This window comes from Peromyscus maniculatus, chromosome 1 (assembly GCF_049852395.1).
Source record: "Peromyscus maniculatus bairdii isolate BWxNUB_F1_BW_parent chromosome 1, HU_Pman_BW_mat_3.1, whole genome shotgun sequence".
Classification (NCBI taxonomy): Eukaryota; Metazoa; Chordata; class Mammalia; order Rodentia; family Cricetidae; genus Peromyscus; species Peromyscus maniculatus.
In genome coordinates this window covers 90,189,024-90,329,659 of record NC_134852.1, presented here as the reverse complement: position 1 = coordinate 90,329,659, position 140,636 = coordinate 90,189,024, and the positions used below count along the sequence as shown (strand labels likewise).

The window sequence follows — 140,636 nt, the reverse complement described above, 5'->3', positions numbered from 1 at the left end:
CATCTGCTCCCAAGCTTGGTTGTCGTTGCTACCCTGGAAGGGACGCTCAGGGCCCATGCACTGCGCCAGCCGGCTTGCTGCTGATTGGCTCTAAAGCCTGGAGGCAGAGAGCGCTGGCTGGCCAGCTAATGAGCAAGTTGTCACCGGTGGCTAAATGTGTATTTATGCCGATTCCACTACAAAGAGCCTCGTTTGTGGCTCCCTGCCCCCCGACTCCTCTCCCTGCCCCCAGCGATTCTTTCTCTGAAAGCTCCAGAGGAGGCTGCAGGCAGCTTCCGGTCGTGGGTGCTGGTCCAGGATCCTTGCCCCAGGCTCTGGGCTGAGGGAGGAGATGCCTCCCACTACTAATACCTCTGAGGGTGTTTCTCCTGGGATGCCAGGGTCTCAAGCCAAGATCAACTTTGGTCCTCGGCCTTGAGGAGGTGCTTCTGTGTCTCCTTCGCCATCTGTAAAATGGGCACAGTGAAGAGGAGACTGGAAGGAGAAGGTATCCAGTTGAAGCAGGGGCGGACTGCAGCCAGATCTTCAGGGGAGAATTTGTCGGCAAGAGGGCAGCTGGAGAGTGAAGTATGTGTGGCTCTCCAGAGGCTGAGGCTTCCGGATGCTGAGATAAACAGCCTGGGATACAGAGTGAGTTCAAAGCCAGCCTGGGCCGTGAGGCAGGATGGAAACAGAGGGAACAGGAGGCAACAGGAAAAGGGAAAAAAGCCTTCCCATGCTGACCGAGAGTCAAGAGATTTCAGCACAACATCATGATGCAGCCACTAGGGCCTTCAGATAGGACCGTTGTTTTCCTAGATATCGCAAACCAAGGTGTTAAAACAACAAACTGTGATTAGGTTGGGAATGTCTGTTCTTTGAGTATTACCTTGTTTTATTTCTCTTTCATCGCCAAATAAAGCAGTGTACCTCATAAACCCACCTAACAATTCCAGTTAGAGCAGGAAATTCTTTAAGATTAGAAAAAAACAATTAAACCAGCTCATAGATTTTTTTTACTTAACTTTTATCTTTAACTTAAGATTTAATCGTTAAATCTTGTACATGTCACCCTCCTTTGAGCAATGGTATCTTAGAAAACCACAAACGAAATCATGTACATACCCTTTATAAAGACACCTGAGTAGGGCCGGTGAGATGTGTCAGCGGATAAAGATGCTCGCTGCTAAGTGAGGGCAAGATCATGATGGGGAAAACCGCAGAGACAGCTGACCCAAGCTCGTGGGAGCTCATGGACTCTGGCCTGTCAGCTGGGGAGCATGCATGGTACCCAAGTAGGCCCTCTGAATGTGGGGGACAGTTAAGTAGCTAGATCTCTTTGGGGAGACCCTGGCAATGGGACCAAGACTTGCCCGGGTGCATGAAATGGCTTTTTAGAGCACATTCTCTAAGGTGGGGTACCTTGCTCAGCCTTGACACAGCGGGGAGGGGCTTGGTCCTGCCTCAATTTAGTATGGCAGACTTTGTTGACTCCCCAAGGGAGGCCTTACCATGAGGAGTGGATGGGGGGTGGGAGTGGGGGAGGTGGAGGGGCAGGAGGAGGGGAGGGAGGGGGAACTGGGATTGGTATGTAAAATGAAAAGAACTTAAAAAAAACTTAAAACACACATACACACACACACACACACACACACACACACACACACACACACACACACACGCTTGCTGCTAAGCCTGAGGACTTGACTTCTGTCCCTGGAGCCCTATGCTGGCTGGTTTTATGTCAACTTGACATAAACTCGGGTCATCTGGAAAGAGGGCACCTCAGCCGAGAAAATGCTCGCACCAGATTGCCTGTAGGCAAATCTGTAGGGCATTTTCTTAGACAATGATTGCTGTTTGAGGGCCCAGCTCACTGTGGATGGTGCCACCCCTGGGGAAGTGGCCCTGGCTGGATAAGAAAGCAGACTGAGCAAACCACGGGGAGCAAGCCCCTGAGCAGTACTCCGTCATGGCCTCTGCATCAGCTCCTGTTTGAGTTCCTGCCCTGACTCCTCTCAGGGACGGACTGTGATTTGGAACTGTAAACTGAAGTTGCTTTGGGTTCTAGCGTTTTATCACAGCAGTAGAGACCCTAACTGAGACAAACTCGTATGGGGAACGGAGAGAACCAACTCGTGAAGTTGTCCTCTGACCTCCACTTGTGCTAATGACAACCTTTTTCTTTTGCACATTTGACACCCTGAAGACCCTGTGTGGGAATCTCTAATACCCTCCTCCTTCTGAGTCCTACATTCCTGGAGGGCCAGTCCTTGACAGCCCCCCAGCACCTCCCCACTAGTCTGCACAGTTGCTGTGTGAGTCCTGGGGGGGCCTGATGCAGTGATACTGACTTACACCTGCCATCCAACTCCACACCCCGTATATGAGTTTGATTGACATCCTGCCACTCCATTCTCAGACCCCACGTTCTGAACTCTGGAGGCTTCCTCCTTGGCACTCCCCTCAGAGGATGGTCCCATTACTTAAGGTGCTCTCAGCCATGCCTCCCTTGTTTGGAGGCCCACTGCCCAGGGAGAGGGAGACACTGACCCGTATGTGAGGGGGCACAATACAGGCTGGCAGCGTGATGGCGCCATTGTTAGGAGGAAGGTTTCTATTGTGCGGAAGAGAGAGGAAATGTCCAGAGGCATCTGGGAGAGTCCAGAGCAGAGAGGCAGGAAAGCAGACTGGCCAGGGCCAGGGAAGTGGAAGAGTGGGAGAGAATGAGTGGAGATAGAGAGAGAACAAGACAGAGAACAGAGCACGGTGAGAGGGGAAGAGGATGGCACGCGACAGTGAGCAAGAGCCGAAGGTGGGGTGGTCAGGTCGTGTGGATTACGAGGAGGACTAGAGGCTGGGGGGGTGGGGGTGGGGGAAGAAGGACAGGATGCTAGCATGGCTTTGCGATCTGTAACAGCACCGAGGGAGCCTGGAGACCAGCGTGGGCTTTGATCTGCAGATAGGTGTCCTAGGCAGTCAACTGTCCCTCTGCCAAAGGTAAGGGAAATGACTCCTCTGCCAGCCGCAAGGGAAGTGGAAGCCGGTTTCACAAGTTCCCGAGGAGTGCTGGCTCTTACCTAACCTCCAGAAATCCCCCTATAGTCCAGTTCATTTCTAGACACATGGACACTCTAAGACTAATGTAACCCTCTCTCTCTGCACCTCCCAATGGGCTCCCCCCCTACCGTGTGTGTGTGTGTGTGTGTGTGTGTGTGTGTGTGTGTGTGTGTGTGTGTGTGTGTGAAGCAATCTACATTATCACTAGAGGCCTGAATAGTACTCTAGAGGCCTGAATAAGTACTCCATTCACTTAAGGATTTCCACTCAGTTAAAGCTGGACATTCCCTCAGACATCTTTCATTTCTTTGTATTAAGAACTTTCAAAAATCCTCTCTTCTAGCTCTTTTGAAATGTCAATTAATTGTCAGAAGCCATGATAATTCAACTGTGTAGAGCATTGGAAGCTATTCTTCCTACCCAGCTATGCCCTGTGTCTGTCCATTCATGGATGAATGGACAAAGAAAATGTGGCACAGATACATAATTGAATACTATTCATTCCTAAAAACAAGACCCTGCAAATTGCCCCAACATGAATGAGCACAGAGCACATTTAAAACAACAAATAAACAAAACAACAGATACAGTGTCCTCTTACTTGCCTATGGGACTTGAAGTTGATTTTGTAAAAGTAAAGTAATGGCTGCCAGAAGCTGGAAAGATGGGGGGGGGAGGAGGTGGGAAGAGGATGTACTAGCTCTTGACTATTGGGAGTAGAGATTCAGCTGCCAGGCACACGGCTGAGATCTCATCGATTATTGGGAGCAAAGCAGAGAAGTGAATGGTATACTTTTTGAGGTAGGGGTGGGAGATAAGAGGTTGAAGGCCAAAGACCCAAAGTGTGTGTGTGTGTGTGTGTGTGTGTGTGTGTGTGTGTGTGTGTGTGTGTGAGAAGATATTCAACTTTTTGACAGGACTTTTGGGGGGTAGTTTTGCTTTGTTTTGAGACAAAGTCTCACTCAGTCAGCCCAGGCTGACTTGTGACTTTCAGCAATCCTCCTGCCTCAGCTTTCCAAGTGCTGGGATGGATGGCACTCGGGAGGTCTGCATCCATCACCTTGCCTGCTTTGATGAACCAAGAAACAGACCCTTGACAAGGAGACCGATTCTAAGCTGATCAAGAGCCGAAACACGATGCTTCTGTAACAGTTACTGAGCACGTGCTGTATGCCAGGCAGCATTATCACAAAGAGGGGGAAGGCCGCCATTTCCCCGGAATAACAAGAGATCATGGGACAAAAATCAATTTGGGCCTTTTGATGTCCCTAGGCTGGTGATGATGACTTCCTGTGATATCGACTCTGTGAGAACTTGTGAGTCAGAGGGAACAGGAAGAGAGTATCCCAGGGTCAGCCTGTAGCCAGCCCCATCCACACCCGGTCAGTCATTGTCACCTGAGGTTTGGCTACCTAGCACGATGCTCTGCTGTTGCCCTGACATTCTTAATACATTTCTGAACAATCTTGCGTTTTCGTTTCACACTGAGCCCATATGATACAGCTGGTCTTGTTAATCAGTGGCAGAGTCAGGTTAGGTTCTAGTTTTGAGTGGCGGCGGGAGTGGAAGCTAGACATAACTCCACACTGTCACCTACAGCAGCCTCACGAGCTCTTTACCGAGATCTCTTCCCATGCGAAGCCAGGCTCCCTTGACTTCACTGCAGACAGGAGTTTCATCATGAGTCAACAGGAAGCAGAGTCGGATTTTTTTACTTCCCCCATCCCCATTTCCTTTTTTTCCCCAAAGATTTATTTATCTATTTATACAGAAGAGGGCGCCAAATCTCATTATAGATGGTTGTGAGTCACCATGTGGGTGCTGGGAATCGAACTCAGGACCTCTGGAAGAGCAGTTGGTACTCTTAACCGCTGAGCCATCTCTCCAGCGCCCCCATTTCCTTTTTATTTTTCCTTGAGAATCAAACCCAGGGCTTCACCGGTGTTAGACAAACACTCTCCACTGAGCTACAGCCCCAGCCTAGAGTTAGAATTTATTACGAGATTTTTAACACGTACTTAAGCACTGGTATTAATTGATAGGTGATGCCATAGTTAGCTTTCTATTGCGGTGGTAGAACGCCATGACCAAAAGCAACTTGGGGGGGAGTTAGCTCAGAACTGACTGAGGCGACATGGAAGCTGAAGGTAGAGAGAGGAGGCTGCCCTCACAGGAGCAGGCTGTCCTTTATCAGAACATCGAAGGTCTCTCTGCGGGAGACTGTGCAGCTAGGCACAGCGGGAGTGAGGATTGTGAAGGGTAGAAAAAGGATGGGGTTTGGAGGTGGAAAGTTCCATCTGTAGATCGGTTCCCTGCAGTTTCAGGACAGTAAATGTTGGCGGATGTTCCTACAGTTGGGCTTACTTCCTTGCCAGGAGTTTCTCAACTTGCCTGAGGCTCTTTGTTTTATGTCATTATTCTTTCGTGCCAGACCCCGAGGACAGAGCAAGTGTGTGTGTGTGTGTGTGTGTGTGTGTGTGTGTGTGTGTGTGTGTGTTGGGGGCGGGGCATGGTGCTCTCTGGAGTGACTTTAAGAGAAGCATTGTCTTGACTTTATCCTGTGTGATGGACCTAGTGAAAGCAGTGATTTGTCCAGGAGGAGCTTCTGTGAAAAGTTTAAAGACAGGTTAAAAATCATAAATATAAGGATAATAAGGGGAAAAGATGTGATGGAGGGGAGGGGCCAGGGTGGGATGGAATCAAGACCCCATCTAGAGGAGGCAGCTCATTGAACTTTTTAGCCTGGGCTCATCTCAAACCAGTTTGGACTTGTTGGTGTAGGCATGGTGTCCTTCCTGGAAGAGGGCACAGATCTCACCATTTGCAGTAATCAGGAGATCCGGTGTTCTTCAGTTTTGGAGTACCATGGCAGCCCATTAGCAGAGTTGACCTTGAAGGATGTCAAGCTGACCTGAGAGATCTTTAACGTTTTCTGAGAGCTGGGGAGCAGGGTGGTTAACTGATGCAAAGAAGCCCCCAGCTGCGTCAGCTCTGGGTTCTGAAGAACGTCTAGAGTGACAAGAAGAGGGATGAGTTGGATGGCCCACTCACTAGGCAAAAGTCACTGGTGTCAACGGAGCCAACATGTGGTCGCTGAGTTAGGTTTGCGTAAGGAGGGGTGGTCAGATCTTCACTTAGAGCAAGGAAGTTAGGTCCCTGAAATAGTGTGCACCAAATGATTTAGAGAGATTGAAAGCAGAAGAGGGAGGGCCAGTGAGGTGGGTGGTTCCAGGAGGGCACTCTCTGATCTCGTGGCTCAAACGTGGTGATGGTTGGGTTGTTATCAGTAAGGTTGGAAGGAACCTATGGCACACAGGAAGTGGAGTCTGTGAACACAGGAAGAGGCCTTGTGAAGCAGGTTTCTTCTGGACTGCTAAGGTCCCTTGAGCAGATGTGGGGAGTGATGGTTTTAGCGGCGCTCTTACCCTGCGAGGAAAAAGTCACGGAACACAACAAAACCCACTAACAAGAGTTTTATTAAGAAAAGGAGAAAGGGACAGATGTGTTCAGGCCTGCTGGAAGGACACATGAAGAGGAGGAGGAGGGGACATGGGATCTGCCATTGAAGGACTACCCCGCGCATGCTCACAGGGGCCCACGTGGCTACTCCATGCGTGCACATAGATCACGTGGTCATGCTGCATACAATTTACGTGACCACGAAGAGCATGGGTTACATAGGATGTGTGATCCAGAAATGACTAGGTGGAAATGACTACGTGCCCTGCCAGGGCATGCACAATCATGGGGACATGGCTGGAATTCCTATCAGGGAGGAGCAGGATTCACAAAGTTTTGCTGGAAGTGGAAAGGCACACTCTTTTTGGGAAAGCTCTACCCACTACCTCAAAGGTCCCCCAGTATCTCTATGGGTGAAGTGGAAGCCTGAGGGTGAGGTAAGCAGTTTGAGACAACTGAGGGTACACCCAGCAGAGAGATGGGGAGGAAGACTCTAGATAAAGTAGAGGGAGTTAAGGAGCCTGAAAAAAAAATCTACTCTCTTTGAGGGCTGTTTTTTTTTTTTTTTTTTTTTTTAAAGTCTTTGAAGGTTCTTTCTCCCTTAATTTGGTGTTGATTAGCTTGAACAAGTACAGAGTGGTTAGTTGGCCCACAGCTGTGGCATCCTAATTGGCCTGGAATTTATCAGGCCAGTTCATTATCAGGGGGCCCTGTTTGCAGGAAGTTGTGGGGGTGGGGTGTTGTCAAGGGTTTTGGACCAGGAGAGGAAGCCAGCTATTTTGAAAGTTTACCGACTCCATTACTTTGTCTTCTCTACTCTCTCCCGATCTGTCTTCTTATCAGGAAATCTAACTCCTGTCCCTTCCGTCTCTTTCTCGGAGGTCACCTGAGCTGCTGTCGGGGGTTTTAGGATGCAGATTGCTGACAAATGGGGGCAATGTAGAAAGGGAGGAAATCAGAGTGCCTCAGAGGAGGGCCCATCCCATGGGGCTACAATAAAACTTAACATATGGCAAAGATCCAGAACGTAAGACAGTCATGGGATGACGGTGAGCATCCTTGCAGAGTGTTGTGTGAGGAAGGTAGCAGCTTTAAAAGCTGAGATTGTCAGTACTATTATCATTTTTACTGGGAATGTAGTTAAGAAAATCATCCTGGCAGTTTTGCCCTTACTAGAGAAAGAGAACATGTAAGAAAAACATCCTAAGAACCCTTGGCAGGCTTTGCCATAGGTGTTAGCGAGACTTATTTTGGTCATTTGTCCATTAACAAGATGTAAGGCCATTGGATTGCTGGAAGAACTTGAGACATTTTTCACTGGCCACTTACGTTCAGCATCAGCCATCTGTTTTCCCTCTATTTTGTGTGGGGAATGTGGTGGTTTGGATGAGAAGGCCCCAATAGGCTCATAGATTTGAACAGTTGATCACCAGGGAGTGGCACTATTTGAAAAGCTTAGTAGGTGTGGCCTTGGGTGAAGTATGTCACTAGAGGTGGGCTTTGAGGATTCATAAAGTTCATTCCAAGCCCAAATTCCCTTTTCCTGATGCCTAGGATCCAAATGCAGAAGTGTTGTGGAATATTTGTTCACACTGACACTCCGAAATTAATAATAAAGTTTACCTTGAATCAGAGGCTGGAATCAGCAATTGGCTGACTGGAATTAGCCATAGAGATTTTGGAGGACCCAGATAGGGAGGCACAGGAAGATATATGGAGGGGTTTGGAGAGATTCACTTTCTTTTCGATCTGGGAAGTGTGGAGAGTTAGGGTCCACTGATAGTTCCTCTGCCACTCTTTGGATCTATCAGATTTTTACCCCAATTTACCCCAATATCTGACTCCCAAGTTTTTATTAATGATAGAACAATATAGGTAAACACTTCATAGAACTCTCAGTTACTTCTCCGGCACCATGTCTGCCTGCACACTGCCATGCCTCCTGCCATGATGATAATGGACTAAAACTCTGAAACCATAAGCAAGCTCCAATTAAATGCTTTATTTTATAAGAGTTGTGTGGTCATAATGTCTCCTCATAGCAATAAAATACTGAGACAGGAAACATTAAGAGATTAAGGTAACAAGGAAAATTTTTTAGCATCATGATTGACATAAATTTTGTTTAGTAAGTTGAAACACAATTGTACAACTGCCTGGCCATGGACCAGAGCCCTGAAGCAGGGTAAGGTAACTATAACTGACTGTTTGTTGCATCAGACTCCTGCATAAGGAACAATCACCTGGAAGTTTTGTAAGAGAGGTCAGCTAAACTCAGCATCTAACAGATAACTTAAAAGAGAAATAGAATCCGAATGGGTCCTTTTTTTTATAGGGTTGTCCAACAATATCCCATGTGTGGTGATATTTTATTTGTGCACCCCAATAAAGCTTATCTGGGGATCAGAGGAAAAAGCCAGCCACTATATTAAACATAGAGGTGAGGCAATGGTAGCTCACACCTGTAATCCCAGCATTTGGGAGGCAGAGATTCATCCGGATCTCTGTGAGTTCAAGGCCACACTGGGAACAGGGCCAGGCATAGTGGCACACGCCTTTAATTCCCAGCACTAGTTAACCATAGAGGTCTGGAGGTCTGGAGGGACAGACAGGAAGTGATAGAGCTAGGCGGAAAGAGGAAGTGATGTACCTGGGTGGAGAAAGGAAGATGGCAGAGCACAGAGAGGTGTATAGGCGTGAGCACCGCTTACTGTCTAGCTTAGCCTGCTTTCTTATAGAACCCAGGACCACCAGCCCAGGGATGGCACCGCCCACAAAGGACTGGGCCCTCCTCCATCAATCACTAATTAAGAAATGCTCTACAGTCTTGCCTACAGCCAGACCTTCTGGAGGCATTTTCTCTGAGGCTCCCTTCTCTCTGGTGACTCTAGCTTGTGTCAATTTGACATAAAACTAACCAGTACAGCCCCTCCCCCTTTTTTTAATCAGGAAGAGAATCAGTAGTGAGAAATAGTTGTCCAAATAACATCTTATATGGTTCTGCTGGTGTTTAGGACCATGTAGGTAGCTAAGAACAATTTTTTTTCTGTCAAAGCTGGTTGAAGATCTAGTCCTCAGGGCCACTTTGATGTGGGAAGAGCCTTTGGCTCCTCTAGTCCTTCTTTACCAGTCAGTTTATCAACCTGAAGATAAGTCAAAGGCCTCTTGACCATTGTTTAACTTGAAAATGTGGAAGAAAATTTTCTTGTGTTGATCCTTCTCTTTGTTGACTGAATACTGTCAGAATCCACCAGATGGGGTCTCCATATCTTCCCTGAACAAGAGAACAGACTTGCCATGGTTATAGAACACTTTAGATGATGTTTCACAGTCCCCTGGGACATGGTTGACCTTGGAGGGCAAGGGAGAAGATACTTTTCCCTTTATTCTCTCTAACCATAATAAAATGACTTCCAAATATGGTTATTGAACACCCAGAAGGCCACTGATTACACCAGTCTGGTACTTTTTGTTGTTTTTTCAAGACAGGGTTTCTCTGTGTAGCCCTGGTTGTCCTGGAACGTACTCTATAGTCCAGGGTGACCTCGTACTCAGATATCCGCCTGCCTCTGCCTCCTGAGTGCTGGGATTAAAAGTGCACATCACCACTGCCAGGCCAGTCTGGTACTTTTAACCACAGTACCATATGTAAGAAACCAAACACTTTTAAATAAACTTTGATGGTATGTACATTTTAGCCAGTTCTTGAAATTGTTCATCTTTGACTTTAGACATATTAATACCATATATGTCACCTCAAAGTCTTGCTCTTTACATGCCTTAAATAACTCACTCAGAACTTCATAACTTGCATCAACTTTCTAGTCATATTTCTGGAAACATCCAGCCGTCTAAATCTTCATATATACAAATCCTTCTTTACTAAATGAAAGTCCATGTCTGAATCCCTTTAGAATTTTACTTTTTAAAAATACCATTAGACATAATATCATTAATAAACAAATTTACTATCTGTTGTGAGAACTTTTTTTCCCCTAAGCATGGTGTACAGAGGGGCAGACCAAACAGTGTCTATTCCTTCTTCATAAGGTTCCAATGACAATCCAAAGCTTGATTTCATCAGAGTTCACTCCGGGGGAACCCATGAGCCTATTGGGTTTAGTTACAGAGAACTGGTAAAGGGTTACTGATGGGAGTGGGCACCACTCATGGGCACCATCCTGTCCCAGTTAGAGGAAAACAGGCCTGGAGGGACCAGGCAGAACTGTCGGGTATTAGGACCCAGCAGACCCTGCATCTCCATTCTCCTGTGCAGCAGGCTGATCCTGACTCTCCACAGTAGCTGTCCACAGGCAGCAGCTTGTCTAGCTGTTATCCTCGGAGTCCCTGTTGGGACCTGTGCTTCGATGATGTTCAGCTCTGGGCCACCACACATGTCTAAGTGTTTGTTCTCTTTGTAGGAGGCCAGTGTTGGAGGAACCTGGCTGGCAAAACTCTTAGGTCTCCTCTAGAAACCAGTAAATCCATTATGTAAATAATGTGGTAAAATTAAAACAAACACTAAAAAAAATATTTAAAAAACACCTTGGAGGTCTGGCGTTACCTCATTAGTCTAATATAAAAAGGGGTGTAGTGATCCTCAGAGGGCTCAGCAGGACCAGGAAGTTTTATAGGCATCACCATTTTGGTTTATGCCATGTGGTTACGTTAACCAAGATGGGGGTAAAGTCACATGACTTCTTCATAATATCATTACAGAGATGGCCGTTAAGTCACACAGCTGCTTCTTGTGTATGGTGAGCTCAGCTTCACAGTAAAGTGAGTCCATCCCCCATGAGGCACAATTCCCCGTGGGATCCACGTATTTCACTGATTAAATGTGCACTGTTACACCTTGTTCTTAAAAAGACACTTTAGTCAGGTTAGTACGGATATAGGAGGAAAGGGTACCTGTGGCTTAGGCCCTTAGGCCTAATAGAAAAATAAAGAAACAGAGGAAGGAATTCCATGGTCTCGCTTCATGGAAACAGAGTCCATATGCACCTGTTAGAGCAGCCAGAACCACACTGCTCTTAGATGGGGGTCTATTGAGGGAGAGAAAAGAAATTTAAGTATAATTTCATTTTAGTTCAAAACAATAGTGGGCCTATCTTTCTTTCTCTCAGGGTTGCAGAAGAGATGAGGGAAGGATGGGAGATACAGGTGCCTTGAAAAATCCCAAAGTTTGTCTGTCTCCAGATAGAGTCACTTATCAAGGAATCCCAAATCTCCGTAAAGAACGCCCCTCCTTCCAGCCCCTGGGCCAGTCTTCACCCTGACCAATGGGAGGTAACATCTGTGTGGAGCCAGCCCTCAGGTTAATAGTGCAGTTTTAACATCCGTTTGCAGGTCTCTGGGCATTAAACCGTTTAACTTGTTTCCTACGATACACCAACTTGTGTATTAGTGTTAGAAGGGAAGGTGTTTAAGGTACCTTTCTTTTAAAGAGAAGAAAACAAAAGTACCACCCCTGTTCCAGGATGTGGGAAGGATGCCAGCAGATCAACAGTAATACCTTTGTATCCTTTGACAGTATTTGTTTTTGATACAGACATCTCTATATTATGAGATAAGTAACAGTAACCTGTGATGGAAACAGTTTACCAATTAGCCGTCCTTAAGGACATGTTTTTACTCTTTGGGCGGTTCTTCCTTTTTTCTGTCACAGGGTCAGGGGACCAGTCTGACCCAGGACAGGGGTTTGGAGGACATTTTGAGGCAAACATACTTGAGTCTGAAGAAGGAGGACCAAATCCTATCTCCAGAGTTAGCTTCTCTGTGAGCAAGGACAACTGGTCAACCCGTTCTACACACAGTAGGTGTTCTGTTCCTACCTCCACAGCTTTTACTTTAGAAGCTCCTGTTTGGCACCATAGCAACTGTGACACATCTAGGATAAGTGAAAAGCCACCCGTAACTACATGGACCAGATCTGTCCTTTTGTTCTGGGCAGGCAGGGGGGTCCCTCAGGAGGGAAGAGGTCCCAGATCTCAATTGCACCTTTGATATCAAAGATGAGATCTAGGGGTCAGCAGCTCATCCTTGAGGCACAGAGAGAGCAGACTTCAGGGGGCCATGGAGAGAAAGAGGGTAGTGTGGGCACAATGTGGAGATGGGCTGCAGGGAAGGGAAGGTTTGTGTAGAGAAGTGGAGTGGAAGAGAGGTTTGATGGTGAGGCAAGTGGGGGGGCTCGGCCAGATCCGCATCTGAGAGAGAGAGAGAGAGAGAGAGAGAGAGAGAGAGAGAGAGAGAGAGAGAGAGAGAGAGTTTAGGGAATTAGGTTTAGAAGTTTGAGCTGATAAAGCCTTATTGCAGAAGTGGAGGAATAAAGGGACAGACAGGAGTGGAGGTAGAAAGGCTCGAAGGTGGAGAACTTCAGACTGTTTGCTATCCTCTCTTATGTCCAAGTCAGTGAGACTTGGGCGATTAAAAGTACCAAATTCAGGCCATATGTTATTGTAGGTACAATGTACATTGGGTCCAGTCCTCAGTGGACAGGCACACTACCTCCTTGAGTTTTGTTTTAAGGCAAGCCAAAGGTGTATCTCTAGGCATGGAGATCTTGGGCCCCATTTTGGTCAAGGTATGGGTGAGGGTCATTTCTAGTGATAAATTGTTGCTTACAATTAGAAAGTAGTCTGAAGTGACAGACCAGGGCCTGGGATGGGTGTCCCTAGTTCTGGTGACCTGGCAGGCAAAGCTAAAGGCAGAAAGTTGAAGAATCCTGGGGTTCTACAGGGTGTTGTCTCTGGTGCCTTTAGACTGAAATGGACCTTACCTTGGAGTGTAAATGTTGGATGTGCTGCTGAGAAGAATGGCAAGTGGCCTCAGAGGAGGCAGAGGAGGTGATGGAGGAAGAGGTATGTTAATAGAATTTTCCCAAGGGCCTGCCCTGAGAAAATCCCTCCCAGAGTCCTGGGGAGACGCTACGTCCAGTGTGGGGTTATCGGAGGGAAAAAAAAATCTATGTACACCATGTTCATTTGTCCATTTACTTTATTTCTCTATGGCAAAATTCCATCTATACAGCTTCAGCTCCATCCTCACATTCAGCTTCTCTCTGTGCCTACTGCTCTGCCATAGTCCTAACTAAGCTTCTATGCTTTCGACCTCATCTTCATCCTCTGTTCCTTCGTCCTCCATCTTTCCCTCCTTTCTTCTTCCTCCTGGCTCTGAGAAAATTCTACAAAAGATCTGCCTTACCATCTACAGAATCTCTGCCTTTTTCTCTTCTCTCCAGCCATGCAGCTCTGTCTCCTGTCTACAGAAACTGCCTTGTTCTTTTTCTCCCAGCCATGCAACTCTGCTCTGGCCAGGAATCCTGCCCTACCCTTTTCTCCACCCAGATATGCAAAAACCTCCTTTGTTCTGAGTCGGCTGCTCTGAAATGCCATTTCCCTGTCTGGGGAAGGAAGGTCTGAGCTTCCTTTGCACAGGAAACAAAGCTATGCATCTACAGCCCACCTGTCTCCTAGGCCCTGCAGGGGTGTTACCTAGTGGATCAGCAATAGATCTGAGAAGCTAAGTAGTATATGGGTGCACAAGAATTTTATAGTAGAAGACAGTTGATATATAAATAAAAGCTAACTAACACCAAATATCCCTTGATAAATGGCTTCCTCTTGAAGGAATCTTTGGTCAGTCAAGGTATAGCTTATTACATACAGCTGAATATAATACATTCTTGTGGCTCACTGCCGTATGTGAGAGTAGGAACTGAGTTTATCCAAATTGGTCAATAAAATCCCAGAAAGGGACTTGTACCACTCACAAAGGTAGAGGCTATGAAAAAACCCAAGTTTTCAGGTCACAATTGGCTGCTGTTTAGTCGGTATAATGAGCTCAGAGGACAAATAGGGGCTCTGGATGGGACTCTGTGCAAGCAGAGAGAGGGAGAGAGAGAGTCAACCAAGGCAACTCAAAGATCCCCAAGCCCCTCCTGGGTTTCAGCACCAAATGTTAGACTGGGATTGCCTGAGGTGACCCAGAAATAAAGGATATAAGAGGGAGGAGGTACCTCACAGAAGCAGACTGTGCTTTGTAAGAACAGTGGGGGACAGAGGTCTCTGTAGACTGTGCTTTGTAAGAGCAGTAGAGGACAGAGGTCTCTGCAGGAAAGGAGACTGTGCCCAGGCTCAGGAGGCTTGATGGCTTTAAAGGGTGAAAGAGAGGTTTGGGAGGGGCTGTTGAAAGTTTCATCTGTAGACCTGTTTCCTTCGGTTTCTGGTCAGTAAGTGCTGGCCTGTGTTCTTATAGATATGCTGACTTCCTTGTTAGGAGTTTTTTTTTTTTTTTTAACCTTACCCGAGGCTCTTTGTTTTACGCCATTAACTCTTCAAGGAAGAAAGAGTTTCTTTAGCTTACATCCATCATTGAGGGAAGCCAAGGCAGGAACTCAGGGCAGGAATCTGGAGGCAGGAACTGATGCAGAGGCCATGGAGGAGTGCTGCTTACCGGCTTGCTCTCTATGGCTTGCTCAGTTTACTTTCTTATAGAACCCAGGGCCACTTGCCTGGGGTGACACCATTCACAATTCACAGTGAGCTAGGCCTTTCCACATCAATCATTTATCAAGAAAATATCCACAGACTGGCCCACAGGCCAATCTGATGGAGGCAATTCCTCAAATATGGTTCTCTCTTCCTTGATGACCCTAGCTTGTGTCAAATTGACGAAAAACTGGCCAGCATAGATTCTAAGGAAAATGATATTACACACCCAAGTAGGGGAGTAAGCTTTCTTGAGAGAGGCGCGTTTGAATGTCTTCATGGTAGCCATATCTATATGATTTTGATGGCTCTTGAATCACGTTGTTAAGAGGGTTTCCAAGGGACTCTTTTTCAGCAAATGGCATGATAGGATGGTTCTGGAGGGACACTGGGTAAGGTTAGAGCTGGGCAGGTGACACTGTGGGTCAGAAAGACTTGATACATGTCTTTTACTATAAATGGAACTTATAGCCTTGTTGTGAGAATATTAGGAAATTGCAGGGTTTTAGCTAGGAAAAGAGAAAGGTCACACTTGATCATATACACTTAGGCCTTAGCATGGTTCATCTATGGCCATACCACTGTGAGTGTCAGATCTCATCTGAAGTATTTCTTTCTCTTTCTTTTCTTTTCTTTCCTTCCTTTCTTCTTTCTTTCTCTCTCTCTTTCTTTCTTTCTTTCTCTCTCTCTCTCTCTCCTTCCTTCCTTCTTTCCCTTTCCTTCTTTCTTTCTTTCTTTCTTTCTTTCTTTCTTTCTTTCTTTCTTTCTTTCTTTCTTTCTTTCTTTCCTTATTTCTTCCTTTCTTTCTTTCTAGACAGAATCTTACTATGTAGCTCTGGCTGTCCTGGAACTCACTGTGTAGACCAGGCTGGTCTTGAATTCCCATAGATCCACCTGCCTTTGCTTTTCCAAGTACTGGGATTAGAGGTATATGCCATCACGCTTGGCTTTTGAAACATTTCTATATAAAAGGAATAGTAGGCCGGGAGATGGCTCAGTGGGTAAGAGTGTTAGCTGTGGAACCATGGGGACCTGAGTTCGAATCCTCCTGTGTTTATTAATGTGCTAAAATACACACATTAAAGGAGGAGTATTTATCTATGTTGGTTGACTTCAGAGTAAATTTTGTTGATTATACTGGAATTTTTTGTTTGGTTGGTTTTGATCTTTTTGAGACAATGGTCTTTCTATGTAGCCCTGGCTGTTCAGGAGCTCGACATGTAGATCAGGCTGGTATTGAACTCAGCGATCTGCCTGCCTCTGCCTCCTGACTGCTGGGACTAAAGGTGTGGGCCACCATACTCAGCCTGTATTGGAATTCTTGAACTGTTAGTGAGTGAGAGGTCTCAAGCAGACTCTGGGGTGAGGGGTTCTTTTCCTTTCCTGTGTTTCCATGATTTTCTTTTACCGTCCTGCCTCAGGAGCTTTAGGCCTGATACTGCAAAAAGTCCCAATATTCCCTTGATCAGTAACATTTGAGGGAGCTGGGGCACAGGGTTGGAAAGGTATTCTTAAAGGGATCTTGGAACTGATGATTCTCTCCCCCACTCTGTTTGTGGGGAGGGGGGTGGGCGTGGGGGGCATGCTCGTGCATTTTCACTCTCCAACTGACTCCTTTAAGGTAATGTCTCTCACTGAACCTGACACTGGGCTAGCGGTTGATGAGCTCCAGTGACCCTACTGTCTCTGCCCCGCCCCCATAGCACAGGGCTTTTTTTTTTTTTTTTACACGGGCTCTGGAGACTTGAACATGGACCTTCTCACCGGCTGACCATCTCCCGAGCCCTAGTTATCATTTCTCTCTCTATGGAGTTTAATTTCCAAATGGCTGGGTGCCTGAAGCACCCACCTTTACAGGCCCGGACACAAAGGTCTCTGGAAGAGGGACCCTCTCCCCTACACGCTCTCTCCTCCTGCAGAGCAGAGGAGGATGCCACCCGAGGCTAAGAGTTCACTTTACACCTTTCCAAGGGGCCGCTTGAAAGCCTAAGCTGTGGCTTTGTGTGTGTGAAGAGATAGATCGCAAAGGCCCTGGGCTCTGCTGTCTGGAACCCCCCAGGCCTCGTCTAGTGTCTGAATTCCAGGAAGACAAGGAACTCGGAATGAAGTCCGGGGTCTGGTGGGGATTCATCCTGGCGCATGGCCCATGTCACAGGCATTTTTTCTTCCACGGCCCGGACAGTGAGACAGGAAGGAAAACAAACAAACAAAAAAACAAGCCTAGGAAGTGGCCCAGCCCCAAGGGCCCCGATAACAGGTCTTAGCATATTAGGCAGAAGCAGGGAAGGAGTAATGGCTCCAGGCATGCCGTGAGGGGAGGACAAACTACTGTTGGGAGAGAAACTTTCTACGCTTTTATGATTGGTACCGGAGCACCCACAAATTAAGTGGACAGAAGGGTCTATCCACAGCAAGAGAGGTTTATTCAGGTGTGTAACAAGCATTCAGGCGTCAGGCTGGGTGATGGGTAACTGGAAGGAAGGTGTATCGATCAGCTACGACTGTACTGCAATGCTCAAGGGAGCCAGCGTTATAAAGACGGAAGGTTTATTTAGCTTATGCTTTGGAGAGCGGCAAGCTTAAGATCAGAAAGGAGGGGTGGAGCATGGGTAAAGTGCTCCAGGTTGGCCTCCGGTGGTGAGGGTGGTGGATGGTGGCCCATCACGGCAGCAGAACACGGGTGAGAAAGCCCTTACATCAGCAAACAGTAAGTCACAGATGGACCAGAATCCCACAGTCCCTTCCAAGGGCACACCCTGAGATGACCCAAGGACCTCCCACTAGGCCCTACCTCCTAACAGCACCACTCTGGGACCAGTCCCTCAGCCTCATAGCATCTTGGCAGATACTCATGCTGTTCCTAAACCAGACCAAGTGGTTGAGAGCACTGACTGCTTTCCCAGAGGACCCCGGGTTGCTTCCCAGCACCCACAGGGCAGCTCACAACCATCTGTAGCATGACGCCCTCTTCTGGCCTCCACAGGCACCAGGCACACATGCGGTGCCCAGACATGCATGCAGGCAAAACACTCACACACGTAAAAATACAATAATAAAATAATCTTTCAAAAGGGCTTACATGCAGCTCTGATTTTTGCAAAACATATCACTCCCAAAGCACGCATCAGGGACTTAATGCCAGCGCAGCATTGTTGGGGAGCAGGGTTTGATGGATGTGTTCACGTCACTAGGACTTTCGTCTCCGTGATCACATTCATGCTGACTATGAAAGGGCATTGGGCTCCAAGTTCCATCTCCCGTTCCCGCTCTCCTCGCTCTCCTCCCACTCCTCTTCCTCCCCACCTCCTTCCTGCCTCTCTCCCCTTCCTTTCTGTGTATGTATCTTTATTCCCACCTCTGTCTGTCTCTAGCAGGTTTAATCTCTCTCGATAGCTCTCAAGAGCTTCCTGTACCTCCCACCTCTACCACCGGGCAGGCGCTGCAACAAGAGGACCTTCCCCAGCAGGACCTTGACCTGGAACCTCCCAGCTCCAGGAGTGACAGAAACACATAGCTTAAAAAGAAATGACCTACACCATCCCCGTGACTCTGCTCAGCAGGAGATAGACTAAGACAGACCCACCTTGGTAGGGGATGGGGGAGAGAAGAATAAACAGTGAAGGGTTGCCTTTGGGAAAGACAGCTGGGGCTTTTAGGAGAACAAGGAGGAAGAGGAAAGTTTGGGGATGACAGTGTTCGTCTGGACAGCGTGAAAGGTCTTTGTATCTTCGGAGCTGTAAACTAACCCCAGGAGGGATTTCCAGTGGATTTACCCTTGATATCTTTACTGGGAGAGAATGCATGTGAGGCCTTGTTTCTCAGAACTTCCTGCCCTTTTCAGATAAAGAAAGTCTTTTTGCAGCTGGCGGATCTCAAATGTCCAGTGCCTGAGTGGCCCATCCTGCCTAGCTGGCACTCCTCTGTCGATATTTGTGAATGAATGAATGAGTGAATGAATGAATGAGTGAGCAAACGAGCATGCAGGAAGTAGGTAGAGAGACCATTGCTTGGTGATCAAGCACGTGGTAGGAGATAAAGTCCAAATTCCTCTCACTGGTGAGGTGACCCCCATAGCGCTGGGTCAGGCTCCCCCAGAGCTCATTTCAGGGCTGACAGAGGCTGTGCACACTAAGCCATTCCCCGATGGGCTCCTGCGCTTCCCTGACCACTGCTGGGCTCAGCAGTTGGTTCCTAGGAGGACTGAGGCCAGAGCTAAGGCCCAGTAGGTTTGGAGGGAGAAGTCTGACATTTGAAGCCTGCAACTCAGTCCATCCATCAGCTTGGATTCTTTTGGGGGGGGGGGACGAAACTGGGAAGCAAGTGTTGGACAGGTTCTCCTGGGGCTCCTGGCTTGGAAAAGGAGCAGGAAGCAGGTCGGAGGCCTTTTGCCTTGAAAGACTCCCACATCCTCCCATCAAAGGAGTGAGGAGGAGGAGGAACTGGAGAGGCTGGGTGCTGGCTGGGTCAGCGAGTGAACCAGGGTTAGTTAGTTAGTTAGTTATCGACAGCCCTTCAGGGCCTGGGCTCCACTGCCTACCTCAACCCTGCCCAACGTGGGTTCTTTTGAAGTCTACTCCTCATGGCATGCAAAAGCCCTGGAATTGCGTTCAAAGAGAGAACATGATGTTCTTCAGGAAGTGGCCTTTGTCTGGACCCAGACAAGATGGGCTGTCCAGATGTTCAGCTGGCCCAGCTAGACTGGTGCTGGGCAGAACTTTACTAAAAATAGATCCTCCATGATCCGCCACTCTGCAGAGTTAATATGTGAGGACCTTGACTGGGCTAATACCTTCCCCTTTCACAATTCATTGAGAATTCTGCAGGGCCAATGGGTGGCTGGAAGGAGGGGAAGACGAAACACCATACTCCTCTTTTTTGTGATAGCGTCTCTATGTAGCCCTATCTGGCCTGGAACTCAGTGTAGACTAGGCTGTTATTAACCTCATAGCAATCCTGCCTTTATATTCTGGGTGCTGGAATTACAGGCATGTACCATCATGCCAAGCTGAGGAGGCAATTACAAAATTGTGTGTGTGTTCGTGTGTGCACACGTTTGTGGGTGGGTGTGTGCAGTGCACATGAGTGCAGTTGCTCTCAGAGGATGGAGGCATCAAATTCCCTTGAAACCGGAGTTTAAATAGGCAGTTGTGGCCGGGCGGTGATGGTGCACACCTTTAATCCCAGCACTTGGGAGGCAGAGCCAGGCGGATCTCTGTGAATTCGAGGCCAGCCTGGTCTACAGAACGAGATCCAGGACAGGCACCAAAACTACACAGAGAAACCCTGTCTCGGAACCCCCCCCCCCCCCCCCCCCCCCCGCCCTCCAAAGGCAGTTGTGAGCTGCCTATATGGGTCTGGGAATTGTAAGAGTAGTACAAACACTTTCCTGCTGAACTCTCTCTCCAGCCCCAAGGAATCAACCTCTGAGGGAATAAAACAAGTGTGTCTGCGTGGCAGCTCGGCCCAGTCATCAGGCAGCTAACATGGGGATTTGGACCTGGGATCCTAATTTAGATTTTGGGCTCTACATCTTTCTTTAACTGTTCCTGGATGCCTGTTACAGAATGGTAGATCCATGAGTGAGAAAACGCATTTGGGTACCTCTCCCTGACGAGCCAGAAGCCACTGGCTGGTTCCAGTGTTCCTCTGCCAGGCATTTAGAGGAGGGAATTAGTCAAGACTGGAGGGAGCATCTATAGTCCTTCTGGGCAGGACAGTGGGCAACAGAATCCTCCAGGGCGATATGGAAAAACCACACAAAGAAAGCTCAGAAGCAACCCATTTCAGTGAGACAACATTTTTCCATTTTTAAACCGAAGGCGTGTTTATTCCCCGGCACTGGCCTCTGGACCTTGGCCTCTGGCTTAGGAACAAAAGGGGGTTGTTTGGTCCCCGGGCCTGCATTTGCTCACAGGCTCTGATGTGGGCCCAGAGCATCTGGTTTGGGGAGGCGGTGTGCACTTGGGGAGATGAGCACAGGGATGTTCTCCTCAAGCTTGGCCTAGGCCTGCATTACACAGTGCAGTGGAGGGAGGAGATTGGGGTCTGCAAGCCTCCCCCCTCCTCTCCGTGGAGAAGAGAATGTATGCCTCTGAGGTCACTTGTCCTCATGGACACACCTTCTTCCTGACACAGGCCCTTTGGTCCAGTTGCCAACACAGGGGTCTCACCTTCACATCTGCAGCCAACCTCTCATTGCATGCAGACCTCTGCCTCCAGAGTACATCTGTCTCTTCTTCCCCCGCCACTCCGTCCATCCCTCTGTCCATCCACACTCCCCCCCCACCCCTCCTTCCTTCCTTTGAGTCTGGGTCTCTACACAGACCAGGCTGACTTCAACCTTGTGATTCTCCTGTCTCAGCCTCCCCAGTGCTGGAATCCCAGGTGTTCATTACCATGCCCAGCTACTTGTGCTCTTGTATCAGGTCCACACCCTGGTTCTGGACCGACTCTAGGGTCACTCATCCGACACCTCTTTAGGAAGGCGCTTTCTTTGTCCTGGCCACCCTGCTCAGCTGCGCACAAGGGGATCACTGTTGTGGGAAGACCAACAGGCAGCAGGCGGTTTATTTCGGTAGATTTCATCTACCTCTTTGCCAAGCAGAAGCTGGGTGGCCTCCTCTGCTCCTCTCCATCCTGACCCCACATACCCCACTCATCAGCACAGTGTCTGGCTGGTTCTAATTCTGAAACACACATGTGGCATTGACTTTCTCACTCTCTCTCTTTTTTTTTCCACGTTCTTTTTGCCAACCCCACTCCTTTCCTCCTGTACCCAAGGAACCACCCTGCCTCTCCTGGACTGGTGCACTGGCCTCCCTGCTAGGCTCTAGGCTCCTCTCCTGACTCCCCAGAGCCCGTTTTCCACATTAACCAGAGGACTCCCTTGAAAATACCAACACTCTTTTCCTTAAGGCATCTCAGGAGGTTTGTTTTTCAGGTTTTTAGTTTTTAAATTAGTATATATTAATCGCACAAAACAGATTTCCTTAGGACATTTTCTTGTATGGCTATAACATCTTTTGATCAAATCTACCCCCCCATTACCCTCCCTTCTCCCTCCTGCCCCTTTCTTTCCTTTTACCTGGTAGTCTCTCTTTCATTTAAAGACATCGACTTGTCTTTCTGACTTTAACTTTCATACACACAGCATCAAAGATCACGAACCTTTTGGCGTCTGGGATTTTGCTCAACATTCTGTTTGTTGAGCTAATAATGGGGAGGAGTATAGATTTTAATCTATGTGCAAAAACCCTACATAAAGCCCATTGGAGGAACAAGGCCTTTGGCGTATTGCTGGGCAACATCTACAGCTTAATGTGTATGCCTTATGGCTAGCAATCCCAGGAGTAAACACCCAGCAGACATAGACAGAGCTCACCAAAAGACATGTAAAGGTCACTAAAACCATCAGGAAGGCACTATTAAGCCCATTTTACAGATAGGGAAACTGAGGCTTGGAAAGAGGTTAGAGAGCTTGCCTAAGATCTCTCACTTGGTATGATGAGGCCATGCCAGGCTGGCGCCTCTGACTCTGACCTTCTTGCCTCCTCTCTCATAGCTAGTCCAGTTGGGGTAGGCACTGGTTTAGTTAATCAGGCTTGTGCCTTTCTCAAACCCTATTTATCTTCTTTTTCTTTGAGACAGAGTCTCATGTAGTCCAGGCGGGCCTTGAACCCTTGATCCTGCAGCTTCTCCCTCCCAAGTGTTGGGATCACAGGGGTGTGCCAGCTCACCTGGTTTCATGTAGTGCTCGCGATTGAATTTGGGGCTCTGGGCAGGCTAGGTAAGCACTCTATCATTTGAATGATGCCTGACACCCTTGGGGCCTTTAAAAATTTTTGAATTTTAGAGTAGGTTTGTATTCCTAGAAAACTTGCTTCTGGGCATGGTGGCTCATACCTGTGATCCCTGCGCTTGGGGCTGAGGGTAGGAGGATTGCTGTGCATTCAAGGCCAGCCTGGGCTACAAGTGTAAGACCTTGTTTCAGAACAAATAAACAAACAAACAAATAGTGAGTGAACAAGTATGTCAGCTTGACTCAAGTGAGAAGCATCTGGGAAGAGAAAACCCGTACCCAGTCTGGGAAGCGTTTTCTTTTAATGACTGATGAGGGAGGGTTCCTGTCCCAACTTCCCGCCATGAAGGGCAGTAACCTGTGAGATTAAATAAACCCCGTTCTTGGCCAGGCGGTGGTGGCGCACGCCTTTAATCCCAGCACTCGGGAGGCAGAGGCAGGCGGATCTCTGTGAGTTTGAGGCCAGCCTGGGCTACAGAGTGAGATCCAGGAAAGGCGCAAAGCTACACAGAGAAACCCTGTCTCGAAAAACCAAAAAAACCAATAATAATAATAATAATAATAAAAAATAATAATAAATAGATGAATAAATAAATAAATAAATAAAATAAAAATAAAAAATAAACCCGTTCTTCCCCAGGTAACCTGTGAGTTAAATAAACCCGTTCTTCCCCAGGTTGCTTTTTGGTCATGGTCTTTATCTCAGCAAGGGAAAGCAAACCAGGACAGCCTCCATGTTTTGTTTGGATGTCATTCACTTTTGTTGTTGTTGTTATTGTTGTTGTAGCGTTTGTTTTGTTTTGCTTTGAGACAGGGTCTCTCTGTGCAGCCCCGGCTGGCTAAGACCTTTCACAACACCCTGGCAGGATGCCGCTGGCTTTTTTTTGCACCGTCCTCCTTCTGCTCCAGCGTCCCGTCCAGGGCACAGTTCACGTACTTCTGTCTCCTCTGGCCTGTGACATTTTCTCAGGTTCACTTACTTTGGCACTGTCCAGGAGTCCTGGTCTAGTTCTGCGGGTCGGCCTCAGCAACGGGTCGGCCTGATGTTTTCTAACGCCGCTGCTGAAGGGTTAGACTGGAGCTGTGGGTGGCTGGGAGAAGACGGCCGAGGTAAAGGTCACGTGGTGCTGTCGGTGTTCAAGGGTGGCTGGGAGAAGACGGCCCAGGTAAAGGTCACGTGGTGCTGTCGGTGTTCAAGCCACAGCTCCTGACTTTAACCTGGGTGACTGCCAAGGGAATAGCTACTCTTTTTCAAACTTCTCTCTCCTGAAACATGGCCCCTCTCGTTCTCTCCTCCCGACTCTACTCCTTGGAAGCAGGTCACTCATGTAGCCCATGTTCAAAGTGAGGAGAGGGACCTTAATATGTCCTCAAGGAGGGAAGGTTGACTGAAATGACTTGTAATTCTTCCCTGAGCTTTCCTCTGCTGTGACAAACACTGAGAGAAACAACTTCTAGGGGTAGAATGATTTATCTAGGTTTACCGTTTCAGTGTCTTTAAAAACATTTTTAAAATTTATTCTTTGGAATTTCCATACATGTATGCAGTCGTTTTTCTTTTTGTTTGTTTTGTTTTCTTTTTCAAGACAAGGTTTCTCTGTGTAGCCCTGGCTGTCTTGTAGACCAGGCTGACCTTGAATTCAGAGATCCGCCTGCCTCTGCTTCCCAAGTGCTGGGATTAAAGGCATGTGCCACCACTGCCTGGCTTGTTTCTTTAAAATATTAATAACTAATTAATAATTATTAATTTAAAATTTTAATTTAATATTATTAATAATTATTATTACATATTACCTCTCTCCAACTCTCTACAGAAGTCACCAACCACTCTCCTTTCATGTTCTTTTTCTTTTCTTCTTTTCCTTTTCCATTTTGTTTTTTTTGAGACAGGGTTTCTCTGTGTAACAGCCCTAGCTGTCCTGGAACTCGGATTTGTAGACCAGGCTGGCCTCGAACTCACTGAGGTCCGCCTACCTCTGCCTCCTGAGTGCTGGGATTAAAGGCATGCGCCACCACTGCCTGGCCAAGTGATTATTCTTAATAGCCCACTGTGTTTAATTAGTGCTGACTATGTACAAATGGGAGTGGGCCATTCACTAAGGCATGGACAGTCTACCAGAAGCCGTATCCTCACGGGAACGTGAGTCTCCCTTCCTCAGTGGCCATGAACTGCCACTAACTCCTCAGGGATCTCTCCTAGGAGTAGGGACCCAGGAGCTCCTTCCCATCCGTTCTGGAATTCTGACGGACTGGATCCTGTGCAGGCCATCCCAGGGGCTGTGAGCTGATGTGGGCCTCAGACATGCCTCCTCCAGGGGAGTGTTGCACAGCGCTCTTCCCACCCACGGGGTCTGTGAGCTGAAGTGCGCCACTTCTCTGGCTCTTACCAGTTTGTTTTTCTGTGTAGCCTTGGCCTCGAGCTCACAGAGATCCACCTGCCTCCGCCTCTTGTCGTCATCATTGTCGTTGTCGCCATCTTTGCTGAGTCCCCAAGACCTCCTCCGCACAGGCTCTTACATTCTTTTTTTTTTTTTTTTTTTTGAGACAGCGTTTCTCTGTGTAGCTTTGAGCCTTTCCTGGAGCTCACTTGGTAGCCCAGGCTGGCCTCGAACTCACAGAGATCTGCCTGGCTCTGCCTCCCAAGTGCTGGGATTAAAGGTGTGCGCCACCACTGCCCGGCAGGCTCTTACATTCTTAATGCCCACTCCTCAGTTATATTCCCCTGAGCTGTCCGGGAGCTGGCTGTGGTAGTTTGAATGTAATTGGCTCCCATAATCTCTTAGGAGGTGTGGCTTTGTTGGAGTGGGCGTGGCCTTGTTGGAGGATGTGTGTCACTGTGGGGGTGGGCTTTGAGGTTTCCTATGCTCAGGATACTGCCCAGCTTCTCAGTTGACTTCCTGTTGCATGCAAGATGTAGGACTCTCAGCTGCCTCTCCAATGCTACATCTGTTTGCAAGCCACCATGCTCCCTGCCATGATGGTAATGGACTGAACCTCTGAAAGTGTAAGTGAGCCATCCCAATTAAATGTTTTCCTCCATAAGAGTTGCCATGGTCATGGTGTCTCTTCACAACAATGCAAACCCTAACTAAGACAGTCACTGTAGATGATCCATCCACTGCTGAGCATTCATTTTCAGAGGATTTTAGGTCATGTTGCTTTTGGGTTTGTGGCGAAAGACCTTTACCGTGGAGAGTACATGTTAGAGAAAAGCTGCTCACTCTGAATCAGATGGAGAGGAAAAGGCCAAAGTCCCAATGTCCCCTTTCAAGGTCATTCCCGGTGACCTAACTTCCTTCCACCAGGCCCTAACTCCTGAAGTTTTCTCCCCAGTGGCACCAGAGGATGTCCTGAACACATGGGACTTTGGGAGACGCCGTGGATCTAAATTATAAGGAAAGGTTTGTTTCTCCTGACCCAGTCATTCACTGATGGGTTCATTCATTCAATTATTCATTTGTACCCATATAGACCCGTGAATGTTTATTTTACGCTTTGGTTACAATCCAATGATGCATTATTTATGGAGTAGCTTATGTCCTTCCAGTTTTGGTGAATGTTCTCAGTCAGGCTCTGTTGAGCCTTTGAACAATGTCCTTTTGTTTATTTGCTTTGCCTTTTCTTTTGTGGCAGGGTCTCATGTAGCCCAGGCAGGCTCTGCTCCTGATCTTTCTCCCTCCACCTCCCAAGAGCATGTATTGCCATGCTGGGATCCCCTTTTGGTTCTTCAACATAGCCTCTTAGCTCCTGGCTCATTTACATTGCCCCCAGCCCTAGCCCCAGAACTTCAAGTTTCTCCAAGGATCCCTAGTTCCCTTTGTTGGAAAACGATTAGAGACCAAGTTTTGAACACTAGGGTCCTCCTTGCTACTGGGGGTCTTCCTGTCTTTAGGTCCCCCTGACAGACAGAGTCAGAGAATGTACTTAGGTATTCTGTGTTGATATACATACTCGTGAGTATTTATGCCTCATTGGTCTTGTATCTTCATTGAGTTAAACATGACTTCGCAGTGACTTCTCCAGTTACTCTAGTGCCTCCTGGCATGCTCATCCCTTCTCTTGCTCATTTAAAACTTCCTTCTTCCGCACTGGGAAACCAGGTTCTTGTAAGAAATCGTCTGTTTGCTTATTTATTTATCTCGTTGTCATGGTTTAAATTTGGACCATTCCCATAGGCTAATGTTCTAGGTGCTTGTCTCTAGCCTGTGGCTGTGTTTGAAAATGTTGGAGTTTTTGAGGGGCTGCGCCTGGCTGGCAGAAGCAGCTGGGTTAGGATGGTTCTATTCAACTCTGGTTCTAGCCATAATCTCAACTTCAACAGTTCAGCAAGAACACTCACCATATGCTGCCGCCGCCAGGGATGGAACTACTCTGCCATGCTTCCCTCTGGCTCCCCCCCCCCACCATGATGGGTCGAAACCCTGAGCCAAAATAAAATGTTCCTCTCTTAAGTTGATTCTGTCTAGTATTTTTGTCATGGATGAGGAAAGGCCTCTTTCTAGAGCCTTCTCTGGATGGTTAGCCTGTATCTCCAACAGAAACAGCTTGGCTGACTCGAGACCGCCTCTGTCTTTAGCTGTAGGTTTTCCTGTCAAAGACACTGCTTTTCCAAGCTCGCCGAGCCGATTCCTTTCTTCCACACCACTTTCAGTGAGGTTGTGACACTCAGCTGCAACGTGGAAGATTCTTTGGTCACAGTCTGGCACCCCCAACATTCGGGTTAGTTTTCAAACACTTGTCAACATTAAAGTTTATTCATTGTGCTGTAAAATTCTCCGGGTTTTGGAAGTTGCATGGTGACATGTGTCTATGACTCCAGTGTCATACAGAGCAACAATGTTGTTTCGAAACTTCTCTGTGCTGCTCCTGACACCCAACCACTCTCCTTCCTCAGGTGCTGGCAATCACCGATACAGTTGATTTGTTTGTTTTTGTTTTTGTTTTAGACATGTGTTCTCATTCCACGCTGGCCCCAAACTTGCTATGTAGCCAAGGATGACCTGAACTCCTGATCCTCTTGCCTCTACCTCCCAAATGCTGAGATTACAGATATGCACCAACATGCCTAAATGCCTGGGGTACTGGGGATCAGACTCAGGGCTTCATGCATAATAGGCAAAAACTCTGAGCTACATCTCCAGTCCCCCGGTCCCTTTTGAGACAGGGTCTCACTATACAGGTGACTATGTAGACCAGGCTTGCCTTGAACTTGTGGCAATCATCCTGCCTCTGCCTTCCAAGTGCTGGCATAACAGGTTTGAACAACCATGTCTGGGTAATTGATTGATTGATCGATTGTGTGTGTGTGTGTGTGTGTGTGTGTGTGTGTGTGTGTGTGTGTGTGTAAAACCCTATAGCTTTCCTTTCTCCAGAAAGAAATACAGGTGTAATTATGGACCTTGTAGTCATCGTTGTTTGTCTTCTTTATTAAGCATAATAAATTTAAGATTCATATACTTTTTATGAATTGATAGCTTCGTCCATTTTATCACAGAATTCTATTTCATCTTATTCTTTGTATGGTTTTGCTACAGTTTATCCACTCACCCACTGAAGAGCATCTTGGTTGCCTCTATAATGAGACTCTTGGATGGGGACATGGAGGACACTGAGGCTTAGTTCCAGGAAGCAGCTTTATTTGGGCTGACATTGACTCAGCTGATTCATACCCAAAGCCCGAGCCCTGAATGCAGTGGGGGTTATCTACTTTTAAAAAATTGCATTGTGTATTTTGAGTAGTGAGCTCTTTCTTCACCAGGCATTGTGGTGCACACTTGTAAGTCCTGTAGGTTCAAGGCTTTCCAGGACTAGATAGTGAGATCCTATTTCCAAACAATCAACCTTTATTCTTACTCTGGACAGGCATTCTTTACAGGGTATAAGGTTTGTGGCAGTGACTGACCCCACCCCTGCTTCCCTCTGGCTCCCTTAATAGTGTCTTTCACTGTTTACCTTTGATAAAGGTAAAGGCTGTTTATCCTTGATAAAGTCCATCTTATCAACGTCTCTTCATGGATCTTGCTTTTGACAGTACAGTCTAGAATCCTGCCACCAAACAAGGCCATACAGATTTTCTTCTAGAAGTTTCCATACTAGTTGTTGAGAAGATTATCTTTTTGGTCATGTGACCCTGGCACCTCTGTTTAAAGTCAGGTGACTCAACTGGGGTCTCTTCTGGGCTGCTGTGTGCTTTCCTCAAAGCTTTTGTTTCCTGAGCCCCTCGGAAAGCTGCTTTCTTGTTAACAAAGGCTCAGAGTAAATGCTAACCTATTGTGGAGGGCTTTGCTGACCGCTGCTCATGAAGGAGTCTCCCCTTTTCCCTCCAGTCACAGCACCCTGTTACCTTCATTGTGGCATTTACTACACCTAAAAATGTCTCTCCCACCTTCCCTCTTCCTTTCTTTCTCAGGGCTTGGCCTCCAACTTCGGATCTCCTTGCTCAGCTTTCCAAGTGCTGAGATTGCAGGCATCTCCCAGAAGCTGAGAAACGGTGGTAGGAATCGAACCCAGGGCCTTGTGTGTGCTGGACAAACTCTGTATCACTGAAGCACCTTCTGCTCTCTTCTCACATATAGAAGCCCCATCAGCCCCAAGGACGACAGTTTCCTAGGATGACGACCAGTTCCAAGAATGTCGATGGAATTAAACAACCATGCGATTATCTCATATTTTGTCTGTTTAAAAAAACCCATAAAAGTTACCTTCTTCATCATTTTTGAGCTTATGGTTCAGTAGTATTAAGTACATTTCCTTTGCTGTGAACCAGGGCTTCAGAGATATTACATCTTGCTGGACTGAAACTTAGACCATTAAACAATCCCCTTTCATCTCCCCCAAGACCCTGGACAGCACAGTTCTTCTGTTTCTATGAATTTGAGCAATTTAGATACCTTGTATAAGTGATATCATGGATCCATACAGTATTTGTCCTTTTTGTGACTCAAACCTCGCCTTTCTCCCTCTTTCCCTGACAAGATCTTGTACTATATAGCCCAGGGTAACCTAGAGCTTGCTAGTAGCTCAGGTTGGCCTTGAACTGCCTTTAGCCTCCTATGTGCTGGGTACAGAACTGTGCCTCCACACCTGGCTTCTCTTTCCTTCCTTTCTTCTCCATCCTTCCCTCTCTCCCTTCCTCTTTTTCAATTTTTAAAAATTTTGGGGTCAGGATCTCACTACATAGTGCTGCTTGGCTTAGAACTCACTATGTAGACCAGATTGGCCTCGAACTCACAGATACCTCCCAAATACTGGAATCAAAGGTGTGCACTACCATGCCCAGTCCTTTCTTTTACTTTCTTTCCAGAAACTGTTTACTTTTATTATTTTAAAATTACATGTATCTGTCTATGCAAATGTCTGTGAAGGCTTTGAATATGCCTAGAGCTGGAGTTAGAGGCAGTTGTGAGTTGCCCAGTGTGGGTGCTGGGAACTGAACTCAGATCTTCTGCAGGGAAAGAACAGGTACACATTTTTAACTGTTTTTCCAGCCCCCTCCCTCCATTTTTTATTTCTTGAGACATGGTTTCATGTAGCCCAGGCTGGCTTTGAACTTGCTATGTAGCCAAGAATGACTTTCTGTGGGCACATTTGTTTGTGTGTGCAGTTGCATGTGTGTGAGTGTGCATTCTTCTGTGTCTGTGCATGCATATGGACTCCATCCAATTGCTTTTCTTGTCTATCTATTAAAGTTTATCTGTGTGGATGTGTGCCTGCATGAGTTTATGCGCACCATGTGCATGTAGGTGTCCTCAGAGGACAGACGGTGTTGTTGGAACTGGAGTTGCAGGTGTTTGTGAGCCACCTGATGTGGTACTGGGAACCAATCTCAAGTCTTCTGTAAGAGCAGCAAATGCTGCTAACCGTTGAGTTATCTCTCCAGCCTTTGTTTTCTTGAGACAAGGTCTCAAAGTCGCTTAGCCTGGAACTCACCAAGCAGACTAGCTGGGATGGACAGAGAGCCCAGTGATTTGCCTGGTTCCACCTGTCCAGTACTGGGATTACAAGCCTGTGTCATGACGCTAGGGATTTTTGGGTGTTTTTTCCCCCCTATAGTTCTAGGGATTGAATTCTGGTCCTTATGCTTATAAGGTGTCTTCGTTACTGTTCTGCCTTGAAGAGATATCATGATCAAGGCAACTTAGAGAAAAAAGACTTTATTTGGGGCTTATAGTTTCAGAGGGTGAGTCCACAGCCATCATGGCAGGGAGCATGGCAGTAGGTAGACAAGCATGGTGCTGGAGCAGTAGCTGAGAGCTTACATGCTGAGACAACAACATGAGGCAGACAGAGAGAGAGCCAACTGGAGTGGCACGGGCTTTTGAAACTTCAAAGCCCACTCTAGTGACACACCGTCTCTAACAAAGCCACACCTCCTAGTCCTTTCCAAACAGTTCCACCAACTGTGGACAGAAGCATTCAAATATATGAGCCTCTGGGGTTCATTGTCACTCAAATCACCACATCAAGCAAGCACTTTATAACGAACTTTTCCCCCAGTTCCCTGATCTAGAACTTCTGATTCTTCAATTTCTGCCTCCCAAGTACTGGGATTACAGGCGTCCACCACCACAGCTGGTTTACTTATTCTGTCTTGACTCTTTACATAGAAGTGCTTTTTAAATTTTGCTGTATATGTGTGTACGGGCATGCACATGTGGAGGTCAGAGAACAACTTTGTGAAGTCAGGGCTCTCCTCCACCTTTACCAGGGTTCCAGGGACTGAAGAGCTAGCTCAATGGCCCACAGAAAGGAATTTTCCTAAGTGTGCTGTTTGGGATCTCAGAGCATTTGGACAGACATGCCAGATTACCAGTTCATACATGTAAATATCTATAGCTCTACCACAAAGGTCTATCCCAGCTACCTTGTCCAGCTGTCTGCCTCTAGGCTTTTAGGACTATAATCAGTTCTTCCAAACCTCAAACAGTGATATTTTGTACTTCTTCTATATTGGGTCAAGCATGGTGGTGGATGCCTTTGCTTCCAGCACTTAGGAAGCAGAGGCAGGAGGATCTCTGTGAGTTCAAGGTCAGCCTGGTCTACAAAGTGAGTTCCAGGCCAACTAGGTCTACTAGCTCAAAAAAGAAAAAAGAAAAAAAAAATCTGAAAGTTTTATGGACATCCTGCTTACACCTCTGTGAGAGTATCCACGGACAACCTAATCAAATCTTGCAATACTGATGTCCTGATGTTAGAGACAAGGATCTCTCAGGCTGAGGAAATACCGTTCACTGGACTGTCTAAAGATACAAGAAAACCCCCTCCGTCTACAGCCCTTCCTGTGCTTGCTGTCAGCTCTGGATCCCAAGGCCACCGTCTGTCCTCTCTCAGTCTGTCTACTGGTCCTAAGATTTGCAGAGTTGCTTTAAAAGAAAAAATGCGCACGCTCAGGCTCTGCCCAGGGATTCTGATGTAACTGCTCTGGGGGTGGGGGGTGGGGGGGTGGGGAGGAGCCTGGTCTCGGCTGGTTTAAACATAGATGTTAATGTTTCTAGTCACTGCGTTGACCGCATGCTCAATGAGTATTTGCTGAGTGACTCAGTGTTTGAATGAGCCTGAATGAGGTAACTGGGTATGGCTGCAGCAAGTGGGCGGCAGAAAGCTGGTGAGGGCCCTTAGAGCCCCTCCTCTGCAGGAAGGGGGGCATTCACTGAAGATTACTCTCTTATTTTTCTCTTTCTCTTTCTTTCTTTTTCAGTCTTTGGGCTTGAACCTTGGGCCTCTCCTTTAAGTTGCCCAGGCTGGCCTTGAACACACTCTGTATCCCAGGCTGACCCTGAACACATTGTGCATCCCCCAAAATAGGTCTTGAACTTTCCTTTTCCCTGTTTTCTTTTTTCTTTCTTTCTTTCTTCCTTCCTTCCTTCCTTCCTTCCTTCCTTCCTTCCTTCCTTCCTTCCTTCCTTCCTTCCCTCCCTCCCTCCCTCCCTCCCTCCCTCCCTCCCTCCCTCCCTCCCTCCCTCCCTCCCTCCCTTCCTTCCTTCCTTCCTTCCTTCCTCCTCTCTCTCTCTCTCTCTTTTCCAAGACACGGGTTCTCTGTGTATCCCTTGCTGTCCTGGAACTCACTCTGTAGACCAGGATGGCCTCGAACTCAGAGATCTGCCTGCCTCTGCCTGCCTGAGTGCTGGGATTAAAGGTGTGTACCACCACCAGACCAAGTTTTGAACTTTTAATCTGCCTCAGGCTCTGAAGCAACAGAAATGGTAGGCTTGCGCCACCAGGACCAGCCAAGAACTATAGATATTTTTATTAAAATATAATTCATATGGTATTTAACCTTGTACAATGTACATTTCAGGGGCTTCTAATACTCTGTTGTGTGACAAGACTTTTCCTGGGGAGAGGCAACACATACATCTACTCACTCCAGATAGGAACTCACGACAGACCAAAGTACAGATATGACCAAGTCCAGCTGGTGAACCAATGAGCTTTATCAGGGTTACTTACAGGAGTGTGGGTGAGAGATTACTTACAGTAGCAGAAATGACTCAAAGATATTACCAAACCCACCCCAGTATGGGTGACAGGAGATTGATTGTGAGCCACCATATGGTTGCTGGGCTATTTATTTATTTATTTATTTATATTTATTTTTCTGATCCATTTTCTCCAGCCTTGCAGGATCATAGGTCTGTGCCCACTGAGGCTTTGTGGCTGGATTTTCTCACTGAGAGTAATGTTTTCAAGGTTGTCCTCAGACCTCAGCAAGTATGCTATGGCATGAGGGTGTCCCTTCTCCCAAATAAACAAATAAGGAAAGAAAGTATAATTTAAAAAGAGAGATTGTGCATAGTAATCTTGTGTCCTGGAGCCTTGCTCACCACATCCACCAGCTTTCATAGTTACTTTTTGTGCGTGGATTCTTCTGAATTTGCTCCATACATGATCACGTGATCTGTGAATAGCCATAGTGGTCATTTTACTTCCTTCTTTTCTACCTGGATATATTACCTGGTTCTGACCTGATTGTCCAGGTTCCCATCTCTTGTATCACTTTGGAGGAAGTGGCGGGCAGAAATCCTTGTTTGGTTCCTGGCCTTACCCACTTGGTGATGGTATCAGCTGTTTGTTTATAGGCTTCTAGGACCTTTGAGGAAGTTTCCTTTACCCTCAGTGTGCCGAGCGCTTCGTCATGGACTGTTGTTGACTACCACTGATGCTTTTCCTTTGCCCGGGGAGTTGTTTTGTCCCTTCGGAGCAGGACTTTTATTTTTAAAGGTTTATTTTTATTTTATGTGCATCACTGCTTTGCTTATGTGGGCGTTAGTGCATCACACACATGCATTTCCCCCAGAGGCCAGTAGATGGTGTGGGATCCCCTGGGACTGGAGTTACAGATGGTTGTGAACCTCCTTGTGGGTGCTGGGATTTGAACCCTGGTCCTCGGCAAGAGCAACCAATGCTGGTAACAGTGGAGCCACCTCTCCAGGCTCTCCCCCTTCCTCGTCCTCCTCCTCCTTCATCTTCTTCTTCCTCCTCCTCCTTTACCAGTTGAAGAGTCATTTATTTTTTGTGTCCCAGTAAGGCATCTTTTTGATGGCTTTATGATATCCACCCTGTAACCTTTTGTGCTCAGCACTGAACCGGGTTTGGACTCTCAGTCCTAAGCAGTCTGCATTGATGTTGAGTTCCTGTTCTCTCTCTAGTTTACATTTTCCATGTAATATTAATATTGCTTTAAATTTGCATGCAGCAAAATGCATTTTTTGATGTATAGTTCCCCTTTGGGGGAATTATAATATAATCATAAACTTTCTCTGGTCCCTTTCCTCTCTCCAAACTTCCTTATTTATCCCTCCTTGTTCTTTTTCAAAACCGTGGTCTCTTTTTTCATTAATTGCTGTTACATGCCTGTGTGTGTGTCTGTCTGTGTCTTTATCCCTAGCTATTACCTGCCCAGTCTGTATGTTACTCATGTGTATGTTTTCAGGGCTGATCATATTGGATAACCAATTGCTGTGTTCTTCCTTGGAGATGACTGGTTCTCCCACCCCAGCGTTTCTCAGTTTCCTGTAGTTCTTTGTGAAGGGTTGAAGCCTCATGGGCCACTTTGTCATGTCTATTGGTGGTCTTGTTCGGCTCATGTTTAGGCAGTCATATTGGTGAGATTGTTATGGGTGTAGTTTCTGACATTCCTAGGCGACACAGTCTCACAGCAAACTCCCCAATCTTTAGGCTCTGACCATCTTTCCACTCCCTCTTCTAAAATGTTCCCCGAGCCTTAGGTGTGGGAGTGTCTTAGTGTTGTATCCATTAGGACTGGGCTCCACAGCTCTGCATTTTAATTGGTTATGGTTTTGAACTCCTGGTCCCATTTTCTCCACCTCCCAAGTGGAGGGATTACAGGCGAGAAACTTGGTTAAACTTTACTGTATTATTATTATCATCATCAGTGCGTGTAGGTGTGTGGGCACACACGTGCCACTGTGTGGGTGTGAAGACAGCTTTGCGGAGTCGGGCTCTCTGCTTCTGTCTGCTTTCCCGGGGGTCTCTGGGGGAGTGAACTGAGGCTGTCAGGTTTGCTCAGCAAGTGCGCTTATTCACAGAGCCATCTTCTCAGCCAGGTTTTTATCTTTACTTATTTAACATCATCTGTCTGTCTGTCTATTGGTTTATTTTGAGACAGCGTCTCACTCTGTTGCTCAGGGTAGCTGAGGGCTCACTATGCAGTCCAAGCTGGCCCTTGGACTTTCTACAGTTCTCCTGTCTCAGCTTCCAGAGTGCTGGCATTACAGGCTTGAACCACCACACCCAGCCGAAATCCTGCAATATTTCCCATTTGGAACTTGAACACAAGCTTGTCGATTCCTTTTTTCAGTCTTTTCACGGTTTCTAAAGATGTTATGATGTCATAGTGTAGGATCATTTTGCACACATGTGTTGCTAATGGAATGAGTATCTCTGACCTCAAGTGCTAGTCTTAAGGTGTTGCCATTTGACATTTTGAAAGATATTACCAAATAAAGAAGCTGAGCTGCCTTTTCTACTCTGTCCAAGGGCGCATGCCTCAGCCTGTTTGTTGCCCCACAGCCTCCGCTGTTAACAACTTGACACTTGCCAATCTGATAAAGGAAACACAGTACTCATTGTAGTCTGAACTTGCTGTTCTCTGATTACAAGTAAGCATTAGCATTTTAAGTCTAAACTGCTTTTGTTTTTTAATTAACTAATTAAACAACGAACAAACAAATACATTTTGGAAACAGGGTCCCACTCTGTAGCCCAGACTAACCTGGAACATGCCTTTATGGAGCCCACACTGGCGTCCAACAGGACCTGGTGTCCGATCCTCCTGATCCCGCTTCCCAAATACTGGAATTACAAGCATGAGCCACCACTCCCGGATTGTTTTGTTTTATTAATTTATCTTGCCTGCTTGGGGGATCGAATCCAGGGTCTCCAGGATGCTTAGGGAAGCACTATTCCATCATTGCGCCACGTTTTAAATTCCTCCTGAGCAATTTTTCCCTGTCCAGTCCACTCCAGAAGCGGGACCTGGCCTCTTGGCTGAGAGCTGGCAGCCGGATGCAGGGCGTGGCTCGGCGGGAGGCTGAGGCTTTGGACCCCTACTTCAGCCCTCCCTCTTCCCTCTGTGGTCCCGGAGCTCCGCCCAGAGTCCGCCTGGGGCTGGCCTGGGCGGAGCACGTGGGCCAGTGGGCGGAGCCGAGAGCCTGATTTATTCCCGTGCGAGAGAAGCGGACGCAGGAGCCCGCGGGTCCCGGCATCAGTGTGCGGATCCTTTCCCGCGTCCTGCAGCATGCAGCTCTCCCGTGCGCTGGCCGCGCTGTGCGGCGTGTTGCTCTGCGCCTCCGGCCTCCTTGCCGTGTCCGGTGAGTCCCCCGCGCCGCCCTTTGAGCCTCGCCCCTAGTCTGCCCGCCGCTCGGAAGTTCTCGGCGGCGCCCTCCCTCCTCCTTTACTGTTGACAAACTTGAGCAGAGCCTAGGGGACCCGCGCGGGGGCTGCGCCGCGGGAGGAGCGGCGGACGTGCTCAGCCTCGGCGCGCTTTGCGCCGGGACCTTGGGGGCAGTGATAGTGGCTTGCGCACTGGGCGGTGACCCTGGACACCCGGTGACAGCCCTGCCTCCCCGCAGGGATGTGACTTACACATAACAAAGGAATCCGCTGCGCCGTGCCTCTTTTTACCGCGTCGGTAAAATGAGGCCACCGAACTGTGTTTGCTCTCCAGTCCTTCCATTTGGGAGAGTCAGGACTCCGGTACCGACCCTTCGACCAACTTTCCCTGCAGCTCTCTCCCGAACCCTCCTGGTTGGAGAATCCAGTGAACTTTTGCGCCCCACTTGTTGGTGTTTGATCTGAGAAGGGGAGAAAGGACTGAGAAGCGGGTGCGAGAGACTGGGCTGTAGGTGGGGCTGGTCAGGAATTTAGAAAAGGGCTTCCTCCCACCCGGCTGGCCTTGGCTGCCTGTTTAATCTTCCCTAGCCCTCCTCCCCCTCTCGGAGGTCCCCGGTAGACATCTGGGCCTCCTGCAGGATGCTGCTGGGGAGTTCATCTTAAGAATGCAGTGCCCACGTGTGGCAGGAGAGACCACAGCTGGGCCCAGCTCTGTCGCCTAGCACAGGACCTGACCTCGGGGATGGAGCTGAAGGCATTGAGTGCCTCAAGCTTCCGCAACTGGGAACTCCTGGTCCTTCCATTCAGCTGGAGAGATGCTTGGATCTCCTCTGACCCTTTCCACCTCTCTTCCCACACTCCCCACAACCGAAGCCCTGACCAAATGTCCCAAAGGACACTTCCCAGAGCAGTACCCCGATATCCTATAGGATTTGCAGAGGCGCTAGCATCTCGGGGTCTCACATGCAGGTGACCAGCCTCAGCCCAGACGGTTAAGACCGAGGGCTGCTGGGCCACCTTCCACTTAGTTTTCTTCTCCAGACCCTTAGTTTGATCCCACCTGCAGCTGGAGGGAAGGCTGGCTGGAAGAGAGGCCTTTGTTGGGACCGGGTGCCCAGGCCTTGCCCATTCCAGAGCCTCCACGTGAGGCTATGACTGTGCCCTTCCAGGTCAGAGGGGATTAACCTGCTATTTAAAGCCTGTGACTAATAGTTCTGCCACAGCTCCTTAGGATCCCCAGGCCCTTGCTGAGGTGGAGCTATGTGAGCTGCTGCTCATTAATGGTGCTGCCTGCCTCCAGCTGGGGAGCCTGAGCTCCTCCCTTGGGCTTTGAGGAGGGCCCCTGTGCCTTGGATGGGCCACTGTGGGGAGGAGAAGAGATCTCTTAGGTTCGATTCTAGGGCCACGTTAAGGGTCCAGTCCAGTAGGATGCTAAGGTCATGCGGAGGACCCTCTTCAGTACAGCAGACCTGGGGGCTGTTGTTCACTGGTTGGTGCCAGTGACGGGGGACCCCAGAAAGATGGGGGGGAAGGTGAGCTTCCGAGGCAGGGTGCCTCCAGTCCCTTTCTGGGCGTGGAGAGGGGGTGGGTTTACCAGCTGCTTGGCTGAGCTGTGTATAGTCCTTCAGATCACACAGGCCAGGTGAGCTCAGCCCCAGCCCACCCCATCCCTCCTCCTGTGTCCTCCATCCTGGTGGACAGTGCACATCTGTCGTGCAGGCCCTCCAAAAGCTCTGGTGTCTCCTCCAGCCTTTCCCCACCTCCTCAGTCCATGCTCCATGGAGTCTCTCAAATTCACCAGCTCCTGTTCCTGGTGTCCTGATGTGCATCCTCACTGTTCAACCTGAGGGCTTCATCTGCTGCCACCAGACCTCCTCCTAACTTCAGGGGCCTGTCAGCCTTCTCCTGGGGTTTTCAGCCTTCCACCTTTCAGACTTGGATCTGGCTTCAGAGGGTGTGTGGGGTCGCAGACAGAGAGACAGAGACAGAGAGAGACACATAGAGAGACTTGTTAGCCAGTGCCGGTGAGGCTTAAGGAAGTTTTTAAAAGCTCCTGACTGACCGCGGCAGTCTATGATCGAAACTTGCCATTCTTAAAGTCCCTCTGAGCTTGGTCTAAGTCCAGTCACATCGGAACCGTTCTCTCTAGTATACCGTGTTCTCAGTGTGTCTACTTCTCTCTAGAATATCATTTTCTCCTTCCTCAGCTTTCCATCCTCCCCACTCTGTCTTTAAAGAAATACTGGCTGTATTGTCTGAGTGTGTGGAGAGCGTGAGTGTATTCTGTGTGCACCACTTGCCGGCGGGAGCCCTCCGAGGTCAGAAGAGAACATCAGATCCCCTGAAACAGAAGTGATAGGTGATCGGAAGCCACCACGTGGGGGCTGGGAACTGAAGCAGGGTTTTCTGCCAGAGCAGAACGTGCTCTTAATCTCTCAGCCATCTCTCTGAGCTCCCCTTTAGTTTTTAAGATTTATTTATTTATTTATTTATTTATTTATTTATTTATTTATTTTTTATTTTTTATTTTTTTGGTTTTTCGAGACAGGGTTTCTCTGTGTAGCTTTGCGCCTTTCCTGGAACTCACTTGGTAGCCCAGGATGGCCTCGAACTCACAGAGATCCGCCTGGCTCTGCCTCCCGAGTGCTGGGATTAAAGGCGTGCGCCACCACCGCCCGGCAAGATTTATTTATTTTTAAAATTGTGTACACTGTCTCTGGGGGGATATGTGCATGTGAGTACAGGTGTCTGAGAAGGCCACGGGGTTTGGATCCCCTGGAGCTGGAGCTGCATGCAGTTGTCAGCGACCTAATGTGGATGCTGGGATTCAAATCCCAGTCCTCCAGAAAAATCAGCAAGTGCTCTTAACCCCAGCTATTTCTCTAGCCAGTGTTTTCTTTTCTTTTCTTTTTTTTTTTTTTGGTAGTGCTGGGGATCGAACCCAGGGCCTTGCACATGCTAGGCAAGTGCTCTGCCGTGGAGTTACATCCCTAGCTCCCGACTTCTTGAGGATAGATAGGATAACCGCTAACTCCTGTCTCAGGAGTCCAGCGAGTGCACGTGGTAGCTGGACTCCGTTCACCAAACGATCGTGATCGGACTGCTGTTGCAGGTGACTTCTGTGACTCCGGCCAGTGCCTGAATGGTGGGACCTGCTTGATGGGCCAAGACAATGACATCTTCTGCATCTGCCCCGAGGGCTTCACAGGCTCTGTGTGCGAAGAGAAGGAGACAGGTACCTGCTCCCAGTGGCCTGCCTCCCCCGTCCCTTCCCAAGTGGGTAGCCTGTGTTACAGTATTTGGGCAAATTCATCTTCTCGGCGACTCTCTTGGGATGATTGGGGTCGGGAAGAAAAGGGGCTGATTTGGAGGGATCCGATGAGGCTGGGTCACATACTGCTTTTTGGTCTGTCTTCAGCCCATTTCTGACCACGTCTCCATCTCATCTACCTTCTTGCTCCCAGGACCCTGCTTTCCAAACCCTTGCCTCAGTGGTGGCCTGTGCCAAGTGACCGGGGACAAACAGCGAGGAGACATCTTCACTCAGTACATCTGCGAATGCCCTCTGGGCTACTCGGGCACCCACTGTGAGACCAGTGAGTACCAGGGGTCTGCAGCTGGGCGCAGGTACTTGTGGTGAGCCTTCCTCTGTGGAGACTGAGGAATGGGCACCACTTCAGTGAGGACCCTGTTGTCCCGTATCAGGCTTAAGGTCTAGCTTTCTCTCCTGGGACTTCAGGTCAGGGCTGGTGTCACTGCAAGGGAATTAGAGTGCGGTGACCCTGAGGTCATGGGAACGCCACTTCCCGAGTCCATGAGCCAGAGACACACAGTGTCAGCGTTAAATCTTGGGACTTTCCAAGTAGGGAGAAGAAACAGGCATGCTCTTTAGCTTGGGACCCAGAAGCTCAGTGAATCAGTTTTGGGACCCTGTGGTCCTTCTCACAGGGGTCAGGGAAGAGGGGGAGGTCTGGGCAAGTTGGGTTGTCCTATATCATAGGTAGGCTGGAGGCTGGCACAGGAGGAGGAGCTGACCCTGTCTGACCTGTTTGGCTATCCCCTGGGCCCCAGAGTGGCCTGGGTGAGCGCCAGCTGACATTTGCTGGCGGGTACTTCTCCACGCTGCCCCCAACTCTGCCCCAAGCATACCAGGGCCTTTCTCACCATCTCTGTCACATGGGGTGTGTTCAGGGGAGGGAGGGAGGAGAGAGAGGCGGTGGGGGGGGGAGTTGTTTCCAGCTATCCAGGTCAGGCAGTGGGCATCCTGGGGGGACAGGCCAGGTGACTTCTTCCTTACCTTCAGGCAGGTGTGCCTTGGGCTCTGAGGTTTGCTGACCTATAGAAGGAGGCCAGCTGTGTGGGTGCTGGGCCCCAGGATGGTGGAACGTGGGCAGAGTGCCTCGGATGTCCCTAACTTGAGAGGAGACATAGCAAAGGCCTGGTCTTTGAAGACTGGACTAAAGTCAGAGGAGCTTGAGATCCTGAGGGGGAGAATGGGGGAAAGCTCTGGGTTGCTGAGGCAGATGGAGGCCTGGGTGGAGTCAGGTAAGCCTGCTAATTACTACGTGGGAGCCGAGTTAACCATGGTGTACCTGTGTGGGAATTAGCTACGCAGCCTTCTCTGGGCTGCCAGGTCTAGAGTTGGCTCTAGGCCGGATGGTGGCACCTGGCGCAGAGGGTAGGTGGTGCCCACATCATAGGCTGCAGGGGTGAGGGGCGCAGAGGGTAGGTGGTGCCCACATCATAGGCTGCAGGGGTGAGGGGCGCAGAGGGTAGGTGGTGCCCACATCATAGGCTGCAGGGGTGAGGGGCGCAGAGGGTAGGTGGTGCCCACATAGGCTGCAGGGGTGAGGGGCGCAGAGGGTAGGTGGTGCCCACATAGGCTGCAGGGGTGAGGGGCGCAGAGGGTAGGTGGTGCCCACATAGGCTGCAGGGGTGAGGGGCGCAGGGGAACCTCACACTCCTTTGTTTGTTCCACTGTTTCTTTGGGTCCACCTGGCCCAGATCTTGGGTGTCCAGCCCCATTGGATATCTTACCTCCTCTGTAAGATCGCTGACACCTGCTCAGAAGGAGCCTCCACTGCTGGGGTTCTGTAGCTTACCCCTGGGTTTCCCTGGCAGCAGAAGCCTTGGGCACCCACCATGGGTGTCCAGAGGGATGGAAAGGCACTCTCGCCAGCAGGCTTGATCACTGTCCTGAGTTGCTGGTGATAACAGAGGTGATGTGGCTGTGGCTGGGGGACATGGTCAAAGATGGATGGGTGGGTGAGGACTTGGAGGTCGGAGGTGCAAAGGATGTAGGAGGAAGCAGAGTGGTGTTCATACCCTCCCCAGAAAACTGCCGGGGGTGAGATTCTCGAAAGTACCACATAGCGTCAGGTGTGAGGCCAAAAGCCTATATAATTGGAGCCGAGGCAGGAGAAATCCCAAGTCAGGGGCCAGCGTGGGCAGCTGAGAGAGACCCTGTCTCAAGAGACCCTGTCTCAAAAATGATAAGGACTGACTGGGGGCGTAGCTCAGTGGTTAGAGGCCTCGCCTAGGACACTCAGGGTTCATCTCCAGTACCTCACACCCTGAGACGACGACGACGAAGGGAAAACCTGCTCTGTGTGGCGGACCTTTGCTGTTCGCCACTGTCCAAAGCAACTCTTCTCCCGAAGCCACCCCTCCTGGGCGAGCCAGGGCTGGGGACGCTGAGGATGAAGTCACCCTGGTCTTCTCTCCTACCAGTTAATGAGACCATCTACTACAACCATGAAGTCTACCTGTTCACCACAGACATCCCCACCACCCCGGTCCCCAACCCTGGTCTTTCCAAGGACCTAAAGTCCCGTGAGTCACCTCTGCTGACCCCTCCTCTCCTGTGCCTCCCGTACCGCCTGCTCTTCCACGTGGTGTCGGTGTCCCGCGGTGTTACCTGCTCTGAGTGAGGGTCTGAGGTTCTCTCTGTCTCTAGGTTCTCATCAGAGGCCACGCTTTTTTTTTTTTTTTTTTTTTTTTTTTTTTCTCCCTCTTGTCCTTTGGTCACAGCTGGGCTCTAGAAGTTTGGATTAGGTCCCTGATGGTCGCTCTCTCCTCTCCAGGTTGCACTACAAAGCTGGGCATGGAAGGGGGCGCCATTGAGGACTCACAGATTTCTGCCTCGTCTATGTATGTGAGTTTCCTGGGCTTGCAGCGCTGGGGCCCGCAGCTGGCTCGCCTGCACCGCACTGGCATCGTCAACGCGTGGACATCCAGCAACTATGACCCGAAACCCTGGATCCAGGTGGGAGAAAGATACAGGGCAGAGTGATAGGGAAGACAGGGTGAACGCGGCTGCATTGTGGGGCTCAGAACCTGGTCCATGCAGGATGATAGATGGCCATAGTGAAGTGTCCATGTATGGAGGGCATCCTTGGGCCTGGCGCAGGTGGGCAGAGTATGAGGACAGATGGCCTTTGGTGGAGGGGCTTGGGTACCCACAGGCCTCTGGAGGTCTTGACACTCACGGGCTATTTAGAGACAGGCTCCGGAACCTCAGAGGAGAAAGCCAGCTCCTCGGAGGAGGAACTAGTGAGCTAGCCAGTTGAATCTGGGTGGAAAGAGCTGGATGATGAGGGAACTACCTTTCTCACCCCGGCCGGGGTCCAGGTGAACCTTCTGCGGAAGATGCGGGTGTCGGGTGTGATGACGCAGGGCGCCAGCCGCGGGGGGAGGGCAGAATACCTGAAGACCTTCAAGGTGGCCTATAGCCTCGATGGACGCAAGTTCGAGTTTATCCAGGATGCAGCTGGATCTGGAGACAAGGTGGGCCTGAAGAGGGGCTACTGAAGTCAGCACCCCTAAGCGTCCAGCACGGACCGAGAAGCAAGAGCACCCTGAGTGATGGGGTTGAGGTGAATCTTCAGGTGTCCCTTGGTACCTAGAAATGGACAGACCCAGATTGTGTTCATGTTCTCCGGTGACAGGACGTAACCTCACCTGATAGATAAGAACAGAGACTCACCGTAGTGCCATGACCTGGTGAGAGTGGCGGTTGTGGCGGAGCTGGGCTTCATTCTGAACTTTTCAGGGCTTACGGTATTCAGTTGTGAAGATACAGTTGCTAAGTGGGCAGCATTTTATGATGGCCTCTCAGGCCTGAAGAGGAAGAGGTCCAGGAGCAGGCTGGCAAACCCGCTTCCTCCCCTGGTCCTACCCATTCCCTTCTAGGAGTTTGTGGGGAACGTGGACAACGATGGCCTGAAGGTGAACATGTTCAGCCCCGCTCTGGAGGCACAGTACATACGGCTCTACCCCGTCTCATGGTACCGAGCCTGCACCCTTCGCTTCGAGCTCCTGGGCTGTGAGTTGCATGGTGAGTGCTGGGGTGTGGCCTTCTCTGTCCCTACTTGGTGAGCTGCTCAGGGGCTGCTGTGGAGAGTGTCCCACAGAGTCATGCCCAGGTGTCCCGCTTGTGCGTCGTTGCTCTGAGCGTTTTGGACGGTCGTTTCGCTTCTCAGTGTTTCTGCTTATTTTGGTTCCTGGTGCTTCTGGAACAGGCCGTGAATTCCACAATTGCAGGCCATTGTTTTCTTTGCCGCTGTGTTCCCAGGGCCTCAGACACGTGGGCGCTTAGTAAATCTTTGATGAGGGGGTGAATGAATGAATGAATGAATGAATGAAAGGACCCCGAGCGTCTGCCACCTGCACTGAGCAGCCATGCAGGCGCTTCTAGGAGAGCTTGGTGCTTCTACAGACAGGGGACAGGTTGCTGCTGAGCCTAGGAGATTACCCACCGGAGAGGTCGAGCTGACCCATATTGCTGTCTAGTTCAGGCCCCCTCTCTCTTTGGAGGCCTGTTTCTCTTTGCAGCCACAGTGCCACCTGCTGGCCACCCGGGGTAACTGTAGTTCTGACTCTTGCTGGACTGCAGGGCTCATCATCTTTATAGATCTGCTGGTATGCCGGGCTGCGCCTCCTTTCCCTGTCCGTGGCACTGTTTCCTGGTACTTCATTTTCGATACCACCCAGCACCACGCAGACTGAGTTCTGCCTCTCAGTAGTTTTTTTTTTTTCTTCCCCAAGTGCTGGCAACTCAGGGCTTTGTGAATGCCAGGCACACGCCCCACCATTGATCTGTACCCAAACCCTGGCATTTTGTTTTGTTTTTGAGAGAAGGTCTTTTATATATAGTACCACATGTCCTTGAATTCACTCTGTAGACCAGGCTGGCCTGGAACTCACAGAGATCTGCCTGCCTCTGCCTCCTGAGTGCTGGGATTAAAAGTGTGTGCCATTAATCTCTCCGCTCCCTTTAAGGATGGATTTAAACTAGTATGCTCCTGTTACCAAACTTGGGGTCACAGTCTGTACCACAAGAAGCCAGACTTGGCCACGTGTCTTCAGGAAGCCGATTGAAATGGCCAAGTTAATAGTAAAAAGTGGGAAGAGATTTATTTATTGGCCGTATGAGGGAAGATGGGCAGAGATCCAGTGATCCCCTCAGGTCCATCTTTGGAGTCCTGAAGTGAGTTTGAGGTTTCACTAGAGGGCCGGTGGCACGCACACCTAAGCAGTCTTGAGGCCTGGACCTGCCCACCGTTGACTCATCATTGTCTGGGCTTCTGTCTCGTTCTGGTCTGACAGCTGTTAGGATGTGTAAAATCTTTTTCAGGGAGGCACACCCCAGCTCATGCCGCTTTCTTCTCCCAGCATGGGATTCCTGGGGAAGCTTGGCGTTTCTTGGTGTCCATTGTGCAATAGTCCAGTAGTCAGATGGAGAGACCCGTGTTCTTCCGAATGCCATCTCTACCAGGAAGCTTATCTTTCTCCCCGGGTCTTTTCCCTCTTGCGTCATGTGACTTAGTGTCTGGCAAAGGATGGAGCCAGGTCTGGCCTGAGCCCTTATGTTCTCAAAGTTGCCAGGGTAGCGAAGCCATGAGTGGTTTAAGGCCTGGGGGGGGGGAGGGGGGGAGGGCAGGCCCAGCCTCACAGCAGTGAGCATGGCTCTGTCATTTGCCTTGCTCCAGGCCTGGCCCATCTTTCTCTGTAACTGGCCTGTCAGCTGGAGAATGGTAACGCATGAGGGCCCGCCCCCCCCCCCCCCCCAGTACATGCAGGTGGGTACATGAGGCCCAGGTGTCCTGGGAATCCACAAGGCGACCCATACCAGGACTGTTATGTTTAGCAGACAGTAACTTTGGTGACTTACCTTGAATTTAAACATTTCCTAAGTTCCCTCTGAATATCTAGATTGAAGGAACCGTACAAGTGAGACCTTTGACCTCATGAAATGTGCCTTTTCTCAAGGGAGTCAGAGGTGAGGTTAGCAAATCAAAGGAAGGGCAGGAGCTGGGCAAGATGGCTCAGTGGTTGAAAGCACCTGCTGCTTTTCTGGAGGACCTGGGTTTGGTTTCTGGCACCGACATCAGGTGGCTCACACCATGCGTAGGGCCAGTGCTGGTGGATCCAGGGCTCTCATCCGGCCTCCCTGGGTACTGTACACATGCAGTGCTTATACCTACACCCAAATAAACATGGTGCTTATACCTACACCCAGGCCCCCACACACAAATAAACATGGTGCTTATACCTACACCCAGGCCCCCCCACACACATACAAATAAACACGATGCTTATACATAGCCTGGGGCACACACAACAAACAAATAAGTAAATGAATAAAAGGGAGAGGTTGGCTAGCAGCAAGAACCCGGAGGAGGACGGAGGAGGACGTGGTGGTGATGGGGTTAGTGTGGGGATTCTGCAGCTGGAGAGCCAGTCTTGGGGAGATCTTGGAAAAAAGTGTTCTAGATGGAGAATTGCAAGGACAAAGGTTTAGCTTGTGGGAGGATGAAAGAAATCCAGGGGCTCGCTCCTAGAGTGTGCAGGGAGGCTTGGAGAGTGGTGAGCTCCATTGGGCCAGCGTTTCAGCATCATCATCTAACTCTACCCTGGACCTGCTGGGACACAATTTTAGTTTCATTTAATTTCCAGTACGAGTGATTAAAGCCAGGGCAGACACTCTGCTACTGAGTTACATCCCCGGAATGTCTCTCTTTAATTTTTCTGAGACAGGGTCTTGCTATTCAGCCCAGGTTGGCCTGATCTCACAACTCTTCTGCCTCAGCTTGCCGAGTGCTAGGATCACAGAAACGCACACCAGGTCTGGCCTGCTTGTTTTTGAGATCTCCTGGGATGTCTGGGGAGATCTCCAGAGGGCCTCACGTCGCGGAGGAGGAAGAGGCTAACTCACAGAGAGGCCAAGGACGTCTGCATTTCCCAAGGCCATAGTCTGCAGTTTGCCTTCCCGGAGGCCCTGGGCAGGGGTGGTTGTACAGGGTACACCCCAAGGAGATGAGGAGAATGGCCTCTGCAAAGCAACTCCGGGCAGTGATCACCTCAGAATGTCCCTGTCCTGGATGCAAAGGATGAATGAGCTCACGGCCCAGTAACCTCTGTGGAAGCAGGGTGATGGCTGCCTGGCCTCTGCCTTCTGTAGGGGATGGCTCAGCAGTCACCTTCAGTATGATTGGGAGGAAAATGGCAGGCAGGCAGACGTCTGAGGGACAGTGAGGGAACGGACTTCTAAGATGGAAGCGTGACTCTTAGCCTTCCCCCTCCACGCCCCCCACTCTTCAGCTCTTCAGGTAACACACAGTTGTGGGGTGGGTGGGGATGCGCCCGGATAGGAGACACACATCATCCTCCCAGGAGTTTTACTTCCTGCTCAGCCCCTGTCTGTTCCTTCCTGAGAGTGACCCTGGGGGCTGAGTGAAGGAACAATGGCCGCTCTCTGGGTATCCACACCAGCAAGCCAGAAACATTGGGGTGTGCCAAGGTCCTTCACTGGCTCTTCGGGAACGCTTTCAGGAAGGACACAGAAGCAGCCCCGAACTCCAAGACTTCCTGGGCCTCACTAGGAGGGTTTGGTGGCCCCACACAGGTCCTAGCACGGGGGGATGATCTCACGTTTGGGGTGGTGGTCGCCATCACGTGTGTGAGGCGTGGGCACAGCGCGCAGTGCCTCTCTGCCTCAAGTTTCTCACGGACAGAATGAGGTGGCTGATGGCTGCTTGTTCAGTGCGTTCTGTGGCGAGAGGAAATCCACGATGGCAGGAAGCCCCTAGACATGTGAGGCGTCTTGACTTACTCACCTGTGTTCAGAGAGAAAGGGAGGGGGCACTGTGAGTCCGGCCAGGTCGGGAGGTCTCGGGTGGTCTCGGGTGGTCCTCTAGGTGCCAGTTGGGGTGGGGTGGCGCTTGGAGCTGAGTCCAGCCGACTGTAGTGAAGAAACGGTGTGGGGTAAGCAAGGGTTAGACCGCAGTTGGTCTTGGAAGACAAACAGGACATCCTTTGTCCAGGAAGATGCCAAGCTGGGCATGGTGGTCCAGTCCCTGCTGTTTGGGAAGCCGAGGCTAGAGGAGCTTTTGGTTTTTCCGGGTAGGGTTTCTTCTCTGTGTAGCCCTGGCCGTCCTGGAAACCGGAGAACCTCTTGAGCCCAGGGGTTCCAAGGCCAGTCTGGGCAGTGCAGCCAGACCCAGCTCAAACACCCAAGTCAGAAGCTGGCTTGTCACTCCGTAGGTGCTTAGGAGAACCGTGTGTTCTGTCTCCAGCACCGGAGAGCCCGGATGTGGCGGTGCATGCCCGTCCTTTCTTCACTCAGGAGGTGTAGGTGAGGATCAGATGTTCCGGGTCCTCCTTGACTGCATAGCGAGTGTAAGCCCGCCCGCCCTGCTGCCAGCAGCAGGAGAAGGGAATGGAATCCCACCTCAGAAACCCAGCCCAACCCAAACTAAAGGCCTCGGCCACTGCCCTTCCTCCTTTATTGCCCCTGCCTACACATACTGGTGACAGTCCCTTTTGCCCACAGGATGTTCTGAGCCCCTGGGCTTGAAGAATAACTCGATTCCTGACAGCCAGATAACAGCCTCCAGCACCTACAGGACTTGGAACGTGCCTGCCTTTGGCTGGTACCCCCACTTTGGGCGGCTGGACAAGCAGGGCAAGATCAATGCCTGGACTGCCCAGAGCAACAATGACAAACAGTGGCTGCAGGTGGGAGCGGGTGGGGCTTGTGACCTCTGCCCACCCCACCTTCCTTCCGCTCTGCAAGGGCTCCCCCCCCCCCAGCCTAGACTGTCTTTGCTTTTTCTCTTCTTTCCTTCTGTGCTGCTTTTTCCTTGATCCTGCTTCCACCAAGGCCCCCAAGTGGAGAAGGGGTGTGAATGTACACACACACACACACACACACACACACACACGCACGCACGCACGCACGCACGCACGCACGCACGCACGCACGCGCTCACTCACATGCATGCACACTCTCGCAGGAGTAGCACCAACCCTTATCAGCTGCCACACGGTTGGCAAAGCTTACCTGTGGACAGCAGGGCAGGATGGCAGAGGGCACGCTAGCACCTCACTCACCACTTGAGCAAAGCCCAGGTGTCCTCCCTCTTGGTGTAACTGGGAAATCTCAGAGGGGTTGGAAAAACCAGGGGTAAGGGGTTGCAGATGGAGAAATTTGAGTCCTGGAAGATTGTGTGGGGCTCACCTGCTGGTCGGGGGTGAACTGGGCTTGGGGACAGCCTGTCCAGGGGTCAGTTCCTAGGGACAAACACTTGCCTGTGGGTCCGGGTGCTCCGTCAGGCTTGGTTTCATTAGGAGCCACCTGCTCTTGGGCTCTCTCTCAGTACCACAGAAGGTTCCAGGCTGCCTGGCGGGTTTCAGAGGCAGTTCCCACCCCTGTAGGCTGTGGCCTCTTAGCTTGCTCATCATACCCCAGTATACCCATAAGGCATGAGCTGGCGGAGTTGGACTGGACCTTTGAAATACACTTCACTGAGTTTTATTGGAGTTAAACTGGAGTTCAGTGTGTCAACGTATATTATTTATGCACTTTTATATATTTTTTACATTACATTTTTTGTGGTAGATAGAACCCAGGGCTTGGGTGTGATAGACCAGTGTTCTGCCACTAAACTATAGCCTCCATTTTGATATTTTGAGACAGGGTGTTGCTATGTAGCCCAGGCTGGCCTTCAACTCCATCCTCAGTCTCCTGAGTGCTGGGGTGACAGGCGGGTACCACCATACATGGTTTTATGTTCAATTTATGGGTGAGTGTCTTAGTTAGGGTTACTGTTGCTGTGATGAAACATTGTGACCAAAAAAAGCAAATTGGGAAGGTTTATTTGGCTTGTCCTTCCACATCACTGTTCATCACTGAAGGAAGTCGGGACAGGAACTCAAACAGGGCAGGAACCTGGAGACAGGAGCTGATGCAGTGACCACGGAGGGGTGCTGCTTATTGGCTTGCTCCTTATGGCTTGCTCAGCCTGCTTTCTTATAGAATTCAGGACCACTGGCCCAGGGATGGCACCACCCACAATGGACTGGGGCCTCCCCCATCAATCACTAATTAAGAAAATGCCTTATAGCTGGGTTTTGTGGTGGCATTTTCTCAATTGAGGTTCCCTCTTTTCAGATAACTCGAGCTGTGTCTAGTTGACTTAAGACTAGCGAGCACAATGAGGAGCATCTGCCTTTACACCTTCCTGAAGACGCTCCAAGCTAGAACAGTGTTTTTCTGTAGGTTGACCTGGGCACTGAGAAGGAAGTGACCGGAATCATCACCCAGGGGGCCCGTGACTTTGGCAACTTCCAGTACGTGGCATCCTACAAGGTGGCCTACAGTAATGACGGTGTGCAGTGGACCGTGTATGAGGAACAAGGGATCAGCAAGGTGGGTGTCCTGTCTGGATGCAATTCCTGGGGAGCTAGGGGGTACTGAGGGGGTGGGGAGGGGCCCGGCTGTGGGGTACTCCTGACATGCCGATGGTTTTCAGGTCTTCCAAGGCAACTCGGACAACAACACGCACAAGAAGAACATTTTTGAGACCCCCTTCAGGGCCCGCTACGTGCGTGTCCTTCCGGTGTCCTGGCATAACCGCATCACTCTGCGCCTGGAGCTGCTAGGCTGTTAGTGCTCGGTCCTTCCAGCCCGAACGACCGACTGGAAGGGCCAGAGGCTGAGTCCTCCCAGCCCTGCCTCCTGGGCCCTGCTGCCTTCTGTGTGTGGCTGACTGCCTTCTCAGCCCTTCCTCCTGATTGTACTGGGGCCGGAAGCAGGAGGCGGGACAGGGGGTCAGACTTGCCCTTCACCCTTGTCCTCCCTCACCCTGCAGCCTCCACAGGCCTCCCGCTAGCCCCTTTTCTCAGGCGTTCTGGGGGAGTTGGATAGGTCTGAGATGAAGAGGGAAGAAGAGTCAAGTCCGGGTCTGTGAACTGTATCTCTACCAACTGCCCCAAGTCCTAAACTCCCTGCCAGGGCTTGACTCAAGACTGCAGGGACCCCTGGTTCCCCGCCCCTCTCTGCACACCACACATTCCCCCCCCCCCCCCACCGTGTTCCATTCCAGGCCTCCAGGAAGAGGAGGCCCATGCCTGCTTGCTGCCCCTCGGGTCGTCAGCTGCTGAGACCCCTCCTGACCCTTGCTCTGGAGCCTCAGATGACAAGGGGACTGGGAGGGGAGGGACAGGTGGGCTCTGGCTGGTTGGCTAAGCTGGATGCGGGGCCTCTGCTGGCTTGCTACCCAAGCTGATAGGCAGACTCCAAAATACATTTGTGTTCGCCACTGGGACTTCTGAGCTTCCGAATCATTGCCCTGTCCAAGCCAGACCACCTGGTACTGTTCTCCGCCCCCGCCCCTAACCCTGCCCTCCAGTGCCCACAGTACTCCTGTGCCACTTGCCAGACTGCAAATAGATCAAGAGGAGGAGTGGGAGACGGGTGGGGTTAGGAGCAGGCTTCCCTCGCCTCCACGCCTGACTCACATCTTCCCCTGTCTCTACCTCCATGCTGCTCTGGGTCTGGCCTACAGCTGCCACTTGGTGCAGGGCCAGGGAGGGCCTGGCAGAGAGGTGGCTCCTGTGAATGCCCCTGCTCCCTTCCCACACCAAGAAGGCAGGCCAGGCCTGGCTGCTGGTTTCTCCTTCGGCAGTTTCCATTTTCTTTGTAATGCTAGTGCTGGCCTGGAAAAGTTTTTAAAAACCCAGTGAACTTGGCTTTCAGAGAACGAGGGCCCTGGTGGGCTGGGCAGGGAGCAGTGTGGAAGGGGTAAGGCCGTCGCCAACTAGGGATTGTGGTCAAGAGCATGCCATTTCCCAGAGGCCACTGGTGGGAGGCAAGGGTTCTGCTCTGCGTGGGGCTATGGGAAGTGGCCAGCAGGAGCTATGCTGGCCCGTGCCCTGCTCATCTGGGGAGGGGTGGCTAGCTGGCTGGGAAAAGGCGGAATGAAATCACCCTGGTTCTCAAGATCTGCAGCCCAGCCAAGCTTCAGGGGCCACACTAGGGCTCCCCAGGGAGCAAGAGGGCCGCTACTCACCCGGAAGTGCTTCTTCCGGAGAGCTGCCCACTGTTGCCAGGGCCTCTTGTGGGTAGGTCAGAGTAAGAGGCTCAGTGGTGTTCTCCCCATGAAAGAGGGACGGGAGATTGCTCAACCCTGAGGGCATCTGAGCCTGACCCTGCTGCTTGAGCGGGTCACTGGAGTTGGGATTGAATTCAGAATCGAGTCTTTCTGGGGTTTATTGGCCTCAGGTCCTCCCTCCTCAGGGCACTCCCCCAGGGCCCTGCTCTAGCCTTCCTGGGGACCAGCGGATGATGGGAGAAGCATCCTTTCTGACACTGCCTGGGATGGCTTTGCGTCCTGGGAACTCACTATACAGGAGACGCAATGTCAGATCACACAGCCATTTCTGTGGGCCAGTCTTTTGGCTGGGCTGCCGGCTGGGTGGGTGGGTGGGTGCATGGTAGCACAAGCCCCCCACCTGGTGTGGAGACTAGTATGGCCCAGGCCTGTTTCTTGGTCCCTTTCCTAGCTCTGTAGCCTTGCACGTATTGACCGCAGCCTTGAGGAAGTCTGCTTTCTGGGACCCTCGCCTGGAGTCCCTCACTTGGAGTTCTGCACTCTAGACAACCAGACCTGATAATTCTCTCTGCCCACTGAACCACCCTATCACATGCTCTGACAATAGACCCTTCCAGATGACCACGAGTCTGCTCCCACCAGAGGCTGTCGGCACCTACCCTGCCTCTGCCAGGGGTCTAGGCTCCGTTCTTTCCCTAGTTACAATGTGGTAGAGTGACCAGGCGCTTAAAGCCTCGAGGCAGACGAACATGGTTCCTATCCTAGCTCTGAGTGACACTGGGCCTCTGGGCCTCTACAAAACGGAAATAAGACTGAGTCTGTGACATTGCTGGGACAAAGACTACGCAGAGCATGGATGCCAAGCCTGGCCCATCCATAGCCTCAGAGGCTTGAGGGAGGTTCCTCATTGCTATTTGTATCCCGTTTGTTTCCTATCAGTCCGTCCAGGGGTCAGCTCCATCCCTCACCTTCACAGCTCCTCTGCCTCTATGCCTGGTATTTATTTTAGAGGGACCTTAGTCCACGGAAGCTGTGTGTTGGTTTCACGCACGCACGCACGCACGCACGCACGCACGCACGCACGCACGCACGGCGGAGGGGGTCAGGGCTATCTAGAGGTGTGTTTAGGAAAGCCTGGGCTCCTGACCCTGTGGCCTTTCTCTTAGTCCCGGCTGAAGGACGTTCTTAGGTTTCTCTGTTGAGGAAACAACTAGGCCTTATGGACAGGAAAGAAAACACCCTGTCCAAACAGAAGCATCCTGAGGAATCGGCTGCCTGTGGGACAGATGTCAGGAGCCCTGCAAGAGAAGTACCCCATCCTATCCTTGCTCACCCCCACCCCAGGACCTCCTAGGGGCAGGTCTATGTGTGTGGCTAGCCCTCTCTGTGTGCCGGACCCCCAGCAGAAGGTTGTCACCCCCTCAGTCCTCTACAGGAAGCAGGCACACATTAAGTACTCCTCTTGAACCCTGTGGGGCAGTCACAGCCCACCCGCAGAGCGCTGAAGGAGGTTTTTTTTTTTTTTTTTTTTTTTTTTTAGAAGCCTGGGCATTTTAATGGGACCTCCTACTTCTACAAACACTTCTCTGCCGCCTCCCTTTGAACTCCTCCCCCCACCCCATCTGAGTCTCCAGGTTTGGGGTCTGCACTCCAGCTCTAACAATTGTTACTCCCTGGGGGCCAGGCCTTGGGGGAGGGAAAGGGACTGTGTACCTTTAAGGGGTTGGTCTGCCGGGAGCGCGAGGTTTGTTGGAAGCAGCTTTTTTTCGGGCCACTCAAGATCCCAGATTCTTCTGCTACTTCAGACCTGGACAGCCTGTGGCTTCAGCGTGTCGCAGTGGGGTCCCAAGCATTTGAGTCGTCGAAGAGCCTCCTGGGGACGGTCCACGTGGCTTGGGTTGGCTGCGTTCCGGGGCTCTGTGCATGCAAGTTTCTCCCATCTCACCTAGGGGACCCTGCGGTTGCCGGGAAGGCTGGGGCTAGGAGACAGGGAACAGGGGGGCGGGGGCAGAGGGAACTGGAGACTGAGGGGCTCGTTTGTCACGTGATCAGCCATACAGGCTGACTTGGGTGCGACCCTTTGGGGAGCTACCAAGAGGTAAAACCGCAGCGAGCCCCGGGGATACTGTTCCAGCCATAGGTGGGCTGCAGCGGGAGCCACCAGAGATCCTGGCGGGAGGAGGGAATGGAAACTGGGAGCAACCTGCGTGGGGATGGACTGAGGATGCGTGCCTTTAGTCCACTCTGAACACTTGGGGACATTGTCCTGGCGAGCACCTGGAGCTCCTGCCCTAGGGACAGGAGTACACGGGGCAAACCCTGGGTGCAAGCTGGCCTCTCCCAGGGAGGAGACCAGGAAGGAGAGGCTCAGGCACTTGGACCCAGTCCTACCCCCAGCTCATTGGGTGGTCACCGGCTGCCTGTGATCCTGTTTGGTAAAGGGCCACCTGCGCTGACCCCAGGGAACACCTCTATCCTGTGAGAGAGGGGTGACTGCCCGAGGCACCCCCCCCCCTTCCCTCCAGCGACTTGCCGAGAGGCATGGAAATGCCGGTGGAAAACGCCCTTCTATTGCCTCGGCCAGAACCTGGCGGGTGATGGCGGCAGAATTTCAAAGGCTGATAAAGCCTGATTGTAAACGGGACATTGATGCCAAATTCCTTCCTGAACTAGCCTGGTGCATCTGGGGGGCAACCCTGCCCTCTGCTGGTGTCTAGGGGGCTAATACTTATCCATGTCTCAGTTGCCTTGCCGTGTGACTGTGGTAGAGGTGGTGGACTCTATTAATTCTAATAATAACTCTAATAATTCTATTCTCCTTGGACCCTTCTCGGCCATCGGTGCTCGGGAAAGGCAGAGGATTGGTGATCCAGGGCTTCCTCTCAATCTCAGATGTTAGCCAGAGATAAATAAAGCCTTGGGTGGTTTACTCTTCCTCAACCGTGAGGAGAAGCCCAGGGTGGCTGTTTTTCTCCTGGTTGTTGAGAAAGGAGAAAGATTGCAGTCGCAGCTGCTGACGTTCGTTTGAGGGTCTGTCTCCATCAGACAGTGCTCTGGCAGTGTAGACCCTTTTTATCAACGAAGAGATGGAGGGCCGGGCATTTGTCCAGGGACAGACTGGTTGGAAATGGAGAGTCGGAAGAGCATCCAAGCAGCCAGTCTCGGTGGTGCTGCGGTCTTAAGGGGGCTGGTGGCTGTGGTAGGATGGCTGGAACCGAGGTGCGTTAGTGACGGGGGGGGGGGGGGGGGGGGGCTTAGCCCAGGCTTCTGCTCTGTGGTTAGCCTTAGCGTTTGGGGGTCACCCTTGTCTTCAGCCTCTAAGTTTCGGTCTGCTCAGAAGGTGGAGGGCTTGTGTTCCAAGAGGCCAGATGACTTGCCCGGGGTCACCCAGAAGGTGGCGGAGCCTGGGTTCAAAGCCAGCAAGTCTAACTTGAATCGTTGGGTTTTATGAATTCTCCCCTGTCTCGTGGTTGTTGGACACGGGGCGTATCTTCTCTTGCTAACTTTCGTTTGTCCTGTCGTCCCCCTGGTGGAAGGCTACACACCTGCAGGGCTGACATCACACCCTCCACTGGCATAGTGCTAATAAAGTCGGACTTAAAGGGAGTTGGGTGTTCAGGGCAGTTGAGGTCAAAGGGGCGGGGGAGAGGCTGGTTTTGTGTTTGATGTGCAAGGGTTTTGATGATGCACGCTTGATTGGAGGGCAGAAGTCTCCCAGAGCCACCCTTTGAAGACTGTAAATCAGATTCATGCCATGCCTTTTCGGGTGATTCTTCATGCCTTCCTTCTTAAAAAGTCCAAGGGACTATGTGACAGGGCCCCTGGTCACCACATGGACATTGCTTCCTGATGCCCCTGGGGCTCCAGCCCCTTTGGCCTCCGAACTCTTTCTGCTGTTAGCTCTCTCTGCAGGGCTCTTCTCCCAGGAGTCTCAAGGCTCCCATCTTCTCAAAGGTCTTCCTGACCTAGGATCAAGGAACACCCAGGGCTCAGGTTGTGGCTCAGCTGGTAGAGAGCTTGCCCAGCATTCAAGAAAGCCCTGGGCATAGTAGCACAGACCTGTAGTCCCAGCACCTGGGAGGTGGAAGTAGGAGGATCAGAAGTTCAAGGCCACCCTCAGTAACATGACGAGTTCAAAGCCACCCTAGGCTACACAAGACCCTCTTTTGAATGTAAACAGATAAGTAAGCACCCATCTCCCTGTTCCATCTCCTCCTATCATTTACAATCACATCTGTGACTCCATCACCTTTGTTAGACGGTGAAGCCCAGGAGTACTCTGGTTTGAATCCCTGCTGCCTAGAACTCTGCCTAGCTTGTGGTGGAAACATGGGGAATATTTGTTGAGAAAATGAGGTCAGATCTCAGCTCTTCATCTCCCTGAGGGCAAGTGTAGGCATGCGTCTTTGCACTACTGAGCCCCCCCCCCCTGTTTTCTTGTCTGTACAATGCATACGATGCTTTTGACACTGGTGTGTGTGACTGTAGCCAGGAAGGTGCACAGCCAGTTGGAGGGACAGGTCCTCCTTCACATCAGCTAAAGAGAATGCTACCCCTGTCATTTCCTGGCTGGGTGGCTGTTGGGTAGTTGTGTCTCCGTATTCCTGTTCACTTGTGGATTCGATGGAAAGAAGGAAATTCTCCTTGCCAATTATGACGTGGGGGTCTCTTGGGAGGGTTGGGGGAGGTGCTAGATGTAAGAGTTTATTTAAAAACTAGCTGGGCAGCGGTGGCGCCCGCCTTTAATCCCAGCACTCGGGAGGCAGAGGCAGGCGGATCTCTGTGAGTTCGAGGCCAGCCTGGGCTACCAAGTGAGTTCCAGGAAAGGCGCAAAGCTACACAGAGAAACCCTGTCTCGAAAAACAAAACAAAACAAAAACAAAAACAAAAACAAAACAAAACAAAAAAACTCCGGGGCTCGTCTGGGGCCCAGGCTGGAGGTTGTGAGTGTTGCCAGGGTCTCTGAGGCTGGGAAAGCCAGCCTTGGGGACTCACAGTCTGTGGTGTTGGAGGGGTGTTTGTGAGCTGTGGCTCCCTTCTCCATGACTGAAGGAATGAAGAGGGGCGAGGCCAGTGTAACCGGCCAAATCACGTTGATTTGGCAGCAATTTCCCCAATACCTGAGCAGACACTCAAGTACTGATTTCTAATTGCCGAGGAGCAGTTTGTTGTGTGAATTCTGATGAAGGCTGACAGCAAGCGCCTAACGCCATTCAGCACATCCACAGGTGTACCTCACCATCCAGACTCTTGTGGGTCACTGTCCAGAGCTCAGGAAGGAAACAGATGGAGGTGTTTCAGAATCCTTGCTAAGCCAAAGTCCCAAATCAACTTTCACCATCACAGATCAAGGATACCGGGTGAGACCCATACCGTAGGATACCGTAGTGGACCCATGTGACTGGCTTAAGGGAATTCAGCACCTGAAGCCTTCTAATAAAACTAGGAATAAGATGAAGAAGTTCTGAAATACACAAACAAACTATAGAAGAGGGGGAATCCAATCTAGGGCATCGGCATGTCAGGCAAGTGGTCTATCATGGAATGACATCCCAGCCCTGGTCGTATGTCTCACTTTGGCAGACTTGGCTCTTCTCCTTCTCCCCACACACTCCCTGCTTTTTAGAGATCTATTTATTTTAAGTATATGAGTGTTTTGCCAGAAGAAGGTGTTGGATTCCCTGGAACTGGAGTTACAGGTAGCTGTAAGCCACCACGTGGGTGCTGGAAACCAAACTGGCTTCCAGCAATGTTAATGCACTCCAAGAAATTCCTTCAACAACGAGGAAGCACTTGCCCCACGGCAGGAGGACGGGCCCTCTGTCCCCGAGTCGGCAGAGAACTTGTGATACTGTGCGGTTTTTGCTTTGCTTTGTCTCTCAAGACCAGGTCTAGCGTAGTCCAGGATTGCCTGAGACTAGCTTTGTGTCATGTAGCTGAGGATGACCTTGAACACCTGATTGGAGGATCAGATGTCCTCCACCTCCCATTATAGGCATGAATCTCCATTCCTGGCCTTACTTGTTTTTAAAGACAGGCTTTCTCTGTGTAGTCCAGGCTGGCCCGGAACCCCCCCCCCTCCTCCCTCTGCCTCCCCAGGGCTGGGATTACAGAGGTAGTGCTTGTGGGTAGTTGTGAACAGGGCTGCTTTTGCTCCCTTTAGCACTGGGGTGCAGAAGTCTCATGTTTTGAGAAGTCAGCTCTATTTTCCTCTAACCTTGTAATTTTTTTAGTGTATAATTTTGCAACAATGTACATTTTTTTAAGGATACAAAGGACACCCAGGGAACACTGGTCCCAGGGAGCACCGGTCCCAGGGAGCCCCGGTCCCAGCTGAACTGATCTAAGAGGCTAGAAGCCCTTCCACCCAGAAAGGCCTCTGGGTCAGCAGTGGGGTGGCCCTGGGTCACCCAGTTCTGTCTGTATCTACAAGCGTCTGATTCTTCAGCCTGGTTTCCTCTTGGTTTCCAACTGGAGGTAACGGAAACAGCGTTTAGGGAGAGCTCTAGAGCAGGCACTCGTGAGTCTCCCACAATCTTCTCACTGCGTTTAGCATGGTGACTCCAGGCTTTGGAGCTGGAGTGGGTTCCATTTCTGACTGACACGTCCTAGCTAGATGACCTTGGGCAGTCTTTGCATTGCCTTTCTCCTTTGTATAGCAGGAATCCCGGGCTGGGGACATAGCCCAGTTGGTAGACCGCTTGCTTAGCATGCATGCCCTAGATTTATCCCCCAGCACTCCTGTGATCAAGACCAGCCTGGGGTAGAGGTGACCCTGTCTCAAAAACCCGTTAAATAAACAAACAAGGACACTAGTAACCTCACCTGGAGAGTTGTAGTGAGGACTCGGTGCGACAGTTAAGTGCTCATGAAAGTCTGTTGCTCTTGATGTCATTCTAGCAGCTGGTGTGCACTAGTTACTCTCTTGAGACAGAGACCAAATACCTGACAAGAAACAACAGGAAGAAGGCAGGGACTGGCTCACAGTGTGTGGGGATACAGTCCACCGTGGTGAGGACGACGTGCTGGTAAGGCGACTGAGCCGGTGGAACCGTGAGGTAGCCGGTCATCACCCCGGCAGGCAGGAAGTAGACAGATGTGGGAGGAACTAGGGTGGGTCTGCAGCCCATAAGGCCTCACGCTCCACAATCCCACTCCTTCCATTCTAAGGCCAGTGCAAGAGTGTCTCACCTTTTGACATTGAGATACGACATGCACAGGGCCAGAGAGAGGGCTCGGCACTCGAGAGCACTTTCTGTCCTTCCAGAGTTCCCGAGTTCAGTTCCCAGCACTCATCCTGGGTGGCTCACAACTGCCTGTAACTCCAGCTGTAGGAGATCTAACACCACCTCTGGTCTCCACGGGCAACCGCACGCATGTGGCACAACAAACCCCCAAATCTCACGGTGTTTTCAGTAAGTTTTATGATTTTGTGTTTAGACCGAATTCCACCTCCTCCTAAAACATCGCCACCAGATGGGGACCAAGTATTTATATTCATGGCCTATGAGGTTGTGTCACACTCAAACTGTAACAGCGTGACGTGAATGAGGGTCATCAACACATCGAGGCTGAGCTGTGTTCACAAATACTCATGTGTGGTGGTTGAAGTTCAAGGGTGCTTGTGCCCGGGCCATTGTTGGTAGAGGATGTCCAGGCTGGAGGGTGGCTGTGGGTTTGGCTGCTGTGGAGCCAGCAGATTGGAGAAAGAATATCAGGGCACACACCCCCCCACCCCCCCACCCCCACCCCCAGTACTCTCTGCAGGCATAGACACTGCACGGGCTGTTTTACCTGTACCTAGAATCCTATCACTGTTGGAGGAGACTGGGACCTGCTAGGGAGAAGTACACCAGGCCAGGGTTATGATCTCCACATGACAGCTGCAGACGTGGCTCAGAGTCACACAGTGAAGAGCAGTGGGCTTTTGTGTGTCGGCATCAGTACGCTAAACCAACCACAGATGGATAGTCAAGCGGAAAAAAGGTTACTATACAGAAGTCGATAAGAGTGACCTAGAGATGACTTGCAGTGTACGGGAGAATATGAAGAGGCGATATGCCAGTGTGATGCCACTTTATGTCAGAGTGTTCCTGCACAGTGGTGCCCGTGAGGGGCCTGTGAAGAGCTGTCCATGAATACTGACGGATGCCTGGAGTGGAGATGCTTCTGAACAGGGATCTTCTAGTTCTGATTAGGAGACTTTGTGGAGTCAGCAAGGCTCCGTCCTGGTGTAGCACAGTAACTAAGCTTAGACCTCAGATTTTCTGCAAATACCTCAAAGAAGACAGTGAATTCAAACTTCAGTTCCCTCTTCATCCATTCCTCTTTTCCAGCAAGGACTAACTGTTTTGGAAACAAGAATGTTCCTTCCTGAGTCTGCTCACCCTCACAGGCCAATGTTTGCTTTGCATTCTCCCCCCTCTTTTCCTTTTTCTCCCTCCCTCCATCCCTCCCTCCCTCCCTCTTCCTTTCTCTCTCTTCTCTCCTCTCCTCCCGTCCCTCCCTCCTCTCCTCTCCTCTCCTCTCCTCTCCTCTCCTCTCCTCTCCTCTCCTCTCCTCTCCTCTCCTCTCCTCTCCTCTCCTCTCCTCTCCTCTCCTCTCCTCCGTCTGTCCCCCCTCTCCTCTCCTCTCCTCCGTCTGTCCCCCCTCTCCTCTCCTCTCCTCTGCTCTGCTCTCCTCTCCCCTCCCTTCCCCTCCCCCCTCTCTGTCTTTCCCCCTGTTTCCTCTGGTCTTGTACACAGACGTTCTCATAAGGCCATATGTTTGCAATCATTGTGGCAGTTGTGTGTTTTGCTTTGTCACAAATGACACCCTGAGCATCCTCCCACAGTCCTCCGCAATAATCACACAGTTCTGTTTGCAAGGGAAGAAGGCCTGTGGGCACTCTGGTATTGCTGCACTGAAGCCTGCCTCCCGCCTGCCTCCAGAAGGGGGTTTCTAAGATGTGAGTCTGGCCCCTGAACTCATCTACTTGAAGCTTTCATCTGCAGTTATCAGGACAGAGAGTAGGCATCCAGGCTCACCTCCTCCCAAGGCATTCAGACAGAGTCCCTGCTGGCCACCCTCCCTCCTTCTCCCACGTGGTCGGTCAGAGGCTGGGCAGGAGGCAGAGTTCGCTCCAGATGGTTGCAACAAGGAGATTTTAATCAAGGGATCTCTTCTAGAGAGTAATGATAGGGATAGAACAGAGGACTGGGAGGCTGTTGGGAGGATGTGATCACTGCAGTGGGGAGGGGGCGGGGAAGATGTACTGTCCTCTTCCCCATCTTGTTGGGGTGCTTCCCACTGGCTAAATCCAGCGGAAGTCAGAAGGCTGGGGGGGGGGGCAGGACAAGTGACCCACAGGGATGGATATGTGGTGACAGTGGACCTGGGGAGTGCATGGGAACAAATGGAGAGCATCCCTCATGCCTGTCCCTGGCCTCTGCACCGTGTGATGCCTGTGCCCTGCCAGCACCAGCCTGTCCTTTCAGCCCTGAAAATTGCTCGGCTTCAATGTTCCTTTGGGTGTTCCCACCTTTAGACAGGGCCTTGTGTAGCCCAGGCTGGCCTCAAACTCCGTATGTGATCTAGGATGGCCTTGAACTCTTGATCCTCCTGCTTCCACCTCCCTAGTGCTGGGATTATAGTTGTGTACAACTAGCATGTTGTGGAGCCGTTCCCATGGTGGTGGGCACTCAAGATGCAGCTGGCCCACGGGCGGTAGTCTGTTCATTTTGTTTTTAAAATGCATTAAAAGATCATACTTTGATTGCTAAGACTTTTTGAGGTAGAGGCAGGAAGATCAAGAGTTCAAGACCATCGTCTGTGGCAAGCTCACTACATGAAACCCTCTTTAAAACAACACCCCTCCCAACTCAATTCTTCCAAGAATATTTATATATGTGTGTGTGTGTGTGTGCGCACTGCAGTGCATGTGTTCAGGTTAGACAAAATTATACAGATGGCTCTCTTCCACCTCCCAGAAGTCGATCGGGTTGTCAGATCTGCGCGGGCGATGTCTTTACCCACGGAACCATCTTACCCCTCAAATGCTTTGTGACCTTGATCTAGTCTTAAAAACAAATGTCACATCGTTAAAGCCCTCCCCACACAGATATCTCTGTGTTGAAACAAATTTTCTGGTGCAGACTTATTGTTACTAAACATGAGCCCCGCCCTGGAATGTTCTGTTCTAGTCTCCTCTGTTTTCCTTAAAAGGTGCTGTTCACAACCTTTGAAATTCAAACTGTTCTTGTGTGTTTGTTGTCCAGGGATGCAGTGGACACCTCTTCTAGCTTGTTCTAGCTGCCTGCTGCGCTCTGAGGACAGCACCTGGTGCACAGAGATGTTCTGTGATTCACCGTTGAGGGAGTGTGTGAGAGGATGCATATAGAGGGGTGCCAGACCCCCGTAGTGACGCCTCTGTAATTGGCTTGTTTTCTTTCTCTCTGCAGTTGCCCTTGGGCCCAGCCCCGTCCAAGACACCTTGGCACTGCCACCACCCTGGCCAGGATGGGCCTGCTGTTCCTTGTCTTGCTGTTGACACTTTCCTGCGTCTTGGGACTGCCATTCCACAACGGCTTCTACTATTCCAGTGGCCTACATAGCAGGACCCTGGGCAATGGCTACTGGGAAGGTGGGTGGTTCCTAGGCCTGGCCCCTGGCTCCCGCTGTGATAGGCAGGTTTCAGGCTGGGGTGGAGCCAGCAGGATCTTCCCTGGCGGGGCCTCCAAGGGTGGATCAGCCTTGCTTCCAAGATGAGAAGAGATGGTTTAGATACTCTGAGTGTGCTGGTACCAGAAACACGGGACCAAGTTCTCTTGGGGTGGCCCTCGTTCCTAGAACAGCTACTTCCTTAAGATCCAGCCCCGGTGCCACCGCCCCTGGTCTTCCCCGCAGAAGGGACTTGGGAGCCACAGAGATGTGAGTCTGGATATCAGTGGTACCTCTTTCCAGCTGGGCGGCCTTGGGCAGGGGACTTTTGAGAAGACAGTCACTGTGTCCCTGCTGTGAGTTCCCCCTCACCCACCGAGTCTGCTGCTTGGAGAGTTCTGTCATTTGAGCCCTGAGCTCTGACAGTCTCCTGTCTTGGCTAGGGTAGCTGGGACTTTTGGAGGAGCCCTGGAGGACAGTTGACCCAGACTGAAAAAGAGGAATGAAGGGGACTCAGGAACACTTGAGGCAGGACACTCACTGTCGTCATCTTGTCCCTTGGTGACGTTCTTGTTGTCTGTCTGTCATAGCAGCTAGTACTTAGTCTTTTTTTTTTTTTTTTTTTTTTTTTTTTTTTTTTTGTGAGACGGTCTCATGCAGCCTGTGTACGGTCAACAAACTTGATGTATAGCTGGGGACGGCCATGAACTTCTCATCCTCCTGACTCTGTCTCCCAAGCACTGGGATCACAGGCACACCTTTACATCTGGTTTGATGCACTGTTGGGGACTGAACCCAGGGCTTGTGCGTGTTACAGGCAAGCACTCTCCTAACTGAGCGACACCCCTAGCTCCCTGTGCTGCTCTGGAAGTTTCTGTGTAGCTGACGATAGCTTTGAGGTCCTGACTCTCCTGCCTCCACCTCCCAAGATCTGTGATCACAGGCAGGAGCCACCACGCTTAGCTTGTCAGTTAGCTTTTGGTGGAGAACAAATTGCCCAAACACAGCTGCTTAACAGCATACCCATTAATGGAGCCCTGTGTGGCTCAACACTTTGGTGTGAGCTCTGTTTCTTCTGGTCCTACAGCCTGCCTCTCTTGGGGGAATACAACTCTGTGTGTTTCCTGAGTCTCCCTCTGAGTCTTGGGGGTGGGGAGGGGGGAGGGATGGGGTGGTGGGTGGGTCTATTTTCAGTTATTGCCAGACTGTGCAGCAAAAAGAAATTTAGGACAGATCAGAGTTTATTGATTAAGCAAATGGATAAGATGAACTGAAGTGTGTCGGTGTGGGTGTTGGGAGAGCATCCCCGAGAGTCCCAGCAGTCGCTGTGCGTGGGATCTGGGGACCATGATGCCACCTAGTCTATAGCTGAGCCTAGATATTAGTTAGGGAAGGGATGTGCTGGTCTAGCTGTCTACCTCCTTTGTTTAATCTACAAGGAGGATTCTCTCACTGAGCAGCTGCAGCTCGGGAAGGGAGTGCTGTAGAGAAAACATTGGTCAGAGGGACCTTTACTCACACTAGGGTCACAAGGAGACAGGAAGCTGGAATCGAGGCATGGCTTATTAGCTGATTTTAGAAATTGGTTCCCCCTTTTTCTTTATTTTTGAGAATTTCATATAGGTATACAATGAAATATGATCAAATCTATTTCGCATTTTACTTCTCTAACTTTTCTATATCGCACAATGTTGCTCTCCCTTTTTTAAAAAAATTTTTTTTTGATACTGATCTTAATATATTATCTCCCTGGCTGGCTTGAAACATGGCTATGCAAACCAGGCTGGCTTCGAACCACAGAGATTGGCCTGCCTCTGCCTCCCCAGTACTGGGATTAAAGGTGTATACTACTATGCCTGACAATTTTTTTTTTATAACCCATTAAGTCTAGTTAATGCTACCCATATGTACACCCATGTGGGGCTATCCACTGGAATCCTACCAGGCCACATCCTCAACAGAGAATAATCCTCCTTCCTCTAGCAACCAGTGACTGCCAATAGCTCCTCAGTAAGGGGTGGGACCCAGAGATCATCTCCAGCCTCTATGCCAGAATTCTGGCTGGCTTGATCTTGCACACGTGATCATAGGCAACCACAGCCACTGTGAGTTCATGAGCGCAATAGCCTTGGCATGTCCAGAAGACAAAATTCCTCCCCATCAGCTGCCTCTTACATTCTTTCCACTCCCCTCCCGAGATGTTCTCGGAGCCATGGGTGGTCCTTGTGGGGCTGAACACCAAGTCTCTTATTCTCAGCTCTTTGATCTCATTAGCTATTCTGACACTCTGGTTGGTGATGTTTCTCAGGAAGGGGAGGTGTGGTTCTCCCGCAGTGATGCTGAGATGCCTGTACGAGTCAGGGACAGTCGGAGATCCAAAGCAGGAGAGCGAGGGGCCCTGTCCTTCCTCGGGTCCCCTCTGTCTTCTAACTACCCCATCACTTGCAGATGACCTGCTACTACTGGGTAGTGGATCACCTTGCAGGTGGTTGGTGTAGGATGACCCCCACTGAGGAGGATGCACTGGGCTTTTCATGGTCTCTCGTGCTCTAGACAGGCAAGTCTGGGCTTGTGCACATAGTGACTGGCAATGAATGTCCCTAGAGAAGGTAGGATCAGCAAGAGAGCTCCTGGGACCAAGCCTCAGAACAGGCACAGTGGGACAGTCACTTCCACCTGTCATTCAAGCAGAAAGCAGATGGCAAGGCTAGCACAAATTTGAGGAACTGATAGTGCCTCTTGATTTTTTTTTTTTGAGAAGAGTTTCACTGCATGTAGCCCATGCTGGTCTCAAACTAATGTTAATCCTTCTGCCTCAGCCTTCCTGCCGGTGTTTGCCACCACACACAGCCCAGTAGAAGTAAGCACAAAGTCACATTTGTGGAGGCAGTGGGTGTGTGGAGGAGGGGAGCAGCAGGCACTTGGAGGGGTGGGGGGGACAGTGGCTCTTTTTGCATCCTGCAACACTCGAGTCCGGAGGAGCTTGGGAGGAGGGTATGAATGGTCCTTGGAAGACCATTGCCGCATCTGTGCCCCACCTTGCTCCCCCCAGGCCTGTTCAACGGAGTGAAGTTGGTGGTGGAGACGACTGAGGAGTCTCTGTTCAGTCACCGAGGCGCCAGTGTGACCCTGCCCTGCCGCTACCACTATGAGCCAGCCCTGGCGTCCCCGAGACACGTCGTGCGCGTGAAGTGGTGGAAGCTGTCCGAGAATGGATCCCCGGAGCGGGATGTGCTAGTGGCCATCGGCCAGAGGCACCGCTCCTTCGGGGACTACCAAGGGCGAGCACACCTGCGGCAGCACAGACCGCAAGAGGTGTCGCTGGAGCTCAGGGACCTGCGGCTGGAGGACTCTGGGCGCTACCGCTGCGAGGTCATTGACGGGCTGGAGGACGAGAGTGGCCTGGTAGAGCTGGAGCTTCGGGGTGAGGCCCTGACAGATGCCACTGGGACCCAAGGGAGGGGGAGAGGACCCAGAGAAGGCCTAGCCCTTTATGCTTTACACAGGTAAGCACGTCTAAGTCTCTAAAAGGAAGTTATTGTAGTGTCATGGCTCTTGTTTTCCAGGTGAGGAGAAAAAGAGAGATCTACCAACTTATGTAAGGGTGTGTAGCTAGCTGACAGGTGGCAGAGGTGGTGTTTGAACCCAGGGAGCGACTTCCGAAGCCACTGCCTCCTTTTCCTTCCCATTCAGTCCTGTTCAGAAAGAGGGAAGTGGGAGCTGGCTGCACAGCTCTCTGGACCCAGAACTGAGGTTCTAGTGGTGTCAGTCAGCAAGACAGATGAGCAAGGCAGGGGCAGTGGGTGACGGCAGGGACTGGTGTAAGGGTCCGAGGAGACGCTGAAGTCTCCGAGACCCCAGACTCAAATAGTATGTAAGAGCAGAGAGCGTTGATTAACATTCCAGCAAGCATGAGGGGTCGTTCACCTGTACAAAATGGCGACGACCCCGAGAGGAGCGCGCAGGCTCCTTTTAAGCACAGCAAGGGGGAGTTTCAGGGACAGTTAGGCCATCTCATACATGACTGGTTAAGCAAGCAGCTGTCACACTAGTGTTTTTTAATTGGCTGGGGTTCAGTCTTATCCTTTTTGGACACACTTGCACAGGCTTGGGCAAGTCTGGACGTGACTCCGAAGGGGGCTGCAGGATCTGTCCTTGAGATTTGAGGCTGATTTAGAGCCTGTGTTAATTCTCTTCCTTGTCCCTGAATGCAAGGGTGTTGTGGGTAAATGGTCCTTTGTTGGGAGAGACACCGGTTTTGCCCTTCTCAGAGAACTGAAACCTAAATTCAGGTGTGAGAATGGAAGAATTTAACCCCTTCATTGATAGAGCCTGGGGCACACTGCTGAATCCCATCCTGTGTAAAGAAAACATTTTAATTCAGGCTAGTTATGATGCCAATTCAGAATGCAGGCTATTGCTGTTCGGTTTTCATATTTATTCTGAGTATGAAATTGTGTGTGTGTGTGTGTGTGTGTGTGTGTGTGTGTGTGTGTGTGCTGGGGGAGATAAGAACCAGGGTCTTGGGCATGCTAGTTAAATGGTCTATCACTGAGCTATATAACCAGGCATTGAAATCTCTGGATTTTTATGTAAAAATATCCTTTTTTTTTCTTTTTTTAGAAAAAGTAGTGCTGTCTGGATCAGCCAGATGCTACGAGCCCGGTCTCAGGTGGCTCCAGGTTGCCATCTCTTTGTTGTTCTGACTCCTTTGTGTCTTGGGTGGGAGGGCAGCATGCCTTCATCTCTCTCCTCTAACTCCATCTTATTCCACTCCAACTTTGGCCCCTGAGCAGGGCTCATCCCTGGAGCCCAGGCTCTCTCAAGAACAGACAAGGGAATCGTGGTGCAGGTAAAGGCAGTGCCTTTGTGACCTTCCTCTCGCAGTGACAGTGAACTTGCCTCCTGAAAAAGATCCCCTGGAGTCTGTAGCAGATCCAACCCTGCGGCCTACAGGGCCTACCTGGTGGCTCAGAGGAGCCAAACTGCTCATTCTGAAGTCTGGGTTATCAGAGGGAAAGGTTATCAGGGTCAGCCTAGAGAGACAGGGAGTCCTCAACACTTTCCTCATCCCTGGGGTTGCAAGGAATGGGAACTTAGGGTGGGACCAGGCATACTATCACCCTCCACCCCTGCCCCGTTGGGGCCCATGAGCTTTACTGCTCCCTCAGCCTGGCCACAGGGTGATGCTTATTCATGATTCTGCTTCTAAACAGCACAAGCCAAGGAGGGCCTCCTCCTCAGCCCTTAGAGTTACCCCTGTTCCTTAAGGCTTCATCTGACTTGCTGTGCACTGAAAGATGCTTACAGTTTTTAGATTGGGCAGTCATAGAATGGTATCTCATGTGAATGAAGTCCTAGGTTCAAATCCAGCTTACAACAAACGAAAATGAACCCTCAACTTTTTATAAGGTAAAATTTCAAACACGCACGATAACATGGATTCTGTTTGTGCTTCTACTGTCCGAGACAGGATCTCACTCTGTAGGCCACGTTGGTCTTGAGCTCATGGTAATCCTCCTGTCTCAATCTCCTGAGTGCTGAGATTGCAGGCGTGAGCCATCATATCCAGCTTCTCTTGTTTCATCAAGACATTTCTGCATTTAGAAGCCAGGCTTGGCGGCTCCTGCCTGTCATCCCGGTGCTTGGGAGGGTGACGCAGGAGGATTGGAAGTCCATGGCCAGCTTGGGTTACACAGCAAGACTCTGTCCTTGCCTTAGGGTTCTGTTGCTGCGACGAAACACCATGACAAAAAGCAAGTTGGGGAGGAAGGGTTTATTCAGCTTCGATTTACTCATCACTGTTCATCACTGAGGGAAGTCAGGACAGGAACTCACACAGGGCAGGATCCTGGAGGCAGGAGCTGATGCAGAGGTCACAGAGGAAGGCTGCCTACTGGCTTGCTCCTCATGGCTTGATCAGCCAGCTCTCTTATAGAACCCAGGACCACCAGCCCAGGGATGGCACCACCCACCGTGGGCTGGGCTCTACCCCATCAATTGCTAATTAAGAAAATGCCTTACAGGCCCTCATATGACCTGATCTTATGGAGGCGTTTTCTTTTTTTTGTTTTTATTTTTATTTATTTATTTATTTTAAAATTTTATTTATTTTATTTTACAATACCATTCAGTTCTACATATCAGCCACGGGTTCCCCTATTATGCCCCCTCCCACCCCCTCCCCTTACCCCCAGCTCACCCCCCATTCTCACCTCCTCCAGGACAAGTCCTCCCCCGAGGACTGCGATCAACCTGGTAGACTCAGTCCAGGCAGGTCCAGTCCCTTCCTCCCAGACTGAGCCAAGTGTCCCTGCATAAGCTCCAGGTTTCAAACAGCCAACTCATGGAATGAGCACAGGACTTGGTCCCACTGCCTAGTTGCCTCCCAAACTGATCAAGCCAATCAACTGTCTCAGCTATTCAGAGGGGGAGGCGTTTTCCTAATTGAGGTTCTCTCCTCTTAGACTTTAGCTTGTGTCAAGTTGACATAAAACCACTGAGCACAATTCTCCACCCCCTTCCCCTCAAAAGGAATTTGCACGCTAATGCACTAAAGACACACACAGCTGGCCTTTCCTGTCTGTGGTCCCTCCTCTGCAAATGAAGCCAATTCATAGGGGCTGATGAGATGGCTCAGTGGGTAATGGCACTTGTGGCCAAGCCTGGCCGTTTGAGTTCAGTTCCCAGGACCCACATAGTGGAAGGAGAGAACTGATTGCCATAAGCTGTCTCTTGACTTTCATGCACATACCCTGCCCTGATAAACAAACAAAAACAAATAAGTAATGCAATTAGAGAAATAAACCAGCTCATAAATCAAAAGTATGCACCTGTGCCCTAAATGCAGAAAGTTTCCAAACTCAAGCCTTGAGCTCACTGTAGGCCAAGTACCACGCTGAACCATGAGGATAAAGTGATGTGTGGGCATGTGTCGGAATCTTACACAGTCTACAGGTAAATTAAAATGTATTAGAGGATGTGCAGATACTGCCATTTTATATACTTTACAGATGCCCTTAGGATGGTGTGCGTGCGTGCGTGCGTGCGTGCGTGCGTGTGTGTGTGTGTGTGTGTGTGTGTGTGTGTGTCCAATATGTATTTTCTGGGAAATCTACTCAGTTCTAGAAGGAAGGCAAGAGGCAGGGGAACACTTCCTTTGGATTTAGACTTTGGACAGCAGGTAGGAGGTTTGGCTGAGCTACCTGAGGATGTGTGCAGAGGTGTCTGTGGTTTTTTTGTTTGTTTGTTTGTTTTTTGTTTTTTAGGGACAGGGTTTCTCTGTGTAGTTTTGGAGCCTATCCTGGATCTCGCTCTGTAAACCAGATTGGCCTCGAACTCACAGAGATCGGCCTGCCTCTGCCTCCAGCGTGCTGGGATTAAAGGCGCCGGCAGTCTTACGTGTTTTGGAGGCGGCGTGCATCCCGGTGGAGGTGGGAAGCTCTGGCTTCCCCCTTCTGACCCCTCTGAGCCCGTCCTTCCTTTGTAGGCGTGGTTTTTCCATACCAGCCCCGCGAAGGGCGCTACCAGCTCAGCTTCCACGAGGCCCAACAGGCCTGCCGGGAGCAGGACGCGGTGGTGGCATCCTTTGAGCAGCTCTTCCGTGCCTGGGAGGAAGGCCTGGACTGGTGCAACGCAGGCTGGCTGCAGGACGCCTCTGTGCAGTACCCTATGACGCTGCCCCGGCAGCCCTGCGGAGGCCCCGGCCTGGCGCCTGGGGTTCGCAGCTACGGCCAGCGCCACCACCGCCTGCACCGCTATGACGTGTTCTGCTTCGCGGCTGCCCTCAAGGGTGAGTGGAATGGCCCGGCACAGACCTGCCTGCTTGAGGGTCGTCTGGAACCTGAGGGAGGGCCTCCTTATCTGTGAAGCCTCCAGAACCCTCTGCTCTTCTCTGCCTGCCTCTGGGCCCAAGGTCTGAAGCGCTGGCAGTTCTGGAGGCAACGTCCCTACCAGTTCTCAGCACTTCACTCTGGATGTTCACGGCTGCCGCTGGTTATTCATTCATGAGACGTCTGAGTGTCTATCATGTATTGGGCTGTGAGTCAGCGCAGACAAACCATGTCTTTTCCCCAAACACCGGCCTTATTATTCATTGGAAGATAAATGAAAGCAGAAATTTGTTCGGTACCGTAGCAAAAAAATACTTAGACGTGTCTGGCAGGGCCGGGATGTGGCTCGGTTGGTCGAGTTCTTGCCTAGTGTGTACAAGGCATGGGTCTCATCCCTAGCACCTCCTGAACTGGGCATTGTAGTGTACTCTCAGCACTTGGGAGGTGGAGGCGGGAGGATCGGAAGTTCAAGTTTAAGGTCGTTCTCAGCTGCCTAAAGAAGCGCCTGCTGGCGTGTAGAAGTTCCTCACATAGTAGGTGCTCAGTAAACGGTGGGTGAGAGACGAGTCCAGTCTAGGTGGGGGCTCACTCAGAATGCAGCTGGGGAGTGTAGAAATGACGAGAGTAACCCTAGTCTTGGGGCAGGTGTGGTGGAAAGGTGCCCCCCTCAAAGTGTCCCACACAGACTCCCATAGGGCAATTCCTCCCTGCCTGGGGCAGGCCCTACCCCCAGCCCCTCTCAGTACAGCACTCAGATGCCCCGCTTTCCCACAGGGTGGGTGTACTACCTGGAGCACCCGGAGAAGCTGACGCTGCTCGAAGCCAGGGAGGCCTGCCTGGAAGATGGCGCACAGATCTCTACGGTGGGCCAGCTCTTTGCTGCTTGGAAGTTCCGCGGCCTGGACCGCTGTGATGCTGGCTGGCTGGCAGACGGAAGTGCCCGCTACCCCATCGTGCACCCCCGTCCCAACTGCGGACCCTCCGAGCCTGGAGTACGGACATTCGGGTTCCCAGACCCACGCACGCGCTATGGCGTCTACTGTTACCGCCCGCGCTAGCAGGGTGGCTGGCTGTGCATCCTCCTGTCCCCCGACTTCCTGGGTCAACTTCCCGACCCAAGGGTCCACCTTGACCCTTGTGGATTGGGGCGTTGCGTGTGTTGTTTTTATACGTCCCAACTTAAACATTTAAAAAAGGTATTATTATTTCTTACAGACCCAACTCTCAGTTCTCTTGGCATCCCTCTCTGGGGCGTTTGAGGTCCATTGGGTTTTAAAAGGCTCTGCCGTGTTCTGGTACCGCTGGCATCCCTGAGGAAACCGGTGCCGAGCCTGAGCAGTGGCTGCAGCTCTCTCCTCTCCTTGGCTTAGAGGAGGCAGAAGGATGAGTGTTGACTCTTTTTAAATTTCTGCACAGAGTCCTTAGACTTTTGGATGAGGGCTTAAGGAAGGGAGAACCTTCCCGAATCCACCTTCCCGCATCATCTCCTGGTTCCTGAGTCGAGTATCCTTCCCATGTTCCCTGCTTGGGAGTGACCCTCTGGGTGTGTGTACCTTCTTTGGCCAATAAATGGTGCTATGATTCCCTTCTTTCCCTTCCAGGCGGCCTCCGTGTCTGACCCTTTGTCTCCTGCAGCCTCAGGGACTAGATCTCAGCCCAGGATATGTGTGGGGTCACTTCCGTCCTCTGTCTGCCTGGGCTGCCCCTGTGTACTGGTTTGGTTTTGATCTTGTCTATCCTACAGCATACCCTGCCTCAGGTAGTGGCCCAGCTTCTGGGGACCTGGCTCCCATCTTCCCATCTGCACCCCATGATGGCCCATTTTTGAGGGGCTCAGGAGAAGAGTAGGAGGTGCCTTCCAAAGGGTCTCAGAGGCTGAGGATCTATGGAGTGTCTTTGTTCCTCATCCCAACAATGCTTTGGGGAACCAGACCTGTATTTCACCCAGATGTCCCCTGGTGCTTGACAATCAGATGTTCAGTCAGTTTTTCTTTTTCTTTTCTTTTCTAAGTGCATGTGTATGAGTGTGTGTGTGTGCGTGTGCGTGCGTGCGTGCGTGCGTGCGTGCGTGCGTGTGTGTGTGTGTGTGTGTGTGTGTGTGTGTGTGTGCATGTGGTGCAGGTGCCTGCAGAGTCCAGAAAGGGCATTGGATCCCCTGGGATTAGACTTGTGGGTTATTGTGAACCACCTGACATGGGTCCTCTTCAAGAGCAGCAAGCCCTCTTAGCCCCTGAGCCATCTCTCCAGCCCCTCAGTTCAGTTTTTTTTTTTGGGGGGGGGGTGAAAGGAGAGGGATTGAGACATCTCACATAACCCAAGCTGGTCTTGAACTTTCTATGTAGTTGAGGATGGCCTTGAACTCCAGGCATCTTGCCTTCCCAGGGCTGGGACCACAGATGTGCACCATCACACCTGACTAGCAGTCTGGGAATTTGTTAGAAATCCAAGTTCCTCAGCCTCACTCCAGTTGTATTACATCAGAAACTCGGGGTGTGTGATCACAGCCCTTCAGGGGACAGATCACCCCATTTTGGCAGTGGAGATTGAAACCTTATGTATGCTGGTCAAGCACTCTCCCACTCAGCCACATCTCCAGCCCTCTGTTACCTTTTATTGTGAGACAAGGTTTCTTCAAGTTTCTCGGGCTCTCTCAGCCACTCAAGTAACCATGCTCACAGGCTATGCCCCAAGCCTGGTACACCGAGTGTCTCTTGAATAATCCTTTGGCTGTTATTTCGAGACAGGGTCTTACCATGCGGCCCAGGCTGGCCTTGAACTTTCAACACTCCTGTCTCAGCCCCCTGAGTGCACCAGCATACCTTCTCTCAAGTTTCCAGTGTGCCCACTTGCAAATCCGCGCTCCAAACCACTGAATGACGCAGGTGGACAGGCACACCCAGGCAAACATAACACAAATAGGTCACACGTGTTCACACCTCCACGCTGTATTCACACACACACACACGGGGCAGAGGGCCCATCAGACACAGTGTCACTCCGGTCACACACACAGGGGCAGAGGGTCCATGAGACACAGTGTCACTCCAGTCACACACACAGGGGCAGAGGGTCCATCAGACACAGTGTCACTCCGGTCACACACACAGGGGCAGAGGGTCCATCAGACACAGTATCACTCCGGTCAGGAATGAGGCGAACAGATGTGACTGAACACACAGGACCCGCACAATTTTGAGGTCATTTGGGATCGAAGCACGACTCTGTGGAGGTCCCAGATCATGGTCACCTTTTTTTGCTTAAATAAGAAATAAAATAAACTTAAAAAAAAAAAGGAAAGGAAATAGATCTCTTCCAATGTCTTTATTTTTATAATTATCATAATCTTTAGTTTTCAAAAATATAAATAGGTGCACGGAACACTGGCGCCTGCACCGTCCCGGGAGAGGGAGAGGGGAGGGGACGGCGGGGGGGCGCACCCCTGGGGAGGAAGTGCCCCTACCCAGTCCAGCCGAGGAATGGCACCTGCTTAGGGTGGTTGACCCCGGTGAGAGGTCACTAGAAGAGGGGCCCCGGGGGGAAGGCTAGCCTGTCCCCTGCCCTAGGCTCCTTCCCTCATAGATGGCACAGACCTCGGTTCCTTTTGTCCAACACGTGAAGCTGCAGTTAATCTCTTCTGGGTCCTTCGTGCTCTGAGGTCCCCCTCCCCCCTCCCCCATCCTGTCTCCTTCCAGCCCCTCCTCCTGCCTCCCTAGCTTTCCCTGGGGGTGAAATAAGCGACCACTGCACTGCTCTTAGGTCAAGTCAGGAAACAAACAAAAAATAATAATCTTCTTTATTTAATTTAACCCCTTCCTTCTCACCCTGTCCCTGCACTGGTCCCTGGAAAGGCACGGTGGGAGATCGAAGAAGTGTCTCTAAACTCAGTCCATGGGTCACAGGAAATTCGCTTTGGCATTTTTTTTTCGGGGGGTGGGGTGGGGGACAAATTAGATGGAGGTTGGGTGATGTGAGGAGTTGCGGCACACAGAATGTGGGGTATTTTTCCTTCTTTAATGGATTCCTTATATGACAACAAGCGGACAGGAAGACACCATCTGGCTGGGATGCGCGGTCAGCCTGGCTGGCCGCTGGGCTCAGCATCCTGGGGGCACGTCGTGGTCGTGGAAGGTCCTCTCAGTGGGCCATGCTGGGACGGCTCCTCTGTGTGGCTCTCAAGCTCCGCTTCTGTAGCCTGCGCTTGTAGATGGTGGCTGCAGTCAAGGGGTGGGGGGTGGGGGTGGGGGGGGAAGATGAACAGCGAGTGAGGAAGAAGAAGGGCCAAGTATAGACTGTCCCCGGCCTTCCCCTGTCACGGGTGCCCTCCCTGTGGACTGTGAGCCTAGCGGTGCAGCCTGAAGCTCTTCCTGCCCTATTCCTCTGGGACGGATTTTCCATCCAACTTCCTTAGGCTCAGGAGACAGTCACAGCTTCCTTAGCTCCTTTAAGGGAACAGGCACCTTCCATATATATTTTATGGTGCGGCTCCCCAGTACCTTCCCTGCCTGGCTTAATCCCTAGCATGGCACGGAGTCTCCAGGACAGTATCAGCTACCACTATGCTCTGGGGAAGAGGAGAAGGCCCTGTTAGTGGAATCTGACTCTGTGCCAAGTGAGGGACCAGGGGGGGTCAATGCTCACGGTCTGTGCAGGTGATTCGCGGTTCTTCCCAGTGCCCACTGGGCTGGCACCGGATGGTGGGCACGTGGCGCTGGACAAAGCCCTCGGTACACTGGTACCGCACCAGGGAGCTGATCTCATATCGGTCCTTCTTCTGCCCGAGGGTCCTGGCATGCTCCACCACTGGGGGGTCTCCACAGGCCACTGAGGGACAAATGTCTTTTAGGAAGGGGTCTCATGAGGTTTTTCTGTGATGGCCCATATAGGCAGAGACAAGGTTAGCCCACAGCCTAAGGCATGATGAGAAAGGGATCAGGCTGTGCTTCCCAGGGCTGAGACTGGACTGAAGGATGGGGGTGGGGGTAGGGAGGAAGATGACGGGCAAAGAATCCTAAGGCATTCAGTTCTAACATCTGGATTCCTCGGTGGCACTGGGAGGCAGGAAGAGAATATAAAGATGGCCTTGAACAATGGCGAGATGATAAAAAGGAGGGATTGAGGTGGGGAAAGAGGACAGTCTGCTGAGACACCTGTGGCTTCTTTATGAAAACCTACAAAGCCAGGGAAAAAGGCACCCAAAGGAGGACACAGGCCATGTGTAGGAGCAGGAGGCTGCTGGGTCCTTTAAGCATTGTGATACCCATGGCCTTAGAGCTGAAGAATCCAGGCCTGGCAGCTCTGATTCTGTGGCTAGCAGTTTTTGGAGCCCCAAAGAAAGGGTAAGTCCACCCAGGGCCATTAGGGGTGACTTTCTGTTGCTGACATCTGAGAGACCATGGTATGCATGGAGTGGAGGATCCCATCTTCTAGCCCATGACTTTCAGCCTCCCTCTCTTCCTGTGAATGGTTCCCAGGAGTCAGCTTGTTCTTGCTATTGGCTCTGTGATGCTGGTGCCAGGGGAGGCCCTCACATCAGCACCAGTGAGCTTCCCGAGGATGCTCCCGTAGCCCCCGGTGGTTAGGAGACAAGAGAACTCCCCTCTAGATCACACAGCAAGCGGCTCCCTTGCAGCTGAAGGGCTTGTTCCCCTCCCTGGACCTCCTCCCAGCCCCTTCTTACCGGTGCCCTTTTTGCACGTGAAGGGCAGCTGGTAGTTGCAGGGCACATCGTTCCACTCGCCCTGCTCATGCCAGATCATCACCACGCAGTCCTCTCCAGTGGCAAAGAAGTTGTCAGGCTGGTTGGGACGCCACTTCTCAAATTGCTGTGGGCAGGAGGAGCAAGATGGTAAAGGGCAGGCTGAAGCAGTGTGGCTTGGCCTCGCCCCCACTTCCTTCCCATCAGTTCCCTCCCCAAGCTCCTTTTCCCTTTCACCCAGCACCTGGGTTGGACGGCAGCAGCAAAGGCTGCTGGGACTCTGATCTGATCAGGGTCATCATCCTAGATGCTCTGGATCCCAGGTTAGGGAGCCGGTTACGCAGCCTGACTCTGGTCCTTTTCAGGAGCTCATAATCCCCAAGGATTCATTTCCTGGTGGGGAATCCCCAGTCTGCTCATTTCTGACCCATAAGGCCCTTTTCACTGACCTGTAGCTGACTGCCCATTCTGTCCATTTGATCTCTGTGTTTTATGTCTTGGGTAGACACTAGTCCTTTGCACACGAGGAAACTCTCAAATGTCATAGACCCTTCATGGTAGCTTGCTATCATTTTTTTTTTTCCATTTCCTGCCGGCTCCTTATCCTATCTTATGCCTTCCCTCATGAAGACCATCCAGCCCCAGGCTGGTCTCCAGAGGCCGAGAGGAAAGAGACACAATCCCTTCTTCCTACAGAGTTCCTGCCTGCCAGGCATCTGCTCAGTAAGTTTGCGTGAGACTTGAATGCATGCTGTTTGGAGGGGGTCTTTATCCCACTTCTTAGCTCTGGCAACTCACCAGGGAGTGTCCATCAGACCAGCGGAAGTCCCCTTCGATGGTCCTGTCATTCAGACCTATCCACTGGTAGTCTTGAGCATTTTCTGGAAAGGGAAGAGAGGTTTGCACCCGACGTTGGATGCCCTGGGCTGTCTGGGGACTGGAACTCGTGGAAAGAAGGGTGTGGTGGGAGGAGGCAAGGGACTCCTAGGCACCTGCCACTGTCTTCTGAGGACCTTGCAAGGGTCTCAGGACATGCACGTTTGTGGCGTTTGTTGGAACACCTCCTCAGGCTGGCACGGGCAGTGACAGCTACAGGGTTAGCCTGGGCTGTCTTTGGCAGGGTCTGTCCTGGGTCAGCTGGGGCTGCTGGCCCCAGTGATCTGTATCTTCTCTGAGGGAACCGTGGGAGCATTCTTCCAGCTCCCTGCCCTGCAGTGCACCCAATCTGTGCCCCCTTTCTTGCCTCCCTCTCCCTCCCTCCCTCCTTCCCTCCCTCCCTCCCTCCTTCCCTCCTTCCCTCCCTCCCTCCCTCCCTCCTTCCCTCCCTCCCTCCTTCCCCCTTCCCTCCCGCAGAGCTGGACCTTGTGCACACAAGGCAAAGCGCTGCCCACTGAGCTACAGCCTCAGTCCCCAGTCTGCTCCCTTCTGACCCGTAAGGCCCTTCGCCCTCACTGCTGCTTCTGTAGCCCATGCCACACTCACTGTTGACAAACTCCTGTTCCTCGGGGGTGACAATGCTGCTCAGATGTGACTGCTGCTCTCGACATCTTCTCTCGGCATCCACCCAGGTCTCGCGGTCGGGGAAGTGGCGGTAACAGTGGCCCTGGAATTTGGTCCAGCCCTCCTCGCATTGTTCCTGGTCTGTAACACAGGTCAGGGGCGTGAAGAGGGGGCATGGCCAGCTGAGCGTGTGCTCCCTGCCAGCCGTGTGGCATGGACTTCTATGTTCAGTCCACCTGAAAGGCTGTGCCCAGGAGGGAGGCATCAGGCCCGGCTAGACAGAGGCTCCATCAGGGAGCCAGTGACATCTGACTCTCGGGAGCCTCCATGTGCCCATGTGCATGCCACCTAGATAAAGATCTTTCCTTTCCCTGATTCAGCACCCTGGCCTCCAGGATTTCCTCCTGCGGTATTCCTGCCCCGAGTGGGTGGGTGGAGAGCTGGCAGGGTCCCGCAGGCTGGGGGACAAAGGGACAGTCAGGTGGGAGGCTTTTAAATTTCAGGCAAGACATAGTTCAGAGTCTCTGAGGGATTCTGGGAAAAGGAGCTGTGGGCAGCAGGTGGAGGTAACAGAAGAGGCTGGGTATGGTGGAGCTGGTAGCCTCTTTCCCACGGAATCTTGAGTGAGGCCAGAGACCCCCCCGCCCCAGGAACAAGTCTCTTGGGGGGTCCAAAGAAGAGCGAGCTCTGGACCGTGGATCTGAGCTGGCTGCCCTTGTTATTACTATTAGTTTAATTCTAATTATCTTGGGCATTGCTGGGATGAAGCCGGGGCCTTCTGCATGTTGGACGAGTGTTTCTGCCCCGGGCCCCTGAGCTGGCTCCAGCAGAGTCCACCATGTCTTCATCTTAAAGAGCTACATGCCAACTAGCGGTTGGTCTGGGACTCAGGAGCCCTGGGACAGGTTCGAGCCAGCTCCTTGGGACTGGAAGAGGGGATTGGGAGCTAACTGCCTGCGGTGGCAGCATGTGGGTGATTGTAGCTTGGCCCCGCTGAAAGGGTTTTTACCTCAGGACTGGAAAGGAAGCCTCCAGCCAAGGCTCCCCCTCCTCTGTGAGAGCCAGTAGCTAAATAACTGTCATCAGAGCGCTGGGAAGAGGGAGGCCTAGATTTCCCCCTTTTCATTCCTCTGCCTGGAGCCGCCCTATGGAGGGGAGGGCCCTGGGGTTCAGGATGTGTGGCAGCTTCCCAAAAGGTGACTTCAACGGTTTGGCTGTTGTAGGAAGGACAGGGGAATTTCCCTGAGGGGAAGGAGTCTTCCTCGGGCTGAGGGGTGCTTGGCAAGGCTGTGAAATGAAGACAAGGGAAATGGAAGGCCAGGATCTAGAGAAAAAAGCAGCTACCTAGATAAAGGTCCGGGAAGAGGCCAAGGAGGCCTCGGAGGATGCCCAGCACTGAGACCGAGGCACCGTCCGTGGGCCTGTGGGCCAAGGCTCGGGCCACCTCAGAACCTGAGGGCTAAGCTGGGCAGGTGGGTCAGAGAGGGCGGGAACTGGGTGTGGCCAGAGAGAACCATGCCAGTAGAGGCTATGAGGACAAGACAGACTTCCAGAGAGGCAGGACAGAACAGTGACACCAGGGACAAGGCACAAGATCCTAGAGGTGTTGCATGCCAGGCTGCAACAGAGCCTTGCTGGGCGCTCAGGGCCAGGGCCCAGCGGGGTGGCTCTGGAATCGCTTTCCTGGTCTATCAGGATGCAGAGCCCTTCATCTGTTCCAGCAGAGTCTCCCTTCCCAGACGAGTGCCCAAGCTGTTGTCTGTGTAGATGTTCCAGACCTTTCTCCCCTGCGGCATCCTGCAGGGAAAATCCTTGTACTCTCTAGTCCCACCCAGCTGAGACCCCATGCACCTGACTTCCTGGGGGTGTAGAAGGCGGGAGGCCACAGGGAACATGAATGTCCCAGCCTGTTACTATAGAAACCTTAAGTCCCACCATCAGCCTGTACCCTTGGCAACGCCTCCAAGGAATGCCTAAGTCATTCTCGTTACTTCCTCACAAAGGAAGATTTCCCAGGAGTTTTAGGTACTTTCTGGAAGTTTCTCTAATTCATCGAAAGGGGTTTTGAGCCCGCGTACACTTCCAGTTCTGTATGAACCATTGCTACCAGCATCCTAAAGTCTCAAGCCTCCTTTTCTGAGTTAGGAAGGCTTGAGACCCGAGGGGCTGGCAGGAGCCTAGAGAGCACTGTCAGTGAGAACACTGGGGGTCAGCCTGGTCCTGCCTCGGGCCTCTGGCCCACAGGTGTGAAGCAGAGGTGCTGGCAAGGCCCACCAGAGGAAACTTAGCTCCTATGCCTTGCAACGAGACTGCTCCGACAGACTCACTGTTTACTTTGTACAAGGGAGCAAGAAAGGGAGCCTGGGCCAAGGTAGCATTCAGAGGGCAGCCGCCATGGTGTGATGGAGAGGGTGGCATGCACGGTCCCTGTTCATGCATGATTGGAGCACGATGGTGACACAAGTCCTCTCAGGTAGATCACCCACAGCCCTCATGCCAGGAGAAGAGGAGGAAAGGCAGCTCAGTTAGCACAGGGTCGTTGCTCCCCAGGGACATGAAAGGACATGGAAGTCCCACAGAGAACACAGCAAGGTAGACAGTGCCCACGATCGTGCTGAGAAGATCCGCGGCCACCCGTAGAGTGGGGACCCATTGCTCCAACCCATAGTCTTCTCCAAGAGCGGTGCACAGAATCAGCTGTGTTGTCCTAGCGGGACCCATGCACTGATCTCTGTGGTCACACCAGCAAGTGTGCCAAGCCCTGGAAAAGGTTAGTGTGTGTGCAAGGCTTCCTGAGCCCCGCTTTGCAAAGTATGCATCTCTCCTGGGGTCAGATCAGCCAACATTTCAGAGGCGGGTTCCCCAAGGGAAAGAGCAAGAATCAGTGTTGAAATTGGGGTGTGTGGGGGTGGGGTGGGGTGGGCAGTCTTCTCAGATGCGTTCCCCGGCATGGCTCTCCAGGTAGACTTGTGGGCTCCAGTCCAGGCCTGGAACCTGTGGTTAGAAGGGTAGGGTGAGGATGGAGGAATGCAGCAGTTAGTAACATTAGCTGAAGCCGAGACGGCCGTACCGATCTCACACAGGTCCCCTCCGTAGCTGGGAAGGCATAAGCATGTGAAAGTGTCGATGGCGTCCATGCAGGTGGCTCCATTCAGACAAGGGCTTGAGAGGCACTCATCAATGTCTGCAAGAAACCAAGGGCCACCATTAGGACCTCTGCCGGCAATTCACAAGCACCATGGCTTCATTATGGGTGGCCAGCCCTGCTGCTGTCCAGAGGCTGGAAGGGGCCTGGATAGATTTCCCGAGAACTGTTGCTGTTGCTGCTGCTGCTGCTGCCGCTGCCGTCTTGGACTGCTGAACCAAAGATGCTGACAGTTTTCTTTGGATGTCTGTGATTCTTGATGGGCAAGCTTGGAGCCTTGGAACTAGTTTTCCAGATTGGAGAGATCTGGTACTTCCGTAGCCAAATGCCTTTTATGAGCCTGAAAATGGAATATTCCTTCCATATATCTTCTCTCATGAATAGTTTAAGAAGCTAGAGGTCTGAACTGGCGATGGTGATAGGCAAGAAAATTGGAAGTGACTTTCTTAAAGTTTGGTTAGGGGTTTTGCTTCTCCTGGCTTCCTCTATAGTTGTGAGACAAGGAAAAGAGAGCAAACCCGTGTTCTAGAATGAGCCATCTAAAAGTGGTCTGAAGGGTATAGAGCCATGACAAATGGCCATATGGGATTTTTGCAGGAAACTCATTAGATTTTCTGGCTTGTAGACAGTGTCTTTGTCTTCAGTAAATAAGATTTAAAGATATTTAAAAATGAAACCCAAGTCTTTCTTTTGGGATAGGGAACAAACCTTGCCCAACATTTCCCCTTGTGACTTCCTTCCAGCTTAAAGTCTCAAAAGGTAGGCATCTTCAGTGAGTCGTAATTTGTAGATGGGCACCCATCCTGGCTAGGGGCAGGCAAACATGGGAAGCTGGCTCAGTTAGTGGGTCTATTAGACCCATCACCAGCCTGGGATTCAGTCAGGTGCCCAGACCTCTCTGTCTCAGGCAGATTCTTTTTCTTTTCTGCTCTTTTAGTTCCAAGGCACTCTTTCTAGCTGAACTTCTTTGCAAGACTTGAATTTGTAAATCGTCGACCTTTGCCTCAATTTATCAAGTTAGGCAAAGTTAGAACTGAACCTCTTAGACTTGTCTCTCTACACCTTTCTGGGAAGCCAGGAGGCCTGGGGGCTGGGGAAGACTTCTGCTGTCTTCATATTTATAACTCCAGAGCTGGCCTTGAACTTGTGTACTTCAGGGTGATCTTGAATTTCTGATTCTCTAATCTCTACTTACTGAGTTCTGAAATTGTAGGTGTGCATCATCATGTCAGGTTTACGTGATGCTGGCAATTCAATCCAGGGCTTTGAACATTCCAGGCAAGCACTCTGTCAACTGAGGTACATCTCCAACCCGGAAGAAGCTAATTCTTGGTACATGCAATTATGTTTCCTTGAGATCCTCAATCCAACGGTATGTTGATGGATGATCTCCTTGGGATCAGCAGAGCCTTGACTTCAGAGCAGGACTTTAGCTCATCCTAGAACTTAGATCTTGCTGCCTATAACAGCAATCTAGACCTTTAAGTCAGTCCTGTGCTAGGATGGCCAATGCACTTGCCTGTGGATCTTCAAGCTCTGGGTCATCTTGGCCAAGTCTATGCAGCTGGTGGCCCGGGAATCCCTGGTTCTCAGGTACCTTGCTCTCTCTACCTGTCCCGCTCCTCTTCTCCACATCGCTGGCATCTCTTCTCTTCCTGAGAAGTTCTTAGCTCCATTTCAAGAAGCACACGCCATGGATTAGAAACTCACAGTTCCAAGCAACCCCAAAATGCACGGAGGAACTGACTGAAATCCCGGCATGCACTTGGTTTCCCAGCATGCACCAGGATTCCCAGCAGCAGCAGTAGCAGCAATAGGTCAGGTCAGTTGGCAGCGTGGAAGCTGGGGGGCAGCTCTCTTGCTTTCAGGAAAGCTGGTTGTGTTCTCTCTTGTCCATTAACTTCCTTATGGGAGATGGGAAGCACCAGGGCAAGAGGGTTAAGCACATGGAGACGCTAAAGCAGTTGTACAGAGCAGGGATGGGGTGGCCTCCGGGTAAAAGAGCCAGACATCAACTCTGGGGCCCTTGGCCAAACCATGAGACAAAGGGCAGGAAAGGCAGAGGCCTGGTGGAGGCCAGGCCGGGTGGCTTCCAAATGTCCCAGAAGCTTAGAGAGGGCTCTCGTCTGGCCTGGGATATGAGAAGGTGTGCTGTTTTCCTTCTGTGTTCAGCCAGGGTATGAAGTTTGAGCATTGTTTCAGGGACCTGGGTACCAAGATGAGGAAGAGACACACACAGTCCTGAGAACTGGATAGCATCGGGTCCTTAGAGAGGCCAAGTGAGCCTCTGCAGAGTGGGAGAGGGCTACTGTCCCGGAAGGGCTTGCTCAGAAGGGCTTGAGCACCTCACTTCCTCTGCTTGCAAAAGCCATTCTGGACCTGATTGCACAGCTCTTTCTGTGTCAGGTATTTGGGACACCTACTGGTCATTGGGACCAAGAGAAGAGGTAGTGGGGACCTTCTCGGGGTTTCTGGACAAGGTGGTAGCGGGTGTGGAGAGGGATGGCTCCGGGTAATGGCAGCCTTAATGGAAGAAGGGAGGAAGTGAGGGGACCAGCGTGGTCTAAGATTGGATGCTGTGGACCCCCTTTCCCTGTTATGGTTCTCACGGTGCAGTGGTATGTATGGACCCTCTTACGCCTCTGGCGGTAGGGAGACAATTGAAATGGCTTGCCCACATTGGCAAGTCCAGGACACAGATTGAGAGGGACGGAGGAGAGGCAGGAAATGAGCCAGGAAGCTGTGTCTCTGTCCCGGGTGAAGGGAGACCTGGCAGCATCTTGTTACCATGTATGCTTTCTTCCCCAAGAACTTAGGTGTGGTCACTGAACCGGGGCGGGGCACTGTGTGCATCTTGAGCAAGGCCCCCGAGCAATGTCTCTAACTAAAGACAGCAACTGTGGGTCTCCCAGGAAAGTCTGAAGGAGACAGACCTGCAAATGCTTTGGCATCTAACCCAGACGTGCCAGGCCTCCACTTTGAGTAGGTCTTACCCAGCTCTGGCCTAAATCAGAGTTCATGACCTCCAAGTGAAGATGAGGTTTTGATGACTCACGGAAAATGCTGAATGGAGAGTGATCGCCAGTGGCTCTCCTCAAAGGATAGCTCAACTAAATGCTTCACCACTCAACAAACGAAAACAAACAAACGAAACCCCACAACAACCACGGCACTCTTTAAGCTGCTCAGGGCATAGCTTGTGCAGTTGTAGTGGATGACCCTGGACACAGCTTTCCAGAGATGAGGATGGGAGATTTCTCAAGCACAGGAAAAAAAAAATCCTGACCCTAATAAATACTTTTAGACTCTGACTCTCTGGTTGGGCATCTCACTCAGAAGAGAGAAGGATTATAAAAGTGTATTTATCAATCTCAATTTGCATTGTAAAAGAATGGTCTTTACATTTAAAAGCAGGCTATTATTATTTGTACATTTCAAGTCTTCTCTATTTTAAAAGTTGATCTTAAATGTGTCTTCACTATGCTGCCTTTTCAAGTCAGTTGCTGCTTATGGACTCTTTGATAAAATGAAGTATATAGTATTATATCTGTTATTACATTATATTATCTATTATCTGTTATTATTATATTATATTATATTATCTATTATTATATCTATCTGTTGGGTGTGGTGGTTCACACCTGGGATTTCAACACTGAAGAGGCTGAGGTCAGGGGGGTGGCCGTGAGTTTGAGGCCAGCCTTGGATGCACAGTGAAACAGATGGGAAATCCGGTTAGAGCAGTATTTTTCAACTGTGGCTACACTTCATAGCCATTGGACTATTAATTTTTTTCAAAAGACTTTTAAAGAGATGCTGGTGGTCAAGTTCCTCTCCAGACCAACCAACAGCCTCAGAACAGCGCAGGGTGGAGCCCAGGCAGGATCCTCTCAGGAGCTCCCCAGGCAATTCCAAGCAGCATGGAGATGGAGGCTCCAGTCAGAGCCTTTTTTGTGTGTCAGTAACGAGGCGGGAAGAGGTTGCTGGTTCTTATTACATTTAATTAGTTAACGTGTGTGTGTGGAGGGGAGGTGCTTGCCATGGCATGAGTGTGGAGGTCAGAGGCCAGCTTGTGGGAGCTGTGTTACTTCCTTCCGCCCCTGTGGGTCCTGGGGATTGAACTCAAGTGGTCAGGTTTGGCAGCAAGTGCCTTGACCTGCTGAGCCATCTCGCCAGCCCTGAGGCTGCTAATTTTTAACTGGACCAGATTGAGAATCTGAGCACTCATGAAACCGATGTTTTATTATTGTTATGTTATTGTTGTTGTTATTATTATTATATCTCATTGTATCTATTTTGAGATTGGGTTTAATTTACCCTAGGCTGGCTTCAAATCACTCTGGAGCCCAGGATGACCTTGAACTTCTGGTCCTCCTGCCCCAGTCTCCTAAGTACTGAGATTATAGGTGTGCATCACCACACCCAGTCTTAGATATTTATTAGGAAGTCAAAAGTACTAATTACTAATTTATCCAGAACTTGTTTATGAGGGGCCTGGAGAGATGGCTCAGCAGTTAGGAGCACTGGCTGCTCTTCCAGAGGACCCATGGCTCAATTCCCAGCACCCACATGGCAGTTCACACCTGTCTATAACTCCAATTCCAGGGGATCCGGCATCTTTACACAGATATACATGCAGGCAAAATACTTGCATGCACATAAAATAAAAATAAATAAATTATGGATGTGAAAAAGAACTTGTTTGTGGACAGAACACTGACTAAGCAAGGTGGCAGTCAATACCAAATGTTTTCTTTTAGGACCAAATCCAGTTCCTCCCTTTGGGAGAGGAACCCCTGGATACTCAAATATCAGAGGGATAATGTTGCATCTTGGTACCTGTGGCCCTTGGAAGGCTCTGAGGTGCGAGCAGTGAGGTCAGAAAGTGAGGGAGATACAGGGAATTAGAAAGGCTGTCCTTACAGTGGATCGTTAACGTCTCTTCTTTCCTCCCTTCCTTCTTTTCCTTTATGTTGGGACAGTGTTTCACTCTGTAGCCCAGGCTGGCCTGGAACTCTTGGCAGCCCTCCTGTCTCAACCTCCTGAGTGCTGGGTCTTGGATTATAGGTAAGAGCCACTATATTGAGAAGAAGAATAAATTCTATTGCTATTTACTTTTTTACTGACTTTAGGGCTGCTGAGGACATGAGGTCCCCTACCTCAGAATCTCACTATGTAGCTCAGGCTGGCCTCCTCTTGCTCCAACCTCCCAAGAGCTGAGATTACAGGTGTGTACTATGCCCAACTGAGGTCACAAGTCTTGCATGTGACTTTTGTAGGTTGGAAGGCGTTACTGAGAATGGAGTGACCAGGAATAGAGGGGTTTGGCCACATAGTCATTAGGGCCTTAAGGAAATATTGTCCCCTGGGCAGTAAGAAAAGTCCACTTTCTCTGTCCTTGGGGGCCCACTGTGCCCTCTGGCTCTGGCTTGTAGAGAGTGACCCCAATGAAGGGAAGAGTGGGTAGATAGCTGCCTACTGTTTTATTTAGCATGTATGTGCCAAGTATGAAGCATGTTCACTATATATGAGGGTGTACTATACAGCGAGGCATTAATATGTGTGTGTATTAATATCTAAGAATGCAGAATCTTTTGTGTTGGCTGTAAAGGCTGCTGAGGCTTGGGTCCTGGCTATCAGGTAAACCTAGTTAGTTGAGTTTCCCCTAGAATTAATTTCTCCATTTTTGAATGTGTCTCAGGAATGAAGACCCTTTATGAGAGTCCCTGCCTTAGTAGGGAGAGACTGGGGACAAGGACATCAGGGAAGTGGGGAGACTTAACTCAAGAGCATGGGCTTGAAGGCACTGGGTAGCATTGGATGCTGAAGAGATAAATGAGAAGTGTCCACACAGCGGCAGGTGGAGGCTGAGCATCTCATTTTGGGGAGCTACCTCCAATCAGAGGATCCTCACGACCCTCACCCCCTCACCAGCTCCTGGCCCATGGCAAAAGACAGGCAGAATCTCTAGGGCAGTGGTTCTCAACCTATGGGTCACAACTCCTTGGGGGAGGGGGGATCGAACAACCCTTTCACAGAGGTCACCTGAGTCCATTGGAAAACATAGATATTTACATTACCAGTCATAACAGTAGCAAAAATACAGTTATGAAGTAGCAACGAAAATAATTTCATGGTTGGGGGGGCAGTCACCACGATATGAGGAGCAGTATTAAAGGGTCACAGCACTAGGAAGGTTGAGAACCACTGCTCTAAGGTGATGGGAATCCATGGGAAATATGCCACTGGTCACAGCTGCAAATTTCTAAGTTGGGAGGCAAGAAGAGGACCTAGAGCCAGCCCAAACCTGGAGGGTTACAGGGGCTCTTCTGATGGGTTTGCTTCTATGATGAGAGACAGCTCTCATCAGGAATTTCGCCAAGGGAGAGGAGTGTCTGCTCTACTGATACTCACCCCAAGTTTAACATTTCCTTGAAGTCTCAAGGTTTGCTTGTTTGATGTGTGTGTGTGTGTGTGTGTGTGTGTGTGTGTGTGTGTGTGTTCATGTGGGTATGTGCATGTGTGTGTGTGCAAGTGCTCTTGCATGTGTAAGTGTGAGCGGTGGAAACCAGAGGCTGACCATTCGTGTATCCCTCTCTTGCTCTCCATGTTACATTTTAAGACAGGGTCTCTCATCGACCCTGGAACTTACCAGTTTGGTTAGGCTAGCTGACTAGCTGGCCAGAGAGATCTAGGGCTCCTCTTGTGATATCTCCCAGCCGGGGCTGGGGTTAGATGGGCACCACATATCCAGGTTTTTACAGGGGTGCTGGGGATCTGAACTCAAGTCCTCACGATTGTACGGCAAGTTCTTTACTGACTCCGCCATCTCCTCAGCCCTCCAAGTCTCATCTTACCTTTAGAATCCAAAAGTATTTTGAATTCTACTCACGAGACAACCGACGGCTGAACAGAAGACTACTAACAAGTGCATGGCTGACCTTGACTCTTTTCTCCTAACCTTCTTTTCAATTAGATGCTCTGGAAGGATGAGTCATGTTTAACTTCTGCCTTCTGTCCCTGTCCCTGCCTACCTCTCCTTCCCAGCTGACCTTGGTCAGCTTCTGCATGAGTCCCGCTCAGGAGACCGCAGGAGTCAGTCTGTCTAGTACCTGTCTGTACCCTCATAGCTAATGGGGACTTCCGTATGTCACAGTGTTTGCCATGGGCCACAAGCATGTTCCTAGGTAGGTCCCTGGGCCGCAGGGCTCCTCTATACAGAACCTAGAGGATGAGTGAGTGTCAAGAACCCAGCTGCCTGGAGACCAGAACAGGCTCTGAGCCCCCATGGCTCGGGGATGAGGATGGCTTTGAGTCATCTCACTCCTGGCGATTCTGTCTTCCTGTACATCCAGCCCCCAAGACGTGGGGTGCTTTTTCTCTGACTGTAAAAACTGTCCCAATACGGTGGGAGGATCAAGATGTCCCCAAGTCTAGAGCTTCTGGAGCTTGGTGCCTGGGAGAGGGTGAGGGGAAGCGTAGGAACAGCACAGGGTGGTCCTGGTGGACTGGGGTGGGGTGTGGACATAGAGTTTAAAGTCAGGACAGAGCCCTGAGATAGGACAGGTTTTAGCCCCACACAAAGTACATATTTGGACATAAACGCCACTAGCAGATGTAGTCCGTCATGTCACACTCACTTGGGGACAGGTATGTGAACATACTTTCTATCACTACCTAAATAGGTACTGTCTCCCTGTGCCAAGCACGGATGGGGGAGCCCACACATGAATGCTCATGTGAGCTAACCCCAACGGAAGTAAGCCTCTCATCTCCCCAAGTTCATGCTGTGAGCACTGCATGAAGCTCAGGGCTTGCTTTGTTCATAGCTCTATGCTGTTTAGTATTCTCTGGTACCATTCTGGCTTGATGGATAAGGCTCAGAGAGGTTTAGAGTATTCTCTGACACTGCCCAGCTGACCTTTGAACTTTAAAGCCACCACACCTCCTTCTGGATTATACTTGCTTGCACTCACACAGTGAAAGGGAAAACAACCCCAAACATACCTGCCGCTGTTGACTCTGCTTCCCCTGACCCTTCTGGAGAAGAGGGGCTGGGGCCGTCGGTCAGGGATATGGTTGTTTCTGCTGTTTGGGTCTCCTCTCCTGAGTATGAGGGGATCGGGGATTCGATCTCTTGATGCGTCTCTGCAGGGCTCTGGGTAGGCTGGGCCCACTCGGACTCTGGGAGAGTGGTGCTGATGGCAGCATTCTGCTCTGAGGTGTGATCAGACCATTCTCCACTGACTTCGGTCCTGTCTCCGGAAGCCACGGGAATGGCAGAAGGCATGCCCGAAGTGTCTGTGTCCACACTGGAGGTAGTGGTAGATTTTCCACTCACTTCCAGAGCAGCAGACCCCTCCCTGGTGCCTTCCTGAAAGGTCCATGAGGTGCTGCTCACCTCCATGCCTGAGGTTGTCACCTCCAGATCTGCTTCGTGGGAAGCAGAGGTGATTTCATGCAGATCCGGGAACCCAGACAGTTCACTGCTGGCCTCGGGGGCAACAGAGGCTCCCACTCCAGCCTCAGGGTAAGCCAAGGAGGACTCAGTGCTGGCTTCTGGGACTGATGCTTCTACCCCAGACCCAGGGAAGTTTGTCACAGCTCCGCCAAGGTCCTCAGACGCCGAGGCTTCCCCACTGGCACTGAAGAGCCCGGGAGTGTATGTCACAGAAGGCCCTTGGCCAAGTTCCTGGGAAACGGTTGGTTCAGTCACGCCCTCCACTAACTCTGAAGTGATTAAAGTGACTTCCGGAAGCCCCGAGGCTTCCCCGCTCCCAGCTGTGGCAGCCACGGATTCTCCACTCACATCTGTACTGCTAGAAAAGTCCCCACTGAAATATGGAGAGCTCGGTGGCTCTGTGCTGGGTTCCACCAGCCCAGACTGCAGTGTGCTTAGGTCCGAAGACCCAGAAAGGTCCCCAGACATGTCTGGTGCTCCAGAATGGGTACCACTGAGTTCCAAAATGCCCGAAGGCCCTTCCCCGGCTTCTTGAGCCGTGGGAGCCTGGGTTATAGATTCCACCAAAGTTCTGTCTACAAGGGACACAGTAGGGAAAGAACTGCTGCCAGTCTCACCTCCAGAGAATTCTCCACTGACCTCAGCTACTCCGCTTGGGAGGCCACTGAATTCTGGAGCTGGGGATGTGAATCCACTGGAATCAATTGTTCCAGAAGATTGTCCACTGATATCCACTGTCCCAGATGGGCCGGACAGATCCATCTCCCCTGAAGGGAGGCCGCTGAGTTCCACAGATCCTAAGCCTTCTTCTTCTTCTTTAAATGTGGTAGGGGTCACTTCAACAAGACTAGTGTCCACGAATGTGATGCCAGAAAAGTCCCCACTACCACTCACGGTGCCAGAAACTAGGTCTGGGGTTCTAGGTGTTGTTCCGCTGAACACCGGCAACCCTGAGGGCTGCCCGCTGAGATCTGGAAGCCCAGAAGTTTCTCCACTCACGGAAGTTATGCCGGAGGTCTGGCCGCTGCCAAAGAGAGCTCCAGAGCCTTCCCCACTGACGTCTGGTTGTCCAGAGGACAGTCCGCTAAGCTCAGTCACTTCAGAGGTCCCACTGGTGTCAGGAACCCCTGATGGCTGCCCACTGACTTCAGGAATCCCAGATGTTCCCTCACTGATGCCAAGAGACCCAAATGGCTGTCCACTAGCATCAAAAAATCCAGATGTTTCTCCACTGACTCCAGGAGCTCCAGATGCTTGGCCACTAAGTTCAGTTCCTGAAGGGAGACCACTAATGTCCCCACTACTGTCCAGCTCACTGAGGGGCAGCCCTGATACTTCTCCCGCACCACTGATGCCAATGGTTCCCCTTCCTTCCAGTTCACTGGCAGTGGTGGCTGTGACCACTTCTACTAAGGTACTGTCCACTAGGGAGACAGTTGGGAACCCAGATGGAAGTCCACTGAAGTCAGGCAGGCCAGAGGATGGGCCACTTCCAATGTCCACTCCAGAATACTCACCACTAAATCCAGAGGGAAGGCCACTTGCTTCTGGAGTTTGGCCACGTCCTAGAGTTCCGGAAGGTACCTTATCAAATTCCAGGGCTCCAGAGGCAGAACCTACCAAATCTTCTTTTCCAGAAGGCAACCTACCAAGGTCCTCAGCTCCAGAAGCTGAGGTCTCTAGGCCTTCTTTTCCAGAAGGAAGTCCGCTGAGGTCATCACCCACCCCAGAAACAGAGGACTCTAGGTCCTCTCTTCCAGAAGGAGAACCAGTAACACCTTCCCCGGAAGCAGAAATTTCCAGACCTTCCCTGGTAGAAAGACCAAGATCCTCCACTCCAGAGGCAGAAGTTTCTAAACTGTCACCTCCAGAAGGAAGTCCACTCACACCCTCCACTCCAGAAGCAGAGGTTTCTATAACGTCTCCTCCAGAAGGAGTCCCACTGAAATAGCCTCCAGAGGTGGAAGTTTCTAGACCTTCTGCTTCAGTAGGGAGCAGACTAATGTCCTCTATGCCAGAGGCAGAAGTTTCTAGACCTCCTGTTCCAGAAGGAAGTCCACTAACATCCTCTACGCCAGAGGCAGAAGTTTCTAGACTTTCTCTTCCAGTAGGAAGCACATTGATGTCCTCTGCTCCAGAAGCAGAGGTCTCTAGACCTCCTCTTTCGGTAGGAAGCTGGGTGATATCTTCTGTACCTGAAGCAGATGTTTCTAGACTTTCTCCTCCTGAGGAAAGTCCACTCAGATCTCCCACTCCAGAAGCAGAAGTTTCTAGATTTTCTCCTCCAGTAGGAAGTACACTGATGTCCTCTATTCCAGAGGTAGATGTTTCTGGACCTTCTTCTCCAGAAGGAAGTCCACTGAGGTCCTCTACTCCAGAGGCAGATGTCTCTAGACCTTCTCTTTCAGTAGGAATTCCACTGACATCCTCAATTCCAGAGGTAGAAGTTTCTAGACCTTCTCTTCCAGTAGGAATCCCACTGACATCCTCTACTCCAGAGGTAGAAGTTTCTAGACCATCTCCTCCAGAAGGAAGCCCGCTGACATCCTCTACTCCAGAGGTAGAAGTTTCTAGACCTTCTCCAGAAGGAAGCCTGCTGACATCCTCTACTCCAGAGGTAGAAGTTTCTAGACCTTCTCCAGAAGGAAGCCCGCTGACATCCTCTACTCCAGAGGTAGAAGTTTCTGGACCCTCTCCTCCAGAAGGAAGCCCGCTGATACCTTCTGCTCCAGAAGCAGAAGTTTCGATTGTTTCCCTTCCAGGAGGCAACCCGCTAAGGTCTCCAGAGGCAGAGCCTTCTAGGCCCTCACCTCCAGAGGGCAGCTTGCCAACTGTGGGAGTGTGGGACCACGCCACTCCTTCTCCATCCCCTGAGGCCAGTCCACTCTCTACAGGCAGGCCTGAGCTCACTGTGGGGCTGAGGCCACTGGAGTCGAGGTCACCAGAGGGAAGTCCACTTTCACCGCCCCGTGATGGCTGCCCACTGGAGCCAAGGTGTCCTGAATCTTCTCCACTGCCTGTGAAGTCACCACTGATGCCATGTGGCCCTGATGCCTCCCCGGAGCCGGGCAGCTCCGTCCCACTTGGCGGTGCAAGTGATGTTGCATATGGCTCCTCCGAGGTGGAAGGCACTTCTGAGGCAGAGGGGATTTCAGTGTGATCCTCTGCTGCTGAGATGGTGGGAAGCCACGTGGGAGGGACCCCTGGAGGAAAGAAGGCAGCCAGGGTGAATCGCGGAATGGCGAACTCTGCTCCGGGTCAAAGTCATACGTGATCTGAACTCCCTCCCGCCCACAGAAAACGTCTTTCAGGAGCGCACAGGTCGGGTGACTGCTAAGGGGTTTGTTGAAGTGCTCTGGTAAAGGAGGCGGAAAGGGGAGAGAGGAAGGAAGGAGAAAGAGGGAGGAAGGAAGGGAAGAGAAAGGAAGGGCAGATGGGTGGATAAGGAGAGCGGACTGGGAAGCTCCTGCTACACCCCAGGGCCACAGGCTATATGAACCCTACTTTTTGGGGACTCGAAGGGCCACCTTCTCTACTACCCACTGGACGTGGGGGCCACCACTGAAGAGAACCAAGCTCCCCCTTCAAGTGTTTCCATATTATCTCTCATATCTAAGTCATAGTTTTCAGAGTGTGGTCCCTGGGCGACCATTCTCAGTGTCTCCTGGGGCCTTGGTCAACAAGCAGATTCCAAGCCCCTACCCCAGCCCTCTGCTGATAGAGAAGCGGGGTGTCTAAGATGAGGGACTGTTTTCCTAAGCCCTCCCAAAGACGCTGGTGCTGTTGGAGTGGGAGAACCCATCTCCAGGTTAGGAGGGCCAGGGGGTGCTGTTTATAAAGATGCCTTAATTCTCAAGCTGAGGTGCCTATTATTAAAGGGGATCTGAAAAGTAAAGAAGAAAATCAAAACACCTCACCATTTAAAATATGGTTACATTACCCCCAACCCTGCCTTCTTTTTGTTGGTATTTTCAAAACAGCTCATATCTGGGCTTGGTAGTGCAGACCTGTAATCCAGGCTATTTAGGATGCTGAGTCAGGAGAATTCCAAGTTCAAGACCTGCCTGGGCTCTCTATCAAATTCAAGGCTGCCCACCAGACTCCCACCCTCACCTGGGCATTCGTATCAGGCAGGTGTGTGGGGTTAGTGTGCATGGCTTCAGGGCACGCTCCAGAGCCCAGGTTTACCCACCTGGCAGTGCGGATGTACCCACTGGGGTGTAGGCTGGTCCCCATTCAGTCTGTTTTTCTGATTCAGTGGTGAAATCTGGCCCTGCTGCAGTCTCTGTCTCCAATGGGACAGCCTCCACACCAGGCCCCACCTGAGTGACGATCCAGTCCTCTATGTCGGAGGGTGATGTGGGAATGCCGCCTTCTTCTTGTCCTGGAGAGGTCGCCACTGACACACCTGAAGGAGATGTGGGAGGTGAGGTCCTGGCTTTGACAGGAGTCCATTTCTACCCTGCCCTTCAGGACCAGAGAAGCAAGGGGAGTCCTGAGGTACACCTGGCCAGTACAAAGAGCCTGCTGACCCACTCCAGCCTCTAAGTCAGCAGGATAGCTGTTTGCCGTTTGTATCTATTGTACAATGCCACGGTGTGTCCTCTGTCCCCAGCAGCTTAGGACTGAGTGGTCTGGGATGTCGCTCATGTGCATGTACCCACTCTCCAAGCACACAATTAAAAAATGGTAAAAATAAATCTTGAAAAGTTAAAGTAATTCTGGATTCACAAGAAGCTGTAAGGACACACAGCTTTGATGTGTTATGCTGAAAACAGGTAGCCTCCAATCTCCATTCTGGTGGGTGCATCATTACCCTATATGGATGCTGTGAGAATTCAACCAATCAGAGCCCAGCACTTCACTCTCAACTAACTGGTAACGATGGCTGATACTACAGTGGTAGTGCCGATACAATGTGTCAATTAAGCATGTAGGTGGCCAGTGCTTGAAGAAGGACGCCAGGATTATTTGATTAACTCATTACAAAAGTATTACAAGAAGAGAACTTGACAAGAATCTACAAATTAAAACAATATGTAAACACATATGGAGTGTTTCTCATTCACTACCCCAATTAATATTTGCATGCAACTTTCTTTGAAGTAGGGACCATTTTGCCCCTCTTTATAGAGGACGCAGTAAGGAAGTCCTGCCAGGCAGATGGGGTGACTACCGTACCTCGGAAGCAGAAGGCATGGTGCCTGGACAGTGGGTCTGGGAGGCCGGTCTGGTTGGGGTAGAGGTAGACAGTTCTCACGCCCGGTTTGTCCCCACCGCAGGCAGGCCGAGGGGTGACGATGGGGTATCGGAGGCTGCCATCTGCCAGCCAGCCAGCATAGCACTTGTCCAGGCCACGGCTCCAGGCAGCGTAGAGCTGGCCAGTGGAGGCCAAGGTGGCATTTTGGGCTTCACAGAAGGCCCGCGCTTCCTGGAAGGTGAACTGCTCGAGGCGTGTGGCGAAGAACACTTCCCCTGGGGACAGAGACAATGGCAGTGTGATGGTTCATATGCGTCGTCGGAAGAGTCCTGTTCCCACTGCCCTGGGACAGAACTCCTGGCACCCCTACCCTGCTCACCAGGGCTGATCACCCACCTATGTGGCACATACTCCTATAGGCCCCAGCCCCACTCAGGCACACCCCCAAGGCCACACCCCTTAGGTTTCTTGGGATCCTGGGCAATAGAGACCAGGGGCTCCACTTTGTGCTGAGTGGGAATTTCCTGGGATTTGGGACATCCTTTGCTAAAAAACACAATGTCACAGTGGAGCTGGGGGGAGCTAGTCAGTCTTTGGGGACCTGGCTTCTACCCCTCCTTATTTAGGCTCACCAATCATACCTAGGTACCCTTCCTTTGACAAATAGAGGTGCCTCAGCTGGCCACCCAAACCCCAAGCACTCTTAGCTCCCTGATCCCCCATGGAGCTCAGGGACTACCATGGACCTGACTTACATTCCTCTGGGGTCTCAGCACCCACATACCACCCAGGGCCCTATCTGGGTTAGGGAGCTCACATCTACCCAGCATTTGTTTATACCAGGCACTTTTTACATGTCTCAATATTCAGAAAAACCTTGAATGTGGGTATAAAGCAGCAGTGTTTTACAGATGGGGAACTGAGGCTTACAGAGGCAGAGTGGCCGTGTTTAAACTTTTCTAGAACACTGGCAATTTTCAAATTGAGTTCAGTGGAAAAGCAATTTGGTGACATTCATGGAGGTGTGTCGTTGAATGAGCTTGAGCAGAGTTGAGTTACAGAGAGTTGAAGCGGATTGGGGTTACAGGACTTCTCACAGCCTCAGGTTTGTTCATGGGCAGACTCTATAAGGCAGGAGGTGTGTCTAACATTTATTTATTAGAAATCAATCAATTCAGCCACAGAACGCAAGGCCTTCTGAAGGACCAATGTCCCACTATAACATGAGCGGGAAATCATATGAGCTTTTGGTGGGGAGAAGGAGCTTGAATTGAAAGAGGTGAGGGGTGGGCCTCTTCCACCTGGAAAGCTGTGTGGGAGCAGGCCTGGGTGGGTGGTGGCAATTCTATCCCTTTCGTGACTCTCCCTTAGTCCCCGTGGGTCTGGAGATGGGAATGTGGTAATGCAGCTCGTACCCTCAAGCTTGTCCACGTAGCAGTAGACATCATAGGTCTCTGATGACGGGCGCACGCCATAGGTCCTGACTCCGGGGCTGCTGTCCTTGTCGCCCACACATGGGGTCCGAGGGCTCACAATGGGGTATCTGTGAGAGAGGATGGGAAGGGGGGTGAGGGCCCGTCCTGAGGATAGGAAAGGCACATCTTGGGTCATGTATTTGTATCAAGTCTCTTGAGCATCTGACAGACTTCAGAAGAGAGTCTTCTACACAAGAGAGCAGGCACTCTGGCAAGCTGCAGGGTATGGAGGTGCTTGGAGAGGGTCTCCAGGGCCTTTTTCTGTTTGTCTCTTGGAGGGAAATGACTAAGAACTTGGTAGAGCCCAGTTCCTGCCACCATCTTTCAGAACATGCCTTGGTTTAGGGGCGTGTGTGCAATTTAGGGAACGATGCAATCACCAGTGAGTTCATTAACCCACAAAACTCAGGGTGGGGGTGGGGGTGGGGGTGTCCACCCTGCTGGATGTTGTGTCAGGCTGGGGGCTGGGAATGGTAAGCTTGTCCTTTACCTGACGGTCTGGTCCTGCAGCCAGCCAGCATCACACTGCTCATAGCCTGCCTCATAGGCAGCCTGGAGCTGCTCGGGTGAGGCCATGACCGCCCCGGTCTGCATGCAGGCCTGCTGTGCCTCCTCGAATGTCAGAGAGTATCTGGTGGAGCCTGGGCGATAGTGGAATACAACTCCTGGGTGGCAAGGAGAGAGGAGAAAGAAACAGGGGTTAAGACTGATGCTCGTGGGGTCTGTTCAAAGCTTGGCCCCTCCATTTAGACATAATGGATAGATCTGGACAATTCCACCTGAAGTTCTACTTGGTGATGCCATGAGTGTCATGGGAGATGGCAGTATCCATCTGTCTACCCCAGGTGGGGACACCATCAAGGCCCTTTATGGAGACTACACCAGGATGTTCTTTCTGTTTGTAGATTTGCATTCATGATCAGCTGGGCTCTGTACTGATTGACATCCCCATCCCTCGAGATATTTCCTGAGTACAGAGAACACCATCTACCTAGCCCAAGGGTTGCAAGTGTTTTCCAGAAAGAACCAGATAACTACATCAAGTTCTTCTTCTTCTTCTTCTTCTTCTTCTTCTTCTTCTTCTTCTTCTTCTTCTTCTTCTTCTTCTTCTTCTTCTTCTTCTTCTTCTTCTTCTCCTCCTCCTCCTCCTCCTCCTCCTCCTCCTCCTCCTCCTCCTCCTCCTCCTCCTCCTCTTCTTCTTCTTCTTCTTCTTCTTCTTCTTCTTAAAGAGTCTTGCTATATAAACCAGACTGGCCTTGAACTCACAGCTCTCCTGCCTCAGTCTTCTGTGCTGGGATTACAGATAGGTACCATCACACCTTGTTTCTAGAACAGGCTTTGTTGGCCCTGTAAGATTTCTGTGACAAATTGCTCAGCTCAGCCACAACTGCCCTGAATTAGCCATAGACAAAGTCTTAAACGGGTGGCTGTGGCTTTGATCTAATCTTTATTTGTGGGCACTGAAATTTGAAACTTACATAATTTTCACGTATCACAAAATAGCTTTCTCCTTTTGACCCCCCCCAACCCGGTCCTCAATTATTTAGGAATGTGGAGGCATTGTTAGTTCACAGGCTACCTCAGAACAGCTGTGTTCAGCCTGCTCACTAAACTTCGTTGATTTTTAATCCTGGTGGGGAGGACAAGGCCAGGCAAGGCCATGGGGTTGTCCAGAGCAGTGGTGTTTAAGTGGGTCTGGTTTGTTTTGAGCCATGTGGCGCTGTCATCTGTTTGATATACACCTTGGTTTCCCCAGGTGACTTCATTTGGAGTCAATGCTTTGTGGTCGGAGTGTGGACCTAACTGCCCTGCCTGTCCCCCGGGAGTGTACTTACCCCCTGGCAAGCGGGGCTGGCCAGGGACTTCAGCTGCACCTGGCCCGAGGGTCACTTGTACCACCAGGTCCTCACTGGTGAAGGCCGTGGCAGAGTCCAGCCCTCGTGTGCTTTCCTCAGGAAAGCCCCAGGGCCTGGTGACCCCTTCAGTTCTCTCCTCAGCCTCAGGGAAGGCTGTGGCCCTCACATCAGGGATAACTGTGAGGGCCTCCTCCGGCTCTGAGATAGTGGGGGACAGGTCGAAGATGGGCTTTGCCGTGAGGATCACATTGCCCCGGACTTCTCCCTCAGTGATATTTCGGGGCAGGGGCAGCTCCAGGTCTGGCCAGGTCACTGTCTGGATGGTGATGTCGTCTTCACCGCCCATCCCGAAGAAGTTTTCTGGGATGTCTACAAAGTCTTCCCCTGGGACAGGATGCAAGGACAGGCGTTAGTGCTCAGCTTGGGACTGTTCCGAGGAGACGAGAGCCGAATGTGCCCAACTTCCTCCTACTTGGCTGGAGCCAGGCACCTGGCCCTGTCCACCACAAAGGCCCTAGGTATCTGAGTGCTGTGGCTCCTCCATAGCCTCAGGGTGGTTCCCACAGAATGCTAGAGTCCCTTATATAACCTATGCACCACCGCTGGACTCTTACGCCATCTTTTGGTTGCCTCTAATTCCTCATACAGTAGAAGTGCTATTTCAATAGCTGATAAAGTGTATTGTTTGGGGGAACAATGGCGGGAAAAATCCTGCACATATTCAGTATGGATGCAGTGAAATTATTAATAGAAGCCCGAGATTGGATGACTTGGTAGACACGCTGGGACACTCATGGTATATTGACCAGCCAGCTCACTGCGTATCAAATCAAATCAGTTCCCATTTCCACCTCCCCACCAGCCACCACGTCACCCCCCATACATGACTAATAGGACGATGTGAACCAGTGCTGAAGGGGACCCCTGAGTCTTGCAGAAGGGAGCTGTGCAGGCCATGTTGTTGGGGAACTGCGTGCCTCAGAGTCCTGGACAAATGAGGCGCTGGCAGACACAAGGGGGTTTTTTAAAAAAGAGAGTGTTCATGAGGGTGGTACTTCCAGAGTGGGGAGACTGTCAAAGAGTGGATAGAGGCTTTTGGGAGAGAGGGTGTCCCTCTTCACATACGATCAGGCTGTAGAAGTGAAATAAGAAACGAGCTGCCCCTGTATCGCCAACAATCATATCGTAACATGGATGCAATACGTTTACCTAACTTATGCTGTTCATTTTCTCTTCCAAGAATTAGGGGTCAGTTATAACTTATGGTGTGTTAAATAGAAGATAAAAACTTACTTTAAAATTTTGTTCTAATTTTTTCAAATGAACTTTCCCTTACTCTTACAGAAACACTTTGTTTAGGTGCACCCAGATTAAAAGGGAAGGTACCATCCGGCTCCTGCCCGCTAACAGGCCCCACCTCCTCTCTGTCAGAGGGGTTCAGGGTGTTGACTTCTCCAGCTTTGTGCAGCAAGGGGGAAGAGCTGGGAATCAAACCCAGAAAACAGCGACTCTTTGAACATAGGCTTTAAACACTGTTCTGTGGGGATCCGACAAGACAGGGCTGGATACAGGGTGGCCTCCACTGTCTCTGCTTTAAGAACCAGTGAAAACGGGGAGGGGGATGATGAAAATGCGGGGTTCAGGAGCTCAGTGGTACCGTCCCAAGATCTTATGGGACCTCCTGTGGCGGCGGAACCCCCTCCCCACCTTCAGCCCCAGTCCCACCTGTGTAACAGATGGCGTCATAGCGGGATGAGGGGTCAGGATAGCCTGTCTGGTTGGCGTGCAGATAGACAGTCCTTACACCCAGGAGGTTGCCCCCGCAGTTGGGCCGAGCCTTGGAGATGGGGTAGCGCACGCTGCGGTCAGCCAGCCAGCCGGCGCTGCACATGTCCATCCCGCTCTGCCAGGCCAGGTAGAGCTGGCCCGTGGTGGCCAGCCGCGCCCCCAGCCTGCGGCACTCATTGGCTGCCTCCTGGAAGGTGAACTTCTCCGGGGATGTGGCATAAAAGACCTCGCCTGTGAAGGACACACCACACTGGGTTAGGGTTTCACTCCCATCCCACCCAGCCTGTGTCCCCAAAAGGTCCGCATGTTTTCTCGGAGGTTTACGCTTTCTTTCCCGTGGTCCCACGTTAGGATCTCACAGCTTGTCTGTCACACCCCACTCTCCATTCCTTTCTGGACTTTTGGGTAGGATGACATCAATCTCCTAACAAGGCCCTCCTCCTCCTCCCCCCAACAGAAAAGCAGCCAAAGAGGCCATTATAGATAATTTTAGGTCTGCTAGCTTTTAAACAAGATTTCCTAAAACCTGCTAAAGTTGTTTGAGAATGGAGTGTCCGGGTGTGTGTGGAGGGTTGGGGGGGAATCTGATCACTCATTCCGGGCATCCTTGTTCAGTGGCAGTTCAGACCAACTATTATATTTGTCTTGGGTTAGTCAAACATGGAAGCACAAAAGCGTGTTACTTAGTAGAGGGTTTGGCTCCTGAGATGAGAACTGGAAGGTGGTAAGAAGGTTGGGCTATGTCCCCACCAACTTTTCTCCCAGCTGGAGGAGCTTGGGAGCTATGGGAGGCATGTTCAGAGACTGTGGGGGATGTCCAGAGTGATAAATGGGTGCAGATGGGAGAGGGGTGTCATCTACATGGCAAGGTAACACTATGTTCAAAATTAGTACCCTTATGAAAGAGAGAAATGGCCTAGGTTTCTCCCCCAAACATCCCATCCAAAGGCCTGACACAGGACTTCAAGCTGGGGGCAGGAAAGTGCAGAGAGAGAGTGGCTGGGAAAAGTGTTTCCTGGAAACTATGTGTCTGTGGTGTCCAACCCAGAGTGGCCTAGGGTGTCCCCCTTGAGTGGGAAATGCAGCCCGGGGTCTGCCACTGAGCTACACTCCAGTCTTGAGCCTGGCTTTGACCTTAAGGCAGGGCTGGGTTGGCCAGAGATACTGAGGTTCTGGGTAAGAGGCACAGTCCCAGAGCACGTTAGAACGTGGAGTTGGGTGGGAGCACCAGCTGGTTTGCAGATGCCTGTGGCCACTGAGATCCCTCCAAAGTGGATAGTGAGGATCCCAGCAAGAGACCATCCCTCTCTGTGGCAGGAGGGGACCGAGGGAGCGCCCTGGCCCAGAGGAGGCCTTGTGTATCTATCCCAAATGTGAGCATGGTGATGGGGAAGGAAAACACATCTTGAAGGGAGCTGGCTTTCTCCTAATGGGAGGTGTAGCCTCACCCTCCATCTCCTCAGCGAAGCAGTACACATCATAGGTCTCATTGGTGTCTCGGATGCCGTAGGTTCTCACTCCAGGAAACTCATCCTTGTCTCCATAGCAGCCTTCCCGGGGAGTGTGGATGGGGTACCTGTTGGGAAGCCAGCAAGGAAGTGTGACACTGGGAAGAGAGGAAGCCCAAGGTCACTGTTCTTGTAGCCTTGACCTTCATAGGTGGAAACAAAGGCGTGATGCTACCTCGGTCCAAGTCTGCTCGGAACGCCGGCTGCCCCTCCAAACTCAATGCTACTTACCACCGAGACAGCCCCTGTTACTGTGTATTCTTGGCACCAAACACTCTCTCTGGGTCCAGGCACCTTTCATGTAAAAGGCCAGAGTCTTGTGGGGTTTGTAAACCATAGGCTTCTGTAGTGAGCACTTTCACTGGAGCAGCATGGAGCAGCTACACACAGCATGTATCCAAGGGGGCATGGCTGTATTTCAACATAACTTTATTTACAGAAACTGAGGATGAGTTGGGTTGGATTTGGCCAAGGTGCCCACTTTGTACCATCGAGTCTTAAGTCACCAAGTGAGGCAGGGGCTGGACTCTGTTGTACACTTAAACTAAGGTCTAGAAATATTAATTGACTTGTTCAAAGTCACACAGCTTCCAAATTCCAGTGCTGGGATTTCAGTCTAGCTCTTTCTGAGTCCAGTATGTGAACTCTTGAGATATTAGATGGTTGTCTCGCTTATCAATATTTTTTATTTACTGATTTTGGTGGTTTGTTCCAGTTAGCTTCAGCTGTCAACTTGACACCACCTAAAATCGTCTGGAGAAGTCTCAGTTGAGGGGATGCCCAGATTAGCCTGTGGCCATGCCTGTGAGAGGTTGTCTCGATCTATGATTAGTGCAGGAGAGCCCAGCCTACCATGGGTGACACCATCCCTACACAGATGAGCCTGGGATGTGTAAGAGAACTAACTGAGCATGGGTCTGCAGGTGAGCCAGACAGTGAGTCACAAGCTACACTCCTCTATGGCTCCTGCCTCCCAGTGTTTTGGCCCTCACTTACCTCAATGATGGAACCTGACCTAGAAGAAGCTGAAATGAACCTTTTCCTCCCCACGTTGCTTTTGATCAGAGTGTCGCATCTCAACAACAGAGATGAAACCATAACAGTGCTGTATGGCCTTGTGACCTAAGATTCCCCGGCCTGCCAAATCTTGCAAAGCTGTCTTCCTGAGGCCTTGTATGTTGGCTTTGGGGCTAGCACTGTGATGCACATGGGGTGGGCAGTCTGTCTTTGCAGGCTCGGAACACTCTTCTGGGGTCCTTGAACTAGGCCTCTATCTGCACTGCCTTGCCATGTGACTCCCAGGACTCACTCAGAAAAGACACGTCTAGTTGCTTGATTTACGTATGTCTTGTCTTGCAAAAAGGGACATAAATAAGGTAGTATACAAAAATAAATAACACTCTCAAGTTAAAGACAGACAAACAAAAACACCAACAACAGAAAAAAAAAACAGGCCAAGAGAGTAGTGAAGTTCAGAACAAGGCGGCTGGTATTATTTCTCCTGGGAGAGAGAACAATGGTGATCTGTGATGTTGACAAGGCTGGACCCCGATCCCTAACCTAGACTGGCCATAGGGTCATGTTCATGTTAGCTAAGTACTGGTCCGTGTCCCACACCATCGCCTGCCCCATTCTGCTAGGCCTCTGATACCTGGACCTCAGCTCTGATGGTTCTTCTTTTGGGGACGGGGGTCTCACCTGACGGTCTGGTCAGCCAGCCAGCCCGCATCGCACTGGTGGAAGCCATCCTCGTAGGCAGCCTGCAGTTGCTCGGGTGTGGCGATGATGGCGCTGTTTTGCAGGCAGGCCCGCTGTGCTCGGTCAAAGTCCAGCGTGTAGCGTGTGGAGATGGCTCTGTAGTGGAACACGATACCTGGGGACACACAGACCGGAGTGGGGTGAGGTGTGAGCTCTGGTTCCTGAAGCGCTAGAGGAACAGTGGCAAGAATCAAAGGGACCCTGGACAGCTCTGGTCCAGGCTGACATCGTTTCCTTCTCTGACGTCTTTATTATAATATTTTATTAATTCTTGGGGAATTTCATACAAGCAAACAATGTATTTTGATATTTACCCCAAATCCTCTCCCTAACTCCTTCCAGCTTTACCTGCAATATTCCATCCACCCCTCCCACAGAGTCTAACTTTTGTGGCCTGTATACTCATGGGTGTGGGGCCATCCCCTGGGGTGTGGTCAACCTACTGGGGGGGGGTGTACTTCCAAAGCCATCAGCTGTCAATAACTCCTCCGCTGCTGAAGTTGCACGTGGTTCTTTTGCTCTTGCTGGAATCCCCTCTCCTCTCTACCCAACCACCTTAACAGGATGCGTACCACCTCCTCACAAGGCATTCCTTCTAGAACACCTATCATAATTCTGACAATAAGAAAGTTCTTTGAACTCAGGCAAAAGCTGTCTCTTTGTAATTTTTTTTTTTTTACCACTCCAGGACCCTCTTTTTCTTTTCCCAGAGAAGGAGACACTGAGAGTTCCATGTCCCCGGTAGATCAGGGACATCCTAATGAGTTCTCTTAGACAGAAGGGAGACCAGGGAGCGAGTCTTCAGCCATTTCTTTAGCCTCTGAAGCTGAGAATACAGGGGTGGTGGTGGAGGAGGAGATGCCTGGATGATATGCTCAGAAGTCACTTTCATTCATTTCTAGGGTCACGTCAGACGTGGCATTTGATTCATCCACTTAGGTGCAAAGTGGGCACACTTACAAGGCCCACGTGTTGTAGGACACCCCCCCCCCCCGGGGTATGTCTGCGAGGATTAACCGAAGAGGAAAGACCCACCCTGACTGTAGGTGGTACCATTCCATGATCTGGGGTCTCAGAGTGAATAACAAAAAGAAGAAGGAGAAAGGGAGCAAGCTGAGCATTTGGATTCATCTTTCTGCTTCCTGACTTTTGACGCAGTACGATGAGCTGCTGCACACTCCCACTGCTGTGTACTCCCCAGCACGGTGGATCGTACCTCCTCAAACTGTGAGGCAAAATAACTCCTTACTCCCCCAAGCTGATTCCTGTCGGGTATTTGACCACAGCAACAAGAAAAGCTGATAAACCCAACAAGTCAAGGATTGTTGGCAAACACAAACTGCCAATGCCAGGATGCATTTATGTGCTCCGCCCCAGTGTTCCAACCCCACAGAGCATAGCATTGCCAGCTCCACATCAGAGGAAGCCAAGAATAAAATGGGTATGTAGAGGGGCTAAGCGGGAACGCTAGCCACCAAGGTCCACACTCGTGAGGACATCATTCCAATTCTTTCTACAGACAACATGGCATCCGCATGGGAGGCCTTTACCTTTTACTATGACCTCCAGGGTGGCTTCACTGTCCTCAATGCCATGCATCACCTCACAGCGATAGATCCCAGAGTCATTGGAACGAAGGTTCTGGATTTCCAAGGTGGCGTCACTGGGGATGGCTGGATAGTTGGGTAATGACACCTTGTCTTGGTAGATGCTGTTGACTCGAACCTGTCCTTCAGTGGCCACCAACAGTACGACCTCTTTCTCCTTGGAAACACGGCTCCACTTGATTCTTGGGGCCAGGGGGGCAGTGGAGGGGGCAGTGGTCACAGGATGCATGGGGTCGATGAAGTAGCAGGGGATGGTGAGGGAAGTCCCTAGGAGGACCTTCAGTGGGGATGGTTGAGGGATGCTCACGCTCAGTGAGTTGTCATGGTCTGTGAGGGAAGGGTGGGAAGACAACAGAAGTGTTAGGATAACAGAGACCACAAGCCACCCAGAGGTCCTGGAAATGCAGCCATCTGAGAGGCTTCAATCCCAATCCTCCACCATGGGGGAGCCTGGGGGCTTCCAGGAAGCATCACAACACCCTCTCCAGATCAGCATCCTTCAAGATCTCTGGTGTCTGCCCCAAGACAAACCATAGAGCCAGAAAAGGGTTCCAGAGGAGCATGGGAGAGACATCACAGCCAAGACCTCAAACTACAGACACCTAGGGGGTGCCAAACCATAGATAAACAGGACTCCTGTTCTTAGGGCAGTGACATGTTTGATTCAGAGATTTTAGAAAAAAATATATTGGGGTATTTATTTTGGATATGATGAGTTCCCCACAAAAGGTCTATGTGTGGGAAGTTTGGCAGTGTTATTGAGAGGTGATTGGATTATAAGAATGCCAGCCTCATCAATGAATTCATCCATCGGTCAGTTCAGAGCTGAACTGGGATGTGGGGTCTCATTGGAGGGCAATGGATCACTGAGGTATGAATATGAAAGGCACATCCTTTTCACTGTTCCCTGTCTCTCTGTGTCTCTCTCTCTGTGTGTCTCTGTCTGTCTGTCTGCCTGTTTGCCTGTCTATCTCTGTGCTTCCAGGCTGCCAGGAAGTGGACAACTCTCTTCCATTGTACCTTCAGGCATGATGTTTCTGTCTTGCCACAAGCAAGTTGTTTCCCTGAGACATTTTCTCACAGAGGAAAGAACCATCCAACACATGGAGTGTAATAATTATAAGGGGCATACCAAATTCTACACAACCTTTAAATTTGAGATACAGAACTTCAAAGATGTATCCATCCCATCCTGGGAGGACCTTGTAGGAGGACAAGGCTTTTGAGGTAAAGGGTGAGGAGACGAGGAAAGAACAGGTCAGACTTTTTTTTTTTTTTTTTTTTTTTTTTTTTTTTTTTTTTTTTTTTTTTTGTCTGTAGAGTCACATCTGGGATTCTGACTGAGCAGGACTAGACAACATAAAAATTATGAAGTGTGTCAATAGAGAAGATGTGGTGTTTCCCAAATCCTGTTGGGATGAGAGAGAAACAGTCTTCCGCACAGCACTTTTCATGGAAGGTCTTAAATGTGCAGGGCCCTTCCTTTCAGGGGACCCTGCAGGTTGAAATAAAAACGTTTAAGATGGATGTGGCTGGTGAATACATGGCAGGGTAAGGACGGGGTGGTGCAGGGGAGAGGCAGGAATGTCTGGAGTCCAGCCTGGACCTTTTGATGTCTGGACAGACTCCACCATCCTTCCGCAAACACCTCCATTTGCTGCCCAGCCCTGATGCCACTGGCCACAGCTTGGCTCTGCAGTGGTGGTCTCTGGGAATAACTGGAGGCCAGCGTTGAGTCCAACTTGGTGGTTGTTAAAGCTCCCAGCTAACCCTCTCAGCAGACCATCTTGCTGATGTGGACACATCTTCCTGGGTGACGGCCAGCGTCTGGAGATTTGTGGGTCCCTGATCACCAATGGAGGTCCAGCTAGTGCCCACATCTACATATTCAAAAGCTGTGAATCAGGCCAAATAAGTGACTGAATAGAAGACTGTGTGTCTTTCCATTTGACCATGAGAATCTTTTTACCGTGACCCTGAAGTCCTTGAGTTTTGCATTGGGATACAGTGGGTGGGTGGGAGGAAGAGGGACCAAGTCTTCTCTTGTCCCCGCACTGTGAAGGAGGTCTCACAAACATGTTTAGCCCTGGGTTCCAGATCTCCACACCAGGTGTAAAGTTCCTTCCCTTGAGCCAGGGGTGGGGGGCTTACACCAGGGCTGTGCCCTCGCTTCTAGAGGAAAGACCAGACTTTTCACCCGTGTTCCTCAGGTTCTTTCCTCCTCTTTGACGCTCCCTGACAGCCTTTCTCTTTGTTCTCCCTGTCTTCTCTCTGCCCTATGCTCCCTGTGCAGCCGTTCTGAATGAGATCCCCCAAGGAGAGGGTTCTGTGAAGGAGGCCCAGCAACTGTCCTTGCTAGAGGGCATCTAGGAATGGATGCTTGTGCACCAGGCTCTGGTGTGTGGGTGCCTTCCCACTGCAGCTAGAAAGGGGCGGGGCCAGGAAGAGGCCAAAAGAATGGGGGGGGGGACTGTGTCCCAGAACAAAGTTGTGTCCTGTACTCAGAACCCAGCACTCGCCCACTACTGAATAAGGGAGCCTGGAGTTGTTCTCACCTGGAATTTCTTCTGAGATCACTGCCGCGATGACCCTCAGAGTCACAAAGACCAATAGTAAAGTGGTCATAGTTCACCTGGAGGAGGGAGCAGAGGTGTTACTTGGACAGTTAAGGCACACCTAGGTAGATGGAAGAGGTAACATGATAGAATCCATGCCCCAAGGCTCTGAAATCACATCGCACAACCAGAGGGTGCAGTGATTTGCTGGGGTTTTTCCTCCAAGAATCCTTGCTTCAGGAACCTTCAATCGTTTCTTAGCTTAATTCAAAGGTGACTGGTACATTGGTCCTCTCATCTTCTAGCCAGTGGAGACTCATCCTAATGAATTCCTGTGAGAGCTAATGATAGGTGCTAGGTGGACCACAGATGCTCAGGGGCCACTGTTCTCATGTGTCTGCTAGGGGCTTTGCATCAAATAGAAACTGGAATCTGTAGACTGAGATGGCCCTCCCCTCTGCAGTGTGGGTAGGTCACAGGCAACCGCCTGAAGGCTTGAACCCAAAAGGACCCTCTCCTGAGGGAGAGAGATTTCTTCCCTGATGGCCTTCCAGATGATTTTTCCTCCCTTTGGACTTGACCTGGAGCCTAAGCTTTTTCTGGGACTTGAACACGTGGAGCTTTAAACTGAAGATGACAGCCAGCTCCCCTGGGCCTCCTTACAAGTCTCTCTGCAGTTCTGGGGACCACAGCTTCCACTTATATTGTCCTTATTCTCTTTCTTTTTTCTTCTTTCTTTCTTTCTCTCCTTCCTTCCTTCCTTCCTTCCTTCCTTCCTTCCTTCCTTCCTTCCTCCCTCCCTCCCTCCCTCCCTCCCTCCCTCCCTCTCTCTCTCTCTCTCTCTCTCTCTTTCTTTCTTTCCCCCCCACCTCCCTCTGACACACAGTCATGCAAGGGCATGTCTTCTGCTGAAAATGAAATGGTATAGAATGACAATTTGGTCAATGGTGGAGCACATATATAACAATAAGTTTATAGTGGAGGTGAAAACTCCCTATTGCCTAGTGACCCTGTAATGTCCCAGTGCAACACATTTCTCACCTGCTTGTAATGACGCTGGTACAAACAAATTCACTGCCTGCCAATCATACCAGTACAAAAGCATGGGGAATATAATTATGCATATGGTACCTAATACTTGGAAATGACAGCAAATGGCTGTTACAATGTATTTCCTACACTACACCTTGTGTTATTGTTTTGGCATCTATTACTACTTACATGAAACACATCATTAAAACAGTCCACCTTGGACTCACTCAGCGCCTCAGGCACTTAGCATTTACTGTGTCTCTTGATCTCATCAAGAAGCCATGTGAAGGGCTAGGATGTGGTTCAGTGCTCAAGTGTTTTCCTGGCATGCCTATCAACACACACATGCACATATGCAAACATGCACATACACACGCGTGCACACAGCAACAGCCATGATGAGCGATTGAACTCTCTCCCCTAGGTATGTTCAAGTATACTAAAGACACAGGAGGGGGAGGTGAGGGGGTGGAGGGAGGAGGGGGAATGGAGATGGGGGAGTAAGAGATGGAGAGAGAAGGAGAGGAGGGAGGGGAAAGAGAAGGGGAGGGACAGGGAGGGAGGGAAGTAGCAGGGAGAGAGAGAGTTACTCCTTTCGAGAACCCTAGTACAGCCCTTCGGATGTAGAGAAATGACAAAGTATCCAGCTTCCCTGATGGAATCTGGGTGTGCCACCCACTTCAAATCCAGGAACCGTGTATATTTTAGCAAGGATCATGTAGTTTTAGACAAGATTCAAAGCCCTGGCTTGAAGCATGATCCTAATTAGTCTTACCAATGTAAACCTGGGGTCAGAAAGATCAGAGAAGCCGAGCGGCAGCCACCAGAGAGTTCCTACCTCTACGAAATCTCAGACTGAAAGGGGGGCTGTGATCCTGTCTCCACCCGCCTCATATTCCTGTCTCCACCTCCCTAGTGCTGGGATTAAAGGCAAGTGCCACCACCACCCAGCTCTGTTTCTCTTTTAGACTGATTCAATCTCATGTAGCCCAGGGTGGCTTTGAACTCCTAATGTTCCTCCTCCCAAGTGCTGGGTTTAAAGGTGTGTGCCACCACTGCCTGGCATCTCTCGTTAACTAGGGCTGTCTTCCTGATTCTAGTCAGTGTTGTGTGATATTTTGTGTGTGTGTGTGTGTGTGTGTGTGTGTGTGTGTGTGTGTGTGTTCTGACAAATGACAGCCCTTAAGCAGGCTGTGAGATGAGCACCTAACACCAGGAAGTGAGAACCCAGGACTCCCGTGGTCCTCTTCTGGACCAAATGCAGCTTCGTGTGAATGGGAAAGTGAATCTTTCCTGATCGCCACCAGCTGGTCAGCTGTCATTTACGTACACAGATTGATTGCCACCACCACTTAAGGGTCTCCCCTGCACCGTAGGGACCCCCAACTCCAGCCAGCAAGCATAAGGGACCTTCTCAAGCTACCAATTGGAGCAGTGGTCTTCAGCCAGCTTGTAGAGGTCGTTCGGGCGTCATGGTACCACTGCCTCGGAGGGTCCACAACCATGTCACACTCACCTTCTGAGACATGCACTGTGTGACCCCGTACCCCATGTTCAGCGACATCAGCATTTACTTTCGGTCTAAGAAGAAGAAAGGAAGACCTGGGGATGGGGCCAAGGGAACTAAAGGATACATGGGGCCCCGCAGCCACATAGAGCATCCTTCGTGGAGGCGGGACCCCTGGCCTCCACACCTCAACCTCCGCTCTGTCAGAGCCTGGCAGTCCAGCAGGTGGCGCTCTCTGCTTAGTCACCCTAGACTGGGCCAGGCCAGCACAGGGACCAGGGGAGCGAGCATCCTTGGGAGCTCCAAGGTTGTGTGTGTGTGTGTGTGGGGGGGCGGCGAAGGGAGACACTGGCATTCTCCTGCCTGGGGAGGGATAGCCTGGGCCCTGGATTTTTTTGACCAACCATCCTTCTACCCATGCCATATGTATCTATTACCCGAGAAATGAAAGGCCCTTCTGTGTGGCTGAGGGCTGAGAGAGAGGCACATCACCCCTGTTCTGCAGGAAGCCTGGAAAGTTCCATCGTTCTGAGAAATGGCCCCTTGCTTCTCTTGAGGGATTTTCTGACTTGGAGACTAACTTTAAAAAACATCTCATACCCCAGGTCCGCGGTACTTTGAGGGAACACTGAGTTGGAGAGGGGGCTCTTGTTCAAGGTCAGTTGACCAGTCAGGGCTGAGAAATGGTTTCCTGGGGGGTCAGGGAAGACCAGCCTGAGGTGTGTTTGTACAGGGACCTTTAGCCCAGACCCAGACACAAAGCTAGCCTGTTCTTCCCTCAGAGCGCCCTTCACTTGGAAGTTTTGTGTATGTTTCGGAGTTGTGTTTCTTCTCTCGCTTCCCGAACAAGTTGGACATTGTCTGGGATGCAGTGGCGCTCTGTGGGACTTGGGCTTGCTCTGTTTTTCTCCCTGGCTGAGACCAGGAAATATGAAGGAATGAGAAGGAGAGGGGGAGGAAGGGGGGTCGGTGTAGAGTGGGCAGCAAAACTAATTTTATTTCTTCTTAAAAACTTTGGGATAGAAATATCGCAATAAATATGCTCCTATGTTTGTGTGTGTGTTCTCAGTTGTAAAGAAAATAGGGAGAAATTCCATTCTGTCTGGCTTCCAAGCCTCTCTGGGCCTCACTGAGTCTTTTATGTGAGAAGACTGACTTGGCCAGCCCACGCTTGCTCGTGGACAGAGAGAGCTTTCTCAGTGGGAAGAAAAGTGAAGCCCTGGGAAGGGAGGGTACATGTAGGGCTTTGAGGCTGGGGAGGTGGAGAAGACCTGAGGTGGACAGCCATGGGGCCCAGAGGCACAGGGGACGACGGCCCGGCAGAGAGCCCCAGGATCCCTGTGTGGCAGGGCTTGGTTTTCTCAGGAGATGATTGTTAGGGGTCTTGGCCAGGAAAAGCAGCAGGCTCCTGCTTTTCAGCTGTGTGTGTGTGTGTGTGTGTGTGTCTGTGTGTGTGTCTGTGTCTGTGTCTGTGTCTGTGTCTGTGTGTCTGTCTCTCTCTTGGTCTCTTTCTCTCTCTATGTGTGTGTATCTGTCTGTCTGTCTCTGTCTCTTTATCTGTGTGTGTGTCTGTCTGTCTCTGTTTCTCTGTCTCAATCTCCCTCTCTCTGTGTGCATATCTGTCTGTCTGTATTTCTCTTGTGTGTGTACCTGTTGCCTGTCTCTGTCTCTATCTCTTGGTCTTGGTCTCTGTGTGTATGTATCTGTCTGTCTGTATCTCTCTGTATGTGTATCTGCCTGTCTGTGTCTGTCTGTCTGTCTGTCTGTCTGTCTCTCTCTCTCTCTCTGTGTGTGTGTGTGTGTGTGTGTACACATGTGTACGTGTGCCTGTGCTCCATAGTTGGAGTCAGGGACTCCATCAGATCATGGAATTGAAGGGGAAGCTCTTTCTCTCACTCTGAATTCCTTCTCTAGCAGTTCAGTAAAGACTCAGACTCAGACTCAGACTCTGGCCCTGTCGGGCCACTTTCTGCCTATTAACATAGGACCCGCCCATGCTGTTTCACAGCCGAGTGAGATGCCTTGCCAGCCAGCTCCTCTCGTCTGGGCTGGGCACTGTGCCTTTGGCACTGTACACATGCAGGTTTTAGCATCAGCAGGCTCCCCCGGTGCCACTTTCTCCCACCACCCACTTGTTGGCCTGTGTGAGCCACTTAGAGCCTGTGAATTAGAAATGATGGGATGGTTGTGGGAGGGGAGGCTTCCTACCTGAGATGAGGATTGGACTAGGTGACTTTCCATAAAGAACACAAGTGTTCTCATTTCAACAGCAACATCACCACCCTTCCAAATGCCAGGGAAACAGGAAATGGGGTGGGAGGTGGGGGTGGAGATCGCTGTCCTCCTGCATCCCAATCCCAGCAATGTTTATGTTTGTTTGTTTTTTTATAATAGTCATCTTTATTCAACCTATTTTCTGTTTCCACAGAACTCAGCTGATCAAATGGCAGTTTTGTTCCATCAGAAAAGACGACGATGGAGTTTACAGTGTGACCTTCTTTCCAGGAGGCCTGTACAGGTAACTCAGGCAGGAGGACTTTCGCCTCTTCCTGAATGGAGCATCAATGTGAGGATCCACTCCCACCTCCCACCCTCTTTAACCAGTGGTCCATTCCATTGCCAACAGCTCACTCTTGTGCTCTTTCCATGGCTCCCACAAACCACTTCACATAAGACACAGGACACAACCTCAGGGATCTGGTGTGCTCTCTACCCACAGGGCACCTGTGCAGACATTCTCAGTCCTTCCTTCGGTAGCTTCCAGAACTCTTTCCTCCTTAGAGCCGCAGAAGGCCAGGGCTGGGACTGACCATTGTGAACTTCAAACCCAATGCATTAATTTTACAGCTGAAGAAACCAAGGCTCAAAGAGGTCCAGCATTTTATTGGAGACCACACAGCAGGTTGAAAGTGGCACCATAGCTGGAGTCCGATTCTAAGAACTTGTTTTTCCTAATTCCCAGACTTTGTGAGGTTCACAAAATAGTGATCATGCCCATCTTATTCCCTGCTGTCTTCTCCTCCTCCTCCTCCTCCTCCTCCTCCTCCTCCTCCTCCTCCTTCTTCTTTCATAGCTGAGGACCGAACCCAGGGCCTTGCACTTGCTAGGCAAGTGCTCTACCACTGAGCTAAATCCCCAACCCCTCCCTGCTGTCTTAATACTTAGTATAGTCACACACACACACACACACACACACACACACACACACACACACACAGAGAGAGAGAGAGAGAGAGAGAGAGAGAGAGAGAGAGAGAGAGAGAAGCATCTTAGGCGTCATCTCCTTCATCCCGAGGTCTGGAGGCTGGGGAAGTGGAACAGGAGGCCCACAATGATCCAGCCTTCGTGTGTGCACAGCCCTAGGAGATGCCCGCCCCCTTCCCATTTGTAAGTCTCAGCTGGAACAATACAGCCTGCTCAAAGTGTGCAGGACTGTGTTGACACATCAATATGGCATGTGACTTCAGGAAGGTCGCAGTCTGGGTCCAGCTCAGAGGAGGAAAATCCAGGGTCTTCTCCTACCAGGACTCCAAGGAGAACCTTGGCGGTGCTACACTGAACTCACACCAGCTCTCCACAGTTAATACAAAGCACATCGTTTTCAGTTCCACACCCAGCACTTGGGTGCTAGGGGAGTGTTGACACTATGGTAATCAGCAAACACCCATGAGGTGAAAGCTCTCGTGTTTTCTGAGAGTAGATTTACCAGCACGCTGGGAATAACTTATGCTAAATAGAAAAGGGAATATGGGAGAAAGACAATAGGTGCTTCCCTTTCATCATCCAGTGGAACCTTGTTCTCTATTCACTTCTCTGGCCTGGGCATTTCCTAGCCCTTTAGGGCCGGGCTACCTTCATCTCCACGTCCGCTGAAGTCCACCTTATGGTGCACTGGTTACATTACTGGATGCACGCCGCTCATCTTCGCTGACCCGAGAAGCTCCCGTTTCCAACACAGAGTCTTTGCAGCCAGTAGGGCCTGCCCTGTGGGTCTGTCTCTCAGCTACACTGCACTCACCCTGTCCTCAGCACTTCATTTTCTCCCCTGATTTCACACGTGCTGGCTTTGCCTCACCCTGCAGAACACGACCTTCTTAAGGCTGAAAAGCAGTGCTACTGGGCACTGTTGGCTTGTATGGGCCTGGAACAGCACAGGGCAGTATGTAACATCTCACTGAACGGATGAGTGGACAGTGGATTTGGCAGCTGCCACCCACACCCAGCACCTGCCCTGAGGTCTGTGTGTGGCAGTAGGGGCATGTGTTGTTGACACTGGAGTTTCCAGTCTTGCCTGGGGAAGAAGGGCCATCTGACAGAGGGGCCCCAGCTGCAGCTGCTCATTTCCCCATACCTCGAACAGACATGATGGGATGGCAGTTAAAAGGGGGCCAGGAAGCAGATTTCAAATCTCAGCTCTGTCTTAATTCACTGATGGACAAGCACACACAGAAGGACTGTTCACAGTCTTTGTATGTTCAGGTTGGAGACCTCTCTCTCTCTCTCTCTCTTTCTCTCTCTCTCTCTCTCTCTCTCTCTCACACACACACACACACACACACAAAGCTAGTGTTACTTTTCTTGTGTGTCCTCCTTTCTTCTCCCACATTTCCCTTTCTTCCCTTTCTGTCCCCTCTTCCTTCTCTCATCTTTGATTTCTTTACACCCAGTTTATCACGTGCTCTATTATCACTGAAACACCCTAAGTCCAACTCCTCGTCTACACCCTACTTTCTAGCTAATTAAGTGAGTCCTCCGTCAAAGCACTGGTGGTGGGGTGGGACCACTGCAGACAAACCATCTCCCCCAGAAGCTCTGGACTGGGAAGGACAGGAAAGGGGAGGGAGTACTCTTCCCTCAGAGGAGCTTATAGCCTATGGTCAGGCAAACCTGAACCTAGAGATGGTGAACATGGATGAGGGCTGCTGGGTCCTAACCTGGACCCTGACCAAGATGGACTCTGAGCATCAAATTTGTCTGTATTATTCCTTCCTTCCTTCCTTCCTTCCTTCCTTCCTTCCTTCCTTCCTTCCTTCCTTCCTTCCTTCCTTCCTTCCTTCTTCCCTCCCTCCCTCCCTCCCTCCCTCCTTCTCCCCCCCCCTCTCTCCCTCTCTCTTTTGATACAGGATCTCCTGTATGCCTGACCTTGTCTGACTCTCTCTTGAGGCCCAGCACAAAGGTCACCCCTGGAGGATGTCCTGAGGACTTTGGTTGGAAACAGTCTCCTCTCGCCTGCCCATGCCTTTTCCCTTTGTGGTGCTAATGATGGAAGCTACAGCCTCCTATGATGGTCAAGTGCTCTACACCAAACTTCATCCTCAGCTCTTTGTCACTTTTTATTTTGAGATATCCTTGCTATGTTCAAGTTGCCCAGGCTAGCCTTGAACTCAATGGGTGGTCCACACAGGTCTTGAACTTGTGATCCTCCTGCCTCAGCCTCCCGAGTACCTGAGATTACAGGCCTGTACAACTAGGCTTGGTTGCTCTTGGCCGCTTCGTGTGTTAAAACTAATTTATGAATGACCACATCCTGGCAGGTGGCTTCTCTCTCATAGATGCTTTAATCTAAGACGTCAGCTGTTTACAGGGCCTGAGGGGGTGACTCCAAGGGATGGTTTGCAAGGTGGTTTGGGGACGCTGTACTGTGCAGTTTCAAGAGTGCTGCACTGGAGTCAGATCATGTTATGTCACAGCCGTGACACTTACAATTATTAAGTCTCCTTGGGCTGAGCTCCTGCCTCGACAGTGCTGATATGGCAGGATCGATGGCGCAGTGTAGGACTGCTGCAGGAATCTAGTGAGAGGCGTGTCTCTTTGAATCTTAGAATCTTGTGGGATTGATTCTCCCTCACCGAGGACAGAGAACTCCTGCATCACCCTCCCCGCTCCATTACTCCATCTAACCTAGTGTCCTGCGCTGACTACCTACCATGGGTCTTGAGCCTTGGGCCTCTGAATCTAGGATGCTATCAACCAGTGTGTGGTAACTCAAGTGTCATACATGCCTAGTTTTAATTTAAAGGGTGCCCCAAGTGCACGGCCAGTTGACTCTGAGTGACAGCAGGCATTGAGAACTCTCCTAGTTAGCTAACTGAAGGCTCTGACATTCAGACTGGGTACAGGAGGTAGCTTCAAGCAAAACTGCAGACCATAAATCAGGAGGCAGATGCTGCCACCTCTGTCTCTAGTAATGTGGGGATCTCAGTAGCTCTCAGGATTTCCTTGGTCACTGAGGACAGCCATCTGTTATCTATGCTCAGAGAACAGGAACATTTTCCAGCAAGAACCAACTTACATGATGGCTTCATGAACCATCTAAAGAGCTGTTCTTAGCTGTACCAAGACTGTTTCTCATCCTTAAGGCCATTTTCTAAGCCAGGCATGGTGGTGCATGCTTGGAACCCCAGCATTTGGGAGACAGAAGTAAGATCACTGAGGTCAAGGTTATCTTTGGTTACACAGTGAGACCTAGGCAGGCCTGGGCCCCACAAAACTCTCACAAAACAAAACCCAAACAGACCAAGCACCTTGCAGAAGATAAATATTGCTATCCTCTATAAGTTGTTGTGGAATAGACTATTTGTTTAACTATGTTAAGATGTGTTACATTTGTTTATGTTGCATAATAGTTGTTTAACTATGTAAAGATGTGTAGCTGTTTCACTTTGCCTGCCTAAGGCACCTGATTGGTCTAATAAAAAGCTGAATGGCCAATAGGTAGGCAGAGGAGGGATAGATGGGGCTGGTGGGCAGAGAGAAAGGGGAGCAAGCTAGCCAGGCAGGCAGGAAGCCAGGTAGGCAGGAAGGCAGGCAGGCAGGCAGGCAGGGGCCAGCTAGCCAGACATGGAGGAAGCAGGAAAGCGATGGACAGTACATAGATGAAGTAAACAAACCTTGGGGCAACACATAAATTAATAGAAATGGGTTAAGTTTTAAAAAGCTAGACAGAAATAAGCCTAAGCTAAGGCCAAGCATTCATAAATAATAATAAGTCTCCATGCCATGCTTTGGGGCCTGGTGGTCCAAGAAAGGTCGGCTACAACGAATAGCGGGTAGAAGCTCAGAAAGGTTCATAGACTGGCTTAGAGCTCACAGGTTGTAAGTGGCTGGGCTTGGTCTGAAGCACAGACGTCATGGCTACAAATGTTTCCTTCGACATTCCCAGGCCCTCCACATTTCTCGATCTCACTCATTCATTACCCATTCAGAAAACAGATTTCAGCCAATGAGGAGATAGAGGAATGTCAGATTTAGAAGGAAGCCGCTTCCAGGGAGGATGGCAGACTAGAGACTGCCTCTGTGTGAGCCAGTGAAGGAGAGAGTCAGACTGTCAGGAAACACAGACTATATCCTGAAGAGAGAAGCAGGAGAGCTCGGAAATTCACAGAGGGAATGAAAGGAAGCCAGAAAAGAACAGGGACAGAAAGGATGTGCAATGCGGGAGAAGTCAGTGAATATGTAAGCTGATGCTTAGTCAGCTTAGAAAACAGAGAAATCGATAGGAATTCCAGTGTGTCCTGAGGCTGGAGGATGCAGGGTTAGGGGAACCTGCGGCTGGGGCCGCTGCTGCTCCCAGTCTATGGAAGGGAGCTGGCAAGCTGGATTCCCATCACTCTAAGACCTTGTGCTCATATAGAGGGCTCTTGCTGGACTCTCTTTCCCAGCACTCAACTTCGAGTCAGAAAGCCACTGTAGGACCATATCCGCCATCCCAACATGGTAGCTCTTGCCAGCGTTCACCAGGCTGATTGCACAAGAGCCATAAGGTAGATGGCCAGCATCCAAACCTGTAACAGCTCCTGGGCTGCAGGCAGGCTTTGCTGCCTTCCTCATTCTAGGGCCTTCAGGATGGTTGGTACCAGGAGTGTTTGCGGAGGATGCTTTGTTTGCGGAGGTGAGAGGGAGCACAATGGAACGCCAGCAGAAGCACACCCTAAACACTTTAGAAGACAACACTGATTTCTCTTGATTCCCTCTACCCCACAGATTCATATGCCATATGTCTCTTGACTTGGCTACATTGTGATAAGGAACAAGATGTTCTTCACCTTTCTGGGGTCCACTCTGAACACAGGCTCCATATAATTTCCCAAAATAGTCTCTTTTCCAGTTTCCTAGGAGACAGTGCAGTATGGTGGGAAGTGGTTGCCTTAAGAACACAATGTGGGTTCATATCTTGTCTCCAAACATGCTACCTTTGTGGTAGTGAGCAGCGCTCTCTCTCTCTCTCTCTCTCTCTCTCTCTCTCTCTCTCTCTCTCTCTCTCTCTCTCTCTCTCTCTCTCCCTTCTTCTTCTTCTCCTCCTCCTCCTCCTTTCTTCTTCTCCCTTTCCCTTGCCTTCACCCTCTCCTTCTCCTTCTTTTGATTTTTGAGCCTTGACTATCCTGGAACTCACTCTGTAGACCAGGCTGGCCTTGAACTCACAGAGATCTGTGTGCCTCTGCCTCCCGAGTGCTAGGATCAAAGACGTGTGCCACCACTGCCTGGCTGTGGGCAGGTTTCTTATTATCACTAGCTGGACATTTCCATAGGTGGGAGGCAGGGAATGACTTGCGTTGTGATAACCTGCTCTAAAACACCCCTTCATCCTGTCAAATCACTGTGAGTCTCTAGGGTCCCTGGATAATCAGATGCTGCTGTGAGGGGACAGGGACTTTGGGAGAAAGGAAGTTGGTACCAAAGGGGTCTCTCAAATGAGTGAGGGGTGCCGAGCATGGGGCAGATAGTTTCCCCCCAGAGAACCTGGCTTAGGGACTTCCTGGATAAGGGTGAGTGTTCCCAGAATACAGTGCAGCATCTTCTCATGCCCGACACAATGTCCCTTGCTCCTGCTTGGACTGTGTGTGACGTGTGATGCCTCTATGCCACATGACCCTGACTCCAGCTGCTTTCCAGCTGTGCCTTTAGCATACTGAATATTGCTCCTAAGGGGCTTTGCAATTGCTCTTTCTTCTTCCTGGTACACCACCCTTCCTGAATTTTCCCTGGCTGTCCACTTTTCAGTATGAGGCTTCAGTTCAAACATTCCCTTCTGTACACATATTCCTTCCTTACCAACATCTACCTGTTATAGCTCATTCATTCAACATCACATCACCTATGGAGAACCTCTAATCTACAGCATCACATGTATGGTAACTCTAATCTGAAAAATCCAGAAAGCTCCTGAATCCAAAACTGAGCACCAACACAAATTCCCCAAGTGTCAAATTCATCACATGAAACTTTGCTTCATGCCCAAAATCACCTTCAGACTATGTATAGGGTGGAGAAGAAACAAATGAATTCATTGTTTAGATTTAAGACCCATTTCCTAGGTACCTCATTATGCATATGCAAATACTCCAAACAATAACAATAACAAAATAAAAACAAAGTCTGAGACCAGAAACTCTTTGGATCTCAAGGGGTATTCCACCTGTAAATTGTTGTCTTTTCTTTGTTTTTCAATTGTCTATTTCTCTTGCTGGAATTATGCTCTATGAAGGAGGAGGGACTTTTGTCTGTTCTATTGACTACTTTATTTCTAGTGTCCAGAACAGCGTTTGGCATACTGGGGAAACTCAGTATTTGTTGATTGCATGAACGAATGACTCTTTTGAATTCATTCTGGGAATGGAACAGTGCTAAGCTTAAGGATGATGGTGACAGTAGACTGTCACCTTCATCCCCTGCCCTGGAAGTTGCAGAAGCCTCTAGGAGCTTATACGGGCCGTCAAGAAGCCTGGAGCATACCTGTGGCCTGAGGACTATCCCTCTCACCCCTCCCCTGCTCAGAGAGGACTAGGAATCAGGCAGGATGGGCCAGGGAACACTAAATAGGGAGCTGTGAGTGTCTTTAGAGACGCCAGGGACAAAGCAGCATTGAGAACTGGGCTCTGTCCTGACTAAGGCTGCCCTTCTGAAGAGTGGGAGGTCATGTCCAGGCACTGTTCAGGACTTCACAAGGACTGGGTGATGGAGCAATGGCTGTGGGCATTTATGACTCCCAAGTGAATACCTGGAGAAAAGTGGGCACTAGTTAGCTTCTCCCCACCATTCCCACCCGCCCTGTGCTCACTTTTGGAGTCCTTGGAATTTCCTGTTGAATTGGAAGAGCTCTAGGCTCGGTTTCTGGCTCCTGGCTTACCCACCCAGGGCCACTCAGCTCTGCCCTGTTTGTCTACGGAAAGGACCCCAGTACCTGGGACCTGCCTCTTCCTGTCTCAGCCTTCCACTCCAGCCTGGGGAACTCAGGCACTTTTTTCTGCATTAATTTGAGACTTTGTGTAAATATCAGACTTGGGTCTTTGGGAAAAAGCATCCTTCAGCCCAACCTTCCATCAGGAGCAAGCTCCTTTCCTGGGGCAGGGATCTTGGGCCAAGATCTCACTGCTGATGGTAAGACTGGGAGATGTTGGGGGAAGGGCTGGCATGCAGAGTGATGACACCCTCGATGGACTTTCTGGGTAGCAGTTGAGCCCACACTTCTAAAATGATCTTTAATAAAGATTAATGAAAGCTGAGGGTCTTGGTAGAAATACCTGCTTGAAAGAGGCTGCCATCAAATGCATGGGTTGACAGCCAAGCTCCTGGAAAAACTAAGGCCATGTACTTGGGATGTAGCTAAAAGAAAATGAGGGGCAGTTAGCCCCGTTCCTTAAGCTTTGGGGACAGATGTGCTGAATTGAGTTTAGTTTAGGGATCCATATGAGGGTAAGAGAGGGGCGTGGGTTATGTGGGATCAAACTGCATTCCTTAGGCTCCAATGCACCTCTGATTTTGGATGCTGGGAAGGACTTCACAGAGAATAAATACATCAAGCTTCCTTTTGAGTCATATTTTCCTTTGAGCACTGATGGGAGTCATGGACAAACTTCTTAGGCTATAGTGCCCATGCTTGTGGGATTTTGTGTAGCTGATCAGGCTATCACAGAGTGACTCCTCTGAGTAGTAGAGAATTGTCTCTAAGACAAAGTTTAACTCTTGCTCCCAGCTCCGAGGAGGTGAGCTCTGAGCTCTTAGAATGCCCTGCCTGCGCTGGGTGCGGTGGTACATGTCCTTAATCCCAGCACTCCGGAGGCAGAGGCGGGAAGATTTCTGGGAGTTCTGAGCCAGCCTGGTCTTCAGAGCAAGCTTTAGGACAGCCAGAGCTACAGAGAGAACCCCTGACTTCAAAAACAACAAAAGAATGCCCTGCCTGATAAGAGACACTGTTTCCCTGGGGGTCTTGGGCCAGGTGGGCAGTCTACATTAATGGTGGAGATTTGTGCTAGAGAGCTTGTACCATGAGCTATCACCTTGACTTCTGGAGGGACTGGAGGCTGAGGCAAGCCACTTTTACATGACCAATCCCACCAAAACTCTTGGACTCTTCCCTGATCCGTCAGTTACATCATGTCCCATCCAGGTTGGATCAACAGTGGACCATGGGCAGGATCTCCGTACCCCGTGTTGGCCCTGCGGTGGCACCGCTCTCTCTTCTTGGAAGAGCCTGCTTTCTGGCCCTCATGTGTCAGGGATAACTGCCTTTTGTTCAGAAAGTACCAACCCCCTCTGGGTTTTCTTTGCTCTCGCTCTTCCTCTTTGCCTTATCAAGCATCCGCCATCGGCAAGCTTCTGGTACAAGTCCAAAGGCTCTACCGATGGATCAGTCTGTAGGACTGGGTAAGGTTAGAAACCACACTGGGCTGGGTCCTGAAGAGCCTCCCTGAAAGGACCTTAATGGCATTGGGAAGGCTCAGTGTTTTAGGGGATGACCCAGTCCCAGGTGTGGGCAGGGAGGATAACACAGCCAGGTAGGATACCATCTTTGCCCGGCAGCCTCTCCGACATGAAGTCTCCAAAGAACTGCTATCACGATCAAGTTCACCATTGTTCTTAGTCACCGCAGGAGCATATGCTGCCTAGAGTGTTTGTCTGACTCTGCAGGGAGACTGCACGGGGGACAGGCTCTGGATCTCACTCATCCTTGGCTATTCCTCCTCCACGGGCATGACCCCAACTCTGCCCTCAGGGTCCCTAGATGGAGGCTGGACCCCATGTTAGGTATGGTAACCAATGGAGCTCGAATAGAAAGCAGTCTTGGGAGCGGCTCACTGTCATCAGCTCTAATTTAGAATCAACAGAGGTTCCGAGGGGGTGACTGACCTCACCCCCCCCCCCAGCGGAGGAGCAGCAGAGCCAGGGTATAAATCAGGTGGTTCTGATGCTGTAGAGGGATTAAACATGCTAACCAGTCCCCTGCTTCTGAGCACATATGCAAGGGGCTATGGCTGAAGAGGCTGCTGAATAGGGTCATCAAAGTGTCTTTGACAAGGTGTCATCTGGATTTATTTACGTGTGTGTGTGTGTGTGTGTGTGTGTGTGTGTGTGTGTGTGTGTGTGTAGTTGCCACAGTAGGAAGGTGGAGGTCAGAGGACAACTCAGTTTTACCAGCTGAGCCATATCATGGACCCCCACGTTGTTTACATCATGGACAGAGGTGAAGGGGGCGGGGGGGGGGGGCCCCGGGGGGAGGAGGCTCAGCATATAAGAGCACTGGCTGTTCTTCCAGAGGACCTGGGTTTGATTCCCAGCAACGACACTGTGGCTCACAACCATCTGGAACTTCAGTTTTAGGGGATCTGATACCCTCTCCTGGCCTCCACCAGCACCAGGCACACACATGGTACACAGACATACATGCAGGCAAAATACCCATACACATAAATAAAATAAAAATTAAAAATAAACAGTGAATTATATTGGGGCAGAACACTCTCAACAGTGTGTGTTTCGTTCTTAATACCACCAAAGGGGGTAGGACCACAAATTAAGAGACACACATTGAATGTCTGCTGTGGGGTTCTCAGATTGGTTGTTTCAAAGCTGGAGGACCAAGGCAACTCTAGATGCAGAGTAGGGAAGGCCTGTGCCTTTAAAGGGGTGGGGCTTATCTCTGAGTCCCTCACAGAACACCTTGGAACCAGGGCTTAAAGCAGAACAGTCAGAGAAGAGCCACAAACTATTTCCCCTTTCCAGCTGTCTCCAGCATGTCCCCATCCTCTGGCTGATCTGCCCTGGCTGTGTGACTGTCCTCAGTGAGGCTGTCAGGATTATAGTGCGCAAGAACCTTTCAGCGGGGCATCACGTTTGCCGCTCCTCACTGTTGCCTCTGTCTCTTAAAGGGTGTCTGATTCCTGAGGCTGGGCTCATAGACAAATCTACCTTTCCTGTCCCTTTATTTTATTTTATCTTATTTTGAGACAGGGACTCAGGCAACTCAGGCTGGCCTAGGCCTCAAAATGTATCTGAGAATGACCTTGAACTTGCGATTCCCTGTCTCGACCTCCTGAGTGCTGGGGCTACAGAAGTGAACCTCCACACCTGGCCTATGTGGTGCTGGGGACTGAACCCAGGGCTTTTTGTTTGCAAGCACTTTCCCAACTGAACTGTATCTCTAGCCCTGCTTTTTTTTTTAATGATCCCCCAGAATTGTGTTAAAATACATGTATTATAAAATTTATCATTTCAACCACTTTAAGGATACAAGTTAATAGCCCCAAGTAGCCATCCTGTTGGGCTCCCACTAGCTCCATCCATCTCCTGGACCATTTTCTTCTTACAGAATTGAAAGTCTGTATTGATTAAACAACCACCCCATATGTTCCCCTTTCAGCTCCTGGCAAGCATCCTTTACTTTCTGTCTCTGTGAATTTGACTCTTACCTCTCTTCCTGCAGAGGAAAATTGATAGCCGCCCCCCCCCCCCCCCCAGTTTCTAGATCTCCTCCCATCCTATCTCAGTTGGACAGCTTTCATGTCCTCGGGAATCCCTTATATATCTAATGAAGACTCCCTGTTCCTGCGAACAGGGTCTTCTCAGGTGCCATACAGCCAGCAGTATTCACAGCAGGGGACATCTCACACATTCATTCCACAGAGAGGCTGTTTCTTTGTGGATATTGGCTCTAAACCACCACACAAGGCAGAGGGAGGTTGATCAAAAATTTCCCTCAGAAACCTCCTAGGCATGTGCCATATTGGGGATGCCCATGCTGTTTGCCAAGGAGTCCAGCAGAACCCATCTTTCTTCCATTGTGATGTCAGGCTATTGATTCCTTATCCCAGCAGTGTATGAATGAGTTGGTTTATTTTAAGGGCCACGTGGTATAAGAGATACTTATCATCCAGCATTGTATGCTCACAGGAGAACAAGGGAACCAGGACCAATTCAGAGCAGAAGGTTTAGGTCTCTCTGGCTTACGGGAACACATATCCATCAGGAGGAGCCCTGCAGACCTCAATGACTGTACTTCAGTTGAGCCTGGGAACCATTTGAAATGGATGGTAGCAGCTGTGAGGGTTTTTATTTTTTCCTTGGTGGAAAAATTCCCTGGCGGCTGCAGTATCAGCAGCGGGTCTTGGACCAATAGCTAGGACTCGGTGCACCATGCTGCCGAGGAGAATTCCCGGCAGATGGTCCCTCACCCACACCACCAGCTTCTCTGAGGACAAGGCAAACTTCCTATTCCTCTCATCATGTCTCCTACTGTGACCAGGAAGGGGTCTGATGTAGAAAACACCCAAGTCTAGGAACTGGCATGCATGCAAACATGTTCACGCTTGTAAGCAAGCCACACGGTAATATGTAGGATACAACCCCGTTTTATTCTTATGCATAGTCACAGGAAAGAAAAAAATAGAAACATGACATTGGTTACCTTGGAGGTAGAAAGTTTAGAGTAGATTTCATTCTTTCACTCCAGTGTTTATCTTGCTCAAACTTTCTACACTGCTCTTTACTAGTTTGGACAGGGAAAAGAGTTTCTAAAAATAAAATAAAAAATTTAAAACCTTAGAAAAATTTGCATTCCATATAATCACAGGAGGAAATCAATTCTAGACCCGGAAGGCAATCAGGAGAACGAGTGTTTGTGTGAAAACCAATGGACTCTTCAGTGACCAAGGTGGTAGCCAGCTGGGGACGGTGGGGGACAGAGTGTCCTGATGGGTGAGAAAGCATGTGCTCTATGTGGTAAGACCCTTGGGACTCTGGGCTAGGAGAGAGCTCAGGCGGTAGAGCGCTTGTTGCTCATGCATGGTAACCTGAATTCAAGCCCCAGAACCCACCTAAAACAAACAAACAAACAAACAAACAAACAACCCAGGTATGCTGGCACCTGTTGCAATCCAGTACTGAGGAGATAGAGACAGGTACAGCCCTGGGGCTCAGCACAGCTGGATCTGTATGAGCCCCAGGCTAATGAGAGACCCTGTCTCAAATAAGGAGTTGGCTGGCAACTGAGGAATGACATCTAGAGTTGACCTCTGGAATCCAGGCAGGTGTGCACACATATGAAAACTCTCTGTGTCTCTCTCCCTCTCCCTCTCCCTCTCCCTCTTCCCCTCCCCCTCCCCTCTCCCTCCCCCTCCTCTCTCTCTCTCTCTCTCTCTCTCTCTCTCTCTCTCTCTCTCTCTCCCCTCTCCTCTCTCTCTCCCTTCATGGGGGTGGCAATATGCACATGGGGATATCAGTTCAGACCATACAAAGGTATTTCTGTCCTTGCTCGGTCTTCAGGGAGCATTACAATATGCTTGTCCCTCTAGAAAGCGCGTCCTCTAATTATCTAGATTTAAAGGTCTAAACCATAGTAGCAAGCCCATCGAGAGGATCACCTGCTGACTGGCATACTTCCCCAAACAGGGATATTGAAATGCTCTCCCTCAGTGACTATGAATGTGAGCTAATTAAGAAACAGGGTCTTTGCAGATGTGATTAAGTTCAGATGAGTTCACTGGGATGGGGCCTTAATGCAATATGACTGATGTCCTTATAAGAGGGGGACATCTAGACAATGGGGTGAGACCCTGGAGCCAGAGCCTAGAGCAGTGGTGCAGCAGCCATACAGGGGATGCCATGGGCCTCTGAGCTTAGAAGGGCACTTGGGGGGGTTCCCTCCAGGTTCTAGAAGGACTATGTCCATTCTTTGATTTAGAGCATCTAGCTCTTAGAACTACGAGATGACACATTTCTATTGTTTAAATTGTCCAGCTTTGTGGCACACTGTCATGCATGTCATGCAACATGAATGAACAGGAGGGGCAACTTTTGATCACAGTGCTATGACTGATTTCAACTTTTTTTTTAATAGAGGAACTTCTTGTTCCCTTCTCACCTGGCAGCTGACCTTTAGATCGCTGAGAATGGGGGAGGGCTTACATTATTTTTTTTATATCACACCTAATCTTTCTACCATCTTCCTTTTGTCAGTAGAGACAAAACTTTCTGGTCTCTGGATTGTTTTTTATGCTGTTTCTGGAACTTTCTATCAGCCTTTCTACTAGAGCCCAGTCTTTGGGACTTTCTAATACAGTCTCCCTACCTCTTGGGTGTTTATGGGACCTCCCCGTTTCCTTGTGGCTCCCTGATGAACCACATGGGCTCTTTGTAGACGCAGAGAGAAACACACTAGATCTTAATCTGGATTCTGCCTTTTATTAAGGAAAACTCTAGAAGTGAAGCACTGTTTTATCTGGGTCCAGAGTCTCCCGCTCCCTGGGGTCACAAAGGGCATGGTTTTGGTTAGAGACAGAACTATGCTCAGCTGCCTTAATGTTCTCCTGGGACATTTAGAATCCTCTAATAATACCCAGTTCCTGGAGAAGAGGATAGAGGGGGAAAGGGGGCAATCTGTGGGCCAGCGGCAACTTCCAGAACACCACCAACCCTTTGCTACTGACTTAGTTCCCGATGCCACAGCCATGCCGACAGGGACAGCGCCTGCAGCAGAATTCTCGCTAGCCCATCTTTTGCAATTCAGCATCCGCAGCGCATTCCTAAGAGAACGGCTGCAGGAGTGAAGGACCATCAAGGATGATGGGGAAGGGCAAAAGTTGTTCACTGGACCGTTCCAGCTGCTAAGTGCTGTGGAACCCTCTGGAACTATGCAGTGTAGGGAGCCTGGGTTCAAGGCCTGCTGTAGTCACTGGCCTATCAGGAGCCAGACCATGCTTTTCCATCTACCTGTTCCCAGCTAGCTTTGGGCTGGTAGAATGCACAGAGCACTTGTGCTATACTCTAAGATGGTTAAGCTGTCTTAAGAGCCTGAGTGGGCAAGAAATCAGTTCAGCTTGGGCCATCAGAGACAGCCAAGATACCAAGAATGAGGCTCTTCGGGGTTAACAGCAGCTGGAGCTTGGCGAACATCTGCTCTGCAAGTACTATGGCTTAGTTACATCACCTCATTTCACCCTACTACCCAAGGGGCAAGTGATTATACCCAATTCATAGATAAGGAGCTGGGGGTACAGTGTGATGAATCGTCGCGGCTGGTGGAGGCCATGCTAGGCTTGGAACCTCTCTACCTCACCCATGTTTGGATGACAGTGGCCTTGAGGAGTCTTTTATGAACCACATCCTATCTCCTTCTTGGTCTCAGCACCTGGCTTGCTTCTTATCTGCCACATCCACAGATAGCACAGGGACCCTGGGCTCACAAGATGGAAAAACTATCAAAGAAAAATGACCCACGGCACATGTGGAGTTGCCCAGGGATAGAATCCGAGCCCCAGAGGTATAATGATGTAAAAGTATGAATGATCCCTTAGAACAGCTGCTTCCTACGTTGCTGAGTCAGTAGGAGCTGCTAAGGGCATCTGGAAAGAAGACTGCTGGAGTATGGAGGTGGCTGCCCCTCTCTTCTTTGGGTCATTGGTGCCCCCCACTGATGGCAGGACATGTCCCAGGTGGCTGTGCAAAGTCCCTGAGCTCTGGCTAGGCTGGGGAAACATTCTTTCCTGGCCCTAGCTTTCTTAACTATTACAAGAATAGAATACATCTTACTGGTGGCTTTCAAAAGACAGAAAGCTAGGGTGGTCCTGATAGAGTCTGACAGAGGGATCCCCCAAATTATCAACTGTACCCCTCTCCATGAACCTCTGTGACTCATGTGGGGGTATCATAGGCCTCCCGCATTGCAGATTCCCTGGAGTTTTCAAAGCACTGGGTGGAGGGTGTTTGTCCATCATATGACAGGGGTATAGAAGGGCACAGAGTCATCAAAGAAACTTGCAAACAGCGATCAACTACAAAAGCCACAGTAAAAGAGAAGCCAGGGCATGAGAGCAGGAGTATTTGTCTTCTTCGAATGGGGTGGCCAAAGTGAAAGTGACATGTGAACCCAAATAACCAAGTGGGAGGCTGCAGAACAGAGGGCAGGGCACTGAGGCCAGAATAGTAGCCCAGTGCCTAGTGGGGTATGGGAAATGAGACGGAGTGGGCATGTCTGGGTTTTTGTTTGTTTGTTTGTTTGCTTTTGATGATGATGATGATGATGATGATGATGATGATGATGATGATTTGAGACAAGGTTTCTATGTATAACAGCTCTGGCCTGGAACTCACAGAGATCCACCTGCCTCTGCCTCCCGAGTGCTGGGATTAAAGCCATGCACTGCCATGCCAGGCTCCTGTGGGCATGTCTATACCAGTTTCTGAGGGCCCATGGGCTGCAGAAGAGGCTTGGGCCTAACAGCATGTATGACAGACCCACTCCCAGGTCTTTTGGGAGTTTCTGCAATGCCGTGCTGAGAACTGTTATATAGATGGCCTTGATCGATTGATTGCTGCGTACACCCAGGGATGGATCATTCCACACAGGGCTTTTGGTGCCTAAGGAGCCAGGGGCATCAGTTACCTCTTTCCAGCCATCACACGTTACTGAAGCCTTATCTGGCAGAGGAGCATCTTCCTAGTTTAGCTTCTGGTAGACCAGGAGCCCCTAAGTACCTGAGATGGTAGGTGGAGCTCCCAAGAGGAGGGCAGTGGGAAGGCTCAGAGAAAGTCTACCGAGCTCAGGCCATAACCCAGGGCCAAGATTTTCCTTGGTTATAGACCTCCCCATCTTTACCCCAGCCAGTCCTGTCCCCCAGGAATGGAGGAGAAGGCCACAATGAGTAACCAGGTCCTAGAGGCATGGACGACTTTACTAAAAAGTCAAAGAAGCCAATGTGGGTTGGTTTGGGGAGCCAAGTGGGTATCCCAGAGTGAAGCTATGGGGGGCAGATGCCTTGAGATGTGGTGAAGGAGCTACTGGCTGGACCCTGTGGGTCTGGATGATGGTGATGCTATAGATGGGGTGATGGAGGCAAGTGTTAGGCAGGACCCCTCTTTACTGGGCCGCAAAAGCACTGTTCACCTCCTAGGGATGCTGTCCACAGACAGGTGGCCTCTGGTGTCACTCAAGAGGGAAATGGAGTCAACAGGATTCAGCCTCAGTTATGAGGCTTGGAGGGGCCTCAGTTCTGCAGCAGGGGCTGGCTTGAGGCTCCCTCACCCCATCCCCATTCACAAACCACACAGAGTGCTCCTCTTCCCTTTAGGTCCGGAAAACAGTGGCAGCAGAAGGAGCCAGAAGGAGTGTGTGGCCTCCACAGGCTCTTAAATAGAAGGTGGTTGGTGTGCAAAAGATGCTGGACTCAGCCCACAGGAGGATGGCGAGAGCTTCTGGCCAGTGATGGTAGGAGACTGAGGGGTTTTGTCTGTTTTTGTTTTTTGAGAAAGGGTCATATGTAGCCCAGGCTGACCTCATTATGTGACCAAGGATGACCTTGAAGTTCTGGTCCTCCAACTCTTGATTGGCTGGGATTCCAAGCACGCATTATCAAACCCAGGGCTTTGTGCATGCTAGGCAAGCACTCTGCCTGCTGAGCTATACGCCCAGCTGCTGGAGACTGAGGATTTTTAGGTAACTTACTGGGCCTGCCTCATGCCTGGCCTGCCCTGGGACCCAGCGCTGCCGCCTTTCCTCCCACAGATCTGCCAGATCAGCATCTCTCGAGACTGAGTCCCTCAATCTGCTGTGGGAAGAGAGAGCTGGTTGTTCACATTCTGCCTGAGGACTTGGAGGAGATTCCAGCCCACTGGCACCGATAGAAGCCTGGTGGGAAAGGGACCTGCTTAATTTCCGAATTTCCCTAAGAGGTGACCCCCCCCCCTTTTTAAAACACTTTGCCCATTGTCCATGAGGCATATTTTGTAGAAGCCATTTTGGGGGAAACCTCTGCCTTGCCCCTAGGGACAAAAGTACTTATTTAATCCAAGGTCAAAACCAGCTGTGTTCGGGAAGTGAGGCCCTGTCTCGGGCTTCAGAGAGGGAGCAGACGAAGCAGTTCTTGTCTCTGCCCTTGCCCTGCAGGGCAGAACTGCACCATCAGCCACCAGGCTCTCAATGAGAGGCTCAGGCTAGGAAAAACACCAGACATGATGTTTAAAATCAGATTCCTGTCACCACTGTTCATCCTACAGAGGAGGCTGACTCCATCTACAACGGTCAACAGCTCCTTGGATGGGTCTAATTCCCAAACTAAAAGCTATGTTGTCCTCTCGACAACAGTTCTCTTTCAGTGTCTGGTCAAGTTGATGGACAACATCCTCCAGCTCTTAGAGTTGTCCTAAAGTCTAGCTGTTTCTGTCAGCCATCCACAGATAGAGGAGAGCGGCAGGAAGACTGGGAAGTGAGGCAGCCTGGGCTTGGGAGATGAAGGGTGGGGATGGGGTGACTTGATGAAGAGTGTCAAGCCAAGGGTGCAGGCTCTGAGGGGAAACCCTCTTCCATATGACTAGAGTGATGGCTGAAGAGATGCACTCTAAGGTAGGTAAGAGCCTGGAATGCCCTGCTCCGACACTTCTCATATACAAGAGTGGATGGTGGTGCATGGCCCCAGGGCTGTCTGTGGTTAGGCTCTTCTCCCCACACCTTGGTTTTTGTTTGTTTTTGTTTTATTTTTTTGTTTTTTGAGACAGGAACTCATGCAGCCATGCTGTTCTCAGATTTGCTATGTAGCTGAGGTGAGGAAGATCTCTAACTCCTGACCCTCCTGCTTCTACCTCTCCAGTGCTTGGATTGCAGGGGTGCACCGCCATACTCAACGGAACCCAGGGCATCGTGCATGCCAGCCAAGCACTCAGGTAATTCGGCTACATCATTTTTAAAAGACAAGATCTTGCTACCTAGTCTAGGCTGACTTCAAGCTCAATGTCCTCTGGAGCTTAGAGTCTTGAGAGCTGGGACTGGAGGCCTGTGTCACCACATCCGGTGGTGACCGAGCTCTGGTTGGATGACACAGTGCTTCTGTGATGATTCCTGTCCCCACTGCTTTTCAGGTGGCTGGGGAATGGAGAGGATGCAGAAGTCTGTTTGCAGCTCAGGCTGTGCCAAGAGCAGCTCCCCTCCATTCAAGTGCCCCCTTCCACCCCCTGCCAGCTTAATTAAGAAGGAGATGGGGTGACAACCAAAACCCTTCCTGCTTTATTTTCTTTGGACCCTATAAAATGGGGGTTCAGGGACACTGGGTGAGCTACCAAAGTCCATCCCTTTGTCAAGTGGCTTCCAGTGGGGCCTTCATTTATTGTAACTCCATTTCTCCAAGTGGAGTCTTGGCTAGGCTTGCAAGGAGTTTCTGGTCCCCACTCAAGTTTTTTTCTTTGGAGCTGGGCTGGCCTTAGCGCTGGTGCTTCCCTGACCCACTCACTCCTCACCAGAATCCGACTGCTGTGTCTTTGGTGAGCTCTAGAGGGCGCTGCCTCCCAGATAAGTAGAGAGAGTTTAACTGGATACCAGGGGCTGCCATTTTTTTTTTTTTTTGAGGGGTTGGGTTTGCCCATCTGGGTGTTAGAGGTCTTCTCCTTGTCAAGAAAGAAATGTGCTCATTTGTTCATTGACTCACTCAATGCATCCATTCAGCTAGTCTATCATGTGTGCCTGGCACTGAATTAGATATAAGACATATGAAATTCCTGCCTTGGTTTCCAGACAACCCTATAAGGGATTTCACGGACAGGGGATTCTTTCAGGGTCTTGGTATACCTCCATTTTACAGATAAGTAACACAAAATTCAGAGGGGTGATGTTTCCGTCACACAGGGCTGGTGTCTTGGGACTCCAAGTCTGGGATTGCTTCCACTACCCACCCTGGACACCTCTGGCTTCTCACCAGAGCAAGCACTAGTGGCCTTCTCGCTCTCTGTATGTGAGGGAGGTGCTGATGCCACACAGTCCCTCCCCTTCCCCAGCAGAAAACATCACTATGGCAACCAGCCGCAAACAGAAACCTTCTTTGGCTTGGAGATCGCATGTCCTCACCTGCTGGTGCTGTAACTTTTCATAGCAGGACCTTGAACAGCCTCAAAGATAGTAACGGCGGAGATTTTATTGTAGGTCTACTTTGTGCCAACATCTGTATTTGCTTTATCTTGGATGTCCATTTCATAGATGCAGAAATGTCCGTGTCCATGTCATGGATGCAGAAATAGGCTCAGAGGGCTAAGCACATCGCATAGGCACCCAGCTAAGATTTCAACTTTTATTTGGGCCATGTCTTTCTATTGGCCGCTGAGGCTCTACTATCTCCTCACTTCCTGTTTGTTGCTTGCTGTTGGTTGCTAACCAGACTCCCCCTCTAGCTTCTGATTGTCTCACTCTATTGGGTGTGGCTTGACCCAGGGACGGAATGAAGGTCTGGAGCCATTTTTTTCCTCACCTTTGGCACTAGTGGCATTTTGGATTTTGTCGTGTGTGTGTGTGTGTGTGTGTGTGTGTGTGTGTGTGTGTGTGTGTGTGTGTGTGTGTGTGCCATTCTGTATATTAGAAAGTGCTTGTCAATTTCACTGGCCTTTCTCCACAGCATGTGGGTAGCATCCCCCTTTCAAATAGTGACAACAGAAAATGGCTTCAGGCATGTTTAGGGAGGGGAACAAAAAAAAAAGAGTTCCCAGTTGAGAATCACTCTTTTATAGAAACGAGGGGCCAGGGTCAATTGGATAACAGCTCCTGCTCCCATTAGACCATGAAGAAGAGGGGGCAGGATCAGCTAACACAGAGCCCCAAATGGAGCAAGTACTGGTAATGAATGAATGGTAGCTGTGGATGTGTAATGTTCTAGATAAATCCTGATGCTCTGGGTTCCTATACAGATCCTTACAAGTCTGTTCTGGGATAACCCGGCATCAGTCCTTCCCCTCCCTAAGTCTCTTTGGAAATCTCTTAAATGAGGATCATTACAGGCTTTGAAGACCCTGAGCATCCATGGTCTGGGGATAGGCAGAAACCAGAAAGCCAAAGATGGGTCTTCCCCAGGCTAGGCACTGCAGACCTGCCTAGCCCTGTCTTTTCCTTCTTCTTGCTCCTCAAGTCAAATCAATTATGGAGACAGGCAGCCCCCTCTTCCCGAAGTTTCCCCTGAGGAGACATGGCTCCCTTTCTGGTTGGATGTCTTAAAAGGAAAAACAGGGAGCCTCAAAGGTAAGCAAATAGCCAATTCGTGATGTCCAGCTTCACAGCCCCCAATCCACCTATTCACAAGTTTAACAAAAAGCTTCTTTAGGATACACTGTAAGGCCATTGAAGGAGCAACGTTGCCTCTCACACACCCCAGCCAGCCCACAGAGCCAGCCCGCCCTCCGAGACACACACACACACACACACACACACACACACACACACACACACACACACACACACACAGAGCTGCGTACAAGGAGGCTCTGAGTTTTTCAAAGTAAACTCAACCATTTCCGTTCTTGCCCTGGATTCAACTTTTGAAAAAAGGAACCGTTTTACCAGTTTCCCTACAAATTTCCCCTCTGGTTCGGTCCTCTCCTTGCCTGCATTTCTCTCTCCAGCTTGTCCCCACCTCTCTCCGGATTCTTCTAACAGGCATCCAGTCAGCTAGTGTCCAGGAATGGGGGGGTGCCATCCTTAAAGGAACCTCTGCATTGATTGTCCCCCTATATTCCTGGGACACGGGAGCCCAGAGCATGATTCCCTGACAGCAGGAAACACTCCTATCTCTATGATGTGTTTCTATATCGTACTCCACATCTCAAGACAGCACTTACCTAAATATCTGTACTCAGGGCTGTCTTCCAATATCTCGGTTCCTCTCTAACACTGAGAGTTCTCTTTATTAAACTTGTCTTTTTTCCCTGTCCCCAGGTTCTATCTCTAGCTGCCTCCAGTCTGGCTAGGTGTTGGTACAATTGCAGCAAGGACACTCCAGTGCCTGCCACCTGGAGTCACGAGGCAGGAATTTCTCAGACAGAAACACTCTTGCTCTTGGTGTCCTGTCTTCTCTCTCTCTCTCTCTCTCTCTCTCTCTCTCTCTCTCTCTCTCTCTCTCTCTCTCCCTCCCTCCCTCCCTCCCTCCCTCCCTCCCTCCCTCCCTCCCTCTTTCTTTCTTTCTTTCTTTCTTTCTTTCTTTCTTTCTTTCTTTCTTTCTTTCTTTCTTTCTTTCTTTCCTTCCTTCTTTCTTTCTCTTTCTTTCTCTCTCTCTCTCTTTCTTTTCTTTCTTTCTTTCTTTCTTTCTTTCTTTCTTTCTTTCTTTCTTTCTTTCTTTCTTTCTTTCTTTCTTTCTGTTTTTTAGTTATATTTGTAGCCCTTGGTTTTTGACAAAGGATCTCACAGTGTAGCTCAGGCTTGCCTCCAACACGTGTAGCCAAGGCTGGCTTTAGACTTCCAAATGCTGAGATTATAGTATATCATCACACTGGGCTGCAGCTGATATCTTCTATATTTTATGGACTATAACTTGCAACAAGAAACACATTGTACAAATATAAAATGCATGTCTATTTGCATATATATTATGAATACACATACCCTCATAGAGGGCTGCAAAACACATAGTAGAAATGAAAGTTTCCAGAAATAATATTTGCCCTTACTATATGGGAGGCATAATATTATCTACTGTTTCATTAAAGCCCCCGCCAACCTGGTGTCACAGTTACAGCTTGAGGTTGGATAAATCTTGTAGACATTATGGACTCACAATGACACTCCAAGCCAAAGTCTCGGGCTTCCTCAGGCTCAGCCAAGGCGCCCCAAATGTCCAACCAGCAGGGCCTGGGAATGATCCAGTTCTAAAAGGTATCATTAAAAAAATCCACACCAAAACTTGAGACATGCCGTCTCGAAGAGTATTCAAAACTGGCACTACCCAGAGCTTATGATTTGCGACCCCAGTAAAGGAGAACTAAGGTTTGTAATGTCTGTAGAGGGTTTGAAAAGGCACCCACATTATGCCCTTTAATCTTTGAAAAAATCCACTCCTGCAGCACCCCCTCCCCCACTTCTTGCCCTTTTTAGAGACAGGAAACTGAACCTCAAGGAGGCTCAGAACCTTAACAAACTCATGTAACATTAAGTGGTGGGATTTGAACCCTAATCTGCTTCCCTACCGTCTCAGGAGGAGAGTTCTCTCTTGGAGCCCCCTTGCTGTTTGGGACGTGGTACGCCTTTGCATGCCAGGTTAGAATAATGCTAGGGGATGAGGCGAGGTGTTCAGGATACCCTGAGTGCCTAGGGATAATGGTGGCTTTTAAAAACTAAAGAAAGAGTCCCAGTAGGAAGATGATCAAATATGGTCTTCATGGAAAAATTTAGGAAAAGTACAATTCCTTAATATTAAAATGAGTAATAATAGCAAACACTCCCCAAGTACTTTCTGGGTGGTGGGTGGGTGCTGCCCCTTTGCTTGGATCATCTTAGCTGTTTACTGGGTGCCTGCTGAGCCTGGCCTCTGAGTGATACTCTGGAGAAAGCACACAATGAATGAACAAACCAGGCCTGGCACTAGAAACACCACATGATTATAGTTAAATTCAACACAACTTCAGGAATTCCAGTATTTCTAAGAGAGATTTTTTTCCCCCTTTTGATAATTCCTGTATCTAAAATGTTTCAAATGGGGATGGAAGGGTTGCTCATTCTGTTATGTTTTCTTTAGGCGAATAGAATCTGCTTTGGGGTGGTGACTGGCTGGCCAACATTCCTATCTTCAGAGTCCCCTAACTAGCCTTGCCCAGTATATATAAGCAACTCGATAATCCTTGTCATGGTAACCCAGAGGTAAGGAAGAGCTGAGACTTCTGGTTCCTTAAGTGAGGCTGAGGAACTGATTTTGGCCTCACAAATCTAGACCTAATCCTTGTCTTTGTCCCTAAATCAATGTCCTGTAGAAAGTCACTGAGCTGGTCTAGCTTCCCTTTCCCGGAGATGAAATGGGTGTTTTCCGGGGTCTAACGTTGCAGGTACCAACCCACCCGCAACATCCCCAGGCAAAGGCACCGTGTTAAGACACCTCACATAGGTTCTTCCTCCAGTTGCTTCTCGCTGCCACCCCACAGAACTGGAGTCACCACACCAGGCCACCTGGGACCTAAAATGCTTGGGAGTGAAACTCAAGTGGGTGCCCCCTCCCGGGCTCAGCTCCCGACTGCGGAGAGCGGCAAATCCGAAAAGTTTGGGCCAGATCCTTCCTCCTGAAGGAGTCAGCCCTCCACGCCCACAGCTAACTGACACGCTGTCACCAGCCCCACAGTTGGAAAGGTTTGCAGAGAAGCCCAGAAATGGAAAAGCTGCCCTGGGACAGTCGTCTGTCTCCTCTCCCCTTCCCATCTTGACAAATGCCATCTTGGTAGAGGCAGTCAGTTCTGAGCTTGGCTCTGGTCTGCCCTGAGAGCAGATCAGTAGCCCTGTCTCACGTTCTGGCAAGCGCTTCCCAGCTTTTCCCTGCCGCTTTGGGTGCCCCAGGACCCCCGAAGCAAGCAGAGTGGACTTTACTAGTTCTCTGATCCCTCCTCAGGTATCTGCTGCCTCTCTGACCTGCTGTCCACATACTTTTATTGATTCCCTGGCCACTTGGCCTTCCCAAGGGAAGATAAAAAGCCTCATGGAGCGAGCGCCAAGAGGAACGGGACTGGGGAGATTTGAACCCACATTTCCTTGGCTTTAAAACTCCTTCTCCATCTACACTTCAGTTTAGCGCCCCCACACTTTAAACTTGAAAAAAAAACCGCTCTGGTCTTTCTTAATCCTGTGTACCAGGAGTGAGAGCCCCTCCACGTGTTCCCATTCAATCTGACTCAGAGAGGCAGCTGAGTTTGTTCAACTTCGGTACACATGCAGCTGAGGTCCTGAGCCCCAACACACATACCCAGTAGGGACATCGAGGCACACCACCCGCAGCAGCACATAGGCGCGTGGCCCCAGCAGCATTCCCAGATGCCCTGGGACAGAGCTCCTCTGGAGAGGAGACCTTTCTTTACCTTGAAGAGTTGGACTTGCTCCTCCAAGAACTTCAGTCCCGTAACGCTGGCGAGGCAGCTAGGGATTCCTGGGGGCTGCGAGCCCCGGGTCTTGCTGCGCTGCAGCGGGGATGCTCTGCGCTGGGGGGTGCCCTGCGCACCCCTCCTCCCGCCGGCGTCTTGTCCGCAGGTCCCCTCGGGCGGTGGCCGCAGTGGCAGCTACCTGGCTGGGTTGCGGAGCAGGGTTGAGAGAGGGAAGGGACACAGAAAGGTGCCCGGAGCCCCCTTGGCACCTGCGTCAGATGCCAGCCGGCAAGGGTGCGGAGAGAGAGTGAGGGACCTTGAGCGGTGCTGCGCGCGTCCTCAGCTCAGTGAGCCCCCTCTGGCACCGCGGGGAGGTAGGTGGGCGGGAATGGCGCGCGGTGACACATACATAGGGGCGGGCGGGGGAGGGGTGGGCACACATGAAGGGTGGGGGTGGGAGGGGGCGAGCGCACAGGGAAACCCCACCCCCGGGGCCGGTCTGCAGGGGGAGGGGAAGGCAGAGGCGTCCAGAGCGTGCTGGACCGGGGCTGGGGACGGCGCTCAGCTGGGGAAGCCGTCCGGAGCGCAGGGCACGAGAGGAGCGCGGACCCCGCAGCTCCGGGGCCCGCGGAGGACAGCTGCGCCGGCAGCGCTGGAGGACCCGCGTCTGCATTGCGGTCGGCAGCTCCGCAGTCCAGGCGGCCCCGAAGGGCTGCGCCTGCAGAGTGCCGGGAGCACCCGGCTCGCGTGGCCAGGGTGGCAGGCCGAGGGTCCCCCCCCCCCCCCCCCGGCGTCTGGTGGAGATTTGCAAATGCGACCCAGAGGGGCGGGATTGTGCAGGAGGACCCCCTACTCTGGGGCTGTGATTTGGAAGAACCCTCATGGAGCATTACTGGAAAGTTTTGGGGGTGGGGTACCCCGAGGCGACAGAGGAGGGAGGAGAGAGGAGACGAAGCAGCCACAGAGGCACAAGGCACAAGGCTTAGGGGGTCTTCAAAACTCAGCATAGGCCAAGGACATCTCAAGCAGGAATTTGCTACCGCTTCTACGGCACTCTTTAATAAATTTGTTTCCTGGGAAAAGAATTAAAAAACTAAGTCTTAGAATACCCTCTATGAGCTAGTTGCAACATACAGTAATGTTAATTTCTTTTAATTGTCCAATAAGTTAAATGCTACAATACCACCCCTCACCTTCCAATGCTCATACCATGGAGCTCAGAAAGTGGTGGAGTTGCCCATCAAGTTGGGGGCTAATTTCAAACCAAGGTCACCCCTCTGTGCCACAGGAGCAGCTGGTCAAGCTGCAGCATCTTTGGGGGTTGGGGATTCGGACTGCTGATGGCCTTGAGAGGAAGCTGGTGTGCTTCTCATTAAAACTCGGTGGCCTCAGGCAGAGCGGTGGAAAGCTCCCAAATCTCTCACCGGACAAGAAGCAGGTTCTTTGCAGACTGCCCAGTACAGAGAGAGAACTGTCCGAGTTTTTCCTTGATGGCAGTGTCAGAAGGGGTGTGCCTCAGTTTCCTCAAGGTGACTAGGCTGGAATTGTGTGGGAATCTCACTGGCCAGCTGTCTTTGGGACTGGCCCTGACCCAGGGCGTTCTCTATTTCTCCCCAGTACAGTGTGTGTGTGTGTGTGTGTGTGTGTGTGTGTGTGTGTGTGTGTGTGTGAGAGAGAGAGAGAGAGAGAGAGAGAGAGAGAGAGAGAGAGAGAGAGAGAGAGAGAGAGAGAAAGCCCAGGGTGGGCTGTGCTGCTCAGCCTACCTTCAGTGTCTGAGAGCTGAGCTGCGTCTCAGGTGTTCTATTGGCCGGCCATCCTTGGCCTGTCTTCTTTTCTACCTGGACATTGGCTGCTCTGGGTCACAGTCAGCAAGTGCCAGAGCATGGAAGGCACAGCCACATAGGGAATCAACATCGCTCAGACGTTAGTGTCTTCCTTTGTTAGAGGAATGGAAGGGAACTTTATAAGTTACGGGGCCAGGGGAAAAGTGCGTTCTAGAAACATCAATCTCCTTTTTAAAAAGTTAAATTAGTGCTTGTTAAGCCCGGTGGTGGTGGCACAGGCCTTTGATCCCAGCACTTGGGAGGCAGAGGCAGGCAGATCTCTGTGAGTTCAGAGAGCCAGGGCCGCCCTGTCTTGAAAAACAACACCAAACAAAATTAAATTAATAATTAAATAATTAAAATTTTTCTTTTTGAGGAAATACCAGTCTCTTAAATTCCAACGCATTTCTCATGTCATATTCTGGGCGACAACAGACTTTCCTTGTCTGCAAAGTGGGATCATATTGACATACATTGTGGGGTGCCTTGATGAAGAGCAACTCATAAAGCCAAGGACAAACATTCACTAGATAATTCATCTTTGGAATGAAGGGAACACGTGTTTACTGATCATCTAATAGTTTAAACGAAAAGACAGCTGCCACTTTGTACCTGCCTGATGTTTTGTGGCTTCATGGGCTCCCGGGTACACACTAAGACACTGAGACTATAAGGCCACCCAGGCCGTGAAGGGGCTGTGGAGGCAGATGGATAGGACACCACACTGCCTTCTGGAGGATTCAGACAGCCCATGCTAATGTTCAGTCAGATACTTGGAAGAATGGATTCCGAGAATCAAAGGTCACAACTTGAGAAAGCTCTGAGTGGCACCTTGACATTTGTCCCACCCAACACATAGGTCCCACTTGCCGGGCCGTCTTTCTGAGTCTGTTCACCTGTTCTCTGCTAGAATACTTGATAGTTTTGCAAATGACTCCGCAGTCACTCGGTGTCTCTGACAAGCCACCTGATTGCACCTGCGGTCACTGGTTAAGTTCTGACTTCTCTCTGCAGTGTGTGGTCTGCAGACGCTCATGCCAGCTGGGAGCTTGTGAGAAACACACTCTCAGGCCCCCTCCAGAGCTTCTGATTCAGAATCTTCACTTCCCTAAGAGTCCTCAGGTATTTCACACACTAGCCGAAGCAGGGGTGTGGCGATGGCATCACTCAGCAGTGCATGCAATCACGGAACCATAGAAGGAGATGCTCAGAGTGGTCAAGGGCTCTGACAGAACTCAGAAGGCACCCCTTCTCATAGCATGCTAGCTGTTTCCATGACACCCCCACAGGCTGGGCAGCACACTGGGCTCAGACTTGCCCATGGGTTTGCCCTTCAGAGGCCATGACCCATTTTCTCATGATTTCTACTATTTAGGAAGCCCTTGGGTCATGGAGTAGCCTGTGCTCTTGTCTTGTGTGGAATCTGCAGTGAATAAAGTGGGTCCGTTTCTACTCTCTGTCTGTGCCCTTTGAACCTCTTCTGCATGGCAGGTCCCTCCATATTTCAATCAGTGCAGTCTCCATCAGCATCTCCTTCTTTGGGACTGCACATCCATGCGTCTTTCTACCTTTTCTCATATGTCTTAACCAACAGCGGTTCATAGAAATCTTCATTAAGGTAGTCTGCATTGCCCATGAAAGAGTGATTTAAAATGGAATTCAGTCCTGTTGATGTATGTGTGTGTGTGTATATGTGTGTGTGTGTGTGTACCACCTTTGTCTGAATCCTATGCTTTTAGTTTGTGTAACCCACATTTTATTTTTTTTGCATCTTTCTGATAGTCTCACCAAGGTGGAGCCTGCAACTTTTCCACCTGTACCGCTGTGGCCCCATCTGTCCTGTGGCTTGTCCTGGTATGACGAATGAGTGGGATTTCATCTTGGCTGTTGTTTATAATTACCCTCATCCATTCAGCTCACCTCTCCACAGAATCTTGGTTTGGTGTGATTGCTATTGCTCTCAGTCTCAGACCTTCTATAAGCTCACCAACATACCACACCCAAGGTTCAGCTCTACTGAGAATAGAGCCTAGGTGTATCTGGAGTATTCCTGTGTCCACCTGGCTCCTGCAGCCACTCAGACTCAAATAAATACACAGATGCTTATATTATTTAAACCGTTTGGCCTAATGGCTCAGGCTTTTTGCTATCTA

At 50.6% G+C, this 140,636-nt stretch overlaps 3 protein-coding genes across 5 annotated transcripts; 2 read left to right on the top strand and 1 right to left on the bottom strand.

Moving 5' to 3' along the window:
• The first annotated feature begins 36,268 nt into the window (after positions 1 to 36,268).
• Positions 36,269 to 51,246, top strand: Mfge8 (milk fat globule EGF and factor V/VIII domain containing). 2 transcript variants are annotated; one of them, XM_076545453.1, is made up of 10 exons: positions 36,440 to 36,617; positions 39,752 to 39,874; positions 40,104 to 40,235; positions 42,370 to 42,471; positions 42,723 to 42,904; positions 43,270 to 43,425; positions 43,831 to 43,975; positions 48,473 to 48,657; positions 50,201 to 50,350; positions 50,454 to 51,246. In XM_076545453.1, exons 1-10 carry the CDS (start codon positions 36,545 to 36,547, stop codon positions 50,589 to 50,591), a joined length of 1,386 nt encoding a protein of 461 aa, XP_076401568.1. In that variant the 5' UTR covers positions 36,440 to 36,544; the 3' UTR covers positions 50,592 to 51,246. The 2 variants fall into 2 exon arrangements, with proteins under 2 accessions (XP_006970096.1, XP_076401568.1); XM_006970034.4 differs by lacking the exon at positions 42,370 to 42,471 and having other exon boundaries at positions 36,269 to 36,617.
• A 2,334-nt stretch (positions 51,247 to 53,580) lies between these two features.
• Hapln3 (hyaluronan and proteoglycan link protein 3) lies at positions 53,581 to 72,104 on the top strand. Of its 2 annotated transcripts, none has more exons than XM_076545452.1 (5): positions 53,581 to 53,931; positions 62,474 to 62,655; positions 65,725 to 66,096; positions 70,162 to 70,464; positions 71,279 to 72,104. In XM_076545452.1, the coding sequence occupies exons 1-5, from the start codon at positions 53,591 to 53,593 to the stop codon at positions 71,560 to 71,562; spliced, it is 1,482 nt and encodes a 493-aa protein (XP_076401567.1). In that variant the 5' UTR covers positions 53,581 to 53,590; the 3' UTR covers positions 71,563 to 72,104. The 2 variants fall into 2 exon arrangements, with proteins under 2 accessions (XP_076401567.1, XP_042134334.1); XM_042278400.2 differs by having other exon boundaries at positions 53,582 to 53,959.
• Positions 72,105 to 73,807: 1,703 nt separating this feature from the next.
• On the bottom strand, positions 73,808 to 137,016 carry Acan (aggrecan). Its single transcript, XM_015995637.3, has 17 exons — positions 136,658 to 137,016; positions 107,053 to 107,129; positions 104,441 to 104,824; positions 102,831 to 103,005; positions 101,073 to 101,200; positions 99,562 to 99,855; positions 97,816 to 98,220; positions 96,471 to 96,645; positions 95,921 to 96,048; positions 94,487 to 94,780; positions 93,498 to 93,713; positions 88,852 to 92,508; positions 77,682 to 77,840; positions 76,998 to 77,080; positions 76,182 to 76,326; positions 75,143 to 75,325; positions 73,808 to 74,715 (listed from the first exon to the last, which is right to left on the bottom strand). The coding sequence occupies exons 2-17, from the start codon at positions 107,120 to 107,122 to the stop codon at positions 74,639 to 74,641; spliced, it is 6,573 nt and encodes a 2,190-aa protein (XP_015851123.1). The 5' UTR covers positions 107,123 to 107,129; positions 136,658 to 137,016; the 3' UTR covers positions 73,808 to 74,638.
• Between the last annotated feature and the right edge of the window lie 3,620 nt (positions 137,017 to 140,636).

Coding starts and splice junctions, on each gene's coding strand:
- Mfge8 (XM_076545453.1), top strand. CDS start 36,545: ATGCAGCTCTCCCGTGCGCTGGCCGCGCTGTGCGGCGTGTTGCTCTGC. Junction 40,236..42,369: donor GGGCACCCACTGTGAGACCA/GTGAGTACCAGG, acceptor CTCTCCTACCAG/TTAATGAGACCATCTACTAC. Junction 43,976..48,472: donor CCTGGGCTGTGAGTTGCATG/GTGAGTGCTGGG, acceptor TTTTGCCCACAG/GATGTTCTGAGCCCCTGGGC.
- Hapln3 (XM_076545452.1), top strand. CDS start 53,591: ATGGGACCTCCTACTTCTACAAACACTTCTCTGCCGCCTCCCTTTGAA. Junction 66,097..70,161: donor GGTAGAGCTGGAGCTTCGGG/GTGAGGCCCTGA, acceptor CTTCCTTTGTAG/GCGTGGTTTTTCCATACCAG. Junction 70,465..71,278: donor CTTCGCGGCTGCCCTCAAGG/GTGAGTGGAATG, acceptor GCTTTCCCACAG/GGTGGGTGTACTACCTGGAG.
- Acan (XM_015995637.3), bottom strand. CDS start 107,122: ATGACCACTTTACTATTGGTCTTTGTGACTCTGAGGGTCATCGCGGCA. Junction 93,714..94,486: donor CCATGCCTTCTGCTTCCGAG/GTACGGTAGTCA, acceptor CATCTCCTTCAG/GTGTGTCAGTGGCGACCTCT. Junction 76,327..76,997: donor GGTCTGATGGACACTCCCTG/GTGAGTTGCCAG, acceptor TCCTGCCCACAG/CAATTTGAGAAGTGGCGTCC.